Below are 144,179 nucleotides of genomic sequence, written 5' to 3'. Positions count from 1 at the left end.
GCCCTGAGGGGAAAGAGGCTAGTGGGATGCATCACATCTGATGGAATAATTAATAGAATGTGTTTAAGATTGAGAACAGAATGATTAATAAAAACCCTTTCACTGAAAATCAAATCTAAGTTTTCTGAAGAAGGGTTTGTGAACAAAACTTGGTATTTTTAGCACCACATTATCGGTCTTCAGTAGGTGAGGAGGAGGATGAGCAAGAAGGAAAGGAGAAATGTGGGCACGGCGAGACATAAAAGGAAATCAATGATTAAAGACCATTTAAAATTGGAGGATAAAGAAATTAGCTGAAATGCTGATTTTCCTCTTTAAGAGAAAAACCAGACCCAGCACAGCGGCTCACACCTGTAATCCCAGCACTTTGGGAGGCTTGGGCGGGCAGATCACGAAGTCAGGAGTTCGAGACCAGCCTGGCTAACATGGTGAAACCCTGTCTCTACCAAAAATACAAAAATTAGCTGGGTGTGGTCACCTGTTATCCCAACTACTCAGGAGGCTAAGGCAGAGAATTACTTGATCCCAGGAGGCAGAGGTTTCAGAGAGCCAAGATCACACCACTGCACTCCAGCCTAGGCAACAAGAATAAAACTCCATCTCACACAATAAAAGAGAGAGAGAGAGAGAGAGAGAGAGAGAGAGAGAGAGAGAACTAGGTAGGTGCCCTAACCTCCCAGATATCAGAATATTAAGACTTTTTTTACCCAGAGTGGTGGATAAGGCAGGAATGGACATGACAATGTGCTATCAACATGACTCATTCTTCCCTTGAAGCTGGGTGTTCCCAGGCAGTAGCTTTCCAGATAATCCATTCTAAGTGGACATAGCAGAACATGCAGATTGTGGGGTGATATTCCATCTTAATAAAGATGGAATCTGGTGAACTTGTTCAAGAGAGAATCAGGTGATACATACAAAGAGATTAAGGATAATTTGTTAGGTGTGGTAAATGGCAATACAGTTACAGTTTTGTTAACATAATAACATGAATGGTTCTGGACTTTTTGCAGCTTTATGGTTTGTAAGTAATGTTCCCCTCCTCGTTTTTTTGAGACAGAGTCTCACTCTGTGTAACCCAGGCTGGAGTGGAGTGGCATGATTTCTACTCACTGCAGCCTTGATTTCCTAGGTTCAAATGATCCCTCCTCCTAAGCCTTCTAAGAAGATGGGATTACAAGTGAGCACCACAGTGCCTGGCTAATTTTTGTATTTTTGTACAGACAGGATTTCACCAGGTTGCCCAGGCTGGTCTCAAACTCCTGAGCTCAAGTGATCTGCCTGCCTGAGCACTGACAGGCATGAGCCACCAGGCCCATTCATGTCCCAATTTTTAAGAGCTGTATGAAGGAATAAAAGATCATGCTGCTGTGCATTTGCTTTAAAAAACATGAGATAAACCAAAATTGTAAGTCATTTTGTGTAAAGGTGGGATTAGAGGGAACCTCTCTACCTGTTAAGAATAGAAGAATAATTAGAAAAGCAAATAAATAAATAAATAATTTGAAAAAATAAAAAAAAGCAAGCATATTAACATTTTAGCAAATGGAAAAAACAATAAAGCTATTTGAAAAATTTTTAAAATATGCATTTTGTTCCCCAGGATCAACTGCCTTTGGCAAAGCTCTCTTGGCTATGTTGCTATCCAATTAAAAGCAGAAAATATTTGATTGGGTAGAGAGCCCCACTTCATGTTCTGCCTGCCAGTCTGGGAGGAGATTATCTGTTGCTACGTGCAATCATCAATAGGACCATAAAGAAGAATCCTGCATGCTTGTTGGCAGGATCTGGATGCCGTTAAATGAGGCATTTGCTTCCTCATAAATTCTGCAATGCCTCTCCCATCCTCCCTTCTTTCTTTCTACCACAGCAGCTACAACATGTGTGTCTTTCTCAGAGGGCAGGAGTACATGTTCTTCCCACAAATTATTATACCAGGTGCAAAACCTACAAAAAAAAAAAAATCCTTCAACAGACCTTTTTAAGCATAGCTATGTACAGGGAGAAGGGCTCTGAGCTTGATTTAATGCTCTGTTGGTGCCTTCTTGAAATTTTCAATGTTTTTAAACAAGGAGTTCTGCATTTTCATTTAGCACTGGCCCTGCAAATTCTGTAGCCTGTCTTGAGCAGCAACACACACACACACACACACACACACACACACACACACACACAAACACACATCTCTGACCTTCTGTAGTATATTTGCTAGGATTAGATTATTTGGGATCTGGCCATGGGAAGCATATAGATCTGTGGGAAGAGATGCAGATGTGTAAATACTTCCAGCAGAGTGGGAGAAGAGGGAGAGAGGAAGCAAGGTTACCTGAGAGGTGAGCAAGTTTAACCTTAAAAAAAAATAGGTGTTGGTTAGTGGAAGTTTGGGTGGACAGGAGAAGATGGGGGATATTTATCCATGAGCAGGAGCCTGAAGGTGCTGGGGGAAAGTGTTCTTATGTGTGTTTATTAAAGCTGAGCTCATGGTCCAAGGAATACTAATGTGATGAGAGTTAGGAGGCCAGGGAGGGGCTCAGTCCTAAAGGAACTTACCTGCCCTAATAAGAAACCTCAACCTCATTCTTGGGTCAATGACTTTCAGCACTTGGTGACTCATTAAGATCACTTAGGGGCTGGGCACGGTAGCTCACACCTGTACCCAGCACTTTGGGAGGCCGAGGCAGGCCGATCTTGAGGTCAGGAGTTCGAGACCAGCCTAGTCAACATGGTGAAACCCTGTCTTTACTAAATATACATATGTTAGCTGGGCATGGTGGCAGGCACCTGTAATCCCAGGTACTCGGGAAGCTGAGGCAGGAGAATTGTTTGAACCCGGGAGGCGGAGGTTGCAGTGAGCTGAGATTGCATCATTGCACTAAAGCCTGGGCAACAGGGTGAGACTTCGTTTCAAAAAAAAAAAAAAAAAAAAAAAAAAAAAAAAAAAGATTGCTTGGGTAAACAACATTATACTAACCCCCTATTGCCAGTTAAATCATAATGTCAGGGATGAGGACGAAGATATTGGCAGTCTTGAGAGCAGCCCAGACGATTCTAAGGTTTAGCAAGAGTAAGAAACACCAGATTTAGACAGCAGGGAGTTGGGTGTAGGATATTACACTAACAAAGCTGTACGGAGTATATTTCATCATACCCATATTTTAGAAAGATCTGAAAGAGGTGGAGGATGAGTTAAGGAGGCAGTCAGAAGGGACAGTGCTTCTCAAAATTTTCTGTGCTCATGAATCACTTGGAGGGAGTGTTAAAGGATGACCCTGCTAAGGTGTGAGGTGGACTCTGACTACATTTCTAATGATGCTGAGGCTGTAGGTTTTTCTGCCACACTTCGAGTATCAACGAGTCAGATGATTCCAGAAATCTGATTGCAAGATAAGGGCTGATGAAAGGCAGTGTACACGGGATGCAGACATCTGTGCTAGCCTCCAGGTTTCCTGCTAGAGTGAAGGAGTAGAAGTTGTAAAAAGAAAGTTTTTCACTTAGAGCAGCACTTGCCTAGGAGATATCAAAGTCTGCATGTTGAGTTTCAGCACTACTGATTTTGATCGGCCCAAGCTGATAAGGACCATGCAATTTCAGTGGTTCCCATGCACCAATCCTAAGAGAAGACTTATTTCTGATGATATTATGAGTCTTATTTTTGTTTTGTTTTGTTTTGTTTTGTTTTGTTTTGTTTTGTTTTGTTTTGTTTTGCTTTGCTTTGCTTTGCTTTTTGAAATGGAGTATTGCTCTGTTGCCCAGGCTAGAGTACAGTGGCACAATCTTGGCTCACTGCAAACTCTGCCTCCAGATTTTGAGTGAATTCTCCTGCCTCAGCCTCCCAAGTAGCTGGGACTACAGCCACATGCCACCATGTCCAGCTAATTTTTGTTTTTTTAGTAGAGATGGGGTTTCACCATGTTGGTCAGGATGGTCTCGATCTCCTGAACTTGTGATCCACCCCCCTCGGCTTCCCAAAGTGTTGGGATTACAAGCGTGAGCCACTGCACCCAGCCAGGCCTTGTTTTTAACCGTTTGCAGATCTGTTGGCTCACTTTATCCAATACAGACTGATAGTTTTCAATCTTTCCATTAGGATAATTATTACACATCCCAAATTTCCAGCACTTAAAAATATCTCATTTTTCCTCTTGAGGGAATACTTTTGTTTAAATCTCTATGAGTCTTTGGTTTGTTCATTGACGATATTGCACCATTCAGCAGGTAGGGAACAAAGGAGAAAGAACACGTTCCTTTTGCCTCATCCTAGTTGTGGGGAGGGAATGGATGAGTAGGGAAATTAAATATTCTTTCACAGCCATATGAGGAGAGGTATTTTCTTCATCCTTTGTTTTTTTAATTCAAGTGACAGATTGATTAGTTTATTTCTAGGTATTCCACACCCCCTGGATGATTGGTAATGTTATATGATTTGTTCTCAGATTGTTTCATGAATTTTATGTCAGTTCATGTAAGGATTTAATAAAATAACCCACCCTTAGAGATAGCTACAGCCTTGTATTATGAGCAGAGCATGATCAAGCTGCGGAGTTCCTTTCAGGTAATATGCCTTTCATTTTTTGAGAAAACATTTTTTTTTTTTTTTGAGACTGAGTCTCTCTCTGTTGCCCAAGCTGAAGCGCAGTGGCAAGATCCTGCCTCACTGCAACCTCCACCTCCTGGGTTCAAGCAATTCTCAGCCTCTGAGTAGGTGAGACTACAGATGCATGCCACCACTCCTGGCTAATTTTTTGTATTTTTAGTAGAGATGGGGTTTCTATGTTAGCCAGGATGGTCTCGATCTCCTGACTTTGTGATCCACCTGCCTCAGCCTCCCAAAGTGCTGGGAATACAGTCGTGAGCCATTGCGACCAGCCTGGAAAACATTTTTAAAAATTAAGTAGCTAATATGAGTAGATACTAAGTTTTAACAAAATGCTAACCATACATTAAGCTAAAATATTTAAACATTGTATTTCAAACAGATTAAATGTAAATTAGTTTACATAACAATGTAATATATGATGCATATATGTATTCTTTTACTATATTGACATAACAGGGGAGTTTGAGACCAGTCTGGCCAACATAGTGAAACCTCATCTCTACAAAAATACAAAATTTAGGTGGGCATGGTGGTGTGTGCCTGTAGTCCCAGCTACTCAGGAGGATCACCTGTTACCTTAATTTTAAAGGAACATAGAACATTCCTATGCTAGGTAATTTTTCCTATGCCTCTGGGAAAAATTAGTTGGTATAGGAATTTTTGGAATGGAAAAGTTTTGAGTCAGTGTCCTTGGATTTGCACCAGATATTTGGTTGGGTGTATGCCATGCACCTATGGCATATTTTTGGCACTATCCTGATTTGGGCTCAGGCTCTGATTCTATCACTTACCTCTCCATTCTTAGGTAAATCCTGCTGATACATTCCTTTGCTTACTTAATTCTCTGTTTTTAAAGAAGGATTGATCCCTTTTTAGACCAGGTAATAGTTTTCTTATACATATTGAAGCTGGAATTGTGTGAATCTTTTCTTCCTTAGAGGATTAAAACTTGCTCTGGATTTCAGAGAATAGGAACACGCAGAACCAGAGAGAGTGTACAGATGACTCACAAAGCTGACTTTCCATGTCGGAGGGCAAGGAAAAGCCAAATGAACTAGAATTACTTAACTCCAAGAAGATTGGATATTTAATCTAATAAACATTGTTTTATATTTAATATCATTTATGTAAAAGTGGTTTATATTTAAATATAAACCTTTCCCACTGGGGTAGGTGCATTGCATGGGAATTTGGAAGAATTTCTAGATAATTATATTAGAAACCAAAAAAGAAGTTGAGTGTGTAGGTGCTGCTGCAGGATGTTATATTACAATTTGTTGAAATGTGAAGAGCAGATACCCTGACCAATAAGAGGAGGGCTTATCCTCTCTTGATGGTGCTGAAGCATTGACTGTTACCCATACGTCATCAACATTGAGTAAATGCCCACACATGCTGGGGTGATTTCCAGGCAGAAAGGGTACCTCACAGCTGATAGGAACATTTACTGTTTGTTCATGAGATCCTCAAAGAGAGAGAAATAACGTGTGATTTCATTTTCATTATCATATCCCTTGTAGGAGGGTGTAGCTCATAGGACTCCTGAGGTAAAAATACTGCCCCCCCACCCCCGGTTTTTTGTAACATTTGCTCCATGTTTAAAGAACTGGTAGTTCTTAAAGCACTTTTTCTCTTTTTTTGTGAGACAGGGTCTCATTCCATCATCCAGGCTGGAGTGCAGTAGCTCAATCTTGGCTCATTGCAGCCTTGACCTCCTGGGCTCAAGCAATTCTTCCACTTCAGCCTCCTGAGTAGGTGGGACTACAGGCATGCACCACCATGCCCAGATAATTTTTGTATTTTTTTTGTAGAGACAGGGTTTCGCCATGTTGCTCAGGCTGGTCACCAACTCCTGGGCTCAAGCTATTCTTCTGCCTTAGCCTTCCAAAGTGCTGGGAATACGGGGGTTAGCCACTGTGCCCAGCCTGAAAGTACTATTTACTGATCTGTTTGTGTGTGTAAAGTGAGATTTCCTCTGCGAACCAGAAGTTGTCTCACAGTACTTGTGTCTAAAAAGGAACTCTCTGGAGACTGGAGGCAGCAAGTCTGCCCATTACCAGAAGGACTAGCCAGTTACTGAGTCAAGTGAAGGTCTCAGTTATCTCACGTTTACCTTTGAAGGGTGGCAGAATGTGCTGCCCCAAATAAGCCAGTTTGGCAGAAGGATTATTTTGCGCTTAAGACGCTTGGAAAACAGCAGGTGCAAGAAGGGCTCACTGACCTCCCTTTTCTTCCTGAAAGCAGGGAATGAAACCTCCATAGGGAACACGTCCTTTCAAGACCAGGAGGAAGGAAACAGTTGTATCACCAGGGAAGAGGAGTTGAGGCTGAGGGTACTCTGTACAATTGTCCCTTGGTATGGGCAGGAGATTGGTTCCAGGACCCCCTGCGGATACCAAAATCATATAACGTATAGTAGTATTTGCATATGGTAGTATTTGCAAAGTAAATAGTTTTTGCATGTAACCTACGTACATCCTCTTACATACTTTAAATCATCTCCAGATTACTTATAATACTTAATATAACGTAAATACTATGTAAATAGTTGTTGTACTATTATTGTGTTATATTATTGAATTGCTTTTTAATTATATTATTTTAATTTTTGTGTTCTTATTTCTTACTAGTTTTTTTTATTTAAAGATTTTTCTTTTCTTTTTTTTTTTTTTTTTTTTTTTTTTTTGAGACAGAGTTTTGCCCTGTTTCCCAGGCTGGAGTGCAGTGGCATGATCACAACTCACTGCAGCCTCAACCTTCTGGACTCCAGCAGTCCTTCCACCTCACCCTCCTGAGTAGCTGGAACTACAGACACAGGTCACCACACTCAGCTAATTAAAAAAATTTTTTTGTTGTTGAAATGGTATCTCACTATGTTGCCCAGGCTGGTCCCAAACTCCTGGGTTCAAGTAATCCTCCAGCCTTAGCCTCCCAAAGTTCTAAGATTACGGGCATGAGCCACTGCACCTGGCCTATTTGAATATTTTTGATCCATAATTGGCTGAATCTGCAGATGTAGATACAGACAGCCAACTGTACGGACAAACCTTAAACTAATTCTTATCCTCCTAGTTCTCTCCATTATTAACTACCCAACCCCGAGCCCTTTTGTCTTGCCACGTTTTCATCATTAACTATTCTTTGTTCAACTCAGTACATAAGCACTTGGGTTTTACCACTTCTTTGGGTCTTTATTTTTCTATGTGGGCTTCCATCCCAAGATTGAGCCACTACATTCCAGCCCAGGATCCCACAGAAATAAAACCAGTGTGCTTCTCTCCTGTTAATCTGTCTTATGTCAACTTAATTCTCAGGTCCTGCTGGGGGCTCTAGGAGGTGGGAGGTAATGTGTGTTGCCTCTCCCACACCTTCACTGTGGATTCGATGCAGCGTTCTGTGTGAATGAGGAATTTCTCAGTTGAGAGGACTGACTGAATTAGAATGAAAAAAGCAAGTACTAGACCAGGAACAGTAACTCTGTTTTTGTTTTCTTGGAAATAAACACTAGTGTGGTACTCAGCTGTGACAGAAAGATACTTCAGGTATCTACCGAAGGGGAATTCACCATCAGATCCTAAATGATATTCTTTATCAGAATAGAAAAAAGTGCTTTAAATTGTTTTTGCATCCCGTTAGTGGGCGAGGCCATACCTTTATATTGATTTTCACCTGCCAAAGGCTATTCATTGGGTCTGCAGCAGATTAGAGGGCCTCTGTTCCTTTTCCTAACATTTGTGAATGCTATTTATTATGCATGGGATGATTATAAATACCAAACTAAAAATCCTTTTCAAGCTTTTTTTCTTTATGTCATTAAATTCTGTCTTTTCAGATTTCTCCACAAAGATATTTGTTTCTAAGAAAACCAATTGGTGTAGGGGTGGTAAAACCACAATGAACATCGTAATAGTAAGGGTATTGTCATTCTTCTACTTGGCCAATGTCTACTCCTGGACCCAGGGCTTGCTGGAGTGGGCTAAATGAATGAAGCAATCAGCCACGTTCTAGAAAGGAGAGTAGAAGACTCTTCTTGTGTGCTCCATCGGGTGAGCCCACAGTCTGGACAGGGAGTCATTCGCTCTGTAATGTGGTCTGTCATAGTAGTTAAGATGAGATAGGTTTTGATGCAGGCAGACTTTGGCACTACATAAAGTTGAGTGTGGTTATGGGCTCTTCCCCTACTACTGAGTGTTCTGGGGTAAATTCCTTAAATTCCTGAGCCCTGTTTCTTCATCTAGAAAACTGGAGTCATCATCGTGTCTAATTGATGGGAGCGATGTTAGCATTAAATGGAATCATGTTGAAAATAAGTGTAGGAGTGCCTGGCACATGCTTGTTTGTTAAACATTCTAACTGAGGCTATTAGAGGGAAACGTGACCACTGAGAGTCCCCTGCAGGATTTGGTCAATAGGTACTCACGGTCACCTTCTTCTAAAGTGCTTTCCCTGACTGCAGAGATCAGGAAACTAAAAATGACTGGACTTCCCAGACACTCTTTCAGCCAGAAAATTGTTTCTTTTCATCAGAGATACTTATGTGATGTTTGCAAGGACAGATGATATGGTGGCCGTTTGCATGATGCTTTTGGCTGTTTTCTGTGGGCAAGCAAGGTCATGGGATCGTGGAATTTAATGGTCTAGCTTTATAGGTGGTGAGAAGTAATAACTTTTTTTATTTTATTTTTGAGACAGAGTATCGCTCTGTCACCCAGGCTGGAGTGCAGTGACAGAGCTCTCGGCTCACTGCAACCTCAACCTCCTGGGTTCAAGCAATTCTCCTGCCTCAGCCTCCCGAGTAGCTGAAATTAAAGGCGTGTGACATCACGCCCGGCTAATTTTTGTATTTTTAGTAGAGACTGGGTTTCGCCATACTGTTCAGGCTGGTCTTGAACTCCTGATCTCAGGTGATCTGCCCACCTTGGCCTCCCAAAGTGCTGGGATTGTAGGTGTGAGCCACTGCACGTGGCCAGAAGCAATAACTTTTTAATCTTGGCTTTCAGTTTCCTGTTTTTTTGGGATTGTAGCTTTGGTGGTATGTTTTTGAACACAGCAGTTTATGGAATAGCCTTTGGATTTGCCACTTTCCTGATTTTAGCAGAGGAAGTAACTCCCTCATGGTCAATTCATTGGCATTCTGGGAGTTTATCCTGGAGCTTCATCTGAGATCCCATTTCTCCAACCTTTCTACCACTTCATGAAATCGCTTTGTGTTTAAAATACTGAGTAGACTCTGTTTCAAGTGCTAGATTCTAATTTAAACAGCAAGCAAGACCTACACAGATAATGGGGAAAAAGGAGCAGATAAAAAAGAAGGGGCTGGTGGGAGGTAGAGTTGCAAGAAGAAAGAGAAGCAGGAGGTAACTGTAGGCCAGGAGTGGTGGCTCATACCTGTAGTTCCAGCACTGGAAGGCCAAGGTGGGAGGATTGCTTGAGGCCAGGAGTTTGAGACCAGCAACATAGCAAGACCTCATCTCTACAAAAATAAATAAGTAAAGGCATGTTTATATGTTTAATAAGTTAACACCTACAACTGCTGACAGTCCAGAAAGAACATGAAAAACTCAAGAAGTGACAAGGAAAATTTTCTAGAAACTTGAACAAATGGCTGGGTGGGGTGGTATACTCCTGTAATCTCACCACTTTAGGAGGCCAAGGTGGGAGGATCACTTGAGCTCAGAAAATTGAGACCAGGCTGGGCAACATAGTGAGACCTCACTCTACAAAAACATTTAAAAATTAGCTGGGCATTGTGGCACCTGTACTCCCAACTACTAAGGACACTGAGGTGGGAAGATTGCTTGAGTCCAGGAAGTTGAGGCAGCGATGAGCTATGGTCATGCCACTGCACTCTAGCCTGGGCAGCAGAGTCAGATGCTTAGAAAGAAAGAAAGAGAGAGAAAAGAAAAAAAGATAGAAGAAAGAAAGAGAGGGAGGGAGACAAGGAGGAAAAGAAGAAAGGAAAGGAGGGAGAGAGGGAGGGAGAAAGGAAGGGAGAGAGGGAGGGAGGGAGAAAGGAAGGGAGGGAAGAAGGAGAGAGAAAGAAAGAAAGACAAAGAAAAAGGAAAGAAAGAAGGGAGGGAGGGAAGGAAGGAAAGAAGGAAAGAGAGAAGGAAACTTGAACAAAGTAAACTTCAGATAATTGGTCATTGGGCTTGTTTAAGCAGCTTGGAGGACCAAGTAAGTGTCTTGGAGTAAAGCCTTTGCATGCATGACATAAAACCTCCTTCCACTGACCTCTTTCTCTACCAAGAAAGTGTAAGAAACAACTAGTCCCTCCCAGAGAATTATTCCATAAATGATTTGAATAACAAAGTTTGATGGTAAATAATTACTTGGGGTTCTGGCCTGATTGGACTGGAAATATATAGACTATGAGCGCCATGGGGCTGGAGAATCATTACCCATTAGTGCTCTCCTACCTGAGGCTGGATGATTAAGCCACTATCTCCCCTGGGGCTGTGCTCCTACTTCAGAGGCTGATCTGTCACGAGCATAAAGAGGATTAAGTATTACAGAAGCATTCTAGGCTATTAAGCGTAACCTCCTGTTCTGATGATGTTTGTATTCAACCGTGGCTTGGAATAATCATGGATAGGAGAGCCCTTAAGAAAATCCTCTCATTAGCACATTTACCCACAGGTGTCTAGAGATAACAACTCTTAGTGAAATGTCAGCATGCTTATTGGTCTTTGGCGAACACTGGCTTATCAGCAAGGGTGCTGGGGAAAAGGCATTTGAGTATAAAGAAAGCAACCATTTCTTTGGCAATCCATCTTAGGTAGCAGATTGGGACCATTCTGCCTCTTCTTCATACAAGATGCTGGCGCCAGTTTTAGAAAAGGTTAGATATGCCCGGCCTTATCAGCAACTATGGAAGACGTAAGGAGGTGACCACTGCCTCATCGGAGTTGAATCTTTTGTGGAAAAGATTTCTACTCACATTCTGTTAGAATATCATCACCAGCAAACACAGATAGGAGACTAGGCATGTGTATAAGAGACAATGAAGTTAGGTGCATTTACTGATACAATTGATTTAAAATGGCCACAAAATCCATAGCTCCTCTCATCAAGAAGTGAAATCTATGTCCATATCTCTTCACGTTGAGCTGGCTTTGTGACTTGCTTTGACTAATAGGATGCTGGAGAGGTGATATTATACGACTTCCAAGTCTTGGAGCTTCTGTTCCTATCCCCTTGAAATGCTACCATTGATGTATGAAGAAACCCAGGCTAGTCTATTAGAGAATGAACCTCTGTGGAACAGAGGTGCTACCTCTAGATCAAGCAGCCGCCAACCAGTCCACCAGGACCACAGCCTCAGTGGGTGACTTCAGGCAACACCAGCAAAAGTCACCTGCTCCCTTGATACCAGTTCAAATTACTGACCCACAGAATTGTGAGCAAATGAAATAGTTTTTATTTAAAGCTACTAAATATTGGCTTGCTATGGACCAGTAGATAACAGATACAATATACAGAGAGACTGGCCTCGCTGAGTACGTAGGAAAGAGTCCAAGACATGCAATGCTTTAGGTGTTACGGTCGAATCAAAGCCACACTGAGTCTTAAATGTGATTCTACATCTTCAAACTGGATTCTGTAAGAGCCACAATTAGCAACTTTCTTGCATGTCTTTAGACAGATATACTCCTTACCAAAGAATCATATTCATAGGTGGAACTTTAGAAAATGGTGAATTCAACTACTACTTTCTTCAGAAATCCCTCTGTAGCATTTCTAGTGAGTATCTAGCTAGCTTCAGCTTGAATTATTCCAAGAGGAGTTCATCAAGTTTTGAGTTTGTTTCTTTCAACGCTTGTTTTTAGAACATTATCCCTTATGCCAAACAGGCCATGCAGTATGTTCTACCTAGTATTCCTGATTCTGTGTTTTCTGAAGCTGGAAAGAATGAGGCCTACTCTAATGTCCCCTTTCTTCCTTTCTGACCAAGGCTTTTCTTCAGCTGACACATTTATAGGTTTATTGACTACTCATTCATTCCGTGATCAACTGTTTCCAGATTGTTGATTATCCATATTGCTGGTCATTCAGCTCTTCCACATTCTATTCTTTTGAACCTGAAGATAGTTTACATTTCTCCTGTATCTTATCTTCATTATTATACCCATTATCTTCACTATCTCCAAAACAACAACATAGATTTTAAACAACAAAAATAGCTTTTAGGCAGTAAGCAAAAAATGAGATGTTGCATACGCATCTCAAGAATGTGTTGTCATTCAATTGCTAACCTTGAAACAGGACAGGTCTGAATATATCCAGACAGCAGTAACCAAAGTGTACATCTCCAATGTGTATGGAATTTTATCCTTTTGAAAGATAGAAAACAGGCCAGACACAGTGGCTCATGCCTATAATCGCAGCACTTTGGGAGGCTGAGGTGAGTAGATCACATGAGGTCAGGCGTTTGAGACCAGCCTGGCCAACACAGTGAAATCTCATCTCTACTCAGACTGGGCGTGGTGGCATAAACCTGTAGTCCCAGCTACTCAGGAGCCTGAAGCAGGAGAATCGCTTGAATCTGGGAGGCAGAGATTGTGGAGGTTGCAGTGAGCTGAGATCACGCCACTGCACTCCAGCCTGGGCAACAGAGTAACACTCTGTCTCAAGAAAAAAAAAAAAAAAAAAAAAAAAGGAAGATAATGAAAGGAACATGTGATGGAAAGCATGAAAACAAGAATGAAGTAGGGGAGGAATTGATCTGGACTATGTAGTAGAGACAAACTGAAGAATGGTGGAAGAGAAAACATTGGCTGACGGATTAATTTAGATTATCTTCTCCTAGAGAAACAGATAAGGCAGTGAATGCTGGCTTAAACCCAACAGTGTGTTGTACAAGAGCTGATTCTTGAATTTTCAGGAGTTTTGCATGCCAATTGTTAAAAACAGCCATTATTGAAAATTAGATATGTAAATATATTATTTACATTGTTCATGATGTGATTGGAATACTATATAATGGTGTGCTATTGTGCCTCTCTTTTCATTTTTGAAATCAGACCTAAGTGAAAGAATTTATACTACAAAAAATAACAATGCTTAAAAAAAACCCCACCTCCAATCCCCCCAAGAGCCAGAAATTGACACCTACCCAGGCTAAAATGCCAAGTTTAATTTTTTATTTTGATTTCTCATGCACCATGAAATCTGGGCACAGGCAATGGTTACCATTAGTTCAATGGCCCTAAGGGTATCAGGGCTAAGGTCTCTGTTTTTCCCTCATAGTTCTAAGATATCTTTGCTGTTCTTAACATCATGTCCACATTTTCAGCAGGAAGAAGGAAGCAAAAAAGAGAAGAGGTAGTCCCCATATTTAGAAAACAAACATTTCCAAGAAGTCTCTAGCAGACTTCTGAGATCCAAGGAGATATAGGAGATGCAGTTTTTAACCTGAGCACAGTAACTTCCCCTCCCCAACAAAATGGGGTTGCTGTCAATAAATAAAATGGAGAAAACAGATTTTAGGCTGATAACTTTTAGTCTTGTCCACGGCTGAGTTAATAGAAGGACAGATCAGATTATACCTCATGATTGTATAGTGCATTAGCATTTACATATATACATGCCTTAAGTCAGTTTTGTAATTATTAATGGCGGTTCTGTGAAGCAGAGCAGATTTCACTGTGATCCATTCTACAGCTAAAGAAATTGAGGCTCAGAAATGTCATTGAGTGTTTATCACGAAGTTAGTAATTAGGTTAGGTGTAGTGGCTCACACCTGTAATCCCAACACTTTGGGAGGCCAAGGCAGGTAGAATGCTTGAGCCTGGGAGTTCGAGATTGGCCTGGTCAACATGGCAAAACCTTATCTCTACACACACACACACACACACACACACACACACACACACACACACACAAATTAGCTGGGTATGGTTACACACCGTGTGGTTCCAGCTGCTCAGGAGGCTGAGGTGGGAGACTACTTGGGAGGTCACGGCTGCACTGAGATGTGATGACATCACTACACTCCAGCCTGGGTGACAGAGCAAAAAGCAGTTTCAAAACAAAAACAAAAAATCCAAAATTAGTAATTAAAATAAGTCTTCCTTCTCCAAGTCCCCAGCTCTTTCCATTTTATCACATAAATTCAGTCCCCTATTGTAAAGGATTTTGAAAACCAACAAGAAGCTTTCATAATGAGATCTTCTGAAATATTTGACAAACATTGGAAGGACAGAGAAAATATCAAGAATGTGAAGACAGTGGAATGAAGTCTGGAGGAGATATGTTAACACCTTGCTCTATTTTTGCTTCAAATACTTTATATTTATAGCCTACACTCTTACAGTCGCTTCCTGCTGCTAGAATCAAGGCCACTGGTTTGATGCATTGCACTGGGGAGTTCACATGTATTTCCTGAAATCTGTTCTAGTTTGCTCATTGTAACTATCTCAGTCTTATCTCAGTATTGGTCTTACCAAGTTCTGCTTTTTCTGTGGATTATCTGGGACCCATTCCTTGGTCGTCTGAAATTACAAACCCAGACAACTGAGCGTGGTCGATTGTCCTCCACAAAAACACCCAGGTGAAAGGGAATGAGTATTATTTTCTTTGTAAATTGACTTTCTCTACTACATAACAATCCTTTAAATTTCTGTTTAAAAATCTTTTAAAAAATGGTGAAGCTGCTCCATAATCTTATTGTCATAAGAGCTCATTTTCTTAACCGTGAGCTAGATTACCTCTCAAATTAGTACATAAAGTGCAAGTTTTTATTTACTTATTTATTTTGAGATGGAGTCTCACTCTCACCCAGCCTGGAGTGCAGTGGCACGATCTTGGTTCACTGCAACCTCTGCCTCCCCAGCTCAGTCAATCCTCCCACCTCAGCCTTCCAAGCTGGGACCACAGGCACATGCCACCATACCCATCTAATTGATGGGTTGATCATGTTTTTGTGAACATGTATTGACCTGGGTGGTGGTTAAATGGGTGAGCTCACTTTTGTGGCAATTTATCAAGATGTATACTTAAAATTTGTGCACTTTTCTGTATATTTATTATACTTCAATGAAAACATTATTTTAAGTTTATTTTCATTTGAATTAGCTATAGATGGGCTTCAGTCATTTCTTTTTGTTTGTTTTAATTTTTTTTTTTTTTTTTTTTTTTTTTTTTTTTTTTTTTTTTGGTAGAGACAGGGTCTCACCATGTTGCCCAGCCTTGTCTCAAACTCCTGGGCTCAGGCAATCCTCCTGCCTTGGCCTCCCAAAGTGCTGGCATTACAGGTGTGAGCCACTGTGCCTGGTTGTCTTCAGTCATTTCTAATGCAAAGAGTGAGATTATTATGTCTTTTACAGGCCAAGTGTAGTGGCTCTCATCTGTAATCCCAGCACTTTGGGAGACCTAGGCAGGTGGATCCCTTGAGGCCAGGAATTTGAGACAAGCCTGTCCAACATGGTGAAACTTTGTCTCTACTAAAAATACAAAAATTAACTGGGTGTGGTGGCACATACCTATAGTCTTAGCTACTAGGGAGGCTGAGGCACAAGAGTTGCTTGAACCAAGAAGGCGGAGGTTGCAGTGAGCAGAGGTTGCACACTGCACTCCAGCCTGGGCCAGAGAGCAAGACTCAGTCTAAAATATATATATGTCTTGTACAGTGAGAGAGTCCTCACATAATTCAGTCGTATAGTGATTTGCCTGTCTTTCCTAGATAAATAATTCTAGGGGTCTCCTTTCTTCTTCTTGGCTTGTTTCTGGCTGCTTTTACGGAAATACACTAAATCCATGGCAAGAAATCCCCAATTCTCAGGAGAGGGTTATCCCACTGGAAGTCCACAGGAAGCTCCTCTGGCCACAGGTTTTAACAGCCTTACTTCTCACTTGAGCAGTGCCCCAGGGAGATTTCCATGTAGTTTGGAGAGCACCAACTTGATTTCATTTTTTTCAGTCTTTGTTGATTGTAGCTCCATTTCTCCACTTAACAATGGTGGTTCTAAAGGCTTTTGGATCTGAGATATCTTTGAAAATCTGATCAAATCTCTGGACCCTTTCCCAACCGGGGCAAAATGCACAGAGCTACTTTCAAAACAAAATTTTCCTTACAATTAGGGGATGGAGATGGGAATAGACTCCAGGGAGTTAAAATAGCAGGATTGTATAATTGGTTTCTCTCCTAGTCAGAAAGCTCAATTGGAATTACCTATGTAAATTCCTTTTATCACTTTTCTTTAAAAAACAAAACAAAACAAAAAACTTTTGGGTTGTAAATGAAGCAGTTATCAATTAAGTTAGGCAACAAAGTATCAACTTTGGAAGTAAAACAAGGGACCAAAGCTATCATCAAAATGCAAATGAAATCTCCTGGGTGTGTCCTTCCTAAATCTTTTTTAAAAAAAAAGAGTGAAAATGGCTACTTGTGGTTGTGGGAAGTGCTTATCCATTAATGGAGAAACTGAAACAGAAAGAGAAAGGCCAGGCCTGAGGCTTTTTTTTCTCTCCTCTTCTTCCTGAAATTGTTCTTTTTAAAACAGGTGGAATAGGATATGTCAGGAGCACTCAACTCAGACGTTGACCTCTACCCTCTATAACTCAGGCAAGCTCCGACTCTTTAGGGATGGGCTGAGGCCCTCTGGAACCCTAGGTTAGCTACCGAACCTAAGGTAAGGGTCCAGCTTGTACCAACTAAATCAGTGTGTTGGGCTGCTGCACCAGCTTCCTTCTTTCCACCCCCTAGTTGGTAAAGCGTAGTTAAGCAGGGGATAATTTGCATGGCAAATTTATATTTAAATGTAAGGACCAGTCTATTTAAAATTTTATTCTATGCAGCTTAAGAAGCATTTTAGAATGGGGGAGGGAACTTTATGATTCATTAAAATAACAGTGCAATAAGGCCATTTTTCCTTCCTCAGCAAACGTGTTCTGAATATTTAATTCATAAGAGCTTAATTTTAGAAAATGCTTTTCCTCTCTTCCCTGTTGGAGAATGAACTGTGAGCCTACCTCTCATATCTTGAGGTGCTACCTTAATAAAATGCCTGGAGGGAGTCCGTCTGGTTTATGGCCTGTATTGTTTCAAATAGTTTGGTGATAACAAGCAGATTCTCTGCCTAAAGCAAAGTAAAGGAGCATTTGGGCAACTTAGACACTAATCAAGTGATTCATGCTGGATGTTTCCAGCTTGTTTAGCCTTTCTCCTCTACTTTACCTGGATACTTGGCTATGTTTGTACATTTAAAAAATCCAGAGAATCTTGAAATCCAAAAGCATCCTTCTAAATTCAGTTTGTGCTTCAAAATACTTGAAGAAAATATTACCCTTCCCTTCCTCCCCATTCTTAGAATTTGTCATAAATTCTTAGCATTTGAGATAGGCAGTGATACAGTCCTTATTCCTATCTGCATTTTATGATCTGAATAATACACTTTGCATGAGATGTCAGATACGTAGGAAGTAGTTGACAAAGATACGTATGAAAATTGACAAAGATTTCCTACGTATGAAAATCATGGGTAATCACAACCAGACAAAAATCTTTAAACATTAAAAGAAAAAAATCAACCAAAATGACTTAAGAGCCTTTCCATGATATTAGTTAGGTAGTTTTCATTTTTTGAGAAATCCATTTTTTTTTTTGTAAAAGTAAATAACATGAGCTAGAGAGATTTAGACATACCAGGAATTCAAATGACTTCATTTTTAGCAACTCATTTGACTAAAAAGTTGTTTTCTGTATGTTTGCATTGGGGAATCCAAAAGGAACCCGTGATATAGTGGAAGCTCTCTTTTTAAGCACTCTGAGTTGAACATTAACTATGCTGCTCTTTGTACTATATAAAACCAAACTCAAGGAGAGGGCTATGCTCAGAATAGGTGTGGTTCAGTTAGTAAAGCCCTATTCTCTCCTGGCTCATGTTTTAGGACTGTATAGATGCATTTCTTACCTGCAGGAGAAATCCTCAACTGTCCTGGGTTGGTACCCAGCATAGCATAGAGGTTGTAAGAAAGTGAGAAAAAATTCTCAGCCCAGAAGTAATTCCATTGTATGACATTACAGATGACGCTGGTCAAAATATTTGTCCAGGGCAACCACAAAGGAGGAGGCAAAATGGAGCAAGGGTTTTGTGATAAACGGGAAATGAAGGACTCCAGTTTAAAAACTGTATTTCAATCCTGAGTCATGTGCTGACCTACAGTGCAATTTACAGCAAGTTAGTTGGTCTTTCATGTGTTAGGATGTTAATCCTAGGATGTTAATGATGCTTACATTATTTTTATTTATTTATTTATTTATTTATTTTTAAGACAGAGTTTCGCTCTTGTTGCCAAAGCCAGAATGCAATGTCATGATCTTGGCTCACTGTAACCTCCGCCTCCCGGGTTCAAGCGATTCTCCTGCCTCAGCCTCCCGAGTAGCTGGGATTACAGGCATGTGCCACTATGCCTGGCTAATTTTGTATTTTTAGTAGCAATGAGGTTTCACCATGTTGGTCAGGCTGCTCTTGAACTCTCAACCTCAAGTGATCTGCTGGCCTTGGCCTCCCAAAGTGCTGGGATTACAGACCTAAACCATTGTGCCAGGTTGTTTACATTACAAATAAAAAATAAAACTTATAGGAATTCATTGACCTGGCCTGAGCTCCTGCACTAGGCCTGGACAGACCAAACCAAAATGGAGTCACTCATGCTAAAGTTCCACGTCATCAAACCAAAACTAACTTGTTTATCTGACCTGAGAAACCAGGAGAGAGTATAGCCAAATCTTTGAATAGGCTAGTTTTAGCCATCCTGACAAGGAAGTCTGTATTTTAAACCCTGTAAGGAAAGTAACTTTGAAACCACCGCTTCGCTGTGTGTTCCCTGTTTCTGCATTCTTCAGCCCTTTTTTGCAAATAAACTCAACCTCCTGTGCTCAGTTCATCCAAGCACTTTGTTTAAATTTTTAGAGGAGATGCTGTTTTGCTTCATGAGTTGAAAGTAAAAGCTAATGCAATTATTTAACTGAACTTGTTGCAATTTTGTCCTTTGACATGAACAAATGATAAGCAGATGGGTAGTTTTGGTGAAGCCACTTCGTAGACCGTAACTGCTGCACAAATAATAATACAGACGTCCCTCAGTGTCCATGGAGAATGGTTCTAGGACCTCCCTTGAATCCCAAAATCTGTGGATGCTCAAGTCCCCAATGTAAAATGGCATAGTGTTTGCATATAACCTATTCATTTCCTCTCCTATGCTTTAAATCATCTCTATATTACTCATATAATACAATATAATATATATACAATATATAATACCAAAACTGCTATGTTAGTAGTTATTATACGGTATTGTTTATGGAATAATGACAAAAAAGTCTGTTGATGTTCAGTGCAAACGTATTTTTTTTGCCCAGAGATGTTAGATCTGCAGGTGGTTGAATCCATGGATGCAGAACCCACAGATACTGAGGGCTGCCTGTACTACTGCTTTTTATTCAATTTTAGTAGAGAGGTGGAGGAAAGTTGAGGACATGTGTCAGAAGCATGTAAGACAGAGCAACTCCATCTTAATAGGAGCTGGGTAAAATGAGGCTGAAATCTACTGGGCTGCATTCCCCAACGGTTAAGGCATTTAAGACACAGTATGAGATAGGAAGTCAGTGCAAAATACAGGCCATAAAGACCTTGCTGATAAAACAGTTTGCAGTAAAGGAGCCGACTAAAACCCACCAACACCAAAATGGCCACAAGAGTGACCTCTGGTCGTCCTCACTGCTACACTCCCATCAGCGCCATGACAGTTTACAAATGCCACGGCAACATCAGGAAGTTACCCTATATGGTCTAAAAAGGGGAGGCATGAATATTCCACTCCTTGTTCAGTATATTATGAAGAAATAACCACAAAAATGGGCAACTAGCCGTCCACGGGTCTGCTCTGTCTATGGAGTAGTTATTCTTTTATTCCTTTACTTTCTTAATAAGCTTGCTTTCACTTTGCACTGCGAACTCACCCTAAATTCTTTCTTGCATGAGATCCAAGAACCCTCTTGTGGAGTCTGGATCAGGACTCCTTTCCAGTAACACACGCACATAGATACATTTTTACATATGTGTGTGTGTGTGCGCACACGCCTATATTCATGTGTTGGCAAAATACATACCACAGTAATTAAATGAGATAACTTGTTTTGTAAAAATTTTATTTGTAAGTAATTACAAGTAGTCACTTAGTTTTAGAATCGTTGATCTCTCTTCTTTCCTTCTGGCAGTAATTAGATTGTAGCACCAGATGTCTGTTCAAATTATAATTAGGAATATGCGTTTATATACAAATAAGTATGTAATGACCCCAGAGTTATTTTTAGCTTTATAGGAAATTTTTTTCTCCTCCTTCTGGCCTTTTCCCCTCACTTATTGCCCAGGCTCTTCAAACCCCAAGCCTTGGGTAACTGCTTATTCTGATGTGGGTGAACCATATTGCTTTCCCAGGGAAATCTTGATCTCAACCACCACAGAGTAAATAATAATCCAAGAGTGACTTCCAATTTTGGTTTCTTTTAGCTTGTACATTTGGATGAATCATTTAAGTTTAACCCTATGAAAGTTGGTTGAAGAATATTTTTGTCATATTTATAAAATATGTAGCTGAATGTTCTTAGAAAATCTATTTTGGACTATTGCCCCGCTACATTGTAAATTGCTGCTTGAAGGACTTCCTTTCCTCAGATGATCTGATGTAGTCATGGCATCTGGTGTAATAGTGACTTTTCCTAATCCTCCAATTTTTATATACAATAGTTTGTTTCTTAGTCGTGCCCAGTAAATTTAGAAAGCTAGAGGGACTGGAATTTGTAGGTGTTGTAATTTGATACTAACTCGCTGATAGGACAGTTCTCAAAGGAACAAACAAACAGGAAAAGCAAAAGAAAGCCCTGACCTATGTGCTGATTTTTCTGATACAGAGATATACTCCTACAATTGCCAATTCCTTTCTTCCTTCCTTTCTTCCTTCCTTCCTCCCTCCCCTCCCCTCTCCTCCCCTCCCCTCCCTTCCTTCCCTTCTTTCTTTTCTTTCTCTTTTGAGATGGAGTTTCACTCTGTTGCTAGGCTAGAGTGCAGTGGTACAGTCTCGGCTCATTGCGAGCTCTACCTCACAGGTTCAGCTGATTCTCCTGCCTCAGTCTCTGGAGCAGCTGGAATTACAGATGAGCGCTACCGGACCCAGCTAATTTTTGTATTTTTAGTAGAGATGGGGTTTCACTTTGTTGGCCAAGTTGGTCTCTATCCCTTGACCTTGTGATCCACCCGCCTTGGCCTCCCGAAGTGTTGGGATTACAGGCGTGAGCCACCACACCCAGCTGGCCATTGCCAATTTCAGGCTGCCATCAGGTTAGCAATTGACTGTCCAGGGCTGGCTCTAGCACACTGAGACCATAACATTTGGTGTCAGACATCACTTTTTAAAAAGGAAAGGCCAGGTACAGAGCTGTGAGCACAGTGGCTGTTTTTGGTCTGTGCTCTTGGCATACACTCTATGTATTAGAAGATATGTGTGTCACACTGCACAATAATTAGTTCAAGGAAAGTCAGTGTAGGACACTTTCTCCTATTTGTCCATTACTTTTTTCTTTCTTTTCAAACTTTAAAGAACCTTCAGAAAGAATTGTTTATTGGTAGGTATCTGGAGATGATAATATCTGGTTTACCTTTTTTTTTTGAGACAGAGTCTCACTCTGTCACCCAGGCTGGAGTGCAGTGGTGCAATTATGGCTCACTGTAGTCTTGACCTCCCGGGCTCAGGTGATCCTCCCACCTCAGCTTCCTGAGTATCTGGGATTTTAGGTGTGTGCCACCACAACTGGCTAATTTTTGTATTTTTTGTAGAGTCAGGATTTCACCATGTTGCCCAGGCTGGTCCGGAACTCCTGGGCTCAAGCAATCCTCCTGCCTTGGCCTTCCAAAGTTCTAGGTTTATAGGCATGAGCCACCACACCCAGCCCTGCTTTACCTTATTTTTAAACAGACTAACTCATAGAAGTGTATGAAAATACCACCTACCACAATTTGTAGGAGGCAGCAAGAGCAGTGTTTAAAGGGAAGTTTAGAGCATTAAATGCGTATATTAAAAAAGAATAGAGACCTAATATAAATAATATGTGTTCACTTTAGGAAACTAGAAAAAGATAAGGAAATTAAATCCAAGGTAAGCAGAGAAAAAGCAATAATATAAATTAGAGATCAATAAAATTGAAAATAAGAGACCAACAAAAACCATCAACCAAACCAAAAGTTGATTCTTTGAAAAGATCAATAACATTGACAAACCTCTCACTGGGCTAAGAGAAAAGAGGAAAGGCGTAAGTTACTCATATCATAAATGAAAGAGAGGACATCACTAGTGATCCCACGGAAACGAAAAGAATAAGAAATGTTATGAACAACTCTATCCTCGAAATTGTTTGTTTGTTGTTTTGTTTGAGATGGAGTTTTGCTCTTGTACCCAGGCTGGAGTGCAACGGCATGATCCTGGCTCACTGCAGCCTCTGCCTCCTGGATTCAAGCAATTCTCCTGCCTCAGCCTCGAGAGTAGCTGGGATTACAGGCGTGTGCCACTATACCAGGATAATTTTTGTATTTTTAGTAGAAACTGGGTTTCACTATATTGGCCAGGCTGGTCTTGAACTCCTGACCTCAAGTGATCCACTAGCCTTGGCCTCCCAAAGTGCTAGGATTATAGATGTGAGCCACCACAGCTGACCTATGCTTGAAATTTTGATAACTTAGATGAAATGGACCAATTCCTTAAAAGACGAAATCTACCAAAATTCACACAAAGAGAAATAGATAACATGAATAGGCCTAAATCTATTTACAATATTGAATCAACAATTAATAGGCTTTCAAAACAAGAAGCAGGCATAAATAGTTTTATTGGTGAATTCTACCAAATATTTAAGGCAAACAATCAAACTGGTTGACCATGGCCCATAAACTAGATGCTTGTTTTTATAAATAAAGTTTTATTGGAACCAGGGCTGAGATTAGGGTCAGGCAAGTAAAGCAAGGCTGTGCAAGGGCAAGTTGGATTTTGTTATTTAAAATGTTGATATCATGCATCATGGATTTTTTTGGCATTAAATTTCCTTCAAAAACTAATGCATTAAAATGTTATCTTGGTAACTGAATTTTTTTGGTATCTTCAAATTTTGTCCCAAGACATGTGCCTCACTTGCCACACCCTAATCCTGCCCTAGCGGGGAGATAAGCAGTGAAGAGATGATTGGAAGTGAAAGAGCTGACACTGGGTATTATGAAATGTGGGGGTGTTTTTTGTTTTTTGGGTTTTTCCTTTTACAGTGGTGATGGTTTTTATTTCACCACCCACAAGGCACCACGGTGTTAAGCAACATGTAACAAGAAGACACCACGGATGAGGACGCTGTGTGGTCTGGAATCAGTGAAGAGGGCTACAGTCACCCTTGAGCATAACTGGCTGCAATCATGCTTACATCTGTGTAAGATCAAGGATGAACATTCACAATCTAGGCCACCCATTGCTATTTGGCAAAGCCCATTTGTACTTTTTGGTTGACTATGTAATCTTTATTGTTTCTTAATGCATTGAATCTATTACAATGTTCTTTTAAAGGAACTATAACAATGGGAACAATTCATGCTGAGTGTGTTTTAAAAGCTAGGTCAGCTGGGTGTGGTGGCTCACTCCTGTAATCCCAGCATTCTGTGAGGCCTAGGCAGGCAGATCACTTGAGGTCAGGAGTTTGAGACCAGTCTGATCAATGTGGCAAAACCTCTACTAAAGGTTTTCTACTAGTCTCTACTAAAAATACAAAAATTGGCAGGGTGTGGTGGCGCAGGCCTGTAATCGCAACTGCTAGGGAGGTGGAGACAGGAGAATTGCTTGAACCCGGGAGGCAGAGGTTGCAGTGAGCCAAGATCGTGCCACTGCATACCAGCCTGGGTGACAGAGCGAGACTCCTTCTCAAAAAAAAAAAAAAAAAGCTGGGTCAATAAAATACCTGTAAGGCTTAACCTGCCCGATTATGGACTGAAAAAGTATAATCAGAAAATCTAATGGTTTCCCCATCATTCTCAGCAAACTGACACAAGAGCAGAAAATCAAACACCACATGTTCTCACTCATAGGCGGGTGTTGAACAATGAGAACACATGGACACAGGGAGGGGAGCACTACACACTGGGGTCCATGGGGGGGAAATGGGGGAGGGACGGAGGGGTGGGGAGGTGGGGAGAGATAGCACGGGGAGAAATGCCAGATATAGGTGAAGGGGAGGAAGGCAGCAAATCACACTGCCATGTGTGTACCTATGCAACTATCTTGCATGTTCTTCACATGTACCCCAAAACCTAAAGTGCAATTTAAAAAATTTTAAAAAAAAAAAGAAATGGTTTCCAAATTTGCTAGGAAAAAGGAGTTTTTCTCAAAGTTTAGAAGATTCTTAAGTTGGGTAATAGATATTTGTTCCTTCCTTAAACATATTTTCCTTTCTAAATCTCACTTAATTTGTGGTAAAATCAATTTCAGGAAATCCTAAAAATAAACAGCTGCAGTTTCATGTTTTTGGACATTCATTGGAACATGAGACTATTAACATCTAGGATGTCTGTAGAAAGGGCTGGGCATTAACACATATAGGTCAGTGATCTGTAAATAAAAAGATCCTTAATAATTGAGGACCTTATTATTTCTCTAGCACCTGTGATGGAGTTTTTGAAATCCTACAAATTCAATACATGTATGAAATCAGGGTCATGGGTAAATGTAGTCTGAAAGACAGAAATTGACATAGGCAAAATATTCTGATAGTCATTGTAATAAACTGTTATGAAAAAAGAAATGTCCTGTGTCTGAACAGATGGAAAAGCAAGTCATTTTAGAACTGTTGTAAGGTCTTGTTTTTATTATTTTTAATTGCAGTTTAGGTTTTGGGGTACATGTGAAGAACATGCAAGATTGTTGCATAGGTACACACATGGCAGTGTGATTTGCTGCCTTCCTCCCCATCACGTATATCTGGCATTTCTCCCCATGCTAGGTCTTCTTTTTATGCTACACTAATCCCACTTCTCATTGGGAAAAGGGATTCCCCATCGTGTTTCAGACTCCTCGGTACTTTCTGCTGGCTCATAGTAGCTTGAATGGAATGGGTAAGGTTGAATGAAAAAGTCGGTGGCGAGAACACCAGCTTCCCCCTCCCCCAGACAGGGATATTGAAGATGTACTGGTATCTGTTGCTGGGTTTCCCCCTAGGCTATGAAAACAAATAGAACACATAATTAACATTCCTCCTGCAGCTTGTGGAAGGCCTTTAGGTGGAACATCAGTGCTCATTTTACTATCTATATTCAGGCTGAGTTTTGACACATGATATTTTTGGGAAATTGGGGAACATGGTGTAATCTGGGATAATCTGTAAACAAATGTCAGTTTTTCAAACAGAAGGAGAGTCAGCTGGGGGCTGTTCTGCAGGCAGGGGCCCCCTGCTAATCTAAGGGAGATGTGAGAAAAGGAAAGGGGTGATGATCGCTGGAGAGTAGGAAGGTGTTGTTTTGACAGGGATGGTTACCCTCAGGAGCAGTACCCTGCCTGCTGTCGACTCTGTTCACTTTCAAATCAGTTCTCAATAAATATCTTTTTCCGTACCTACTGAACGTCAAGTGTTTGCTAGCGCTGAGGTACAGAGATAAATGACACATGACTGCTGATCAGCTTATAGTCTAAGGTATGCAGATAAGAGAAAGGAGATTTTTAAGGGATTAATCACAGCAGAATTCTGAAGCTATTGCCCAATCACCAAACTCAAGAGTTGCCAAGTGTTTCTGCTTGCCAAGAGCACTTCTGACTGTCAGTCAGCCTGTAGGACTCAAGAAGTTTATGGGTGACCGGCCAAATCCAATTCCTTCTTATGGTGTGTTTTTCATATGTGCAAGACGGAAAGCAAAATTTGACTTAGCCCTAAAGTCACAGAAGACCATGAGGTCTAAGTTCCCAGTGCCTTTGAGTTCATTAGTGAAGGAAGAAATGAAGATCTGGGCCTAGTTTCTGAACTCTGTATTCTCCTGTACCCTGTCCCTACCCAGCAGGGCCTTTTTTTTTTTTTTCTTATACAATGATGAAACATGATGCTGGACTGAATTTTTAGCCGTATTTATATTTTATGAAGGAGATACATTAGCATAAAAGGTATAAAACCATGCATAGAGTTTGACCATAAATATAGCTAATAGGATTAAGTAACACTTTAACACAGTGCTTTGCAGTTAGAACTAGGAAACTTGTTTCCATGGTTTACTGGCAGACTTTAGGGTTCATTAAAACTTAGGGCTGGGTGCAATGGCTCATGACTGTAATCCCAGCACTTTGGGAGGCCAAGGTAGGTGGATAACCTGAGGTCGAGTTCAAGACCAGCCTAGCCAACATGGTCGCTACTAAAAATACAAAAAAAAAAAAAAAAAATTAGCTGGGCATGGTGGCAGGTGCCTGTAATCCCACCTACTTGGGAGAAAGAGGCAGGAGAATCGCTTAAACCAGGGAGGTGGAGGTTGTAGTGAGCTGAGATTGCACCACTGCACTCCAGTCTGTGCAACAGAGCAAGATACCATCTTAAACAACAACAACAACAAAAAAAACCTTGTTGCTCTCCCTTTGCATTTGTAAAACAAAACCAATACAAAAAACAGCACCTACAAGTCTCACAAGCCCTATCTTAGGTTAGTTTAGGAATTACTCTTAGGTTTCCCTTTGGCTGACCAGTGATTGCTTTAGGATTCCGAAAGTGTCTAATACTGTCATAGCAGAAAATGCCTAGTTGAGGCCAAGTGCAGTGGCTCATCCCTGTAATCCCAGCACTTTGGGAGACTGAGGCAGGCGGATCACTTGAGGTTAGGAGTTCAAGACCAGCCTGGCCAGCATGGCAAAACCCCCATCTCTACTAAAAATACAAAAATTAACTGAGCATGGTGGTGCATGCCTGTAATCCCAGCTACTAGGAAGGCTGAGGCACGAGAATCACTGGAACCCAAAAACGCGGAGGTTGGAGTGAGCTGAGATTGTGACACTGTACTCCATCCAGCCTGGGTGACAGAGCAAGACTCTGTCTCAAAAAGCAAAAAAACATAATAAACAAAAACAACAACAAAGAATATCTGTGTGTGTGTTTATTGTCAGTGTCCATAGCTCAGATAGTCATTCTACAAACTGATGCCTGATCAGGTACTTAAACTATGAAAGGAGTCCCTTCCATAGATTCAAGTCCCAGCTGGCACTAAAATTCTGTGAGCTACAATTCGACATTGGGTTTTATAGCATGCTCAGCTTTGGCAGGGAGAATACATTTAACCCTTTACACCATGTGTCATCAAAAAGTTTATCAAGTCCAGCTATGGTGGCTCACACCTGGAATCCTAGAACTTTGGGAGGCCAAGGCAGGAGGATTGCTTGAGCCAAGGATTTTGAGACCAGCCTGGGCAACAAAGTGAGATCATATCTCTACAAGAAAATTTAAAAATTAGCCAGACATGATGGTGTGCACCTGTAGTCTCAGCTACCTGGAGGGCTGAGGTGGGAGGAACACGAGCCTGGGGCATCAAGTCTGTAGTAAGCCATGATCGGGCCACTGTACTCTAACCTGGGCAGCAGAGCCAGACCCTGTCTTAAAAAAAAATGTTTATCAAGATGAGAGGGATAAACACATGGGAAACACCTATAACAATGCAAGTTAGTCTATAATTGAAAATTTGTTTAAAGCTTTAAGATTCCAAAGAGTATACATGGGATCTGAAGATGATGAGAGGACATTTTGTGGAGAACTCGGTAAGGAAGAGCTTTACCTGGGCAGAGCTTGGTAGGTGTAGATTTAGGCATTTCAAATAAATAAATACTGTATGTAGTATCTATAAGTATATATTAGAAAAACATGTATCTGCATGCAAAATATTTTTATATATTCATTTATTTGTGTGGGTATTGTCACTTATCTGTGCATTTATACAAGGAGATGCAAAGGACCCATCAGTTGTAGAATTTTCTCTTTGGTTCACTTAGGTTTGCAGCATGAATGGATCAATGTGTGATGGATGGCTACAAGAAACACACAGACCATGTCCTGAAATACAATGAAGGCTTGAAGCCTGGTTAGGTACTGAAATAGTACAGAAGCTTCTAATCTACCAGAGAAAATTCCCAAAGTTTGGTGTGAGGTGTTGCCTATTGAGAATGTCTCTATCTCCACGACCTTTCAGAGTGAAGAATTCTCCACCGGACCTCTAGCTTCTCAAACCCAAGCTTGCATATGGCAAGTACCGACATGAAAAAGACTTTCTGAAGTTCACAAACGCAGACTGTGTTCTTCTCTTTAAATACTATCTGTTTAGAACCCTCTGGCTCTTTCTCAAAAGAAATTGATGTTTTCCAAGACACAACTTTAACCTCTATCTTCAACCCTAACTGTGCGGTAGGAAGCAGGGACCACAGAGGTAGTGATGATTTCCAAACCCATGTGAGTAAAATGACTCATGATGAACAAAAGTGGCATATACCTATTGCCTATTTTGTGAGACCTGAGACTTAACTGGCGCATAGAGTGCTGTTTGGTATCACACAGATACATCAATAGGAAAGTGGCTGCATAAAATATGGCCCATCCATCAGTGGAATACTACACAGTCATGAAAAAGAGTAAGTACCAGAAGAGCTGATGCTGTAAGATATCTACAGTTCACTGTCAAGTGAAAAAAATCTCCTTGTAGAGGCATAATTAGAAATCTATAATAAGCTGTAGACAATGATTATCTCTGGATAATAGGATTGTGTCTGTGTTTATGTATGTGTTATACATTGTTATATTGTTTTAATTTTTAAAGATAGGCATTTGTTTCCTGTAAATTTTTTAAAAATATTTTTCAAAAGGAATATTGCTAGACTTCTTTTTTTTATTGTGGTAAAATATATAGAATATAATATTTATAATTTCCACCATTCATAAATGTACAATTAGTACAATTTAAATCTGCTCACAATGTTGTATAACTGTTTCTGCTATTTACATCCCCAAATTTTTAATCATTCCCATCAATAACTTCATAACCATTAAGCAATAATTTTCCCTTTTCCCCTCCCTGCAGCCCCTGGGTACCTCTATTCTACTTTCTGTCTCTGGATTTGGGCAACCAGACAAAACCTGTCCCAGCCTTGTTGCAGCAGAGGTAAGGTCATGTCCACAGGACTCATTTTTAATTTTCAGAAATGTCACCTATAATTTTACCGTCATTATTAACATTTTGGCATTTTTCCATCTAGCCCTTTCCCCTGCTGTTACCTCACTACTGAAATTTTACTATATAAGCAGTTTGCTACACTCTTCTTTTGTTTAAGGCACTGTGAGCATTGTTTTCTTATATTATAAATTATTTATAAGTGTAGTTTCTTTAGCAAATGAAGGAATTACATGCTTGTGTCAAATATTTAAAATGGTACTGAAAGATATCATATATACATGAATGTACAATAGTATATGCATCAAAATATTTTTCCCAATATACTGTTGTGTATGTGAATGTACAGTAGTGCATACATCAAAATATTTCCCCCTACCTCCTTTTCTGTCCTTGTGAATTTACCTCTTCTGAGTACTTCATATAAGTGGATTCATACAATATTTGTCCTTCTATATCTGACTTGTGTTCCTAACATAATGTTGTCAAGGCCCATTCATTTTGTTGTATATATTAAAATTGGAATCAACTCTGTAGTTAAATAATATTCTATTACATATATATATACCACATTTTGTTTATTCATTCATCTGTTGATAGTTACTCGGGTTGTTTCTACATTTTAGCTATTGTGACAAATGCTGCTATGAACACTGATAACCAAATAATCTGCTCCAGTCCCTGCTTTCAATTCTTTTGTATTTACCCTACCTAGGAGTGGAATTCTGAGTCAAATGATAGTTCTTGTTGAACAGCACACAAAATCTTTTGTAATCAGTCTCTTGGATTTCTTTTTTTTATTACTTACGTATATGACCAAAAGTGAGTTAGAGCATGTTTTCATTAATATAGGCTTGGTGAAACATTTGGATTTTCTCTTTTATGAATTATCTTTTCATAGCCTCTTTCAATTTTATTATTGGGTGACTTTTTTCCTTCTTTTAAAACCTCTGTTCATTATGAAATTTTGCCTTCTGACTAACCTGTTTATTAAATTTATACCATCCCCCCACCAAAAAAAAAGATAGTACTATGTTTAACCTTTTAAGAAACAGAGAAACTATTTTCTTTTTCTTTTCTTTCTTTTCTTTTCTTTTTTTTTTTTTTTTGAGACACAGTCTCGTTGCCCAGGCTGGAGTGCAGTGGCATAATCTCGGCTCACTGCAACCTCTGCCTCTCGGGCTCAAGCGATTATCCTGCCTCAGCCTCCCAAGTAGCTGGGACTATGGGCATGAGCTACCACACCCAGCTAATTTTTGTATTTTTAGTAGAGATGGGGTTTCACCATGATGGCCATGTTAGTCTCTATCTCTTGACCTCATGATCCACCCGCCTTGGCCTCCCAAAGTGCTGGGATTACAGGCATGAGCCACTGTGCCCACCTCGAGAAACTGTTTTCTATAATGGTTACATTTTTTTGGGGGGGGAGTTCAGTGTCTATTTTTTTATTTCATTTCTGGTTGCAGCATTTTATGTTCCCACCAACAGTGGAGAAATTCCCATTTCTCCACAGCTTGTTCTTTTCCATTTGGTTGTTTGTTTATAGCCATTTTAGTGGGTCTCAGCAGTTATTCATTGTGGTTTCGGTCCGCGTTTCCCTGATGACTAATGATGTTGAACATGTTATCATGTGCTTATTGGCAGTTTGTATATCTTTTTGGCAGAAATGTCTATTAAAGTTCTTTGCCCATTTTTGAACTGAGTTTTTTGTTGTTGAGTTTTAGAGTTCTTTATTTATTCTGGATATTAATCCTTATCAGATATATGGTTTGCAGTATTTCCTCTCATTCAGTAGGTTGTCTTTTCATTCTCTTGGTAGTATCTTTTGATGCTCAAAATTCTGAATTTTGATGTAGTCCAATTGATCTGTTTTTTCTTTTATTGCCTGTTTGCTGTGAACCTTTTTTTTTAACCAATGGGAACTTAAATTACGTTTTAAAGAGTTAATCAATTAGCTATATTGAGTTTATTTGCAAGTTTGCAGAGTGGAATAAAGTGAAGCTTCCCTGCCCTTCTGAGCCACGTGCCAGTGAGTCATGTGTGGAAGAATAGGGCTGAGGCTGCCTTGGCTGTCTGGCTGGGTGTCTGGAGAGCATACCCGATAGATGAGCACTTGGTTCTTAAGTAAGGACACCAAAACTGGCTTCTTCTTGGTTAGTTCACAGATGGTAAAGACCAAGAGAAGTTCTGTGTTTGAATATGTGTGAATGCCTTAGATAGTGCAGGAGTTGCAGTAGATGGTAGACAGCTTGTTGGACTTCAGAGGCAGAGAGGTTTGGACTTGAATCCTAGTTCTGCCACCTACTGGGTATGGACCCCAGAAAAACAATCTTCTAGAGCAGGGGTCCCCAACCCCTGGGCCAAGAACCAGTATCAGTCTGTAGCCTGTTGGGAACTGGGCCTCACAACAGGAAGTGAACGAGGGGCCAGTGAGCCAAGCTTCATCTGTATTTACAGCTGCTCCCCACAGCTGGCATTACTGCCTGAGCTCCGCCTCCTGTCAGATTAGCAGTGGCATTAGATTCTCATAGGAACCTGAACCCTGTTGTGAACTGTGCATGTGAGGGATCTAGGTTACGAGCTCCTTATGAGAATCTAATGCCTGATGATCTGTCTCTCTGTCTGCCATCACCCCAGATGAGACCATCTAGTTTCAGGAAAACAAGCTCAGGGCTCCCACTGAGTCTATATTATGGTGAGTTATAGAATTATTGCATTATATATTATAATGTAATAATAATAGAAATAAAGTACACAATAAATGTAATGAACTTGAATCATCCTGAAACCACCTGCCATCCCAGTCTAAAGAAAAACCATCTTCCACAAAACTGGTCCCTGGTGCTAAAAAGGTTGGGAATTGTTGTTCTAGAGCCTCAATTTTTTTCTCATTACAGGGTTTGTAATATTAAATACGTACATGGTAGTTCTAAAGAAGAATCCTATCTAAGGTAAGCAAAATGCCTCATGGTACCTGACATATAGTAGGTGCTCAATAAATCATAGTAATTATTGAAGTAATGATGACAAATCGAGTATTCATATCATTTTTAAGTGTAAAAAGGATAATATTAATAACAATAACAAACACTATTTGAAAAACATTATCTTGAGATGCTTACATCTCTTAACTCATTAAGTTCTGATAATAATCCCATGAGGCATAGATTATTATTACTCCCATTTTATCAGTGAAAACAATGAAAATATGGAGAGATTAAGAAGCTTAAACCTGATTGAAATTGCAGAATTGGAATTTGAATCCAGGCTGCAGTTTAACGTGGGATATTTCTCACTTCATTAAGCCCAGTGGCATTCTTTTCTTTTTTTTGTTTTTTGAGATGGAGTCCTGCTCTGTCACCCAGGCTGGAGGACAGTAGTGCAATCTTGGCTCACTGCAATCTCTGCCTCCTGGGTTCAAGTGATTCTCCTGCCTCAGCCTCCTGAGTAGCTGAGATTACAGGTGTATGCCACCATGCCCGGCTAATTTTTGTATTTTTAGTAAAGACAGGGTTTCACCATGTTGGTCAGGCTGGTCTTGAACTTCTGACCTTGTGATCCGCCCACTTTGTGGGATTACAGGCACGAGCCACTGTGTCCGACCTCTTTTCTGTCTTTAATCATGTTGTTTGTACTCGGAACAAAGGGTACTGATCCTGCCATTAGGGCAGAGACTGGCAGCCACTTTCACTCTGTGCCGGCAGGATGGCATTTACCATGCCCTCCCTTGCATGTTCTAGCCTGAGGCTAAGGCCATCGTTTGTAACTTTAGAGAGATTCCAAATAGATGCTGTGGTCCTAGACTTTGCTTCCACCTATCACCAGGCAAAACCTGTCCCAACCTCATTGCAACAGAGGCAAAGTCATGCCCAAAGGGTGCTTTCTTTTTTTTTTTTTAAACAGAATCTCACTCTGTCACCCAGTCTGGAGTGCAGTGTGACAATCTCAGCTCCCTGCAACATCAGCCTCCTAGGTTCAAGTGATTCTCATTCCTCAGTCTCCCCAGTAACTGGGATTACAGGCGTGTAATCCCAGCCACCATGCCTGGCTAATTTTTGTATTTTTGGTAGAGATGGGGTTTGACCATGTTGCCCATGCTGGTCTCAAACTCCTGACCTCATGATATCCCCACCTAAACCTCCCAAAGTAATGGGATTGCAGGCGTGAGCCACTGCGCCCAGCCATTGATATTTTTAAGTACAAAAGTAACACATGCTTATTCTAATAATTGAAATCATATAGAGATATGTAAAGTAGAAGCAAATCATCTCCTTTGGCCTCATCTTCAACCCCATCCCCTTGAGCTGCCAATGCTAACACCTGCTGCAGACTTTCCACATTTTTCCCTTGTTCTTTCAAACAGATGCAAATGCATATTTACATATAGATAGATTCTTTTTTGGTTTGTTTTTACCCAAATATAATTGAAGTAAATCCATTAATCTAATTTGTTTTTTGATCTCCCCCACCACCAGGATATACCAGGAACATTCCTAACAATTCAAGACATATGGCTTAGTTGTTCATTTTTCCTAATTTCTCTCTCTTTCTCCCACCCACGAGTGTGTGTGTGTGTGCGTGTGTGTATGTGTGTATGTGAGTGTGTGTGTACGTATGTGTGTGTCTGCATGTGTGTGTGTGCGCGTGTGTTTGTGTATGTGTGTGTGTATATGTGTGTGTGAGTGTGTGTGTGCACGCATGTGTGTGTCTGTGTGAGTGTGTGTATGTGTATGTGTATTTGTGTGTGTGTGTGTGTGTATTTTGTCTCACAATTTTTATTTGCAGTTTGTCTTTGCTGGCACCTCTGCCCACCTTGTTAATGGGCCTACATTTGTTCCAGGATGCTCCTAGCTCCTAATCCTACCAGTCTTGGTGACAGTGTTACCACCTAACTGAGTACACTTGAGAGACCCAATTCAACCTGATGCCTCCTCCTTGAAATTAGAGAGAATGGGGGACGTGTGGCCCAGCACTTCTGCATGTAGAAAACCATGGAGCACTTATTTCCTGAGCTTTTGGGCCTACAGTCTTTGAGGGAGGATGTTGTGGATTAAAGAGAGCCAATAAATAAAACCCTTTTCTTCCTGTGAGTTCGGCATCAACCAAGAAATAGAAACAGATGAAAATATCAGCTTACTGTGGACACAGCTTGGAACTACACCCACCATGAGCTCAAATCAGGTTACCTATTCCATCCCCACACCCATGTGTACCCATAGTCAGAGCTAGATGCCCCCTTCAGACTCTTCCTAGACAGGACTGGGTGTGGCTGTTTCTCCTCCACAATCTGACCATGCAGAGACACCAGGCTTCCTGCTTTGTTGAGAAGTGAGAGAGTTGGAAAAACTGGTAGTTGAAAACATGGGTGGAAGGGTTTCTGCAAGGGTCTTTTGAAAGGGAAGACGTTCCAGTTTGAAGAGCTGAAGCAGGAAGGTTGGGATGAGGGAAGTATACTCCCCATAGATCATATGCTGAAGAGTGAGTCATGCCACGGAGGTAGTTTCTATTTCAACCTGTTGTTCAACAAATATACTCTTATCGTTTTGATCATCCCAGACAGGTACAACACATCCAGCTGGGGATGGTGTACATTTTGAGAACATCTCTCAACCCCTTAGTAGCAGCTGCACGTCTGAGGGCATGTTTCCCCCCACTGAGGTTTCACTGGAAAGACCCAGAAATTCTGAGCATGACTGGTACACACCCACGTTGCAGGAGGATGGGGACAGGGTGACAGGCACCCAGAGACAGCATCCACCCACAGCTCCATTTGCTCAGCTGCCACATGAGGTGGTTGATTCAATTATCTCCCTAGGACCCCACTGTGTCAACCTTCTGTCATTCTGAAACACCACCACCCCCATAACTGCTGAAGACCACCTTGTCCATAAATAAACTGGCAGAGCTGGGTAAAATTGCTGAATTTCCAAAGGCCAAGACACCAGTGAGTTCTTTCAGTCTTGATAGGAACAGGAGTTTACTGCTAAGCCATGTAAGCAAGGTTGGGACACATCACTACTGCAACAATGGCACTCTCTGTATCTGTAAAAGCCACCTCAGAGGGATTTCATAGGGACTATACATTGGTACAGCCTCTTTTTTATTTTTATTTTTTAGATGGAATCTCACTCTGTCACCAGGCTGGAGTGCAGTGGCGTGATCTCAGCTCACTGCAACCCTCGCCTCCTGGGTTCAAGTGATTCTCCTGCCTCAGTCTCTCGAGCAGCTGGAACTACAGGCACGCACCACCATGCCCAGGTAATTTTTGGTATTTTTAGTAGAGATGGAGTTTCACTATATTAGCCAGGATGGTCTCAATCTCTTGACTTTGTGATCTGAGCCTGCTTTGGCCTCCCAAAGTCCTGTGATTACAGGCATGAGCCACTGCACCCAGCCGGTACAGCCTCTTGAAAGTATTCATCAGGATAAAAAAATAGACACCTCTCCTTTACTATGGTTTGAATGTTTGTGTCTGTCCAAAATCCATGTTGGAACCTAAGACCTAATGTGATAGTGTTAAGGGGTGGAGCCTTTCAAAAGTGAATAGGCCATGAGGGCTCTGACCTTGTGAACGAAATTTGTGTCCCTAAAAAGAAGCTTCAGAGAGCTGCCTGGCCCTTCTATCTCTTCTGCTGTCTGACGACACGGCGTTCACCCCTTCCACCATGTGAGAACACAGCAAGAAGGCACCATCTTGGAAGCAGAGAGCAGCCCTCACCAGACACCAGGTCTGATCTGCCAGTGCATTGATCTTGGACTTCCTAACCTTCAGAGCTGTGCGAAATACTTTTCTCTTATTCATAAATTACCCAGTATCTCAGTCTGTTTTGTGCTACTATAACAAAATACCACAGACGGGGTGATTTGTAAACATCAGTTTATTTCTCACAGTTCTGAAGGCCGGAAGGTTCAAGATCAAGGCACTGGCAGTTCTGGTGTCTGCTGAAGGCCTGGCCTTTGCTTCCAAGATGTTGCCTGGAGCATTACATCTTTCTTAATGGAGAAACACTGTCCCTCACATGGCAGAAGAGTAAAAGGGCTGAGAAAAAGCCCGCTGTTGAAAGTCCTCTTACTAAAATATGAGGCTAGGTGCAGTGGCTCATGCCTGTAATACCAGCACTTTGGAAGCTGAGGTGAGAGGATTGCGTGAGCCCAGGAGTTTGAGACCAATCTGAGCAACATGATAAGACCCATAAAATAAAGTAATTAGCCAGTCATGATGGTAAGCACCTGTAGTACCAGCTACTTGGGAGGCTGAAGTGAGAGGATCGATTGAGCCTAGGATGTTGAGACTGTAATGAACCATGATCATATCACTGCATTCCAGCCTGGGCAATACAGCAAGACCTTGTCTCAAAAAAAAAAAAAAAAAAAAATTAACCCCTCCCATGAGGGTGGAGCCTTTAAGAGGTGATGAAGACATTAAGGTTCTACTTCCCAATACAATTACATTGGCAATATATTTCAACATGAGTTTTGGAGGATGGTAAACGTTCGTACCATAGCACCCAGTCTGAAGTATTTTGCTATAGAAGTACGAATGGACTAAGACACCTTTGATCCAGCAATTTTGCCTCAGGAAATTTATTTTATAGAAATAAATTATACACTTCTCCAAGGATAACTGTGCAAAAGATACGTATTGCAGCATTCCATGTAATAGCAAATAACTCAAAATAAATTAAATGTCTATTAATAAAAGATAGGTTAAATAAATATGGTTCACATATAGAATGGGATAACCATGCAGCTATTAAAAAATATAATACAGAGACTCTGTAGATACTGACATGGAGAGCTGTCCAAGACAGAGTTTTGACGGAAAACAGTTGGATAGGCCAGGCACAGTGGTTCATGTCTGTAATCCCAGCACTTCGGGAGGCTGAGGTGGGCAGATCACCTGAGGTCAGGAGTTCCAGATCAGCCTGGCCAACATGGTGAAACCCCGTGTCTACTAAAAATACAAAAATTAGCCGGGCGTGGTGGCGGGTGTCTGTTGTCCCAGCTACTCAGGTGGCTGAGGTGGGAGAGGCACTTGAACCTAGGAGGTGGAGGTTGCAGTGAGCTGAGATTACACCACTGCACTCCAGTCTGGGTGACAGAGCCAGACTCTATCTCAAAAGAAAAAGAAAACAATGTCCACTTTATGTGTTTAGTGTGATCACATTTTTTGATGTGTTGAGGGTTGGGGAAGTTCTTGTATATTCTTAGAAAATAAAAACACACATCCCAATTTCTTAACAGTGGCTATCTTAAGGGTCTGAATTATCTGCATTTGGGTGGGGTAATCGGAAAATAGAGGACTTTTATTTTTTATTTTTATACATTTCTATACTCTTCAGTTTTTTTCTGAACAATAAACATTTATTGTTGCTATTTTTTTTACTTATTAAAATTTCCTTTTATAGACAGTCTCACTCTGTCACTCAGGCTGGAATGCAGTGGTGCAATCATAGCTCACTGTAGCCTCAAACTCCTGGGCTCAAGCAATCCTCCTTCCTCAGCCTCCCAAAGAGCTAGGACTACAGGTGTGTGCTGCTATGCCTAGTAGCATTTATTTATTTATTATTTATTTATTTATTTATTGGCACATACAAAGTCCCCTCAATAATCAGAGGAGAAAGAGCTAGCCTTGGCCTCTGCCTCCCGGCTTTCTCATCATAGAATGCAGGACAGTGTCAGGGGCTGAGTCAATGGAAAGGAAATATGCTAAATCCAAAGCACTAAGGTGAGATCACCTTGTTGAAAGCCTTCAAGGACATCTTTGACATCACTGACAGACAGGTCCATTCCAGAGTGCATGGGATTTGATTTGTGAACTAGAGGTGTGATGGGTCTGAGTTCACAGGTATGCAAAAATGCTGCTCTTCTGAATGAGAAAACACTGAAAACAGTACACAGCCCACGTGTGACCCAGTTTTAAGTATCTCCTAGTAGGATCATTTCTGAGCCCCACTATCCTGTAGCAAACCGCATTTTCCATGGTGCCCAACGTGGGTTTACATGCCTGCTTGTTTTTTATAATTTACTTCTTTTATATGGCTGTATTTGTACAAATCATACACAGTGGTTGACAGAGAGCTGAAGGGGCTTTCTTTTCTGTGAACAGTTGAGAAACTGTCTACAAACCATTTCCTAGGTGGGTAAACTCAACGCTGCCTGACCTCACAAATGTCAAGAAAAATGAGATTACATCACAGTACTATCCAGGCCCCAGTTATGCTGGATTTTTCCACCCTCTCAACTACAGAACACCAGGAGCCTTTAAAGGGTGGTCTTTTCCTTCCTATAGAATGTCTGGGACTTCCCTGGAGGTGTCTTTAATGTAGACGATGATCTTTGGCAGCCCCTTGTCCCACTACTCTGTGTTGGCCTCTGGGGTATATGTCCCTTGGGCTTCTCTTGCCACCCTTGCCAGAACCATGGCTTGCTGCTCTGTAGGGCTGCTCTCCCCCGGCACCTGTGGCCTCCTCAGTGGGCTGCCTCTCCCACCATGGTTCTCCCTGGGCTTGGCACTTTGCTTGTGCATTGCTGTAACCATCAGAGCTGCCTTACCTGCTCAATGATTCTCCTGCTGCTGAGCCCCTATTGCTATTTGCCATTCTATGAAATATGCAGAAGCATGGCACTTCTCCCTTTGTCTTCTGTAAAAGTGTTTGGGAATGCTGAGCTGGGAATCAGATTCCAGAAATAGTTCATGTGTTGTTCCAGGGACCGTTTCCCTCCACGTTTTTTTTTTGTTTTTTTTTTTTGTTGTTGTTGTTTTTGAGATGGAGTTTCCCTCTGTCACCCAGGCTAGAGTGCAGTAGCACAGTCTCTCCTCACTGCAACCTCTGCCTCCTGGGTTCAAGCGATTTTCCTACCTCAGCCTCCTGAGTAGCAGGGACCACAGGCACATGCCGCCACACCCAGCTAATTTTTGTGTTTTTAGTAGAGATGGGTTTCACCATATTGGCCAGGGTGGTCTTGAACCCCTGACCTCAAGTAATCTACCTGCCTTGGCCTCCCAAAGTGCTAGGATTACAAGCGCGAGCCACCATGCCCAGCCAACTTCCCTCCACCTCTTAGGCCTGATGCTGAGTCAATGCCGTCACCCCTGTTGCTACCTTGGCTAAGCCTGGGGTCTCCCTGTGGCCTACGGTCCCCTCATGTAGGTCAGTTTCTGTTAATTCCTTGCCAACTTCTGGCTGCTCCTGCAGTTAATCTAACTTCCATATGCAGACATTCTTACAATTTTTTTTTTTCCTGGTGTGCTTCTAACTAAGTGGAACTCAGTGAGTGCTAGAGGATATTGTGGTACAGAATGCCACCTAACTCAACAAGCCATATGTATCTGAATCTCTGCTGTGGCAAGCTGAGACCCTCCACCGTACCTGTGAAGCACTGAAAGAACCCTCAGTGGCAATGTGAAAGACTATTGGGTTAGACAAGTGAGCTAAAAAGCAGTAATAAAGGAGAAGGAATACAGCTGAAGACTAAGTGGGGAGAGCAGGTAAATTGCCAAGAGAATGATGAAAGAATTTCAAGGCAAGTGGGTCAAAGATTTTACTGTTTCAGTCTTCAACTAGAGGCTGAATGAGTATCTCTGAGGGATTCTATGGTGAGGGGGTTTATAGAATAGATCTTTGATATTTGCGAAAAACACTTACTAGACCTTTGGAAATCCCCACACATACAGATACTTTTATAACAGAATTTAATGTTAGATATTGGGGTCAGAAGAAATATATTAAGGCCCCAGTGAAGTATGTGAGCTGGGGATTTAGCAAGGCCAACTCTTTCACCAGCTGACCTTCTCCTTCACTCCTGGCTCTAAACTTGGATTCACACTTGTACTTCCTCAAAATGACAAATGATCCTGTCATGGATTTTGAGATCATGTGTCAACAGCTGCACCTGAGACATGACACATCAGAGTGCTAAGGCTCTACTATACAGTGCAAGAAGTTGTGTTGGGCCATGCCTAAGAGCTCTCAAATCCCATTTGAGATTATCACAATGAAGTGTGACGTGATTTTCCATCATATCTCATCGACCTAAGCAATTTACCTGCAAAGGTCAGATCTTCAGTTCACGCCCTGAACAGGTGCTGTCAGCCTGGGACTCCCTCTAGACAAGTGTGTTTCTTTAAAATTGTTTTCAGTTTTCTCCTGGGCTTCAGCCAGGTCTTGATGGCCAGGGATGGATTCTGCATTTTTCTATGCATATAGAACCTCTTTGTTTCTTCTTTCTGACCTATTTTCCACCCAAATAAAGGACAGGGGAAAGGAGATTATAGAAGAAAGTCTGGCAAATGGGTACAAATTATCCAGTTGTACTATTTAGTGAGAAAATCTGGCCATAAACCTAGAAACTTAAAATGATGTTTCTAGATTAGAAAATATAATCTCAAAATGCTTCCATTTTGTGAAGGGTCAGCCCCCAGCCTCCATGCATAAAAGGTAGACGTGAAGGACCAGGTAGATGGAGAGTCATGGTGAGGGATACAGAGAAGAGCGAGGCTTTTAGAAGGTGGTGGGTCTATAGTTTAGAGTCCTCACCCACCTGGGGTCGGGAGCTGTGGCTTTTCCTGTAGCGCTGCCTCTGACCACTGTAATCTTGGGAACATCACTTCATTTCTTTTCACAACTGAGTATCCTCAATGTAAAGATAAGAAATTAGGCCAGGTGTGGTGGCTCACGGCTGTAATCCCAGCACTTTAGGAGGCTGAGTTGGGCGGATCACCTGAGGGTGGGAGTTCGAGACCAGCCTGACCAACATGGAGAAACCCCATCTCTACTAAAAATACAAAAAATTAGCCAGGCATTGTATGCTTGTAATCCCAGCTACTAGGGAGGCTGAGGCAGGAGAATCACTTGAACCTGGGAGGTGGAGGTTGCAGTGAGCTGAGATTGCACCATTGTACTCCAGCTGGGAAGCAACAAGAGCAAGACTCCATCAAAAAAAGAAAAAAGAAAGAAAAGAAAAAAGAAAGTAGACCCGAGATTCTAGAAGATTCCTTCCATCTCTATCAACCATAGATCGATGGTTGTGATTACCACCCTACTCAGGAGCTGATTATGGAATGATGGATTTAAGACAAACTTACTAGTCAGTAGAGGTGAATAAATAGCACTGAATTTATCAATGAATAGTTGATCCAAATGTAATCAGCTATTTCTCTTTTCTTCTAAAACAATGTACACTGGATTTTTGGTCTTAACATTAACAAGAATGGAAAAAATATTTTAATTTACTTTTCAAAGTGCTTTCGCTGGTATAATTTTTTTAAGGTACTCCTATCACAAAGAGGGAGTTAAAAATGTGTGCCTAAAAGGCTGAACTCAGTCCCCAATTTTCACCACAGTCTCCCTTATCTCAGCAAGAGAGAGATCCAAGAAGTCTTCTTTCTGGGCTGGTATACTCTTTGCTGGCAGCAGGCAGCTGCTGTGGTGTGTCCCTGGCCATCTTGGTTGCATAGGCCAGCTCTGTGGGCTGAGAGATGGACCCTGGTGACTTCTTCCTCCAGGACGGGGCAGACCTGCCCCACTGCTGCTCATTTCTAGACAAAAGCACTGTCTTAGCAGCACCTGGAAGCCACCACAGTGGACCGGCCTTTAGTCCCTTTTGAGAGGAGCAATTTTCCATGGAAAATGTATTTTAGGAAACCTTGTGTCTGGGCTAGGTAGAATCACTAGCAATGATTCCATCACACACTAGATTCTCTTCTCTGTCAATGGCTTTTTGATCGATGGCCTCTGTACGACAGTTTATGAGATATCTAATAGGCTGCACGGGCCCATTCATTGTGTAGGATAGCTTGCTCCTGCAGCAAACTGTACATCCCTACATCTAACATGCAACTCCCTTGGGCATTCTGAAGGTTAGAGGCCACCTCATAGTTTGCCTGAGACAGTGGCTTTCTTTCTAGTGAAAACAACATTTTTATCCCACTGAATCCAGGTACATGGAGAAATTTCAGAATAATCGACTTACTTGCTTTTGTTTTTCCTATAAAAGTGTTGCACAGACTAACTGCGCTCATTTAGGAAGATTGCATAGAGCAAATGTTGGTAGAAGTAAGCATTCACATTTTAACTATTCCTATGGCTGTCATAGACTGTTTGGCACCAATGAGCTGCAAGTTGCAAAGTAATCAATGAAGAGAAGGCCCAGATACCCTCTAGTCTAACCTCCGACTTTGCGGTTGGGTGAACTGAGGTCTAGGGAGGAGGCAAGACTTGCCCAAGTTCCCAGAATTCACTAGTAACATAAATAGAATTTAAAATTTGGTGAAAAATATTTATTTACACATGTATCTTTGAAACCAGCCAGCATTTCCCAGCATTTTCTGAGACAATGAAGTGGCAGGATAATCCTGGGTCCCCTGGAGACATTTTGGAAAGGTTCTCCTATAAACCTTGGAGAAGCATTTATAGGACTAAGTGGCAGGGTTGGTTTTTTCTGAGGGCAGTGAGGGAGAATCTCTTCCAGGCCCCTCCCCTGGCTTATGGTGTTTTCTGGCAATCTGTGATGTTCCTTTGGTTATAGAAGTAATACCCCAGTCTCTGACTTCATCTTCATGTGGTGTTTTCCCTGCATGTAGGTCTGTTTCCAAATTTCTTCCTTTTATAAGAACACTAGTTGTATTGGATTAGGGTCCATTCTAATGACCACATTTTAACTTAATTACCTTTTTAAAGATGCTATCTCCAAATAAGGATCACATTCTGAGGTGCTGTGGGTTAGGATGGCAACATATGAATTTCTGGGGAACATGACTCAACCCCGTAACAGCATTGAATAATTTAGACAAGTGAGGATCGTATCTGCTTTATTTACCATTGAATGCCCAGCATCTAGCACAAAGCACGTCACGTATCAGGCTCTCACATATTTGTTGAATTAATAAACACTTAGTTGTCCTCATCTAATTATACTTGGTGTTTTTTCAGATTGGCTTTTCATGAGGTGTTAATTTTCCCTCAACGATGCAGATTATCCTTGGTGATGTGGGAATTAGAAGACTGTACCGAAGTAATCCCCCACCCTCAGGGTAGCCAATTTCATGTCAGCATCTTCCCACACAAGCACTTTCAATTGCACTATTTCCAAGTGGCGAAACTGACTGACAATGACTTTCGTCTGTCCTGTCTGGAGCCTGGTGGAGGGTATACTGAGCAATGAATTGATCTGAAAGCAGTGGCAGTAGGAAGAGGAAAAGCTCCTGAATAACAGAGTTGGCAGCTGCCTGCCCTGGAAATCCTATTCTGCCTTTGACTTCTGATGATAGCTAGTTAAGATGACACAGGAGCATCTGCCTGGTGCTGGCCATGGGAATGCTGCCCGGACAGACTGGGAAGTTCTCACAAACGTCTTTGCAACTGGGGCAAAGCCAGTTCTTACCTATCTGTGTCCCATCTGCAGGAATAGCAACTACTTACAAGTTAAACCTGGACTCAAGAGGCCCGAGGAGTAAATCCTGTGTCAGTTCTTTATATTTTCCATTAAAATTGTCCATGCACATAAACAACAGATGGAAGAGATTAATGAGACACATTATGTTCAAGCACAATAAATTGGTCTGAAATGTGGATGTCGTGCTCTCATTTGGCAGAGTGTAAGTTCGGCTCAAATGCAAGGCTTTAGCGTGGTGTGCTAAGAGAATGCCTGGGCATTTGGGGCAAGAGGGCCCAAGTCAGGAACCGAACCCGTTTTAGACACTTGTACCCTTTCCACAAAATACTAGAGCACCCGAATCATGCCCCTTGAGTTGTGCTAAGAATGGATGTGTATGATAAAAGCAAAAGAGTCCGTGACACAGGATCTAGTCACTTGTTTATTTCCATGTATTTTGCTCTCCTGTGTTTTGAAGTGGGTGAGCCTGTGCTTGTGGGCCTATGTGGCCATCTGGGCAAAAACTGGGGAACAGATTTCAGGGCCCCAGTTCCTCTGTTTGATTGGAAATTAGCTTCCTCCTTGGACTCCAATTTGCAATGTTTAATGGAATAGAAATGATTGGGAGCTTAGTGTTGACTGTTCATGTTAGAGAGGAGCTGTACTTAGAGCCACACTTGAGCTCTTTGCCCATTTATTGGTTCACTGCAGTGAATTTAAATAGATTGCTTCTCCTAGGCACTTAGACACAGCATTCTGGGGTTCAGACCAAGACCAAGACTTTGATGTGTCTGAAAGAACACAAAATCACTGAGTTAGCTATGGGGCTGCTTCACCTTCCAGCCTCCAGAAGTCAGCCCGAGGTCAGCCCATGTCAGAGGATGTGGTTTGGGGTTCAGATGGCAGCCAAGGCATCTGGATCTTTGAAAAAGGACTGGGCATTTTTAGGTCAGTGTCTACCTCAGTGAATAGGGAAGTTAATCTTTTCATGATGAATTTGTATCTCCAGAGGTGCCCTAGAACAAGGATGACGCTGGGACCCGGACAGCATTTACATCTCTTCTGAACTTACAGCCTTTACGGAACACAAAAGGATCTCTTCTGAACTTACGCCCTTTACAGAACACTCTCCAGGATGATGTTCCACGACCTGCTGGCATGTCCCACTGCTTGTAAAATTTCAGAAGGTCTTTGACTCCAGGCTAAACATCCCAGGTGAATTCTTCCTTTTCTGACCTTGTTTGTGTCTTCTGACAGGTCACAGCCAGTGGTTACTAGTCAAACATCTGTTTGTGTCCAGGTAGGCAGCCAGTACTTCATATAGCAACTGGCTAAGACAGCTTAGAGCAGAGGTCCTGTTCTCACCACTTCGGGGCTGCGTGTCTATTAATACTCTTTAAGATCGTTATAGGTTTAAACCTTTTTCTTAAGAAATTTTGTAACATACAGAAAAGTACGAAGAACAATATAACACTTATGTACTCATTTCCACCTCCATCAAAAGCCTTTTAATTATTTTATTTAATTAATTAATTTTTTTTTGAGACAGAGTCTCTCTGTTGCCCATGCTGGAGTACACAGGCAGGATCTCAGCTCACTTCAACCTCTGCCCCCTGTGTTCAAGCGATTCTCCTGCCTCAGCCTCCCGGGTAGCTGGAACTACAGGCATATACCACCACACCCAGCTAATTGGTTTTCTGTATTTTTAGTAGAGACCGGTTTTCACCATGTTCGCCTGGTTGGTCTTGAACTCCTGATCTCAATGGGTCCATTTGCGTTGCCTCCCAAAGTGCTGGGATTACCGATGTGAACCACCTCGCCCGGCCAAAAGCCTTTTACTTCTTGCCGTAAAATCTTAGCAATATACCTGATATGTGTTCAGAACCCCTCACATCATATCCTGAACCTTCTCTCTTGCTTCTTCCTCCTTTCCTGCCTCTCCTCCCCAGAGGCACCCCTTATCCCAAATTTGATATTTTTCAACCTAATGCATTTTGTATGCTATTACTATATTTGTATATCTCTTTTAAAAATACAGCATTATTCCACACATTTTTGAACTGTATATACATGTTACAATTCCTTCCATAGCTTGCTTTCTTATCTAATCTTCGCTCTTAGAGATTTCTCCGTGTTGTTTTATTTTTTACTGTCTGGCTGTATAGTATACCATTTTATAAATACATCATAATTTATTTATCCACTCTCGATTTGATTGATCTTTATACTGTTTCTTTTTTCTTGCCTTTTACAAAGTACTGCAATAAATATTCTAGTACTGGCCGGGCACAGTGGCTCACGCCTGTAATCCCAGCACTTTGGGAGGCTGAGGCAGGTGGATCACTTGAGGTCAGGAGTTTGAGACCAATCTGACCAACATGGAGAAACCCACTAAAAATACAAAATTAGCCAGGCATGGTGGTGCATGCCTGTGATCCCAGCTGCTCAGAAGGGTGAGGCAGGAGAATCACTTGAACCTGGAGGGCAAAGGTTGCGGTGAGCTGAGATCTTGCTACTGCACTCCAGTCTGGGCAACAAGAGTATAATTCTGTCTCAAAAAAAAAAAAAAAAAAAAAAAAAAAGAGTATGTGCCTTTAGCATACAAATGGAAGATTTTTTCTATCATGTGCATTTAGAAGTAGAATTTCTGGGTCTACTGCTGCCAAGTGTTCATAGTTCCCCGTACACATGTGAGATCTCCTTTCTCCACATCCTTACCTACCCATGGTGTTGCCACACCAACATTTTTTTCACCCGTCTGATGATATCTGTTGCTTTAATTTGCATTTCCCTAATTATCAGTGCTGCTGGTTGTGTTTTCCAACATGCTTATTTTCAGTTTTCCTCTTCTGTGGTTTGCCTCTTTCAATACTTTGCCGCCTTTTCTATTGATCTTAGTCTTCTTCTTATTCACAAAAAAAAAAAAAAGAAAAGAAATCCTTTTAAAGTTTTGGACATCATCCTTTACTAAAGTGCTGCAAATATAATTTCCCAGACTGCACATTGTTGTCTAACTGTTTGTGTGTCTTCTGGTGAACAAAAGGTTTCTATTTTAATGCCATAAAATATACTTTAATGGTTTCCCTTCTTTTTTTCTTTCTTTTTTCTAAGGGAAATATTCTTACTCTCCAGAGGTTATAAATGTTATTCTATATTTTCTTCATTAAGTTTTATAGGTCCCTTGACCTTAATTTGGGTTTTTAATTAACCTGGAATTGATTTTTGTGTGTGGTATGATGTAGGAACCTAATTGTCTTGTATTTTTCATAAAGATCACCAATTGCCCCAGAACATTTTTTGCATAATACCATTTTCCCCTACTGATCCAATTTCACTTGTAAGAGCAAGGCAGGGGATGATGTTAGTGGGGACAACACTTAGAGCTGAAGAGGGGCCATGCTGGGCGAATGATCGTCTAAGCAGATGTAGTTTATGTTAGAAATATGCCAAAGTAGGAGGGTGTGGGGGAATAAATATCTTGACATCTGCCTTCTCCAGGCTTTGATTTTTTAATTTTTTGCTATTATTTCCCATTGGTCAAACCCCAAAGAATTCAAACCCAGAGGGCAAGAGTGCCCTAATGATGCAGTCTGTAGGGATCAGCCGCCCCAGGAGTCAGAGCAGGGCAGTGAAGGGCCGAGAAGGGATTCCAGTGAGAGTGCAAATGGAAGGTGGCCCACACAGCTCTCCCCAGCATGCACTGACCTCATTTAACGTGTCCTTCTCCCAGAGATGCCCCATCCATTTCATTATAGTTTGACCACCTACATATGTGTTAAGTATGTTTTGGAGATCAGTTTTGAAATATTGGGGAGCCAGCCAAACCTAGCTGTGCAAAGAAAGAGCAATATTTCCACAGCCAGAGGATAGATGCTGAATAGGGTCTTCGAGTCATGCTGCGGCTTCAGATTTCTTGAGAATGTATAAGAGCCCTGTCTGGAGAAAGTGATCGTTGGCTACCAAGCTTTGTAGTTAAAAGTAGATTAGAAAGAAGGTTGGAAGTACTGAGAGAATGAGGGAGGCTGGTCACCACTTGACTTCACCGTGGAGTGACCTCAGTGGGCTGTTAATTGGGGAAATCCCTGACGTCAGTCCCTTTGGGTCTTTCTTCTTGGGCTATCATATTCCATGGAGGAAAGCCTTATGATCTCCTGTCTCAATCAAGTTGCATATGACACGTGATCTCCCTGTTTGGAGCAGGACACCTGTATCTTCCTCTGTGTCTGGTGGCCCCCAGTGTAGAGGTTCCTTGCCAGGGAGAGGATGGTTATGTGCAATGTGGAGTACCTGCGGGACTCTAAGGATTTATGTTTCCTCAACAGCTTTCACTAAATTTTGCTTTATGTAGCACCCACTTACTTTCCCATTTGGAAGTATTTGGTACTGCCAGCATCTTAGAGTTGCCACCATGTCAACCAGGTTTGTTGCCAGTTCTTCCCACTGTGGCTTTAGGATGTGCCTGTCACAGGTCTGCAGAGTCAGTTATGATTCCTCCATCTGCATTCCAGCTTCCATGTCTTATTGCTGTTTCCTTCTCTGTCCTCTCTGTGCTTGTACCTTTCTGTCTATAAACAAAAACAAAAACAAAACAGGTGAGGTCTCGCTATGTTTCCCAGGCTGGTCTTGAACTACTGGGCTCAAGGCATCATTCTGCCTCACCCTAAAGAGTAACCAGGATTACTAGTGCAAGTCACCACATCTGAGTTTTCTATCCTTTTAAGGAATCCTTTTGGCTGAGGCAAGAGGATTGCTTGAGACTGGGAGGTAGACTGTACTAAGCCACGATCATGCTTCCATGCTCTAGCCTGGGCCAAAGAGCAAGACCCTGTCTGGAAAAAAAAAATCCTTTTGCTACGGTTTTATAAAGTGAAGTTTCTGGAGGGAGAGAAATTAGATGTGTGTGCTTAAATGTCCTAACCTAGAGTCCTTTCTTCTATTTTTTCTAAATATATTAGCTTTGATAGATGAATGATTTATTAACTTATTTTCAATCTTTCTTGATTTTTAAATAGATGCATTGAGTTATCAATTTCCCACTAAACAGTCATTCCACAAATTTTGATATATAGTATTTCCAGTATTGGCAAGTTCCAAATATCTAACTATTTCCACCATGATCATACTTAAGTTCATGAATTATTTAGAAGTGAATTTTCAAGTTTCCAAACATTGTAAAACAATCTTTTTATTATTGATTTCTGGTCAACACATGGTCAGGGAATGTGGTCTGCATGGCACGGACTTTTTGAAATGGGTTGAGATTTCTTCCATCTCCTAAGGACCTGGGTCAGTTTTTGTGTACGTTCTGGGTGTGTCTGAAAAGGACGTAGAGTCTGCATTTGTTGGTGAAAGATTCCACGTGTCTATTAGATAGGACTTGATTTTATTGTTCTAAGCTTCGGCCCTTACTGACTTTTTTATTGGCACAATCAGTTTCTTCTCTGTGATTTTTTTGTTTGCTCTGTATATCTGAGACTTTGTCATTACATATATACATATTTATGTCTGGTAGATTTTCTTTTTTCCTTCAACTTTTAAGTCCCAGGGTACACATGCAGGATGTGCCAGTTTGTGACACAGGTGATGTGTACCTTGGTGGTTTGCTGCACAGATCATCTCATCACCTAGATAGTAAGCCCAGCATCCACTGGCTATTCCACCTGTTGCTCTCCCTCCTCCCACCCTCCCCCAACAACAGGCCCCAGTGTGTGTTGTTCCCCTCCCACGTGTCCATGTGCTCTCGTTGTTCAGCTCCCACTTACAAGTGAGAACATGCAGTGTTTGGTTTTCTGTTCCTGCATTGATTTAGTGGGGATAATGGCTTTGACCTCCATCTGTGTCCCTGCAAAGGACATGATCTCATTCGTTTTTATGGCTGCATTGTAGTCCATGGTGTATACATACCACATTTTCTTTATCCTGTGACTGGTAGGCTTTTTGTATTACGTTTTATATAATGTCATTCTTTGTCCCTGTTGATGCTTTTGCTTTACTTTTAATTTTGTCTGATTTAAATATCACTCCCAGAACTCTGTTGCTTTCTACTTAGTTTCTCAAAGAATATATTTTCCACTCATTTATTTCCAGTCTCAATCTCTCCCTGCATGTGTGTGTGTGTGTGTGTTTTACATGTCTCTTGTAAGCAGCATAGAGCTGCATTTTAACAAAATCTAAATTTTATTTATTTTTTAAATATGTAATCCCTCATATATTATCAAATTCTAAGTATACTAAAGAGTAAACAGTGATGGATTTCTCTCTCATCTCTTTTCTTCCATCTTCCCAGTCTTTCTCTCCAGAGGTAGCCAATATTAATAGTTTCTCACTGCAAATAATCATTGCAAAAATAAGTAAATATATTCTGTATAGTCATTCCTTTTGTGGTGGCAGTATGTGCACTGCTAAGTACCTTGTTTTTTCATTTCTTGGCAATTTATCTTTAACTGTGAATAAATAGCTTCCTCATTCTTTTCAATGACTGCATATTAGTTTGTTAATGTTTCCTTATCTATTTAACCCATCTCCCATCAGAGGACTTTTAGGTGGTTTCCAGTGTTTTACTTTCACAAACAATGCTACAACGAATAATCTTAAACAAACATTATTTAATCATGTGCAAGTATATCTACAGAAGAAATTTCTACAAATGGAATTGCTGAGACAAATAGCTTCTGCTTTTGTAATTCTAATAGATATATAGAGATTGCCTAATTTTTTAGCATAGTCTTTCCAGTTTACACTCCCACCAGCAAAGGCTGTCCTAATTCATACTCCTACTTGCTGGTTTTCCCATTTCCTTACCATAGCAGCCAGGGGCCAGTCAAGAAAAAGAGATATCTCTGGAGATTTTGAACAGAAGGGGACATAAAATGGGAAATGAGTACCCAGGGTGGGAAAGCTGGAGAAGTTAACGTGGGATGATGGTGAGGCAGCCCAGGGAAAAGGCCACAGCAGCTACAGAACCACATGGCAAAGTCATGGGGTCCAGGAGCCACGGCCATTGATGAAGCCAGGACCCAGCAGGCCTGCCTGGCAAAAGCTGGTGATGGAGTGGGGGCCTGTCAAGAGGGAGCAGAGGAGAAGTAGCTGCTGATGGAGATACCACCTGAAGCAAAGTAGAGGGGAGGAGTGCCCTGGCCTCTACCCTCCTATTTTCTACCAATGGTTCCCATTCCTGCAAACCACCTGAATTCAGCTTGGGAAACAAATGCATTTTCTCATGATGCAGACCCGAGTGGGGAATGGATTTGGGAACAACAACAACAAATCAGAAATGAAAGTACGGCACCGTCTGTCTAATTTTGTGGCTCTCAGCTTTGTATTTAACTGCCAGACAATGATTTTGTGCTTTAACCTCCAGAATGCAACAGTCCTTTGTTCCAACTCTGACACTTTAGCCCAGACCCCAAAAGGAGGTGAGTAAAGCCCCCCTCTTACTATGTGCACCTTGATAGTCCAAGGACTCAGGCATGGACATCGTTCTTCCAGTTGTAAGTGTAATTACCGTGAACATCTTTCATGCAAAATTATCAGGGAATGAGAAAGAAAAAGAAAAAAATGGGTTAATACATTCTGCAAAAGCAAGTATAGCTGTTCAATCCTCATGTCTGCCACTGGCCACGAGGTCGAAGGTGACATTTATCGCTCTCTTCTTCCACCCCTCATAGCGTAATCCCCTTGACCTCTACCAGCACTTGGCTGTTTGGAAATTCTTACTGGGCAGAGTGATTCAAATCTTTATTTTCAAAGGGTCTGATTTCTTTTCTTTTTTTTTTTTTTTTTTGAGACGGAGTTTCGCTCTTGTTACCCAGGCTTGAGCCACTGCGCCCGGCCAGGGTCTGATTTCTTAATCGTCCTGTCTTTTTATTCTATTTCTCCTACAGGTCTGCAGTACCTTCCATTGCCTCTTATAATCCGTCCTGAAATACTAAGAGGCACTGCTGTTTCAGATGCAGACTTCAGTTCAGATGTAGACTTCCCTGCCCTGTCATATATCAGAAAGCCAATTTTCTCTGGGAAATTGAGATTAATCTCCTCAGCCAACATGATGTTCCTTGTGCCATCTTTCTCTGCCCATTGGTTTGGTGGCATGAGCTGCCCAGAGCAGTCCAATAGTGTCCTCAACTTCCAATTCTGTGACACCGTTGTTGTGTCTCTGGTGAGTGCATTTCTCTTTTGGAAATCAGTATTTCTAATTGGGCCGAACCGAAGGTTGCAAGGCTGGGAAGTAAAAATTCTGTGATTGGCCATTAGGTATATAGAGAGGAGTCACTCTTCCATCATTTTGCTACTGTGCCCCGGTATTAAGAAATTATATTAGAGGCGGGTGGATCACAAGGTCGAGAGATCGAGACCAACCTGGTCAACATGGTGAAACCCCGTCTCTACTAAAAAAAAATACAAAAAAAATTAGCTGGGCATGGTGGCGCGTGCCTATAATCCCAGCTACTCAGGAGGCTGAGGCAGGAGAATTGCCTGAACCCAGGAGGCGGAGGTTGCGGTGAGCCGAGATCGCGCCATTGCACTCCAGCCTGGGTAACAAGAGCGAAACTCCGTCTCAAAAAAAAAAAAAAAAAAAGAAAAGAAAAAAAGAAATTATATTATATATTGATCTCTGGTTCAAGGTACATACATGCTGCCTCCTATTAAGAGAGCATACCCGCCTGATGGTATGTGGTCTCACAGCTGGAGAATGATTGAACTTTCAGCAAGGCCATTCTTCTACATGTTTCTTGGTGACAGGGTGCATGGTAAAACCAGCATGGTGGAAAAGAGCTGAAAACGGACTTGAAAGCATAATAGGCAAATACCTGGCAAGTTTACCAATATGGTCATCCAATCATTTGATTTTGGCTAATCTGGTGGGTAAAAAAATGTCACCTCAAAGTGTTTTCATTTCTTTTGAATGTCATTTTATGTACTTAAGAGCCACTTGGATTTTCTTTTTTGTAAACTATTGATTTTTTATTTTGGCCTGTTACTCTTTGGAATGTTGCTACTTCTTTATATTTTAGTAAAGTGAGCCTCTATCTATCCTGTGTCAAATAATAAGACTATTTTTCTAAGTAATTCTTCATCTAGTTTATAAAGGTTCTTTTTTTTTTTTTTTTTTTTTTTTTTTTTTTTTTTTTTTTTTTTTTTAGGAGGAACGCACATCTAGACAAGATAACAAGATGAAGTGAATGCAGTGGTTTAAAGGTGGTTTCTTTGGGCCCTCCAAGTTGAAATTTAATTCTTAATGTTGCAGGTGGGGTCTGCTGGGAGGTGTTTGGATCGTGGGGGTAGATCCTTTATGAATGGCTTGGTGCCATTTATTAAGAAAATAATATTTCTTTATTAAGAAAAAATATGTGGGAGGTGTTTGACCCCACCTGCAACATTGAGAATTAAATTTCAACTTGGAGGGCCCAAAGAAACCACCTTTAAACCACTGCATTCACTTCATCTTGTTATCTTGTCTAGATGTGCGTTCCTCCTAAAAAAAAAAAAAAAAAAAAAAGTTCTGCTGCTCATTGTATTGGGATCCCAATCCCAAGCACAGCTGTCTTCAGGGGCCAGCATGATGTATCCTTGGCTGCTTCCTCCACATCCTCTTCTGAAACTGCCCTGAATTTTCTCTGCCTTCCCCACTCTGGCCCCCTTGATATTGCTTAACATGCTATGGTCTCCCATCTGCTACTGTCTTTATCTCTGTTCAGCAAGTTTGGACTCAACTCAGGACCATGACCCCATCTATGGTCATTTGGGTGGGATTTTTCTCCACACCTGGGATTTGGGGATGTGGCAGCTCCAATGTCCAAGTCAGCAGGTGGTGGACACAGGTCCTGGAACTAAAGCTGAATCTTTTCTTCTGTTTTCCGTAAAACAGCCCCAGACTTGGGCAGGTGCTGTTTTTTTCAGCTGCCTCTTGAGTGGCATCAGGCCTGATTCCCTCTCAGCCTTAAGCAGGAACACGTTGAGTCTTTGTTATTTAAACAGCTGACCTCTCTGCAGCCCGATTCTGGCCCAGAATTCTGCAGGCCGAAGGCTTCAATTCCACCCACTGCTTTGGTTCGTATCTGCTTCTGGTTTTTGGAGATATTTAGCTTGCTTATGAGAACACTGTGTCTTAGTGGGTTTCTCTTCTGATATTCTAGATCTCGTTTTTATGTGTTTGAAACAGAGGGGGTATGAGGAAGTATGAATTTCTGTGTACCATTGCGACTAGACCACTCACTTAGCTTGGCAGACGCTCTGACGTCTGTCTCACACGGGCTCCCACTAAAGAAATACATTAACCAGCCTGTACTTGCGTGGCGGTTTGGGGGTGCAAATGTTGGACCTTGCAACGCTTCCTTCTAACAGCAGCCCAGCTGAAGGAAATGTGGGTGGGTGTGACTACAAATTTGTGGTCTCCGACCACAGCAGGGCCTCTGCAGTTCTGCACAGAACGTGGCTGGCTTTTATCAGCCTCAGCACTTGGTCTGGCCCCTCCATTGCAGCAAGTATGAATAACAGTGCTGACATTGTTCTTAACAGTATGATTGAGGCTGTCAAGTTAAACACCAGCAAGTCCTCTCGCTCTTAAACTGTGTTCATCTTTCCTTCCAGACTTCGTTTTGTCTCCAGGAATTCTCTACTTAGAGAACAGCACAGTTTCTCTTTACCCTCACACAACACTTCTAACAGATATATGGGTCTTTTCCTACCCTAAACAAGTCTCCAATTCTCCAAACGCCAGTTAGGAGTCCTACAATTTCATTCAATTCGGACACTGTCTACCCAGAGTTAGCATCAGATCCCATGAGTCCAGAGCTCAGTCTCACAAGACTTCAGACGCCAATCAGGAGTCCAGACCTGTACTTCCGGGGACTCAGAAGGCTGAGTGACCAGCTGTAAGTCAGGAGGAGTTCCTGATCTTTTCCTTTGGTTTGATAATTTGCTAAAATGGTCAACAGGACTCAGGGAAAATACTTAGGTTTACTGTTTCCTCAGGAATAGCAGATAGAAAAGATGAACAGAGTAAGGCATTAGGGATACAGGACGTGGAGCTTCCATGCTGTCTCTGGGCACTCCACCTTCCCAGCACCTGCACAGTTTCCGCTATCTGGAAGTGCACTACCTCTTGTCCTTCAATAGGTTTTATAGAGCTTAACCCCCAGGACCTGATGCCTCTTCCCAGAAGTTAGTGGGAGGGGATGAAAGTTTGTTTTGTTTTTGAAATGCAGTCTCGTTCTGTCACCCAGGCTGAAGTACGGTGGTGTGATCTAGGCTCACTGCAACCTCTGCCTCCCAGGTTCAAGCAATTCTCCTGCCTCAGCCTCCTGAGTAGCTGGGATTACAGGCATGCACCACTATGCCCAGCTGATTTTCTAGTTTTGGTAGAGATGGGTTTCACCTGTTGACTAAGCCAGTCTTGAACTCCTGACCTTAGGTGATTTGCCCCTGATGGCCTCCCAAAGTGCTGGGATTACAGGCACGAGCCACCGTGCCTGGCCTGAAAGTTTTAACCTCTAGTCATTTGGTCTTTCTGAGAACTATCCCCATCCTGAAGCTATCTGGGTCCCCTATGTAAGCCACCTCATTGGCATAAACTCAGGAGTGATCAAAAGGGACTTATTAATAACAAAAGACACTTCTGTCACTCAGGAAATCCCAAGGGTTTTAGGGGCTCTGTACCAGGCACTAGGGATAACAACTGAATGTATCGTCATACCATACTCCCTCTCCTTTTTGTCTAAGCCTTGTTGCCCAAACTGCCCTAATTCTTACTCTTTCAGGTTTCCTATTTCATCAATTTCCCCTTCATTTACATATGAAATCTATATTTTAGTCTGGGCTCTTTTATTTCAGCATATTACTGTGGTTAAGTGTCTCTCATTTTCAAAACAGTAAATATGTAAGAAGTCTGCCCCTGCCTGGTACCCTTTCTGGAGTCGACCTTCCTTGCCCCTCATCACAAAAAAAAATTTCTCAGAGCAGTGTTTGCTCTTGCCCCACCCGCTAGCCACCCTCCTCTTCTTCAGCCCATGGCCATCAGGCTTCTGCTCCGTCGCTCCCCTAAAACCATGCAATGAAAGTCAGTAATCAGCTTTTAATTGCCAAACCCACAGGGTGATTGGTTTGTGTTGCTTGGTTTTTGTTGCTTGGCCTTTCTGCAACATTTACCACTTCTTCCCCTTGGAAATCCCACACTTCTTTGGCTTCTGTGCCATTTTCTCCTGTTCTCAGGACATGTCTCAGTTCTGTTTCGCCTCCTGTAATAGTCGAGGTTTTCCAGAGAGATAATCAATAGGACGTATTAGAGGGAATTGGCTTACATGATCATAGGGGTAGAGGAGTCCCAAGCTAGGCCATCTGCAAGCTGGAGAACCAGAGAAGCCAGTAGTGTAGCTCAGTCCAAGTTCAAAGCCTTAGAACCAGGGAGGTTGACCATGCAGCCCCCAGTCCAAGGCCAAAGACCCAGGAGCCCGTGAGAGGCTAGTGTAATAAGCCCCAGAGTCTGACAGCTATAGAACCTGAAGTCCAATGTCTAAATGCAGGAGGAGAGAGGCATCTTGCTCTGGAGGGGAAAGAGGAGGGGGGTGTGTGGGGGGGGGCGTGGGGAGAGAGGAAAGAGAGACAATCATTCCCTTCTTTCTCCTGTTTGTCTCAACTGGGTCCCCAGTGGATTGGATAGTACCTACCCACACTGAGGGCTAGTCCTCCTCCCTCTGTTCACTGACCCACATGCCAGTCTTATCTGGAAATATCCTTACAGACATCCAGAAACAATGCTTCACCAGCCATCTAGGCATCTCTCAATCCAGTCAAGTTGACACCTGCAACTGACCTCCCACCTCCTCCCCATTTGGCTACCTCTTCCACTCCTGTCTCTTCAGTCCTCCTGCATCTCTCTCTCTCTCTCTTTCTCTCTCTCTCTCTCTCATGCGTACAAGCTGGCCTTTCCATTTGCCTGTGGATAATAACATCTCTACTGGATGGAATAGTGTTCCCCAAAATTCATGCCTACCCAGAACCCTGAATGTGACATTTGAAGACAGGATCTCCGCAGATATAATTAGTTAAGATGAGATTCTCTGGATTCGGGTGGGCCCTACATCCAGAAACAGATGGCCTTGTAAGAAAGCCTGTTCTTACAAGAGCGGAGGAGGATGACATATACAGACAGTGGCAGAGATTGGAGTAATCCCTCTTCCATCAAAGGAACACCAAGAATGGCCATAACCTTAGAAAGGAAAGAGGCATGACCCTCTTCCTCAGGGTTCACAAGAAAAATCCAACCATGCTAATGCTTTGATTTTGAACTTGTAGACTCCAATACTGTGAGAGAACAAATGTTCTGTTTTAAGCTACCCAGTTTGTGGTAATTTATCACGGTGGCTCCAAGACATAAATCCCATGTCCTTACCCAAATCTCTGGTCCTGATGGCTCTCCTCTAGAGCTGGCTGCTCACTGAGCATCTGGGAGACAATGCCCAGGTCCATACAACATGCCCATTCAAGTGAGCATGCCTGGGTCTTCCCCTCAAATCTGCACAGGCTCCTGAATTTGCTATTCTGAGTAATACCCTCTGCCACCCCAGCCTTCTGATTCAGAGACTCCTGAGTCACTTTGTCCTCCCTCTCCTTCATTCCTTGTATCCAGTGAATCATGACATAGCGTCAATTCTACCTTTATAACACCTCTGGCACCCTTCACTTCTTGCATCCTTACGTCTCCAGCTTGAATTCAAACCCAGGCGGTGGTTCGCTCACACTCTATCCTTTCTCCTCATTCAAATGCAGGAGGTATAGAAGGTAGAGCTGGAGGCCTGACCACCAGTTAGGAGAGTGACCATGAGCAAGAGATGAGCAGGCAGAAGACCGTGATGGGGAAAGGAGCACATGGGCAGGCATTAAGGTAGCTGAACTGACCCTATTTAGAATATCAGGCATCGGTCCATCAGTGAACGTCTCGGGATTTTGGCCGTTTCACCAGTTATACCCCCTTCTTTTGTAATATAATAGTATCCAGTTCAAGACAGGACAAAGTTTCTTGCCATCAATTTACAGACAAGATAATGTCCTATTACTTGATAGCTAATGAATTTTCCTCATCTGATCAGTTTAGTAGTAAGTCAACTTCTGCTGGGACCTGGGGAGGCCAGGAGAGAAGTGATGGTTATGAAACGGCATGGACTTCAGGATCCAGGATGCTGAGTCTCATGTCCTGTTCTTATACTTAGCGCCTGTGTAGTCTTGAACAAAATATTCTTTCCAAGCTTTCACTTTTCTTAATCTGTAAATTGAGCATGACAATGCCTATGGATTTACCAGAGAAGTTTATAGGAATAAAATAAAGCATTTTGAGATGTAACAGGTTGGTTAATGCAATTAGAAGTTTTTTCATGATGGACCATTGTCTGTCTCTAAAGACTGATTGGGAAATGTATTAAGGTTTTCTATCTCCCATTTAAAATTGAATTTATTTCACCAGCTTCAGGCGAAGAAGCTGGAGAATGGTGTGTCTTTTCCTAGGAAAGAAGGACCTGCCTCAGTGTGTCTCCCGCATGGGAGGCGTGAACCAATATGGCACCCTGTCCCTTTTTACCCATGTGTGAGGTGCACTGAGGAAGAAAAGGCAGGGGAGAGCCTGTTTCTTGCTTCTGAGGCAGAATAGCTCATTCCACTGATAACACAGTTGAAAAAAGGTCAGGATTGCACCAATGGGAAGGGGGTCTGTGAAAGCCAATCTACTCCCTGTGGGCTCTCTGAGCAGATGCAGGAGGCCAGGAGAGCAAATGCCACTTACCTCTCCTCCAGCCTGTGGCTCCTCCTACAATGGAGCTGTGGTTTCATTTGCTGGCTGGTAGGAGTTGAATTGTGTCCCCTTGAAAGATATATGGAAGTCCTAACCCCTGGTACCTGTGAATGGACCTTATTTGGAAATTGTTGCAGATATGATCAAGTTATGATGAGGTCATGTTGTATTAAGGTGGGTCCTAAGCTATGTATGACTCCTTGTAAGAGGAGAAAAATTTGGGTGTAGACACAGACCCACAGGGAGATTGCCATGTGACAATGAAGGCAGACATTGGAATTAAGATGCCACAAGGCACGGAAGGATAAGGTTGCCGGCCACCACCGGAAGCTAGGAGAGGAGCAAGGAAGAGACTTTTCCGGAGCCTTCAGAGAGAGCATGGCTCACTAATACCTTGATTTTGGACTTCTAGCCTCCAGAACTATGAGAGAATAAATTTCTCTCGCTTTAAGCCACCTTTGTGGTCTTTAGTTTCAGCAGCCCTAGGCTATTAAAATACAAGTTCTCTCCGTACATTGGGTAGACTTCACCAAAGGCAGGAGGTACTCACGTGGGGCAATTCAGCACTGCCTTCTAGACCCTCACTCATTTTGCTCAGTCTGTTCTTTCTTGGTATTCCAATTTTGGACCAAATATCTTTTTTACAATTTTTATTTATTTTTAATTTTGTTTTAATTTTTAAAAAATATTTTAAATAGAGACAGGGTCTCATTATGTTGGCCAGGTTGGTCTTGAACTCCTGGGCTCCAGAGAACCTCCCACTCTGGCCTCCCAAAGTGCTGGAATTACAGGCATGAGCAACCACACTGGCATCAAAGATCTTTTGATTTGACTGAGGTAGTAGCTGTGGTGTTGAAGAAAAAAAGGTAGGACTTGAATGTTGATCCGTCAATTATTGCTGTGTGTCCTCAAGAGAGTTCCATTTCTTTTGTTGACTGTTTCTTCATTGTTTGGTTGGGGGTGTTCGTTTCTGCCTTCCTGGGCTTGGAATTCAATGAACCCATGGGGAAAGTTTTTGGCATGGAGTCAGCCCATCGATGTTGCTCTCCTCACAAGGCGGAAGCACAGGAGCAGTGGTCGGAGCTCTGCTTTACCTTGTCATTCATTATTGTGATACCATCAGGCTCAACTCCAGTTGATCCCCGTTGTCACTGACACATCTTTAGAAAAACCCTTTCAGCATCTGACCCTTTTGTGCAAGTCCTCTCTCTTGGCTAAAACTGCAAGGCATCTTTTGGGCTCGTGCACTTGGGGGCTTATTTAAGGTCAGTGTCATCGCCATCCCCTCTCACTTTCTCCCCCAACAACTGTTAAACTTTCTTAAGGATTCTGAGGTTGTCAGAGCACCACCCCCTGCTTGTGGCACCACACTGGTTTTTTTGATGCTTGCTGGTCTTCTCTGGACTTTCCAAACCTGGGTAAACTCTGTTCTCTCCCAGCGTTGAATGACAACAAAACAAAAGACGACACCAAGGGCGCCGGTGTGGCCAGCCCTGTTCCGAGAGCTTTACAGACACTAACTCGTTTAATAGTCTTCTGTACCTCTTTTATCACCTTCTTCCATGTCAAACAAATATATTTTCATGTGCAGCTCTAGTTCATTTGTAGAATTTTTAAATGTTTTGTTTTGACTTTTAGTTGTTTTTTTAGTGGTTGCTCTAGGAATTGCTAGATACATTTGAACTCAGCACAATCTGCTTCAGGTTAATACTGACTTAATTCAAACATTACGACTTTGCTCGGATATATTCTCCTTCACTCTTTTTCTTGTGTTATCATTGTCATATATTGTACATCTGAATAGGATATAAACCCAGCAATAGAATGTTATAATCATTGGTTTTTTGTTTCAGTTTTGGTTTTATTTTTTGAGATGGGGTCTCATTCTGTTGCCTAGGCTGGAGTGCAGCAGCGCAATCATGATAATGGCTCGCCACAGCCTCCACCTCTCTGGGCTCAAGTGATCCTCCCACTTCAGCCTCCCGAGTAACTCGGGGTACAGATGCACGCCCCTGCTCCCAGTCTGTAATGCTCAGAACAGTGCTGGCTACGAAAGCGCCCTTGGTGTCGTCTTTGTTTTGTTGTCATTCAAAACAGGGCTTACCTAGGAAGCTCTAAGGACAGCCAGTCACCAGGTTTGGAAAGTCCAAAGAAGACCGGCAAGCCTCTAAAAACCAGTGTGCCACGGCAGGGAGCATACTCAGCCTAGCTAGCTGAGCTGGTGGTGGAGGAGAGACGGCATCTCCTCCATCCTGTTCTTCCTGCCCTGTGAGTTTCCGGCAGCCGTGGCAAGATGTGTTTCATGTTAGATTCATTCTGATCTTTTGAAGGGGTTGCAATATGTTCCTCCTCTAGGGGAGGATTTTCTTGTTTGTACTTAACAGTAACAACTTAACAGAAAGAGAATTAAGCTCTGTGGTCAGACTTTTAGAATTGATCTATTCTATTGATTGTATATTCTATGTCTTCATTATGTCTCTTTGTAATCATGTATTCATCATGTGCCAGGCATCTGGGGGCCTGAGATAAATCAGATGAATGCCTGCTCTCAGGGGCTCACAGTCCTGGGGTTTGGGTATGCTAGTTTTTCCTTCATGCCAGGTCACTCGGTGACTCTAAATCCTTTTTTTCCTATGCTCTAGATAAGGTCTGATAATCTTCAGACAGTACTCTCAGGGTTACCAGTGGTCAAGTAGAACCAGCTCCTAAGATGAAAAATGTTTGCTCTCCTTGTCCAATAGCTCCACGTATATATGTATGTGTGTGTGTGTATGTATGTATGTATGTATGTATTTTTAGAGACAGGGTCTTGCTCTGTCACCTAGGCTGGAGTACAGTGGCATGATCCAAGCTCACTGCAGTCTCAAACTCCTGGGCTCAAGTGATTCTCATGCCACCACTCCTATTTTTTTTTTTTCTTTTTTCTTTTTTTTGGAGAAAGAGTCTTGCTGTGTCACTCAGACTGGAGTACAGTGGTGTGATTTCGGCTCACTGCAACCTCTGCCTCCCGGATTCAAGTAATTCTCCCACCTCAGCCTCCCTGGTGGCTGAGATTGCAGGCACATGCCACCACACTCAGCTAATTTTTGTCTTTTTTTTTAGTAGAGAAGGGGTTTCACCATCATGGCCAGGGAGATCTAGAACTCCTGACCTCAAGTCATCTGTCCCCCTCTGACTCCCAAAGCACTGAGATAACAGCTATGAGCCACCTCACCTGGCCTCCTGTCTAAGTTTAAAAAAAAAAAAAAAAAAAAAAAGTAGAGATGAGGTCTCACTAATTTTCCCTGGCTGGTCTTGGTCTTGAACTCCCAGGCTCAAGCAATCTTCCTGCCTTGGCATCCCAAAATGCTGGGATCACAGGCATGAGCCACTGCACCCAGCTCCCTCCTCATATTTAAATTGGAGCAACTGAGACTCTTGCTGAACAGGGGGTGTGAACAGTGGGTGTAAACTGTGAGTGTGCTGAAACAGCATCCAGGTCACTTCCAGAATATCGGGTCACATCCAGAATATCTGTGCCAAAACACTGTACAGCAGGAAGGTCGTGCTCTCCACCTGGTGCAGTGGGCCAGACCTAGAGTCTGATATCCTTTTCCCCAGGCCAGTACCCAAGCCGAGTTTGAACTTGGAAGAGAAAAGCAGGTGACGCTGGGGAGGAAGGAACCTGCTCTGCCCACTTCTTCTCTGGCCACTTTCTTTAATGTCAGTGCTCAAAAGCAGCACACAAAACGATACCATGAAGATCCCCTTTACTTCTTAGAACTGAGACCCCTAGCCACTGAAAGATCTGCTCTGTTCTGCTTTGCTTTCACTGAAAGGGAAAGTGGCAACATGAAATAGGTTGCTGAATGTCGGTGGATGTGTGATATACCATCACTGAAAAATGTTCAACCAACTGGGTGTGGTGGCTCATGCCTGTAATTCCAGTACTTTGGGAGGCCAAGGCAGGAGGATAGCTTGAGCCCAGGAGTTCGAGACCAACCTGGTCAACATGATGAGACCTCATCTCTACAAATAATTAGAAAATTGGCTGGGCATGGTGGTGTAAGTCTGTGGCCCCAGATGCTTGGGATGCTAAGGTGGGAGACTCACTTGAGCCTACATGTTCAAGGCGGCAGTGACTGCACCACTGCACTCCAGCCTGGGTGACAGAGAGAGACCCTGTCTCAAAAAATAAAAAACAAAAAAAACCAAAACACCAAAAATGTCCAACCAAGTGTGAGTTCTGCAGGGAACTTAGATTTCTTTTTTAAAAAATAAACGTTGTAATTAGATTGGAATTTGAGTCATCTGTTTTATTTTTCTTGAATTTAAAGTCACATTCCTAGTGGAATATATATTTTGAACTTGTTTGGGAGAGGAGGGAACTTATTTATTTTCTAGTGCTCTATGTCTAAGAGTGGGACTGATGATATAACCTCTGAGATGCCCTTTGTTTCAGATATTCTTATCACCCTCACATGAGGTGACTTTCCCATGTAAGCTACAACTGAGATAAAATCAAGTTGCTAATCTAATGCTATTGTCTGACTCAAGGCTCATGATTCGTAAGGGAAGTTGAGTCAAATGACCTATGCAGGGATGATTAAATGGTCCTAGGTAGCTGTTTCACTATGGGTTTTTTTTGCTCAAGCTTTGCCCCACTAGTGAAAGTAAAGGCCCAGTTTCCCCACAGATTGATTCTCACTAAGATTCATGCCCAGAAATAGTTATCCTAGTACAATTTGTTATTCAAAATAATTTGGAAACCACCTAAACGTCTATTAATTGGAAATGGGTAAATCATAGTTTAGTTATACAACAGGATGTTATGCAGTGACAGAATATATTTTAATAGGAGGATATTTGTTGGAAAATATAAGAATATTAAGCAAAAAAAAAAAACAAACCTAAGTGAACTATCATGGTATGACTTCCATTTTTAAAATTACATAAATATATGTATGCATATATAATACATATATTGATGTGCACAGTGATGCACGCATTTACTCAACAAATGTGGATTGTGCGTCTTTTATATACCAGACACTGGACTAGGGGCTGAGGTTACAGAGATGAGTAAGATTGATTCAATCCCCACCTCCCTTATAGTCTAGCATAAGAAAAGGCATCGCAGCAAATACATCCAGTATTCATAACAGTATTTTTCTGGCTGATGGGTAATTTTAATTTTCTTCTTTACATATTTCTGTATTTTTCAGATTTTCTACTAAAAGTAAATGCCTTTTATAGAAAGAAAAAGACAACAAATGTTATTTTAAAAACTGAGCAGAACTGAAAACATGCCCCCAGGCATAAGACTCTGACCCTGAAACGGAAGGGTCCCTTTGACAAACTGAATGATCTTTGGCCTGGGGACCAGGAAGCTGTTACTAGCACACTATCAGACTGTAGACAAATGACTTTCCTCTCCAGGTCTCAGTTCCTCTCCTGTATGATGATAGTTTGGCCCAAGTGAAGCTTAAGGTCCTTCCAGTTCTAGTCTTTAGGGAATCTCATGGAGTTTGCAGACTTAGGAAGGGGAGAATTTCCATAGAAGCAAAACTACAGGTCGGTAATATCACCTGCTCTGGTAATTTTTCTAATTCACAATTTGGTTATGGCTGCTTACCTCACACACACGTCATCTTTAGTTTATGTGCAAATCATTTTTTGAGCCTTTTAGACCAAGCTTATCCAACCCACAGCCCATGGGCTGCATACGGCCCAGGACAGCTTGGAATGTGGCCCAACATAAATTTGTAAACTTTCTTAAGACATTATGAGATTGTTTTATGATTTTTTTTTTCTCTTATCAGCTATCATTAGTGTTAGTGTATTTTATGTGTGGCCCAAGATCATTCTTCTTCCACTGTAGTCCAGGAAAGTTGACAGATTAGATGCCCTGGCCTAGATTCTTCCTTCTCCACCCTTGTCCGTGGGAGAAACTTGGGAAAAAACGATAGCATCAGCTTCCCCAGGTCAACTTCTCTGTATTCTCTAAAGCAGTTTTCCATCAGTTGTTGAGAAGCCTGTCTGCCTAGCCTCACAGCAGATACAACAGGAAAGAGTCAGGCCCAGCTTCCATCCAAGTAGCTGGCCGTATTGATGGACAGAGGCAATGTAAGCTTATAAAACAATTTGAGAATAACACAATGGCATGTCCAGGCTCGTCCATACTGTTCCATCAGTATCTGTTTGAGGTATTGACAAAGGGAGACAGATAGTATGGGTGGGAGATGTCAAGAGAAGACCCCCACGGTCAGCAAGGTGTGACCTTACCCTTGTAGGATGATCATGATTGAAATAGGTACAAGGAAAGGGGATGGCATTTCTAGTAGGAAGACCAGAATGAAAGGGGAGCAAAGGCCATTGATATTGGGGTTGCCAGATATAACAAATAAAAACACAGGATGCCCAGACAAATTTAAATCCCAGATACATCATATATAAGTTTTAGTATGTTTCCTTCAATATTTAGCACATATGTATACTAAAAATTATGCATTGTTTACCTGACATACAAATGTACCCAGGTGTCCTGTATTGTATCTGGCAACCTCAACTGGGGTGTGCTCCTGTGTGCATTAACATCCAAGAAACTTACCTGTCCAAAGCAGGTAATTCAAATGATGATTCTACTGTCTTGGACATTTAGAGGATTGTACTGGCTGTGGTGCTGAGTCTCTGCTGGGTTACCTTGTGAAAATAATTCATCAATCTGTACCTTATTGTACCACTTAAAAGTGACAGTTTTTAATATTGATGCATATGTGTTCTAGGGCATTAGAATAAGAAAATTTGACATTGGGTAAGAAAAGGGAACCAGACCCCTCCTTTGTCCCTCATATTGGAAAAGCTGGCCCCTCCCTTTTAGATTCCCAGTCCATGGGATTCACTGCTACTTGCAAATATGTTATCCCCTTTCCTTTTGGGAACAGCTGGAGTATTTCATTTCACTTGTCTTTGTGTATTTCATCTGGTGTCATGATTGTTTTTCTCTTCGTGTCTCTGTTTTGCCCTTCTCAATTCCTTCCCAAATGCAACTGACCCTGTAAGTCTCTTGAATGCTTGCTGGAGGGGAACAGGAAATATTCAACCCCCAATTCTGTCTTTTCCAGCTCCCCAAAGCAACCTCAGAACAACAGAAGGCAATGTGGACAGACACCAATCTGTTCTCTCCTTCTTAACAAGCCTGGGAGCCTCTCCTTCTTTACAAACTGGTCCAACAGGAATCCTTGCCAAGCTTCTCCTTCAGGTCTCAACTGGACAGTTAGGACATTTCTAGAAAATGGTAGAACAAAATCTGAGAATGGAATCAGCTCAATTTTCACTTGTAGGGATCACATGTTTTCCAAATATGAGGGTCATTTTATTTATCTTTGCCACGTGAAACTCTATGTGAAGACCACGCCTTTTCCTTGTTCTCAGAGGCACCATTGTGGTGTTGGCACCCAGTCATTTTTATGCAATAATGTTGAAGTATTTAGAAATGTGTGCCTTCTTCTCACATATGTGCTTGTTTATACGAAGTAAATTCCCTTCGTTCGAGAAGATGGGGTCTTCAGAAGAGGTGATTTGCTTCTATTTAGTGATTCACCCACTAAAAGTCTTGAGCTTTGCACCAACTTCTCCTGGCCCTGGGTGACTTGTGTGTCCTGGTGTGACTACGAAGGCCATGGAGGGTGGTCAAAGAACACAGACTCGGCACTCAGCAGCACTGCTGCTTTGATGTGATGTTTTTTTTTCAAAATCAGCTCTGAATACAAGCAAATCGTTTGTATATTACCTGCTTCTGGGTCAGGGTTATTTTTAAGTAGATCTAGATGACCCCTTCCCAATCTGTAACCTCTTTAGATCACAGCACTTTAAAAAAGGTTCATGGGATTCTTGTTTTTATATCCATCTTTGGAGGTGTGTTAGAGCTGATGTTGGGGTTCAGTTTAACTCCCCAGGAGAGAGTATATTCTTCCCACTTGGCTGTGACACAGGCTTGTGTCTGGTCTCAAAATCAGCTTCTTATAGAGCATACGTCATCAGCCAGCAGTTAGTCTGTGAGTTTCAATTCAGGGAATGACACTGGAGTCCATCCATGGAATCTCACTGACTCCCAAGAAGACACATCACCGCCCCTTGAGATCCTTCGAAAAGCCCAACCTTCTCAGACAGATTCCCCTTTAACCCTCCTGATGCCTGAGTTCAGTGTGCCAGGTATGTCACAGGGTAGCTGCCTGGAGGAACATTAGTTTTTGAGAATGCTTGTGACTTGGCAGGGTAATTAGGCGCTGACTTGGCAAAGGCCATGTACTTCCTTTGTCTGTATTGAGGCCAAGTAAGAGAATTCAGCAACATAAATTCTGAAAGATTAGATTGAATCAGAACAAGGCAGCTGTTGTTTTGCCAGAGTTTAAAGGGTATTGCAAGGGCTGTTGGACCGATTTCTGTTTTATTTAGGGATTTCCCACCTATCTCATGTGAAAACTATTGCTGTTGGCTTTTCTCTGCTGACTGAAACATGGCGCCCCCCTTAGGCGGGAAGAGATTGTGTCTAGACTTGGAAGGAGGATAGACAGCCCTTGTGCAGCTCAAGACTCAGCTGAGTGGTGGAGAGTGGAAGCCATGGGGTGATGGTTCAGCTGTTCATCAAGATGATCCCAAGTCTGGAAGCCTAGGTAGCCTGTCCAACATGAATCCTTCCAACTTTCTTTCCCAGGTCTCAACTGGACAGTTTAGGACATTTCTAGAAAATGGTAGAATAAAATTTTAGCATCTCTCTTTCCTCCCCTTTTTAATACTCATTGAATTAAGTTTAGGTTGATTAATGGATGTACTCACTTTTCTAGGAGCTTCGTTAGCATTGACTTACAATCCCTGAATATGACTGAAATCATGGCATTGTTGTTTCTCTCCATTTTCTAGTCTCCCCTTGTTTTTATCTCATCCAGGGGTTAGTCTGGTTTCACTAGTTGTCTTCTTAGTTGAGCCCCAGTCCCAAGGAAGCAACCCTCTCCCACCCTGGGTCCTTGACAAAGTCTAAACACTCTTGTTCACTCACTCAGTGTTAGAACTGTCACTGGTCTAGAGAGGTTCTTGAGACATCTAGTCTACCTCTGTTAAAACCAGGCCTTCTGGCTGCAGGGCTCTTTCTGCAACGCCACAGAATCACATTGCAGATGCCCAAAGGGCAGTCTCTGGGTACAGGAGAGGAAAGGTGACATTGGCTGTGGGAGTCCAGAAGAAATCTATGTTTCTTAACAGCTTTTGAAGAAGGTACTTAGGATTTTACCTTCATGCAAAGGCAGCTGAGTGTAGAAGTCTGCTAAAAGAAGGTGAGCAACCTCCCTCCTCTGGAGATGCTTCCGCCAGCTCCTTGAAGGGCTGCATACCACATGTGCATGCCTCTGCCCTCCTAGATCCCTGCCACACTTTCCTAGTGACTGTCAGTGCCGCTGACCAGGTGGTTAGCAGCTGGGTAAGGCTCTTCTTTCATCTCAGAAAAAGGAGGCAACAGGGGAAGAAACAAGACTGCAAAGTCAGAGGTATGAGAAAAGTTTCCAGTTCATTTCACTCTTTTTTTTCTTGACGTTTATTTTAGATTCAGTTAGGTTTGGAGTATGATTAATCCTGTCACCCAGGTACTGAGCATAGTACCTAATAGGTAGTTTTCAGACTCTTGCCCTGCCTCCCACCCATCCCCACCTAGTAGTCCTCAGGGTCTTTTGTTTCCATCTTTCTGTCTATGTGTGCTCAATGTTTAACTCCCACTTATAAATGAGAACATGCTGTATTTGGCTTTCTGTTACTTTGCAATGTCACAAATTCAAAGGAAATGGTGAATTAATGTATTTAGGATAATGGCCTTCAGCTGCATCCATGTTGCCGCCAAGGACACGATTTCATTCTTTTTATGACTGTGTAATATTCCACTGTGCATATGTATCACATTTACTTTATCCAGTCCACTGTTGATGGGCACCTAGATTGATTTCATGCCTTTGTTATCGTAAATAGCACGGTGATGAACATACAGATGCATGTGTCTTTTTGGTAGAATGATTGTATTACTTTGGATAGATACCCAGTAATGGTGTCGCTAGGTTGAATGGTAGTTCTGTTTTAATTTCTTTGGGTTCCCAGGCCCATTTCTTATGGAGGTTCCTGGAAAGAGTGATTCCGGCAATGTGTAAAATCTACGTGCATGTGGCCTAGTCCTCCTTCCTTGTCAACTACCTGTGCCACTGAGAAGACGGAGCATTTACTGGGGAGAGCACCCTCCTCCCACTTTGGGGTCAGATCACCAAGAGGGTGCACCATTGACTCTCTGGGAGGAGGGTTTCTAGAATCCATACTGGACAGGTCTCACTCCTGGATGTCTGCCCCTCCCCAGCTCTGCACAGGGTGGGTCTACTGCAATGTTCTGCAACTCTATGCATCTACCCTTCATGGCCTCAGGGTGCCCCATGCATTATCCTTGTCTTCTCAGTCCTCAATCCATACTATTCCTGATGGGTGAGGGCCACAGAGTGACAGCCTCCTTTCTGCTTGTCCTTGAGGAGCTGGGCAGATTCCCCTGGGTCCTGAGATGAAGGCCCAGGTGAAATGGGCTCAATTGTCCCATAGAGCTGATGGTTATGGTTTCTTTTGCATAAACATAGAAATTGACCCTCCCAGTCTTAAAACTTGATAAAGTTAAATTTGTCTTATCGGAGTTTTTTTCTCAGAAAACCAATCATCCGATTTCCCAGAGTGTATCAAGGAGCTGAAACTCACCAGTTTACTGCATTTGGACAATGAGATGCTGGACCCCTCACCTACCATGACTGTCTAACCAACCACCTGCTTCCTGTTGACCAGCTCCTCTTCCTTACCCTTCCCTAATTCCTGTTTTCCTGCATGTATTTACATTTCTTCCCTGCTATATAAATCCCTGATTTTAGTTGGTCAGAGAAATGGATTTGAGATTGATCTCTCTTCTCCGTGGCTGCAGCACCTGATTAAAGACTTCTTCCTGGGCAATAATTGCTGTCTCAGTGATTGGCTATCTGTGTGGTAAGCAATAGGACCTAGATTGAACTGTAGGCATTTCAATAACACAGGGGTTGTGTCCTGGGGCACAGGGTCCTGGGGGCCTGGGGTAATAGGGAATGCCCAGCCACCTCTCCTCTTCATCTTTGTTCTGTGCTCAGCCTTCAGTGTCCCAGAGGGGTGTCAATTTGACTCTAAAAGCCAATAGCACAGTGTAAAATCTGTGTCAAGATAGTATTGGGGTTCGTGAATGCCAGTGGAGGCCATGGGGTCAGTGGGGATGCTGTGAATGTGCATAAATGTGTGTGTGTGTGTGTGTGTGTGTGTGTGTGCGCGCGCGCGTGCGCACGCGCGCTAGAAAGAGTAAATGGCAACAGGAAAAGGATTCTTTTTTCAGGCCTGAGCAGGCAGGTGCCTATTTGTTTCTGGTTTGCAGGCTCAGCAGGATAGTCATGGGAGAATAAACTTGGAAAGGAGAATCCCTATTGTTCCCTTCGGAGGAGGCATCCAAGAATACCTGTTGTGTTGTAAATGGATAGCAAGTCCTCCTTGTGTTTTCATGTGTGCTTGTTTGTTTGTTTTGAGATAGGGTCTCCTTCTGTTGTCCAGGCTGGAGTGCAGTGGCGCAATCATGGTTCACTGCAGCCTCTACCTCCTGGACTCAAGCAATTCTCCTATCTCAGCCTCCTGAGTAGCTGTGACAACAGGGATGTGCCACTATGTCCGGCTAATTTTGATTTTTTTTATAGAGAGGATTTCACTATGTTGTTCAGCTGGTCTTGAATTCTTGGCCTTGAGTGATTCTCTTGCCTCAGCCTCCCAAAGTGTTGGGATTACGGGTGTGAGCCGCCATGCCCAGTCCTGCTTCTGGGGCCTTAAAAGAGCACTCCAACACGACTGTGGAAGTTGCATGTGAAGGCATAGGAAGTTAAAGAATTTATTATACTCTCAGCACCTAGAGAAAGAGGGGCCATAGGGAAGGAGCTCCAGGGAGCAGCTCAATCAAGCAGGTTGGGAGGAGAGAGGGAGAGAGAGTGTGTGAGAACTCATGCGCGAATGCCTTTATTGGGGGTTGAGAGAGTACACAACATAAGGAATGAGTGATTTCATTGATGCTGTTGACTGTCACTAGGTCATACTGTAGTTTCATGAGGTGAGAAGAGGAATGTGTGGCCAGGACTAGCTTTGTCTCTCTAACGTAACTGGTCACCTGGGTGAGTGTTCACAGCTAGTTTGTGGGGATGTTGAGGCATTGGGGAAAATAGAAAGTTTTAACAATGTAAAATACTCCTGTGTATTCTGCCTTGACCTTAACGAAGTTGTGGTAGAATTCCGCTGGCTAAGCCTGAATTTGTATTTAATACATCAACCAACAGTTCTAGTATCAGGTAATATGGTAGGTATTTATTGATAAGGAAAGGATGCAGTTTGCAAAGCTGTGACTCTGTGCCCAGATATTGGCAGCCATCATGGAAATGCAAAACTTTGCCCTGTTTTTCAAATGCTGTCAGCTTAGCCAGCACACTGCTACCCAGTGTGAATAAGACTAATGTATCAGCATCCTACATACTGTCTCTGTGTGGGTTTTTAGAATATTCTTTGAAGCTGGGAGCAGTTTGGGTGACGGGAGGCTGGACATAAGGAGGTCAGAATGTCTTCCAGAATGGAGGCAAACTTCAATAACCCCAGAACCCTGCAAGAAGAAGGGATTCAGGGGTGTGTCTTTCTGCCCTGAATTTTAGGCATGCATGTCATTCCCGGACAAGTGTTTACTTCCCTCTGGAAAATTTCTGCCATGTGCTGGGCTCAGGGAAGGTTTATATTTATATTTTTTGTTTTTTTTTTCCCCTGTAAAATCCTAAATACTGTCATTGAACAGAAAGCACTCCTAATACCTCCCCCTTTTTAAAGCTTAAATTGTGTGATTGTGTTTGGAAATCATCTCAGCAAAGCCTGTGCAGGTCTGGATAAAGGATTATCATACAGCTTGTCATTTAGATGGAACTCGTGAAAAGGCTGAGATTGCTAATTTAACTCTTCCACCTTAATATACAACACGTAAGTAACAACCACAGTGGCAATGACAACAGTAAAATCCACCACATTAACAAACATTTCTTTCTCCCTTATTATGTTCCAGGCATTGTGCTAAAGCTTTGCAAACCTTATTTCACTTAATCCTTGAGACACATCAAATGGTAATCTAGGCAAGAAGACAGTGGAAAAATCTTGTACCTAGGTATTTTTCAACTTCTCTGCCCAAATGGCAGAATTTAAGCCATGTGCTATAGTAAGGGGGATATGTAGGCTTGCTTGTCACACTTTTCTCAATGGAAAACCTCATTTAATTCTATAGAAAGTCCACTGAAGTCGATTTATGCGTTCTGCCTTGAGAAAAGGACAAATAGGCATTCAGGCCATATGTTCAATAGTTTTGTTTTTTTAGGGACAGTGGTCTCACCCTGTCATCCAGGCTGGAGTACAGGGTGTAAGAATAGCTCACTTCAGCCCCCACCTTCTCCTGCCTCAGCCTCCCAAATAGCCAGGACCACAGCTGTGCACCACCATGCCCAGTTAATTTTTTTGTCAGGGTAGAGTCTTGCCATGTTGCCCAGGCTGGTCTCGAACTCCTGGGCTCAAGCGATCCTCCCATCTTGGGGTCTCCCAAAAGTGCTGAGGTGTGGGCCACCATACCCAGCTTAATTTCTTTAATGATATTTACTATATGTTCCCAATGCCAGAATCTGTGTCTGGGTGCTGACACATTGCTGCTAATGCATGTAGTTTAGAGGTACTCTTGAATATGCAGCACAAATTGAGTTTTAATACCTTCCTCTAGGGCCAAGGAAAACAATTCTTGCTTGATGGAGTTTAATAGTAAAAGTTAAAGGATACAGGAAGGGATGTGCAAAATGGACTCAGAGCCCCTTTCCAGCCCTAAGCATCTATTACTGGAGATATACTGTGATCCTCCAAAGGATGGAATCTTCCTTGGGCAGAGTCTCTGAAGCAGAGCACAGATTTGTACAGAAGGCCAAACAATCATGACAGGAGGAACTAGTGGAACAAAACAGTGGCTATGTAGATGTATGTATTCATCAGTTCTTGCACTGCTATAAAGAATACCCGAGACTGGGTAATTTATAAAGAAAAGAGGTTCAATTGGTTCACAGTTCTACAGGCTGTACAGAAAGCATGATGCTGGCATATGCTTGGCTTCTGGAGAGGCCTCAGGAAACTTATAATCATGGCAGAAGGTGAAGGGGAAGCTGGCACTTCACATGGCTGGAGCAGGAGGAAGAGGGAACAGGGAGGTGCTACACACTTCTAAACAACCAGATCTCATGAGAACTTCTCATTATCAGGAGAACAGCACCAGGGGATGGTGTTAAATCATTCATGAGAAACCACTCTCATGATCCAATTGCCTCCCACCAGGCCTCACCTCCAGCACTGGGGATTACAATTCAATATGAAATTTGGGTGGGGACACAGATCCAAACCATATCCCATATCAGTGGACAAGTTACGATACATTGGCATTGTCACATTACCTAAAATTCACTCAATATACCTTAACCCACTTTCTTTCTTCCTTCCTTCCTTCTTTCTTTCCTTCCTTCCTTATTTCCTTCCTCTCTCTCTTCCTCTCTCTCTTCCTCTCTCTCTTCCTCTCTCTCTCTCTCTCTTTCGATGGAGTTTTACTCCCCAGGCTGGAGTGCAATAACGTGATCTCTGCTCACTGCAACCTCCGCCTCCCGGGTTCAAGTGATTCTCCTGCCTCAGTCTCCCAAGTAGCTGGGATTACAAGCATGCACCACCATGCCTGGCTAATTTTGTATTTTTAGTAGAGGCAGAATTTCACCATGTTGGTCAGGCTGGTCTCAAACTCCTGACCTCAGGTGATCCTTCTGCCTCAGCCTCCCAAAGTGCTGGGATTACAGGAGTGAGCCACTGCGCCTGGGCAACTCACTATGTTTCTACAGTTGATTTCTATTTCTCTGTTTGGGTTTCTATTTTCCTTTCATTTCTGTCCCAGATCAAGCTGCTTCTTCAACTTGGATTTATTTGGCCCTCACCTTTGAGGTCAGACTGTAGCCCAATATCCTGAGTCATGAGTTTCTTGGCCTCCACTGAGAATTTCACTGAGTTAGTCTCGTCGTCTTGAGCTCATTGTCTCTGATGGCTTTCTTTTAGTTGCCATTATTATTTTTCATCCCTTTTCAGGGCTTTCTTTTCTAATGAATGTATCCTATGGCTTTAAAAAGGGCATCACCTAACACGTTGGTTTTCTGTAGTCTTCGAAAAAGCTCTTTTTATGCCTTTTTTAAAAGCTGTATGCCATCTGAAGTTATTCAAGGAGTATGGCATGGTGACCTAGTTTGTTATTGCTTTGGGAAAGAGATGGATTAACAGAAATAATACCTTACCATCTGGTTTCTTAGCCAGGTCGCCTAGAAAAAAGAGCCTAATGCTCAGCTTAAGTGTTAAAACTTTATTAAGAGGTACAATCTCAGGGAAGCCAGAATGAAGGGAAAGAGAAAGGAGGTGGATAAGGTGGCTTTCTGAACTGGCTGCTACTTCATAAGGCACAAGGCTAGGTGCTGGGCTCCACAGGATAAATCTAGACAGGATACACAGGACTATCATGCTTCTGAACAGTCCACTGGAGGGAAGAGTGGAAAGGCGATTTATTTGCTAGCTCCCTTGTATCTTTTGTGTTCTGTAGGTCAGGGTTTGTCCGTCGGGCAGCTAAGCCCTGCACTTCCAGGTTGCATAGGCCAGCCCTGGGAAAGCCTGACTCACACCCTGTGGTTTAGCTTCAGCAAAATCCAGCAGGGGAGGGAACAGTCAGAGAGCAGTCAGTATGAGCCCTAGATAGAACAAGTGGCAGAGGAGCCTGAGAATGGAGAGGCTGATTAAATCTGGCCTCCTGATTTCAATGTGGACCTGCCCAATTGGAGGAGGAGCTGGGAGATGGCCTGGGAGAGGAGAGAAAAAAAAATACTTGCTCAGGTGGTACCCAAGAGATATTAGGATGGGAAGCAGATCTGGCTTTATCTTTAGGGCTCTTTAAAACAGGAGTCAGCACACTTTTTCTTAAACGGCCAGGTGGTAAATATTTTAGGCTTTGGGGGTTGTGTGCTGAGAGGCAAAGTCAAGGATACGATATAGACACTTTTATAGAACTATTTAAAATGCCACCATTAAAAAATGTAAAATCTCTCTGGGCACAGTGGCTTATGCCTGTAATCCCAGCACTGTGGTAATCTGTGGCAGGAGGATCAGTTGAGGCCAGGAGTGTAAGACCAGTCTGAGCTACATAGTAAGATCTCGCCTCTTAATAAAAAATAAGAATAACAAATAGCAGGCATGGTGCCATACACCTATATGTCATAGTTACTTGGGAGGATGAGATAGGAGGATTGCCTGAGCCTACAAGTTTGAGGCTGCAGTGAGCTATTATGGTGCCACTGCACTCTAGCCTGGGTGACACAGTGAGACCCCGTCTCTAAAGAAAAAAAAATAGTTTAAAAAATGTAATAACTGTTCTTAGCAGGTAGACTTTAAAGTCAGGCTGCTGGCCAAATTTGACCTTGTGTTTGTAAAGTGCTGATCCTTGCTTTAGAGAACAGGGATCAAACTAGGGTTCGGCTCCATTTCAGTTAAGGTCTGTGATATTCCCAGACACCCACAAAATTGTTTTTTTCTAGGACTTTTGTATGACACAAGTCTTTGAGGGCAGAGGTCACTAGGGTTGGCCTGATGGGCCACTGTGTCTTGCACTCTGCCCTGGGGTGTTATTTATTTGAGGTTTGATGGGTGTGTGCCTTCGTTTGTGGGACTGGTTCTACACATGTCTTCCCAATTCCTCAGTCAGTGATGTCACATTGGTGTCTTGAACCTGGCCATATGGAGAACATTGACAGCGTGGAAACTGGCAAATGCTACAAATCAGGGCTTTTTGAGGAACGGTGGGATGGGAATAAGCAATTGTCAACATTTACCAGCATACCACTGGGCATCTGCCCATGGCGTTAGCTTTCCCTAGAGAATGTTCTGGAGATGGTTATATCTCACTGGGAGAGAAATATATAGAGGTGACGGGAGAGGCAAATTAACTTGATGGGGAGAAGGGAAGGGGCCTGAGGAGCTCCAGGCTCACTGGTCACTTGCCTGTTTAACACCTCCCCCAAACTCAGAAGTCCAAAAAGTCCCAGTATCTCACCGCTCCCAATAAATGGCACTAGAATCATCTTGACGTGCTTACTCTCTCTCTTCTCTTTCTCTTTCACCTCTCCTGCCTCCATCAAACAAATGAACCCTCAGGCCTTGCTGACAGTGCCTCTGAGCATTGTGAGATCCTTTTGTTTCTTCCCTTTGCTTTGTTCTCTTGTTCTCGCTCTCACTGTCATTATCTCCTGCCTGGCCTCCTAGCTCATCTCCTCTTACTGGTGACACAATCCTTTAGTCCATTGCTTGGCCTGCGTCATCTTCTGGATTGCAGATGTGTTCATGTCACTCACCGACTTTACCCTGCAGCTGTACCCCACAGCCTCTCCAGTGAAGTCTAAACTCCCCACCAGGCTCTGCAGGGCCTGCCTCACAGCCTCATCTCTAACTCCTTGGGCTTCCCACTCTATCATTCTGCATTTTGGTCACACTGGACTTCTGCTGCCTGGAATGGACTGGGCTTCTCACGGGCTGTCCTCTCTCCCACCTTCAGTGTTGTCAGGCTCATTCTTCCCCGCCCTTCACAGCACTGCTCATTAGATCTTACTTTCCCAGTTAGGTCTTGCTTTGGCTTCGTCCCTTCAAGGAAAGGGCTGTCAGAGAATGCAAGGCTGGCTTCCTTCTAGAGGCTCATCTGTTCAGGTTACATGACCCTCCTTGCTAACATCCCTATCCTGCTTACTAGAGGCTATTGTGATAACTTTCTGTGATCCTGAAATGTACCCGCCAAACTCTTAATATAACCCTATTGGAAGATATATATCAAAAACTCTTCTGGGCCAGACATGGTGGCCCATGCTTGTAATCCCAGCACTTTGGGAGGCCAAGGCAGGTGGATCACCTGAGGTCAGGAGTTCGAGACCAGCCTGGCCAACAAAATAGTGAAACCCTGTTTCTACTGAAAATACAAAAGTGAGCTTGGCATGGTGATGCATGCCTGTAGTCCCAGCTACTTGGGAAGCTGAGGCAAGAGAATCACTTGAACCCAGGAGGCGGAGGTTGCTGTGAGCCAAGATTGCGCCACTGTACTCCAGCCTGGACAACAGAGAGAGACTCCTTCTCTCATAACAAAAACAAAAAACAAAAGCTCTTCTGAACCAACCTGGTGAATCCCAGATGTTGGCCCTTATAGCAGGTAGATGCAGCTCTCGTTTTAGGAGATCCTGGCACTGACATACTGACCTCAGACTACCATACGTGAAGACAGTCTGCACAGTGGACAGGTCTTCCTGATGTTCCATGGCCCGTGGAAAATGCTTTCATTCTTCTCTCTATGCATTTGGTTTTAAAGCTTTGGACTTGCAAGTACTGCATGTTCTCACTTAGAAGTGAGAGCTAAACAATAGTTACTCATGGACGTATAAGGTGGAGTAACAGACACTGGAGACCACACACAGTGGGAAGGTGGTAGCAGAGTGACATATCTATGGGGTACCACGTTCAGTATTCGGGTGATGGGCACTCTAAAAGCCCACACCTCACCACAGTGCACTAGAGGCTTGTAAGACATCTGTACTTTTCCCTCTAAATACATAAAAGTTAAAAATTATAAGAAGTTTTAAAGAAGTGGAGGAGATAAATTGTGGTGTACTATACTTTGGAATCCTAGACAAAAAAATAGGAAGAAACTACACACAGCATAGATCAATCTTACAAACCTAATATTTGAAAGAATAATATTGAAAGAAGCCAGACCCAAAGAGTACATATATAATTCAATTTGTGTTAAGTCTAAAAGCAGTCCACATTCATATTCTGTTTCTTGATATAGGTACTGGTTCCATCATAGCTGTGTTCACTTTGTGAAAATTCATCAAGTGGCTGGTGCGGTGGCTCACGCCTGTCATCCCAGCACTTTGGGAGGCGAGGTGGGTGGATCACGAGGTCAGGAGATAGAGACCATCCTGGCCAACATGGTAAAACCCTGTCTCTACTGAAAATTTTTTAAAAAGTAGCTGAGTATGGTGGCGCATGCCTGTAATCCCAGCTACTCCGGAGGCTAAGGCAGGAGAATCACTTGAACCTGGGAGGTGGAGGTTGCAGAGAGCTGCGATTGCACCACTGCACTCCAGCCTGGTGACAGAGCTAGACTCCATCCCCCTTCAAAAGAAAAGGAAAGAAAAGAAAATTCATCAAGTTAGTCCTTATGCTTGGGTACTTCTCTGCATGTGATTTTCCAACAAAAAAATGTACAGACCATCCCCTCTCCACAAATACATAAAAATAAATAAAACTCCAGACTTTTATGGAGACTGGCGATGACAGGGATGGTGATGAGCTTCTGTATACAGGGCAAATGCATAATACATTTTAGAATATTACTATTGCAGTTCTGAAAATGGTAACATTTGAGACCTTGTCTATTTGAAAGGATCACGTTTGGATTAAAGCGGGAATGGCTCTGGTATAGCTAGAGAGCAGTTTTGCCAATGAAACAGGACAGCACCTCTGATAGTGGAGACCACAGACATGGGACTGGATTAAGGCAGGATTGAGCGAGCAGGCTGCCTTTCTCCTCCGGGCCACTCACCATCTGCCACCTCATTGCACTCATGCTCCTGTTTGAACAATTTCCAGTTGCGATCCCTTAAAATAAAGCTTAATGTATTCACATCTGGTGGTTTTCCTACCCTAGTTTATGCTTAGCTTTGGCCTTGATTTTTAAAAAACGATTCTGTGATTGCTTTGTGTTGCTTTGGAAGAGTTTCTGGATCAGGGATTTGTGCCTCTCTTTGATTGCACTGTGATTGCATTTGCAAGTGACAGAACAGAGGGGAAATCTGAAGTCCCTTTTTGCCCTGTGTCTGTGGGTATCAGCCCTGGCTGCAGATCGAAACAACCATAGCAACTTTTTAAAAGGAAAGATTGCTAATCCCTAACCCAAACCTGCAGAACAGAAGTTCCAGGCCTAAGGTTGGGCATTTAGTTTAAAAATATCACCAGGTGATTCTGATGTGCGGCCAGGATCGCTGATACATGTGATTTACAAAAGGCCTGTCAGAAATCATCCATGTAGCATTTTTCTCTTGAAGAATCCTTTCTTCTGTGTGGACAGTTGATGTTTTCATTCTAAATATTTACAATATTGAAATATGATCAAGAATAATGATTCAATAACACAAGTGTTTAAAGGGATGATGGAGAAAAGCATTTTAACTGAGACTTGCATTCAGACCAATTCCTAGAGGTAGGAACTAGACAATTCTTACAGGGAGTCTGTTAAATTACAATGTCTTGAGGGATGTACATTTCTCTCCTTCCCCCAAAGAACATCTGCTGTGGAATTACGCTGACGTGGTTTTAAGTCCTGCTTCTACCAACTTCTTAGTTGGTACAACCTTAGTTCCCACAACTGTAAAATGGGCCTAAAATATTTTTCTTGCAGATTTGCAGTACTTTTGGAGCAATAAATCATGCCTACCACATAATAACTGCTGATAAATGATAGTTTTTCCTCCTTTGGGTATAACAAAGCTCCTAGAATGTCTATGTAATCTGGAACACTTTGGGGCATTCTTCTCAGGGACCTCGTCACCAAGTGTTGAATAAGGTTCCTACCTCTAGCCAGGTGCAGTGGCTTGAGCCTGTTGTCCTAGTTACTCAGGAGGCTGTTGGAGGCTGTTGGAGGCTGTTGGAGGCTGTTGGAGGCTGTTGGAGGCTGTTGGAGGCTGTTGGAGGCTGGTGGAGGCTGTTGGAGGCTGGTGGAGGCGGTAGAGGCGGTGGAGGCGGTGAGGGTGGGGAGGTGGGAGGATCGCCAGAACCCAGGAGTTTGAGATCAGTTTGGGAAACATAGTGAGTCCCTGTCTCTACAAAAAAATTAAATTAGCCAGGCCTAGTGGTATGTACTTATAGTCTTAGCTACTCAGGAGGCTGAGGTTTAGGCTGCAGTGAACTATGATCATGCCTAAGTGACACTGAAAGCCCCTTTTTCAAAAGAAAGAAAGAAAAGAAAGAAATAGAAAGAAAGGAAGGAAGGAAGGAAGGAAGTGGAAGGAAGGGAGAAAGAAGAAAGAAGGAAGGAAGGAAAAGGAAAGAGAAAAAAGAAAAAGTTCTCACCTTGACTGGGTTCTGGTTTAAGGCATCGTTTTTTTTTTTTTCTGGTTCAATTTTCCCATTTGATATTTTTCCTAAGCATTTAAAGGTGGAAACAAAATAATTTTACCCTTCTGGACAGTAGCTACTTCTGGTGTCCAGACAGTGGGGTAAAACATCCCAGTTTAACCAGAGCAAGCACTGGGGCAAGGCTGTATCTTCTCCCTCCCCTCCCTACGTAAAGACAATCTTGGATTTCTAGATCAGTCAGGCACAGCCTCCCCTACCCTCTGATATCTTCACAAAATCCTGTCCTGTTTTAGCTGTCTGCCTCATCAGGGAAAGTAATCAGTTCTCTGCTCTTCTTGCCTCATCTCCACTCTGGCTGATTTTAATTTTAATTGCTCCTCTGAACCTTGGGGCTTTCTCTAGCCTGGATGCCTTGGAACAAGGCTCTTCCTTTGCAAAAAAAAAAAAAAAAAAAAAAAAAAAAAAAAAATCCTCGCAGGAGAGGTGTTACAAACCTTTGCAGCTAAGTGAATTGAGTAGATTGAGTATCTTGATTAGACGTGTTCTCTCTCTCTCTCTTTTTTTTTTTTTTTTTTTTTTTTTTTTTTTTTTTTTTTGCTTTTGGACAGGGAAAAATCCCTCTCTGAGGAAGAGGAGAGGAGCCTGCATTGATGAACACATTGCCATTCCTGAATGAATTTACATTCATGGATTATAATATTGAAGTATTTCTCCCAATTTTATTCAAAAAAGCTGCTACCTGGTATTATGCAAATACTCCTGTGCCCTACAGTGAAGTGTGTGTTTGTTAAACACAGAAGTTGTGACAATTTTGCAGGACAGATGGAAATTCTAGAAGATGAGAGGAGTTTACCAGATGGGGAAGGGTAGGAGGGGAGTGGGTGGGTATCTGGGTAAAAAACCTTCCCATGAGAACACTTTGGATAGAACGTTAAAAGTATGGGTAAAATGAACAAAGAAGAAGGAAAAGGCAGAAAACAGCAGGGTAGGATTGATGGGGGACTTGAATGACTGAGTACCTGACCAATGGTTCGGACTGAGACTAAGAACAGAGCTCTAAGTCATATTAACAAAGGGAAGTGCATTAAACATGAGACTGGCCCAGCAGTGGCAGGCAAAATGAGTGAAGTGGCTTAGGATAAGGAAGTAACCCCAAAATCTACTTTGGAATAGCACTTGTCTCTTCTTGTCTAAAAAAATGGTTCTGACACCATGAAGTGAATTTCTAAAGCAAGGGAAGAAAGAGTGAGAGATGGGGAGAGAGAAAGAGAGAGGGTGAGAGAAAGAGGGAGGGAGAGAGGGAAAGAGAAGGAAAGAGGGAGATGGAGGAAGAGATGAGTGACAGAGACAGAGTTGAACACAGAGGTAGAGAGAGGTCAACAGGGAAACGGAGAGACAGAGATGAATGGATATAATATTTCATGGAAAACTAAAAATAAGTTTTGAATTTGAGAAAATTGAGAGAAGAGATAGAGTTATTTCGTGATACCCACTGCATATCCACATAACATACGTATAGTGTTTATAGTACAATAGCCAGGAAATCCATCTTCTCCATAATTAATGCAATAGGAAGAGTAGAGCCACCAGGGATGATGACATGAATGACAGCAAACACAGCAGAAAACTCTGACTTATCGGTAGGTAGCATATACCCAGGTTCTATCTCAGGTCTGCTGGAACTTCAGTTTTCCTTACCTGCCAAAAGAGTTGCTGGGCAGATGAGATGAAAGAAGATTTGAGTTGGCTCTCAAAAAGTCCGTGGGTCTCAATCAATGTGCAAAGATACACCAATGTCCCTCAAGCCCTTCTCAGGGAGGTGCCCTCTGTACTGTGACTCTAATGGGCACCAGATATTTGCCAGATTTTCAAATCCAATTCAACACTTAGGCTAATGGGGAAACAATTTGCTAAGAGCAAACTCTTGGGGTGAGAAAAATCATGTGTCTACTGGGACATGTGAGCACTTTGCTTCCGGAGCTGTCAGGACTGTAAACAGTTCTTTTAAATCCGGACTCAGAGTTGAAAGCAGTAGGGGTGGGAATTGAGTGAATAGTGTGAAACCATGGGCGCTTTTTTGTTGAGACAGTCTCGCTCTGTCACCCAGGCTGGAATGCAGTGGTGTGATCTCAGTTCAATGCAACTTCTGGCTACTGGATTCAAGTGATTCTCCTGCCCCAGCCTCCTGAGTAGCTGGGATTATAGGTGCCTGCCACCACACCCGGCTGATTTTTGTGTTTTTAGTAGAAACAGGGTTTCACCATGCTGGTCAGGCTGGTCTTGAACTCCTAACCTTGTGATCCACCCGCCTCAGCCTCCCAAAGTGCTGGGATTACAGGTGTGAGCCACTGCAACCGGCTAGGTGCTTTTACAGACAATGTGAAGTGTTGCAATGGTTGACAGCTTGCTTTGTGTTGGTTTGCATCTTTTAACATCTTCATGAAAGATGCTTGACCATGAAAGTGTAGGATTACTCAATAAAGGTAGTGCTATGACTTCTTGAGGTTCCTATCAGTTCTTACAGATCAAAAATCTCTGGGAGGGCTTCATTGATTATGATCTTCCCTGACACAAGGGAGCATTCTGGCCCCTGCCCGTGACTTTTTTCACTTTAAAGCTTGCACTTAGCTTGAATTGCCTGATGTTTTCATGATATTTTCTTTTTTTTTTTTTTCTAATTTGGGGACTTGGGAGAAAAGGTGGGGGTGGCAAGGGATAAAAGACTACACGTTGGGTACATGTACACTGCTCAGGTAATGAGTGCTCCAAAATCTCAGAAATCACCACTAAATAACTTACTCATGTAACCAAACACCACCTGTTCCCCAAAAACCCATTGAAATAAAAAAAAATTAAAATTAAAACAAAGAAAGAATAGTTCTTTTTAAAATTTTTTTTAAAAGAAAGAAATAGGAAAAAGAAAGAAAGAAAAAAGAATGAAGGAGAGGAAGAAAGGAAGAGGGAGAGAAAATGGGAGTGTTGCTTTATTGCCCAGGCTAGAATGCAGTCTAAAAATGGATATGCCTATAATTGTGCTTAATAATGTAGACATGAAAAAAATGAGGGAAGAAAATAACAAACAAGCAGCCAACCAATATTTCATTTAAACCTGTAAGTAGGTGTGACGTGGTACTGATAAGAGTGTGTATTTTGTGTATTTAAAGTGGAGAGTTCTATAAATGTTTATTAAGTTTACTTGTTTCAGATCTGAGTTCAAGTCCTAGATATCGTTGTTAATTTTCTGTCTCGTTGATCTGTCTAATATTGATGTTGAAGTCTCCCACTATTACTGTGTGGGAGTCTAAGTCTCTTTATAAGTCTTATATATCTGGGTGTTCCTGGATTGGGTGCATATATATTTAGGATCTTTAGCTCTTCTTGTTGCATTGATCCTTTTACCGTTATGCAATGTCCTTCTTTGCCTCTTTTGATCTTTGTTGCTTTAAAGTCTATTTTATCAGAGGCAAGAATTGCAACTCCTGATTTTTATTTATTTATTTATTTATTTTTGCTCTCCATTTGGTTAGTAAATCTTTCTCCATCCCTTTGTTTTGAGTCTTTGTGTATCCTTGCATGTGAGATAGGTCTGGATGAAGCATACCGATGGGTTTTGGCTTTTTATTCAATTTGCCTGTCTGTGTCTTTTGATTGGGGGGTTTAGTTGATTTAAACTTAGGATTAATAATAATATATGTGAGTTTAATACTGCCATTTAATGCTAGCTGGCTGTTTTGCCCATTAGTTGATGTAAATTCTTCATTATGTTGATGCTCTTTACTTTTTGGTATATTTTTAAAAAGGCTGATACTGCTTGTTCCTTTCTATGTGTAGTGGTTCTTTCAGAAGCTCTTGTAAAGCAGACCTGGTGGTGATGAAATCTCTGAGTACTTACTTGTTTACAAAAGATTTTATTTTTTCCTTCACTTATGAAGCTTAGTTTGGCTGGATGTGAAATTCTGGGTTGAAAGTTCTTTCCTTTAAGGATGTTGAATATTGGCCCCCACTCTCTTCTGGCTTGTAGGGTTTCTGCTGAGAGATCTGCTGTGAGTCTGATAGGCTTCCCTTTGTGGGTAACCTGATCTTTCTCTCTGGCTGCCCTTAGTATTTTCTCCTTCATTTCAACCCTGGTGAATCTGACGATTATGTGCCTTGAGGTTGGTCTTCTTGAGGAATATCTTTGTGGTGTTCTCTGTATTACCTGGAGTTGAATATTGGCCTGCCTTGCTAGGTTGGGAAAGTTTTCCTGAATAATATCCTGAAGAGTATTTTCCAGCTTGGATTCATTCTCTTCGTCACATTCAGGTACACCTAACGTAGATTAGGTCTTTTCACATAGTCCCGTATTTCTTGGAGACTTCGCTTATTCCTTTTTTTCCTTTTTTCTCTAATCTTGTCTTTCTCTAATCTTGTCTAATCTCTAATCTTGTTCATGATATTTTCATATGTATTAATCTAGAGGGCAAGCTTCCCCATCTTACCGCCTATTCATGTTGGTTTGCTTGTGTGGTTGGAAGAATAATGTGTGCCCTCCTCCCCCACCCCACTGCCACCGCCAAAGATGTCCACATCCTAATCCCCAGAATCTGTGAGTGTTATATTGCATGGCAAAAGGAGAATTAAAATTGCGGATGGAATTAAAGTTGCTAATCAGCCGACTTTAAAATAGATTATCCTGGTTTGTCTTATGTTAACAAAAGGGGCCTTAAAAGATGAGGCAGAAGGGTAGGTCAGAAGGACTCAGTGTGAGGAGGACCCAGATGGCCTTGCTGGCTTTGAAGATAGAAGAAAGTGCAACTTGAACGTGTCCTGTAGAAACGGAGCCTGATTCTTCCCTAGAGCCTCCTGCTCTAGGGAACACAGTCCTGCTGATGCCTCCATTTCAGCCCAGGGAGACCGATTTTCTGACTTCGAATCTTACTATCTTTGAATTGTAAGATAGTAAGTTGTATTGTGTAAGCCACTAAGTTTGGGCCAGGAGTAGTGGCTCATGCCTATAATCCCAGCACTTTGGGAGGCCTACATGGGCAGATCACTTGAGAATGGTCAGAAGTTCGAGACCACCCTGGCCAACATGGTGAAATCCTGTCTCTACTAAAACAATACAAACTATTAGCTGGGCGTGGTGACACACGCCTGTAATCCCAAGCTAAGGCAGGCTGATTGTTTGAGCCCGGGAGGCAGAAGTTGCAGTGAGCCGAGATGGCAGTGAGCTGAGATTATATCACTTCACTCCAGACTGGGCCACAGAGTGAGACTCCATTTCAAAAGAGAAAAAAAAAGAAAAAAACCCACCAAGTGTGTGACGATTTGTGACAGCTGTCACAGAAAACATATAATTTACATTCCCTACAACATTAGCTCGGTCAATATCGCAGCATCATGTTGAAGCCAGGGCCAGGAAATGAGTTCCTACTGGCCACAGAGGTCCTGGCTGGCACCTTCCTGCCAGGACTCTCCTTGCAGGGGGGTGACGGGGAGAAGACCATGATGCTGAGGAGCCCTACGGGGAGGAGCATGAGCTGTGTCCCTAAGGACCTTCCTCATCTTTGCACACTTTTCAGCACATTCTGCTCACTTGTCATGGACTCACTTCCTGTTTGGGTCCTTTACTTACCAGAAATGTCTCTCCTTTTCTGAGAACAAGTCCGCTGACCATGTAAAGAGAAGCTGTTCAGTAAACACATACCAAGGTTTCATTTCGAACAGCTTCATGTGAGACCTGAGGTTGGAAACCTCAAAGACCCCCAAGTTTAGCAAGGGTTTAGTGAAAAAGTAACTGCGAAATGTCCCAGGAATATGCTTGGCTTTCAAAAACTAGTATGTAAGATAACTAGTGTTCACTCTAAAAGACAAAGAGTAACTAGTTTAGAAAATCCGTTTGGCTAAAAGCCTACTGTTCTGCCATATTTTTGCTCCTGGGACTCACTTTCCTGGAACTGCCTGTCTCTAGTACCTTGTAATCTGGAACTCTCTCCTGAGGTTCATTTGCAATGTTGAATTCCTGCCTTAGGGTTATTGAAGAGTAATAAATAGAATGTTTGAGTTTGTGGTAAGTTCTTCTTCTTATTTTTTTTGGAGGCACTCTCTCTCTGTCATTTAGGCTGGACTGCAGTGGTGTGATCTTGGCTCACTGCAACCTCCACCTCCCAGGTTCAAGTGATTCTCCCTCCTCAGCCTGCCGAGGAGCTGGGATTTCAGGCATGCACCACTATGCCTGGATAAATTTATTTTATTTTATTTTTTTAAGTAGAGGCAAGGTTTCACCATGTTGGCCAGGCTGGTCTCGAACTCCTAACCTCAAGTGATCCACCTGCCTTGGCTTCCCAAAGTGTTGGGATTACAGGTGTGAGCCACTGTGCCTGGTCAGTAAGTTATTAATTCCATCAACGAGAGACAGCTGTGCAGTTAATGGCACTCAGAGGACCATAGAGAAGTGTGAAAAGAGGGATCTCAGCTTATCCAATGGAATTTCAGCCAGTGCTGAATTACCTTTGGATGGTCTGCGAGGAAGCTGCAGATGCTCTCCAGGGAGAAATAGCGCTGTGAGCCACTTCAGGATGGCTTGGCTTTCAGTGAGTTGCTGATAAATGTCAGATTTCAGTAAAAATTGAATTTGAAAAAAAGTTTACATATAAAATAGAAGCCTAAAGTATAGATCCTGGAGTGTATAGTGAGAGCAGAGAGCAAATCACACCAGCAATTACATTACACTGTGATAAATGGTAAATAAAGGTTGCCTCTCCTCTCCTCTCTCTCCCTCTTTCAATTTCCCTCTCCCTCCTTTTCCCAGTTTTTCTGCTCTTTGCAGAGACTAAAAGCTGCTGCTTGAAGACAGATGATGTGTTTGACTTTCTTTTTTTCCCCCTCAGGGCCTTGCCTTGTAGGGGCTCAATATGGCTTTATTATTTTACCCTCGGCTGTTTGTCTTTTTAGAAAGTATTTTATGTTTTCTACTTTCGGTTGGGAAGAGGGTGACTTCTTGGTATTTCAGAAGGACTCCTGAACACAATGCAGTAAGTGTTGCACTGAGAAATCTCACGTAGCAGGGAAGATTTAAGGGCCAGGCCTTCAGGATCTTTGCGATTAGACCGCCAAAGCGTCTTTGGAAGCCCGTGGGAGTACTTCTCCAGGCGGGGAGAAGAATGCGGGAGCTAATGAGAAAGCCCTTTTCTGCTGTGTGTTACATGCCATAACATTTTTAAAAAGCAGGGAGGGACACAATGAAAAAGAAAGGCCTGGAACTTAAGAGAGATTCTGTTCCCAAGTGGAAGGCGAGTTTTTTCTTCTTATTGCTGTAAGCAGTGGCGGGCATCCCCAAGCCAGCAACGAACATCCGGGAGCCTTTGGTATTAGGCAGGATGTTAGCATGCCAGCCTCATGGAGAAAAGGAACAATGGCTGTTTAATTTGCTTTTTATAGCAAAGCCCATTTGGGAAGAATGAAGACAGGAGGATCTTAGAAGAGCTTCCTTTCCCCGAGGGTTGGGCCATCTGCTCCACGGAGAGGAGAGTGTGCTGACTCAGGAAGCTGAGCCAGCCAGGCCCTGCGCGGGGCCTCTGCCAGGACGCTGGCCCACGCGGCTACTGCACAAATGGTGTGCGGAGTGCAGGAGGCACGTTAGGGCTCTTCAGGATGGGACAACTGACTTCTGTCTGGGGATTACCGAGACATATGTTCCGTGACCACCATAAGTATGCTTTCTCTAACAAAGCCTCTTTTATGGGGTATTGTTGGAGGAACGGAAAATATACAAGCTTCTCTCTGCAAGGGATTAAACATTTAAGGAAAAGTGACCAAATTCTTATTCTAAGCATCAGATATCTTTGTGCCTTTTAAAGCTGAAAACAAGAAATAAAATACAAACACCTATGAAGGGTTTGGGTCATTAATATGAAGATCAAGTTTTAAACATAATCAATGCTCATAACTACTATTTTACTTTGGTGTTGAAAACACTGTATTGTGGGCCTGGTGCGGTGCCTCATGTCTGTAGTACCAGCACTTTGGGAGGCTGAGGTGAGCAAATCACCTGAGATCAAGAGATCGAGACCAACCCAGCCAACATGATGAAACGCTGTCTCTACTAAAAATACAAAAATTAGCTGGGTGTGGTAGTGCACACCTGTAATCCCAGCTACTCCAGAGGCTGAGGCAGGAGAATCGCTTGAACCTGAGAGATGGAGGTTGCAGTGGGCTGAGGTGGTGCTACTGCACTTCACACTCCAGCCTGGATGACAGAGACTACATCTCAAAAAAATGAAGACAAAGCAAACACTGTATTGAAACTTGTAGAAGTACACCAACCAGCTATAAACTGTGATACTTTTTAGATTCATGAATTTATTTTTATCATCTTTCTCTTTCTTGCTGCTTTGACACTGTTTTAGAGTCAGTCTCGGTATTTTCTTCCTTTTTTTTCTCCCACTCCTTTTTACTGAAACTAATAAATTACTTTGTTATAGTCATAGATGAGGGCAAGAATAAACAAGTTTTGGAAAGAACCGAATAAGTTTCCTATAAACTTAACTGATAGCTCTTCAGGGTGTTCCCAGACCTGTTTCTGTTTTCTTACATCAGTGTTTCTGCCTGTCTTGCGGAGGATACGGCAGTGGTGACCTCCAGATAAGGAAGGCATTTTAGGCTGTGACAGGTGAACAGGGGTGTTCTCTGAATGACTCTGATTGACAGTTTGAGGGCACAGGCAAGATCTGGTGAGGAAAGGACTTCTCTGTTGGGAGCTTGGTTCCCAAACTCAGAGACATTTGCCACACTAGATGCTGGTGTTGTCTCTCTGCATGGGCCATCCTTCCTCAAGGCTGAGGCAAAATCAGTAGAGGTGCCCTATCTTTTCCTCATATTTTCACTTCGATGCAATGCACATACCCAGGTGAGTCCCTATGCAAGATAATGGTCCTTTCAGAACCTCAGATGACATCATTTGGAGATTAGCTGAGTGGCTATCAGCCACCCCAACTGCTGTTGATAAAGAAGAGATAACAGAGTGAAAATATTTGTCATCTGAGTTTCACTGTTTTTCTTAGTCATATATGTTCTGATGTGGTAGTAGGAGTAAAGAATTCTCTTATGACTGCTCTAGATATCAGAGATGGAAAATTCTTAGCTCATTCATTACCCTTCGAGACTCCTAGACCATACGGCTTTCTGTTCATCTTCTGCGCTGATTTCATCTGTGCCTGCTTCCTTCTTGGGAGATATTAAGTGATAAATGATCTCAGGGTTGGAGAGAGATTTTAAAGGAATCATGTCCAATGGTGCCATTCCTATTTCATTTGGCCATATTCCTTTAGTGGGTAAGTTTTCCCACTATCAGACATTCATTTTAGTTCCAAGTCTCATGAAACCCAGAGCTGTTCATTTGAAAACATCCCTGTGCCTCAATTTCCCTTCTTTAACAGCTCAGTAATAGAAACTGAATAATTTCAAAAGTTCTATAAAACTTCACATTAAAAGAGTAAAACGAATAAACCAAACCCAGAAAGGCAAATATTATCTGATCTCACTTTGTGGAATCTAAAAAAGTTGAACTCACAGAAGCAGACAGTAGAACAGTGCTCTCTGGGAAATGGGAGATGTTAGTCAAAGGTTACAGACTTGGCAAGAGAAACAAGTTCTGGAAATCTAATATGCAGCATGGGTGGTGATGGATGAGTTGAAAACAAAACAAAAAACAAAAAGAAATAAGTGAATATACACATTTAATATATCCAAAGTATTGTCATTTTAAGATATAATCAATATAAAACATTATTATTAATATTTGACAGAGGCTCTCATTTTGTTGCCCAGGCTGGAGTGCACTGACACAGTGATGGCTCACTGCAGCCTCTATTGCTTGGGCTCAAGTAATCCTCCCTCCTCAGCCTCCCAGGTAGTTGGGACCACAGGTACATGCCACCACGCCCAGCACATTTTAAAATGTTTTTGTAGAGATGAGGTTTTGTCATTTTGCCCAGGTTGACCTGAAACTCCTGGGTTCAAGCAATCCTCTTACCTCTGCTTCCCAAAGTGCTAGGAATACAGGTGTAAGCCACCATACCTGACCCAAAACATTATTAATGAAACATTTCACTTTCTTTTTTTTTTTTTTTTTTTATTGCATTTTAGGTTTTGGGGTACATGTGATGAACATGCAAGATTGTTGCATAGGTACACACATGGCAGTGTGCTTTGCTGCCTTCCGTCCCCTCACTTTCTTATTTTTCATACCAAGTCCGACATTTGTTGTCTGTTTTACACGTTCAGTGTACCTTAATTCAGACTGGCCACATTTCAAGCACAAAGCAGCCACTGGCCAACACAGCAGTTCTATGTAATAGATGTGTCTTTCCTTTTTGAAAAGTATTGTGTAATGTTTTAGAGTTGAGTGAATATCTGCTTTAAACATGACAGATACAGGTAATGGTGCCAACCAAAAATATGAATAGTCTTTTTTTTTTCTTTCATGGACTAAGAGGTTCAGGTTAACTTCTTCAGAAGATCAGATGGTGGTCCTATGAATCACAAGGGACCACAGATGCAAGGGCAGGTCAGGGCAGTCAGACGTGAAAGGCAGAGCTGCTAGAAGGAGCAAAATCGGCACCCAAGAGGAGCGCATGCTAGGATGAATGTGTCCAATGAATAACTCATCCTGCATTGAGAGACATTGTATCAACGAGTGCAAGTAGCTTCCTGGGTTTTATTAGGAACTCTTAAAGATGTCAAAGACTGAGTTGCCATTTGGAGACTGAGCTGGTATTCAGAGATTGAGTTGATATTTAGAGATTGAGGCACATTAGGAAAGATGTAGAAAGGAAGGAAGGGTTTGTTGTAATGACAAGTGCTAACAGGAAGGTGGTGGCTTGAAGGGGAGTTGACAAATCTGTCATTATCTTTCCAGTCTTGTCCAAGGCAGAGGGCGTTCTTGCCAGACGGCGTGTGCATTCCAGGGTGCTTGGCAGACTCCCTCAGTGAAGGAGCCTCAGCATAGCAAAAGTCCCCATCAGGCGGATCCCACGCCCTCTGCACAGCTTGTGTAAGGACAAGAACTAACCAGATACCTACTACGTAGCAGGCTCTTCAATGATTCTTCTGTAAAACAGATTGTATTCCTTTGCTAGGGCAGCAAAATACCAAAGACTGAGTGGCTTAAACAACAGAAAATTGTTTTCTCACAGCTTTGCAGCCTGGAAGTCCAAGGTCAAGGTGCAGGCGGATTGGTCTACTCGGAGGTGTCTCTCCTTGACTTGCCGATGGTCACCCCCTTCCTGCCCTCTTCACCTGGTCGTCCCCTGTGTGTGCGTGTCCCTGGTGTCTCTTCCTCTTCCATTTTCAACTTATGAAATAGATTTTCCTGGGTGTAGCAAGGTTATCCAAGCTTTGGGACTTGAATGGATTCGAATCTGTTCCAGTCATACTGGATTAGAGTCCTACCTACTGGCCTCATTTTAACTCGATCAGCTCTTTAAAAACTTTCTCTACAAATACAGTTACATCCTGAGATTTTGGAGGTTGGGACATTGACATACGGATTTTGGGGTGACACAGTTCAGTCCATGATATAGGCACTACCCTTACAGGTAAGGAAACTGAGGGCCGGTGAGGACATGTGACTTGCTTAGGATTAATACGCCAGTTGAGACTAGAATGTGGATCTCAGTTGAGTGTTGTTTATACAAAGAGCACTTTGTCTGTTGAGGTGAAATGATGTATCCAACTAGTGCCGTGGAAGATATTTAGAAAACTCAGGTTTCTTTGCTGCTTGCAACATTACCTAGGTAATGGTTCACACCAAGAGTTGTGAATGGGGAATGGTGAGGGGCAAGAGGGTGGCTGGGGGATGATCAGTGGAAGATACTTGGAGATTGGGATCTGGAATCAGGGTTTGAGTCTTGGCTCTGTCATAGATAAGGCATATCACCATTGTCAAGGCCAGCACGATCTAAGCTTTACACTGATTAAGATTTATTAAACAATGGTGCTAAGCACTGAGCACATGTCATCTCATCCCATGTTCACAGCCAGGGTATAAAGTGGATACTATTGCTATGTCTACTTTACAGTTGAGGAAAAGAGGCTCAGAGAGGTTAAGTGACTTACTCAAGGTCACACAGCCAATAAGGCCTAGAGCCAAGATTCAAACCCACATCTGTGGATTTCAAAACCTATACAGTTAACCAGGACCAGAATCAGGAACGGGGCTCAGGGTTACACAACTCTGAAGCAAGGAAAAGTCTGAGTTTTAACGTAAAATCTCAAGGATTTTCAATGTTGAGTAATTCAAGTTTCTTCAAGAAAACTAAGCAGCCCAGACAATACATATCAGCTAGCCCCGGGTTCATACTGCATTGCCTCTTACCTGTAAAGTGGGAAAGTCATTCCACATAAACCTTTAGGGCCTTGCCTGTCCTGATCGTTTATGAACCTCCGATGCCATTTTGAACTTAGGAAATAGATTTTGGTGGGTATGGGAGGATCATACAAGCTTTGGGATTTGAATGGATTTGAATGTGCACCTTGGCTCTTCATAGAAATATAAGAAAGCAAATTATTTAATCTTTCTGAACCCCAGCTTCCCTGTCTGGAAACTGGGACTTGCACTGGGTACACTGATGTGAATATGGAGACAAAGTCTGTAAAGAGCCTGCTGGGCAGCTTGGTAGGCAGTGAGAAAATAGTGCCAACAAGATCACGTCTTTCGCCATGGGATTGGGAGTTTGAGTAGCGGGCGTACATGAGTATTTGGGGAGATGTGGACAGGGTCCCCACTTTGACAGCTCTCCCCACATACCCAAGGAGCTGCCATTTGAAATTCAGTTTGGAATCTTCAAGAGTTCCTTTACAAAAATGCCCACCCTTGTTAGAGAGACGGGTCAATACCAGTGCGGGAGTTAGATGCTGTTATACTTATTTACTCACTAGGCAAGCATTTAGTGAGTTTCCAATGTGGTGAGAAAGGAGTGGTTCTCAAACCCTAATCTGCAACAGAAACACCCGGGGAGCTTGCTTACACTAAAGCTTCTGAGCTGCCACTTCCTGAGTCCAACTTAGAGTGTCATAGGGCCGGGAATATGCATTTCCATGGCTCTCTGGAGATGCTGATGCAGGTGCCCAAATGCTATCTCCTGAGGCCCAGTGTAACTTTACTGTGAGACAACCAGTCACCTTCCCACCCAGAAATGTCTCCTGGACTGGCCACTCAGGGTGGGCCTGGGGAACAGTTAGGCAGGTGAGGAAGTGGGAGGGAGCGCCTGTTTTAACTAGATAAAATTCCAGAATTCCTTACGGTGAGCAGGCCATTCATTCTTTTGTTGTTGTTGTTGAGACAGGGCCTCCCTCTGTTGTCCAGCCTGGAGTGCAGCGGGGCAATCACAGCTCACTGCAGCCTGGAGCTCCTGGTCTCCAGTGGTCTTCCCCGCTCCGTCTCCTGAGTAGCTGGGACTAAGTCACTAGTACCACCACACCCAGTGAATTGTTAAGTTTTTTGTAGAGGTCGTGGTGGTGAGGGGTGTATGTCTTGCTATGCTGTCCAGTCTGGTCTTGAACTCCTGTCCTCAAATGATCCTCCCGCCTCTGCCTCCTGAAGTCCTGGGATGACAGGAGTGAGCCACAGCACCCTGTCCAGCCAGTTCATTCTTAATAACTTTAAGACATAAAAAAAAGACCATGTTAATTGTGTCCTGAAATAAGCAATAATTTCCACCCTCAGAATATGGTGTGTAATGACCTCCAGGCACCTCCATCTGAATCCACAGCTCTGCAGGCGGAGCCTGCCCTGAATGGACCCCTTTCCCACTGCAGACAAGCAGGACGGGTTTTGCCCGGAAAGAAGGGGCTGGTCTACCTGTGGCTGCAGCAGGCCCTGCGCCATCCGTCATTTCTCGGCTTCCTCCCACACGCCTTCGTGAGGATGTGTAGGTATCCCCTCTCCCTGGCTGAGTCAAGTCACTCCGAGACTGAAGAGAGAGAGAGAGGATGTGGTGTGAAGTTGAAGCCCACGCCCAGGGCCTGGCACCTCTTGGGTTGGGCTGGGCGCTGTGGGCTTGCATTTCTGCAGATAGACGGAGATGGCATCTGGGCTGTGACACTGGCTGCCCAGCTTTTTTTTTCTTTTCTTTTTTTTCCTCAACAGCATCTGGAAGAGGCTCAGGGAGGGTCCAAGCAAACCAAGAAGCGTTCTCTGGAGGCTGAGCTGGGACGAGTGGGCGGAAACAGCCTCAGGTCCCTCTCTTCTCTTCAGCCTGAAACTCACTGCAAATACCAGAGTTTTTTAGAGATCAGATAAATTTGCATCCTTCTTCCCCCATCCCCGCCCCTAAGCCAGAGGAAGTGCTGGAGGAAGTAATGTGTTTAAGAACGTGGGGGAAGGGCGCTTACATTAGGGAGCGGGACTCTAAGCCTGTGACCAGAAACCCCAGTAACCTTTAAGCTGTTAACTCTTGAGGATATGGCTCGATGGTGTACTCACGGGATGTTCATTATTTCTCTCCAGAAGCCCTACCTGTCTCTCATTCTGAGCCTTAAACGAATCATCGGCTGTTCAGCCAACAATTCAGCTCCAACTCCCTGGAAATACCAGCAAATCCCAGGACCCCTGTTCCTTCTGCTAAGAACACCAGGAAAATCCGCCCAACGGCACAGGGTGTTGACCAGAAAGCCCGGTGCTGATCACTGTCAGAGAGGACGGAAGGCGGAAAGAGGTCCTTAGCTAGGTCCTTCTTTTTCTTTTTCTTTTTTTTGTCCTTGGGAGCTTGGATGAGCTCGTCTTTGATGCTCTAATTGGCTCTGCCCTCTTTTCTCCCTTTCATAAATCCATTGAAATGATATATATATTTAAGAGTAAGACAAACCTCAAATTAGGCTGTCAGTGGAACTGAGCCTCTGCAAAGAGGGTAATTAAATTATTGGCATGAAACAGCAGGAACCCTGCAGAAACGCAGGGAGAAGGCACTAGTAAAAGTGGAAGGAAACTACTTGGGAAGATACTGGTACCTGTGCTAGGGAATGGCAAGTATATATCCAAACCAATTCTCATCAGCCTTGGAAATACCGTATACATCTGTGCATGTCAAGGGGTATGAGGCCGATTCCCCGGCCCGCTGGTCTGTCTGAATGTTTGTTTAGCCTGGGTGAGATGGAACAGGAGTCTCTCTTAGGGACTTGCCATGCCACCCCTCCTCCCCAGCATGGAAATAAAAATCTTGAGTTCCTTTAAGGAAAGTTCCAGGCACCTAGCTATCCCTGAGAAACAAATGAGCAACTTCATAAGCAAAAAGGTAATCGTAGCATAAAACAATAGCCATAAAATGAAAGCCGTGAGATGTTTGGCTGAAGATACATCTTAACATCTGTCCCTGAGTTATTTTTCAGAAAGCCAAACCCCCACCAATGGACACTTCTGCTGACACTTAGATCTCCTCAGAAAAAGGGAAAAGTGAGGACTGAACTCTGACCGCTGTTTCATGTTCGAAATTTTTTTCCTGCAGGACCTGCAGGAAGTCACGCCCATGAGCCAGACCTAACATTCTTGTCTGCTGACTCGCAGTGTTAAACAAAGCTTCCCTTTCTTAACTGATTGCCGATCAGAAAATTGTTGAATCCCCCTGTGAACTTATTAGGTTTGGGGTGTTTGTGGGATGGGGTCCTCTCACAGAGCCTTCTATCATCCCCCATCTCTGGTTCTCACTTTTTTTTTTTTTTTTTTTTGAGATGGAATCTCGCTCTGTCATGCAGGCTGGAGTGCAGTGGCATGATTTTGACTCACTGCAATCTCTACCTCTCAGGTTCAAGCCATTCTCCTGTCTCAGCCTCCTGAGTAGCTGGGATTACAGGCATATGCCACCATGCCCGTAATTTTTGTATTTTTTAGTAGAGAACGGGGTTTCACCATTTTAGCCAGGTTGGTCTCAAACTCCTGACCTAAAGTGATCCACCTACCTCCGCCTCCCAAAGTGCTGGGATTGCAGGCATGAGCCACCACGCCTGGTCCCTCCGGTTCTCACTCATTCTAACCCGGATTGGCTTCTGGTTGCTCCAGTTCTTTCCCTGCTTCAATGCAAAGGTTTCACTTTCTTTTGAAGGCTTACTGTACAGGCCAGCATCCCGGAGGTGTCAGCCTCTGCCCGCAGTTGACTTCACAAGCCCCCCGAGTGTTTAGCAAAATAAAGGCCTTCCTGTTAACACCGTCTGGTGTTAGGGTGCACTGTGTAGCAAAAATGTGTCCCTTCTGCATATGTAATCTGCAGATCCCCAAGCTTTCTCTGCATGGAAAGGACTTGAGCTGCCATTCCCGTGGCCCTGCAGCAAACCCAGTCCTCTCCCCTCCCCATATTTTTGAGGGTCCTTGGGAGGTGCCAGTTACCCATTGTCATTGCTTGGGTCCTTTTTATTTATTTATTTTTTTGACGGGGTGGGGGTGGAGTCTCATTCTTTCACCCAGGCTGGAGTGAAGTGGCAATATCTCGGCTCTCTGCAGCCTCAAGCCCTCCCTTGCCTCCTCTCCCGCCGCAACCAGGTTTAAGCGATTATCCTGCCTCAGCCCCCCAAGTTGCTGGAATTACAGGCACGGCTAATTTTTGTATTTTTAGTAGAGACGGGGTTTCACCATGTTTGCCCAGCTGGTCTCAAACTCCTGACCTCAGGTGGTCTGCTTGTTTGGCCTCCCAAAGTGCTGGGATTGCAGGCATGAGCCACTGAGCCTAGCCTCCTTGGTTCCGCTTGCAGGTTAACTCTGGCCTTTTGGTAGCTCCTAATCTGTGCTGCAGAGGTGCCCTTAGCTCAGCCTCTGTGCAGCAGGGTGGATACAGGAGCCCCCTTCCCATTCCCTGGAGAACAGTGAACGTTCTCACTACTGGCCATCTCTGCCTCCACCCTTGCCTGCTCCTGCCCTGCCCTGGAGCTCACCTCCTGGCCCAGAATCTCTTGCTTGCTGTGATGGTTAATACTGAGTGTCAACTTAATTGGATTGAAAGATGCAAGTGTTGATCCTGGGTGTGTCTGTGAGGGTGTTGTCAAAGGAGAGTAACATTTGAGTCGGGGCGGGCTGGGAAAGGCAGACCCAACCTTAATCGGGGTGGGTACCATCTAATCAGCTGCGAGTGCAGCCAGTATATAAAGAAGGTGGCAAAACATGAAAAAGCTACACTGGCTGAGCCTCCCAGCCTACATCCTACTTGTGTGCTGGATGCTTCTGCCCTCGAACATCGAACAAGTTCTTCAGCTTTGGGACTTAGACTGGCTTCCTTGCTCCTCTGCTTGCAGATGGCCTATGGTGGGACTCTGTGATGCTCTGAGTTAATACTACTTAACAAACTCCCCTTTACGTATATCTATCTGTCCTATTATTTCTGTCCCTCTAGAGAACCCTGGCTAATATAGATTTTGGTACCAGAAGTGGTTCTAGAGGAGCAGAATATTAAGGATGGGGTTCTTTAGTTGGTTTTGAGGTTTCTGGAGTCGGCTGCTTAATATGATGAGACACAAAAATGCTAAGGACTCTACTTCTAATAGTACAGAGAACACCAGTCGTCCTTGGTGTAAACTGTTTAGAGAGTTATGCAAAATAAATGCATTTGATACTCTGGATTCACTGCTCATGAGAAGCAAGGGGTTTAGTGACTCTGTACATAACACCTCTGACTGTATGTGGAGAACCAAGGAATGTAATGAAGTTTGTTGGTTGCTCCTAAGTTCAACAGACACAATGGTGAAAGAAAATAATGAACTCAGGACTTATAAATTCCGTGTCCCTTGTCTCTTCTCTTCACCCCAGCCAGAGGAAGCAAACATGTCGTAATCCCGTAAATAATTTCTACAGGCTCCCTAGATAAAACAAAGATGGATTTCCACTAAAGATCTCAGTCTCAAGCAGTTGCATCTAGGTTACTCCACTGTTGTTGTTGTTGTTGTTGTTGTTGCTTTTTCAAGAACAAGCATTGCTGGGGAAAAGGAAGATACACTCCATCCTGCTTCTCCCCTACAGTACCCTAAAGTACACAACATTTCTCTCCTAATGTTTTATTTAGAAAAACTTTAGACATACAGAAAATTGATGGAGCACTGCAATGAATGAATGACCATATATCCTTTAACTAGACTGAACAGGTGATACCATTTTGCCAGGTTTGCTTCTTCTCTGTATATGTAGCTGTGTGTGTGTGTGTGTGTGTGTGTGTGTGTGTGTGCGCGCGCGCGCGTGCATGTGTGTGCACGCGTGCACGTGCGTGCGCGTGCATGTTTGGATCATTTAAAAGTAAGTTGCAGACATCGTGATATTTTATACTGAAATACCTCAGCTTGCATCTCCTAAGAATAAGGACATTTTACAAACCACCAAACCATTAACACCTAAGAAAATGAACAGTATTTCCATAATATACAACAACTTTTAAAGTAGCGCCTTCATTGCTTTTTCTGATATTCTTCCCTCCTACTTTAGGCCACATAGTAGTGGCATATGTGTTGTCAGAACTTGGGAATGCTAGGGGGTCTTTCTGTCCAAATTGGGGAACAAGGTTGCTGAGAGTTATATGTACGATTAGCTTATAATCAGAGCAGAGATATGCAAAGTTATCCTAAAAGATATAAAGAGGGCCAGGTGGCGCTGTAACATCCCTGTAATCCCAGCACTTTGGAAGGCTTAGGTGGGAGAGCATTTGAAGTCAGGAGTTAAAGGCCAACCTGGGCAATAGTGAGATCCCGTCTCTACAAGAAAACAAACAAAAAAAATTAGCCAGGCATGATGGTGTGTGCCTGTAGCCCCAGCTACTCAGGAGGCTAAGGTGGGAAGATTCCTTAAGCCCGGGAGTCCAAGGCTGCAGTGAGCTAAGATGGCACCACTGTACTCCAGCCTGGGTGGCAGAGCAAGACCCTGTCTTTTAAAAAAGAAAAAAAGAAGAGGTCTATTTGTATGGTTCATAGTCTGTTGACCCCTAGAGGAAGCATCAGAGGCCACTGCATAAAAGCTGTGACATAAAGCTCAGGAAGATTTTTCTAAGGTATTTGTCAGCTACAAAGCATTGTCCAAAAATGGGTTTTATTTCCAGGAAAAAAAAAAGGGAGGGAGGAGTGCCATGGAGTAAGTTATTCATGAGGGTCCCCACTTATTTTTAAGGATTGTACTAGGCCCAGCCAGTCTCATTTGTTACTTGGAAATGAGGACATGTGCCTCACTCAACACGGAGGATTTCTATTAAGCATGAAATTTGACCCTATAAGTGCTGCTTAATCTCACGAGTACTGTCCGCGTCAGATGGTCTTACCCAATGGACTTTGAGTATTTTAGTCTCACTTGATAAGCCCTCTCTGTAATGAGAAAAGTAAGCTGGCTGTCAGAGCCTGATTCCCTTAAACATGGGATTCTCCCTGATTCCCTTCCTTCGGATTCCACATTGAAAAAGCAGCTGTTTTCGTTTTCTGGGCTATTGTAACAAAGTACCACAAACTAGGTGGCTTAAAACAAAAGAAATGTATTCTTTCACAGTTTTGGGAGCCAGGAATCTGAAATCAAATGTCTGTAAGGCGGGCTCTCTCAGAAACTTGAAGCGGAGAACGCCTTTTTTGCTCTTCTAGCTTCTGGTGTTTGCTGGCAACCTGTGGCACTCCTTGACTTGTGATGCCTCACTCCTCTTCCTGCCTCTGTGGCCACGTGGCTATCTTTTCCCTGTGTGCCGGTCTCTGTCTCTTCTCCTGTTCTTTTCTTTCTTTCTTTCCTTTTTTTTTTTTTTTTTTTTTTTTTTTTTTTTTTTTTTGAGAAGGAATCTTGCTCTGTCGCCAGGCTGGAGTGCAGTGGCCCCATCTCAGCTCACTGCAACATCTGCCTGCCTCCCAGGTTCAAGCGATTCTCCTGCCTCAGCCTCCTGAGTAGCTGGGACTACAGGTGTGCACTACCACGCCTGGCTAATTTTTGTATTTTTAGTAGAGATGGGGTTTCACCATGTTGGCCAGGCTGGTCTTGATCTCTTGACCTCATGATCTGCCTACCTTGGCCTCCCAATGTGCTGGGATTATAGGCGTGAGCCACTGCGCCCCCCTTTCTTATAAGGACACCACTCATATTGGATTAGGGCCCACCCTAATGGTCTCATCTCATCTTAATTACATCTGCAAGGCCCTGACTTCCAACTCAGGTCACATTCACAAAGTTTTCGGGTCATGACTAAAGAGACCTTTTGTGGGACACAATTCAATTTGTAACAGCAGCCCTTAGATGATGATGTTGCTCCCATGGAAACTTCCAGGAAAAGATGTCTTAGTCATACAGACTTTAAGTATTCTTATTTCTGTGTCAGTAATTTCCTGTTATAAAATTTATAAATTAGACTCAGAGAATGGTTTGACTTCCCATGTCATAAGACTATAGATAGAAAAATAAAGCATCAACTATACGTGGACCAGGGTTTTGCATTTCCAGAGAGAGTAATTGCTCATTGTGAGCCAATAAATTGGCTTTCTGGCTTGATTCATCAGTGTCATGGTCCATCCCTGAGATTTTGGCTAGGAGAGGAGCAGCCACCACATCTGTGCCAACAAAACCTAGTTTCTGAGCTTCTGAGGTTGAGAAGCAGACTTAATCCTAATTTACCAAGATGATGACTTCAACCCCAGGAGCCCACAGCAGTTGAACAATCTGGATATTTCCAAAGCCCACTCCCATATTGCCATGTGGTCAAATGTGATGGTTATCGTTAGCCTCATTTTGAATTTCTAATATGTTATGTAATACATATTATGTTTCTAATAGATAATTTAATACAATAGAAATCCAAAATAAGACAAATAGATTATATAAATCAGAATATAAATATATTACTCTGATAAATCGTGAATAAATTATATAAAGATACTATAGAATAAATTATGTAATATAATACTGGACTTTTAATATGTGGGTTCTACATAGTAATAAATATCCCAAAGAAAGCTTGGCCCCTTGGAAAAACAAACAAAACTCCTAATAACAGACCAAAAAAAAAAAAGAATTAATTAAAACCAGGAATATTTTAGATCTGGTCTCAGATTCAAACTTAATGAGAAAAAAGAGTTGTAGAGAAAATTGGTAAGACCATTGTTATGGTGGAAGAACCTGAAGCATCAGTAGAAAAACCTGGTTATGGCAATGCCTTAAATTTCTGAAGTACTGGGATCAATTAGCAGATTCACTCTAAAAGTCATGTTTTCTCTCTAGATTTCAACCAGTCAGCTATTGAAGAGATGGCAGGCAATGAATCTGGCACCTTCTATAGGAAGAAAACAGAAACACGTGCTGCTTGTCCGACTGAGGCGGAGAAAACTGACGGGAACAAGGTACACAGGGAATGACTGATGAATGATTGATTGGGCTGTTTCAACAGGAGAGCTGGACGTCAGAAGCGAGTGGAGGGGAGTGGGGGTGAATTGTTTAATTTGCTAGGGTCCAGGAGGCAGACTAACTTGCTGAGAGGTAGCACTATGGAGCAGAGCTGGAAGGAAAGGCAGAGAGAGATTAGCAGACCAGAAGCAAGGTTCAGCACTGCTCCTCAAATGTGAATGTGCAAATCGCCGGGAGAGCTTGTTTTGTTGTTGTTGTTTGTTTGTATTTTTTTTCTTTTTTTATGGCATTTTAGGTTTTGGGGTACATGTGAAGAACGTGCAAGATAGTTGCATAGGTACACACATGGCAGTGTGATTTGCTGCCTTCCTACCCTTCACCTATATCTGGCATTTCTCCCCATGCTATCTCTCCCCAACTCCCCACCCCCACTGTCCCTTCCCTATTTCCCCCCAACAGACCCCAGTGTGTAGTGCTCCCCTCCCTGTGTCCATGTGTTCTCATTGTTCAACACCCGCCTATGAGTGAAAACATGCAGTGTTTGATTTTCTGCTCTTGTGTCAGTTTGCTGAGGATGATGGTTTCCAGGTTCATCCATGTCCCTACAAAGGACATGAACTCATCGTTTTTGATGGCTGCATAATATTCCATGGTGTATATGTGCCACATTTTCCCTGTCCAGTCTATCATCAATGGGCATTTGGGTTGGTTCCAGGTCTTTGCTATTGTAAACAGTGCTGCAGTGAACATTCATGTGCATGTAGTTTTTTTAAATTGAGACAGAATCTTACTCTGTCACCCAGGCAGGAATGCAGTGGCACAATCGTAGCTCACTGCAGCCTCGGCCTCCCGAGTTAAGCAACTCAGCCTCAGCCCCTGAGTAGCTAATATTACAGGCGGGCACCACCACATTTAGTTAATTGTTTTGTAATTTTAGTATAGCAGGGGTTTCACCACGTTGGTCAGGCTGGTCTTGAACTCCTGACCTCAAATGATCCATCTGCCTGGGTCTCCCAAAAACTGAGATTACAGATAGGAGCCACCACGCCTAGCCAGGAAAGCTTATTCAAACACTGATTTCTGCCTGTCTCCTCTAGATTCCGACTCAGTGAGTCTGGAGGAAGGCTCATATATTTGCATTTCTATCATAGCACTGCAAATACCGCTGGTCTGTGGATCCTCTGTTAAGTAGTACTGTACTTAGAAAACACGTAAAAGCTGGGAGATGCTGTTGAAGTTGATTTTCCAAGGAAGAAGCAAATTTTTAGAGAAGTTTGGGAAGAAGGTATTGGGTTATGTATGCAGGGATGTCTCTGCTGCTAATGAAAGACATCTGAGAACACAAATGCTACCTCCACCTTTGAAGTCTTTAAGTTATCCAAGTAGCCTGGGCACCTTCTCTTAACACATCTTTGTTATGGCAATTCTCTGAGGTTATTATAAATTGTGTGTGTATGCATGTGTATGTGTGTGTGTGGGCGTGTGTGTGTGTGTTTGGGTGTGTGGCCTCACGAGAGCATAAACTCCTTGAGTCAGAGACCAGGCCTTTCACGTTATATCCTATAAACACTCAACAGAGATTTACTGGATACATTGATACGTGAGTTGGTCCTTCAAGAATCTGAATAAATTGGAGACAGGTGAAGAAGGCAATTTCCATGCATGAAACAGAACAAGTATAAATCTACAAGAAGGTGTAAAATGTGCTAGGGAAAGCAAGGCAGCGAGGCAGGTGGCAGGAGAGAGTGTGTTTCTAGAGAGCCAGGTCAGAGGGGTTTTGTATGTTCGTGGTTGCCAACTGTGGAGTTCTGAGAAACAGGCAGAGGAGCCAGTGTGTTTTGTCTCAAGTGGTGTTTCTGAGTTTGAGCTCAGAAACAGAATTCATATCTCATTTGGGCCTTAGAGTCGCAGACACCACATTACATTCTTGAAGCTGTTTTTACACATTATTTTCCAGTACTTTCATGGGTTGGGGGCACTGGCTGAGCTCCCATCCCACCACCAGCACCAACTTTCCAGGTGTGAGAATGTGGCATCTTGGAACTGATGCTCCAGTTCCCAGTTGAACCACCCCAGGTGAGACTGTATGAAGCAGAGATGAGCTTTGTGCCAGTTGCGCCCTTGTGAGATAGGTAAATGATTGTTGTTTTAAGCCACTAGGTTTTGGAGTGCAGAATAGAAACACAGGGGCTGATTTGTAGTTCTATGAAATGTCATGTAAGTAGTGAGTCATAGAATCCCACACATCTGATGACCTCGTCACTCTTTTTTTTTTTTGAGACAGAGCCTCACTCTGTCACTCAGGCTGGAGTACAGTGGCACAATCTCGGCTCACTGCAGCCTCCACCTCCCTGCAACCAATTCTCTTGCCTCAGCCTCCCGATTAGTCACTCACTCTTCTATCCAGGTCTCATTAATTCATAGGTCTTTATAGGCTTTTAGGCAGAGAGAAACAGTTTCCAAGGAGCTTATCTCAAAGAACTGAATCCAAGCAGCACACAGGAGAAATGGGCTTAGGTTGGATGTCGCTGAGGGAAAAATAAGGAGAAAGTGTATTTTCTGTGCTTAAAGGACATCAGCATGGGATCAGAACTCTTCAAATGCACTCGGAGGCCAGTTTCCCCAAAGACTGAATCAAGTTAAAAGAGGAAGTCAGCTTGGACTCACTTGAAATAAAGCTGCTAAGATGAAACGAACGTATTAATAAAAAAAAACAAGACATAAGAAATGGTAACAGTGAAGGGAAGAGATCAATCTTGTGCAGGGGCTTGTGTTGCAATGCGGAAAAAATTTTGTAATCAGAATGAAAAGCTAGTGATCGTAAACAATGGGTGTCAGTGAGGACTTCTGGAGAGGCACATGATTCCCATGACTCTGATCCATGGCGGGTGCTGGGAGTGGGAAACGTGGAGAGAGAGGGAAGCCGTGAATGTTTGCTGGAGAAAAACATTCCCTTGGGCAGGAAGGACCACTAACTAGGCAGAGTTACAGTGGCAAACACGTTTATGCAGTGGCTCCGTATTTGGTACCATGGTGGATACCAATTCAACAAAGACATGGCGCATGGGATATGATGTGCATCTATCAGCCATAGAAACTCTCTATGCAAACTGCTCCGTCTCCCCAAGCCGAGGGCCTTCAAGCTTTAAGGAGACTGGGTTGAAATTTGAGTCTGCGAGGCATGTTTGTTGTGTCCCCTCAACCTCTGCTCCATTGTCTTCCTGCTGCCCTTTTTAGGAAGGCCCAGGCAGAATAGAAGCTGCTTGGACTGTAATTATCCTTATTGTGCTGCAGGCCTCCCTAGATGCAGTGGGAGCATCCTACTCATACCACAGGTTCTTAAAAACTGCTTATTGGCTGGGTGGATGAATGTCTGGCTAGGGGAATGAACCCAGTGCCCAGTGGCGCAGGAGAGCCTTGGGGAAAATGCAGAGGGGCCCTCCAGAAGGAGAGGGCAGTGGGACAGCATGGGAAACATTACCCATGCAGGTGGGGATGTGGAGAGGTCAAGTTTAAGAAATCTAAGGCCTTGCGAAAGTCCTTCTAATCAAGTGCTAATTGGTAGGAAATCTCACTGGTTTTCTTTCCTCCCTCCCTCCCTCCCTCCCTCCCTCCCTCCCTCTCTCTCTCTCTCTCTCTCTCTCTCTCTCTCTCTCTGTTTCTTTCACAGAGTCTAGCTCCATTTCCCAGGCTGGAAGGCAGTGGCGTCATCTCGGCTCACTGCAACCTCCGCCTCCTGGGTTCAAGCAATTCTCCTGCCTCAGGCTACTGAGTGGTTGGGATTACATGCATACACCACCACACCTGGCTAATTTTTTGAATTTTTAGTAGAGAGGGTTTCACCACGTTGGTTAGGCTAGTCTCGAACTCCTGACCTCAAGCAATCCACCCCCCTTGGCCTTCCAGTGGGCTGGGATTACAGGTGTGAGCCACCATGCCCAGCCCTAACTGGTCATTTTCAACATCCCTTGCTCTTCTCTGAAGGGAGGTGCCAGTGGGCAAGGAAAGTGACTGGCAGAAAAGTGGGAGTTGCAGGAACCCACATAACTCCCTAACTGGAGTATCAGCAGAGCCAAGGGGCCAAGAGAGCCAGGGCTGTGTTCTGGAGCACCGACTTCCAAAGCCTCTCGAAGCCACCCTCTCAGTGCGCCAACTCAGTCTCCTGGTCTACCAGCCCAGGCACTGTTGCATGCTGGCAGCAGAGGGGCCAGGGGCTGCTGTGAGACAGCCTCTCCATCCAGAGACCCCTGCCTGAGACGCCTGCCACATCCTGAGTCAGTTGCCTCTGGTTAACCCAGAAACCCAGAGTCAGTGAGAGCAGGAAACCCCCAAATGTCACCATGAAACTGGGGATATTTTCAAGCTTAAAAAAAAACCCTGGGTAATATAGTTGAACCCCTTCATTTCACAGGCAAGGAAACCGGAGATCAGAAAGGTTAAATGACTTCTTAGAGGCACTGGGAGAGCAGGTTCTATCCTCCTTTCCAGGGCAGGCTTAAAGTCAGCGTTACTTTAGAGGAGATTTCACCAGCAGGTGAGCAGGTGGCATCAGCGCAGAACATTCGCTTTGGCAGGGCCAGCTTTTCTGCCCTTCTCTCCTGCCTGTGCTCATCCTCCCCAGTGTGGAAGGAAGTGGTTTTTCCATTCTCTTTACCCCTTTGTTCATCTCCATCCCGCCCCACAGCAGGGAGGGAGGCTTTTTAACAGAGTTACCCTTGGGAAGTTTTGCCTTGGGATTTGGGAAGGAATTCAGTTCATGGTTTGACGCTGAAACAAAATTAGTAACAACCTTTTCCCAAAAAAATCCCCTTCTTGCCTGGGGACCAGTCTGCCTTTGCAGGACTAACACATTAGCTACAAGATTAGAAATTATGGTTTCGGAATCATGCAGCCTCTGGCTGCAAGAGTCTGAACCACCCCAAATTGCTCCTGGGGGTAACATCGCTATTGTAAAATCTCAGGTTAGTGCTTGAGATATCTTGCAGACCCTGCACTCAGTGGAGCAGCTGACACCACCCAGACCCAACCAGTTCTGCCATCACACCCAGGAACAGAAGACATTCGACCCCCTATTATTCCGTCTCCAACCTGACCAATCAACACTCCCTGCTTCCCAAGTCCCTACCTGCCAAATTATCTTTAAAAACTCTGATTCCCGAATGCTTGGGGAGACTGATTTGAGTAATAATAAAACTCTGGTCTCCTGCACAGCTGGCCCTGTGTGAATTACTCTTTCTCCAATGCAATGCCCCCATCTTGATAAATTGATTCTGTCGAGGCAGAAGCAAGAGGAACCCACTGGGTGATTACACTTACAGGAAGAGAAGAGACACAGCCACAAACAGAGAACGTTGTGACAGGGCAGACATTGGAGTGATGCTGTCACAAGCCAAGGATGCCCTGTCCACCAGAAGCTGGAAGACGCAAGGAGGGTCCTCCCCTAGAAGTTTGGTGGGAGCGCGGCCCTTCTGCATGCCCAGCCTCCGGAAGGGTGGGAGAATACATACATTGTTTTAAGCTACCTGGTTAGTGATTCTTCCTTACAACAGGCCTGGGAAACTGTTTCATAGCAGAACCCGGGAAGCGGAGCTAGGATAAAGCCAGGACCTGTGCAGAGGGGCCTAGAAGAGGGAGGGGGGAAGGGCAACCAAAGAGGAAGGACTCTTAGTAGGGCTTACCCAACACTGACTCAAAGATGGGCAAGGGGAAAAGCAGAGCAATGTGTGGGCTGTGTGGGATCCCTTTCTGGCTGATAAGAAGCTGAACCCACTTCTTTTCCTGCCATTGTGGGGCCTAACAGTGCAGACCAAAACATTAACATATAGAAATTGAGTCATGAAGTCATTTCTAGCTGGCCCCTTTGAACTTGCACCTCCTCATTCCACAGCTGACAACTGTCAAGAACTGTCCTCTGCCATTTCACCTGAGTCGGACCTGACCTTCCCAAGGGAATGAGCCTTGTCTTGCATATCCCCTCCTTTGGGTCCCTGGCAGCCCCGCTGCAGGTGTGTTTAACGTGTAGAGGTCTCTCAACACATATTTCGTGGTTGATTTGGTTTCATCACAGGAGTACCTAATATGGTGCTTTGGGTTTGTTTCATTTTAAATATAGCTGGCATATCTGTTTGGCGTATAACAAAGTGTTTCTACTCCTGGGCAATAGATAAAACACGTGGCAAGCAGATTGCAGGTTGCATCTACTCTACACCCTCAAATCGTGATGGCGCTATCACTGAACGTTGCAGAACCTTCTGATGTGGGCTTTTCTCGTTTGTGCTTTCATAGTATTTCTGATTTTAGAAAATGCCCATCTGACCTTTTCTTTTTCCTGTGTGAACTCCCCAGCCTCCCACTACAATCACTTGGTTACTCAACTTCCTTTTAAAATTCTTTATTTACGTTTTGTTTTCATGGAGTTCAAGGAGCAAGATGATATGAAGAGATATGCATTGAGAAGCTTCAGTCCTGCCTCTTCTTATCGTCTTCTCCCTGGGCTATAAGTGATAATTGTCATTTGTTTCTTACTTCTTTTTAGAAATAAAACTCTTATATAGATACCAACACATACAAATCTATGTTCTCATACCCTCTATTTCTTACACACGAGGTAGCATATTATTTCACTGCTTGACATGTTGCTATATTTATTTGTACTTTATTGAGATACAGCATATATAGTAAAATAGACAAAACAATGCATAGGCCAATGAATTTTTTTCCTTTTTTAAAATTTATTTTTCTAGCATGACTTTTAAAATCAGCTTTATTGAGGTCCAATCATACATAATAATAAATTCAAATATACACACACCCATCAACCATCATCATAATCAAAGTAATGAAAACAATCATCACATTGAAAAGTTTCCTCTTAGGCTGGGCATGATGGCTCATGCCTGTTATCCCAGCACTTTGGGAGGCTGAGGTGGGAGAATCACTTGAGCCCAACAGTTCGAGACCAGCCTGGACAGCATGGCAAAATCCCATCTCTACCAAAAAAAAATACAAAAATTAGCCAGGTTTGGTGGTATGTGTCTGAAGTCCCAGCTATTCAAGAGGCTGAGGCAGGAGGATTTCCTGAGCTCAAGAAGTTGAGGCTGCAGTGAGCCCTGATTGTGCTACTGCACTCCAGCCTGGGTGACAGAGTGAGACCCTGTCTATAAATAAATAAATAAATAAATAAATAAATAAATAAATATTTCCTCTTGCCTCTATATTTTCTTATTAACTTGTAAAAGTGAGCAGATTGATGAGTTGGGCTGAAGACATCTAACATTAAGCTGATCATACCTTCATGGTTCCTTCTTAGAGACTCCTTTAGTTTCTTTCTTTCTTTCTTTCTTTTCTAAGACAGGGTCTCACTCTGTTGCTCATGCTAGAGTACAGTGGTGTGATCATAGCTCTCTGCAGTTTCTAATTCCCGGGCTTAAGTGATCCTCCCAATTCAGCCTCCCAAGTAGGTGGGATTACAGAGATGTGCCACCACGTCCGGTTATTTTTTGTAGAGACAGGGTTTCACCATGTTTCCCAGGTTAGTTTCCCAGTGTCAAAACATTTGCTCACCTCAGCCTCCCCAAGTGCTGGGATTATAGGCATAAGCCACCATGCCCAGCTGAGGTTGCTTTTGTTTCATAAGAATCCAGGAGATAGGTAATAAACTTACATCTTTACTACTCCCAAGTCTTATTAATCATTTACATTTCTGACAATTAATCATTGGACCTCAAGGGACTTTGATAAGATTAATTTGAAGTTCTCAGCAGTGAAAGTTTATTTTGTCAATCTGCAAAACTTCTGGTGTCAGAGCTTCTGGTCCAGGGCTGTTTGACTCAAAGTAAAGAGGGACTCTTGGAAAAAGAAACAGGACTTCCATGGAATTTCAGGATCTCTGTTGTTCATAAGCCGTAATCTGGGAAGAAGGAAATGAAACCTTATTAAGCATTTCTATGGGTCAGACGTTTTATATAAAACAGGAATTTAATCCTCAATAATAACCTGTGAGAGAGATGGGATTATCACCATTTTTTACAGAAGAGGAAATAGGATCTGAGAGCCTAAGCAACTTGCCCAAGGTGACTCAGTGAGTGGCATGAGCTGAAGTTGAAACCCAGAGCTACAATGTTTTAGAGCCCTCCTTTCTATTTCATGGCTCTGTCCCCCATCCCTAGATAATATTAACAATTGTTAGACAGATAAATAGATAAGTAGGTAGGTAGGTGGACAGACAGATAGATAGATAGATAGAGACATACACATATATGTTTGTATATCAGGATGTGCTATATATTACATTTTATTCATTTCCAAAGACCTTAGAAAAAAAATAGCAGTCTATAGTAGAACATGAAGGCAAATGGTTATAAAATACATGGATACGTATTACTGCTGATATAAACTTATTTCTACTGAGTTATTCCCAAGTTAACAAAGACTGAGAAGTTACTATGGCGCGAGAATTGTGCTCTACATTTTGGCAGAGACAAAATAAGCGGCATCTACTGGCAAAGACTGTATCATGTTGCCGGAGAAGTGAAGCCTTAAGTGGAAATTGTGTGTAGTGGCTGTGAGGGCAGCATGGTTCTGCAAAGGGCTTGACTGGAGGGAGGAGAATTAGATGTGAAGTTGCATGTGTAGTTGGGAATCTGATCGATAAAAGCCAGACCCTGAGGTTTTGATGTCTTTCTTGAGTTCTCACAAAAAGCTAATAGCTAGTTGGGCTGGGACTATGTCTTAGGCATCCTGGATAGTTATACATCTTACCAACCTCTGTCTTCTCTAAAAGCTGCAGTCTCCATATGGCTGGAGCCAACATCAGTTTGCTGCAAGGAAGGAGAATGAGGACTATGGTATCAACCAGAGTCCCACAGGAAACCGATGACATACTCAAAAGGGGTGAACGAGAGTTCCCTGGAGGGATGATTGACAAAGGTGGAGCTGATTTAGAGAAAAGCAACAAGAAATGAAGAAGGCTTAGGACCAGCAGCAGGAAGCCACTGGCACTGAGGGACGAGGGGTAGGGAGGAGTAGCTGAGATGTGTGAGCTATAGGTATGAGCGCACAGCTATTGCCGCATCAGGAGTATCAATATTCCATCCTCCCTCTCCCAGTGTCCTCTGATCATGTGCCTGGTAGCCTGGAAGCTAGAGGTCACTGGAGTTGTGTGGTTGCAGTTCTTAGAGGTCAGCTTCCTGGCTGGTGCACAGTGCAGAAAGAAAATGGACAGAGGGTGGTTCTGGCAGGACAGATGGAGACGATACAGTGCAAAATCCATGCCGGGGGAATCTGGGAAGATTTTTCTGGGGACTGCATTAAAGGAGCTATTGCAGGTCCCTTAGAATCTCAGAGTCTTAAAGCCACTCCCTTCCGTAATCCAACAGCTTGCTTTGGTTCTCATGGAAGCTCTATAAACCCAGGGCCTTATTCTTACTTTAGTCATTATTTCCTGCAGAGCACAGATACAAGAGCCAGCTGGTTAGCTCATGCCATTGCTGAAGAGGTGGTAATGGATCTATTCTTAGTGATCACATTGCTATGAGTTAGCAACTTGATGTGCAAGGTAGTGGGCACCTAGATAACTCTGAACTATGATGTTTGTTGGTTTGAAAGAGGTCCTCTTCATTAACTCATTATCTTGTTCGAGTGGCAGTTGCATTTTGGCTCTAGGTTTTAAATGATAGTGGCTCTATTTCTGACTTGCTTGGAAACTATTATTAACTATTATTCCAAACAATACCCTTGTATATTTGACAATCCAGAAACCAAATTTAGCCATGCAAATTATAGACAACTGCTCTCTTAAAATGTCACTGTGATGTCCCAATTTTTAAGAAATGGCAGATTAACAAAGCCAGCTTCAAATGCGTAAAACAGTATTTTATGTAAGAAGCCATTTTCCCCCAGAGATACATAGTCCTGTAAAATGTTCCCAGGGCTCTCTGGAAGATAACCAATATTTCTTTCAAAGGAAGGGGAAGTAGAAGAACATCAAATATATGCAAAAACTCTTCAAAGCTGGAAGTACTGTCAGCTTACTAAGGAATTATGTTAAAAATAAGGGAAACTTACGAGGCCACTTAAATGATTTAAACACCGTATTTTCCCTCTTCTCCAAAAATCCCCCAGGACAATGCTCATAAGGTTAGACTGACCTTTTAGCATATGTGATTTTAGTGAAAGACATTTCTCTTCTTCTAAATATATCTCGAGCCATTCTTAAAAGTAATGATTTCTCATTAAGGCTCTTGCACCTGCTTGTGAAGAAAAGACATCTGACCTTTAAAAAATATTCCATGGGTCTGAATCATCTAAGTATATTATAGCTTTATTCTTGCAGACAAGGGAAACCAAGAATGATCTGCATAATGGAGAAATCTGTTAATACAAGTGGATTTGAATCACACTACTGGCTTCAATTCACACAACTGGATTGGGCTCCCACTGTGTAATTTTAGGCAAGTTACTTTACCTCTCTAAACCTCAGACTCCTTATCTCTAAAATAAGAATACTACTACTATCCTGAATGGTTGTTGTAAGCAATAAATGGATTTGTGTGTGAGCACAGTGTTCAATAAATGAGCATTAGGGTCACTTCCTTCCCTTCATTCCCTTCCTTCCCTTCCTTCCCTTCTCTTCCCATCTCTTCCCTTCTCTTCCCTGCCTCCCTCCCTCATTCCTTCCTTCCTTCCTTCCTTCCCTCCCTCCCTTCTTTCTCTTTCTTTCCTTTTCTCTTCTTTCTTTCCTTCTTTCTTTCTTTTCTTTCTTACTTTCTTCTTTCTTGTTCATTTGTTTGTTCATTCATTTTTGAGATGGAATCTCACTCTGTCTCCCAAGCTGAAGTGCAGTGGAATGATCTCAGTTCACTGCAGCCTCTGCCTCCTGCCTTCAAACAATTCTCATGCCTCAGCCTCCCAAGTAGCTAGGATTACAGGCATGAATCACCACACCCAGCTAATTTTTGCATTTTTGGTGGAGACAGAGTTTCACCATGTTGGCTAGGCTGGTCTCAAACTCCTGACCTCAAGTGATCTGCCTGCCTCCCACAGTTCTGGGATTACAGGCATGAGCCACTGTGCCTGGCCAGGGTATTTTTTGCTAAAGCTTCTTGTTCCACAGAATACACTGAAAGAATCCAACTACAGTAATTCAAGAGTCTTCCCAGAATTTAGGGCTCTGAACTGAGACTGAATTATTGGCAGAGGACCTAAGAGATAAAAAGAATCGTTTCATATACATGAATTCTGAAAAAATGTCATGGTTTCTGACAAACTAATCTAGCATATGCCAACCTAAAGGTCCTGGGCATCTATTTTCAAACTTATCCCTTGCAGTACCACCACCAGCTTGCCTGGGATTACCTGATCAGGTAGCTTAGACTCCATAATAATTACAATAATTGAGACAGTCATGGTAGTAGTACCTCCTTGTAAAATGATTAGTATGATTGTTCTGCTGCCCATATTTAGGAAAAGAATACTTTCAGACATGGAATGAATAATGATATGAAATTGGAGCTTTGTTCTGATGGAAATACTTCAAGTTTTAATAGCTTCAAACTTTAAGAGTTTCAATACAACACAAGCTCTATAAATCCAGGGCCTTCGAATAGTCTTCACACCTCTCTGCCCAATTCCAGAGATGTGCTGAATTTGAGCCTTTGAGGAAGTGGGTAATCTGTTCTTTATATTTTGCTATTTTTTTTTTCCGAGACATAGTGTCACACTGTTGCCCAGGCTGAAGCGCAATGGCACGATCTCGGCTCACTGCAACTTCTGCCTCCCGGGTTCAAATGATTCTCCTGCCTCAGCCTCCCAAGTAGCTGGGATTGTGGTGCCCACCACCATGCCCAGCTAATTTTTGTATTTTTAGTAGAGATGGGGTTTCACCATGTTGACCAGGCTGGTCTTGAACTCCTGACCTCATAATCTGCCTGCCTCACCCTCCCAATGTGCTGGGATTACAGGTGTGAGCCACCGTGCCTGGTCCTATATTTTTGATTTTTTCTTTTTTTTTTTAAAGAATACAGAAGAGGAAGAAAGAGGAAGAGGAAGAGGGAGAGAGGATGGGGGTATTGCTTTATTGCCCAGGCTAGAATGCAGTCTAAATATGGATATGCCTGTAATTGTCCTTAATAATGGAGATATAAAAGAAAATGAGGGAAGAGAATAACAAACAAGGAGCCAACCAACATTTCATTTAAACTTCTAAGTTGATATGATGTGGTACTGATCTACGTATTCCTGTATTGGGTGCATATATATTTAGGATCTTTAGCTGTTCTTGTTGTTGGATTAATCCTTTTATCATTATATAATGTCCTTCTTTGCTTCTTTTGATCTTTGTTGCTTAATTGTAACTTCTGCTTTTTATTTATTTATTTTAGCTCTCTGGTTGGTAAATCCTTCTCCATCCCTTGTTTTGAGTCTTTGTGTATCCTTGAATGTGAGATGGGTCTGGATGCAGCATACTGATGGGTTTTAGTTTTTTGTTCAAATTGCCTGTCTGTCTTTGGATGGGGGATTTAGTCAATTTAAATTTAGAATTAATAATAATATATGTGAGTTTAATACTGCCGTTTAATATTAGCTGGCTATTTTGCCCATTAGTTGATGTAAATTCTTCATTATATTGATGCTCTTTTTGGTATTTTTTTAAAAAGGCTGATACTGTTTGTTCCTTTCTATGTGTAGTGGTTCTTTCAGAAGCTCTTGTAAAGCAGGCCTGGTGGTGATGAAATCTCTGAGTGCTTGCTTATTCTCAAAAAACTTTATTTTTCCTTCACTTGTGAAACTTAGTTTGGCTGGATGTGAAATTCTGGGTTGAAAGTTCTTTTCTTTAAGGATGTTGAATATTGGTCCCCACTCTCTTCTGGCTTGTAGGGTTTCTGCTGAGAGATCTGCTGTAAGTCTGATAGGCTTCCCTTTGTGGGTAACCTGACCTTTCTCTCTGGCTGCCCTTAGTATTTTCTCCTTCATTTCAACCCTGGTGAATCTGACGATTATGTGCCTTGGAGTTGCTCTTCTTGAGGAATATCTCTGTGGTGTTCTCTGTATTACCTGGAGTTGAATATTATCCTGCCTTTCTAGGTTGGGAAAATTTTCCTGAATAATGTCCTGAAGCGTATTTTCCAGCTTGGATTCATTCTCTTCGTCACATTCAGGTACACCTATCAAGCGTAGATTAGGTCTTTTCACATAGTCCCATATTTCTTGGAGACTTTGCTCGTTCCTTTTTATCCTTTTTTCTCTAATCTTGTCTTCTTGTTTTATTTCATTGAGTTGATCTTCGACCTCTGATATCCTTTCTTCTGCTTGATCAATTCGGTTGTTAAAACTTGTGCATACTTCACGAAGTTCTTGTATTGTGTTTTTCAGCTCCCTCAATTCACTTATATTCCTCTCTAAACTGTGTATTCTTGTTAACATTTCGTCAAATCTTTTTTCAAAGTTCTTAGTTTCTTTGGATTGGTTTAAAACAAGTTCTTTTAATTCACAGAAGTTTCTCATTATCCACATTTTGAAGCCTGCTTCTGTAATTGGAACACACTTGTTCTCCATCAAGCCTTGTTCTGTTGCTGATGAGGAACTGTGATCCCCTGCTGAGGGAGAGGCGTTCTGATCTTGGGTATTCTCAGCCTTTTTTGGCTGTTTTCTTCCCTTTGTTATAAATTTATCCGTCTGTGGTCTTTGTATTTACCGTCTTTGTGATTGGTTTTCTGAGTGGACGTCCGACTTACTGATTCTCAGCGCCGAAATCTGAGCAACCCACTGCACCAACTAAATCAGCGGCCTTAAGATTGATAGTGCTTTTCTGACTCTGCACCAAGAACTGACGCTCCAAGGCGCCGGCAAAACCGCCTCGCTGGTCACAAGAGTTGCGCTGGTGACCCATGGGGCTCCTCCGCTGGGAATCTCCTGGTGCGTGAGCAACAAGAATTCATGTGAAGGTGTGGCGTCCTCTCGTTCTTTGCACTTTCACTGGGAGCTACAATCCCGAGCTGCTAGTGATCAGCCATCTTGGATCTCTCGATTTCTGTGCCCAACTTATCAACGTGCACAGATACGGGTGTGGGGACGCCTGCCTTAAGGCAGCCAGGAGTAGCGAAGACCCTCCTCCCCGTGAACTCTCCCACCATGGCCAGCCCCCTGGAGGTCCCCGACCTTGGCAGTCAGCCTTGTGGTTTTTAAAAAATTTACTTTTGCTGGACGCAGTGACTGTAGTCCCAGCTACTCAGGAAGCTGAGGCTGGAGGATCGCTTGAGCCCAGGAGTTCTGGGCTGTAGTGCGCTATGCTGATCGGGTGTCTGCACTAAGTTCGGCATCAATATGGTGACCTCTGGGGAGGGGGATTTTTGATTTTTAAAATAAATCTTATAGAATGGGTAATTATCATTTTAAAATTTATACAATTTGTAGTAATGAAAATGTTTTTAAAAAGCCTTGCAAAGAAAGCATTTCTTGGATGTTTTCAAACATTGTTTAATATATTTTATGTGAACTAGAATCACTGAACCTAAATAACACATAAAACGGAAGGGAGAGAGGAGTTAGAAGACATTTATTCCTAAAAGAGCAATGAACAGTAAATTGTCCAGATTCTGGAACCTTCTGTCTCAGTCCAGTTCTTGACTAGACCATTTAACGGTTGCATAAATCTTGGACAAGTTACTTACCTTTACTCTGCCTCAGTTTCATTGTCTGCAAAATGGAGATGTCATATAATGTTATGAGAATTAAATGACTTAACATACATTAAATGCTAAGGAACGCTTGGGCAGATAGTGAACATGACTTAAGTCTTAGCCATCATAATTATTACCCCTCTCAGAGTCATTCGAATATTTCTGATGGGTGGTAATTCAGCCTTTACTTTATTGTACTTAATTATTTTAAACTGCTTTTTATACTTACCAAGATTATACATAAGTTGGTTACAAGTCAAATTGTATTTAAAGGCTAATAATGAATAACAGTCTCTATGTTCACAACCAATCTGTGATCTTGCTGTGCAGAGGTAGTTACTTCCAATCCATTCTTTTATCTGGTTATTCTGTTTTTTAGCTCTTTGGTTCTAAATAATATGTATAAACAGTTATTTCTTGATTTATCAGTTTTAGACGTTATCTATTCATATGTATTATGACAGTTGAGTTGAGCTTTTGTGCATTCTCTATTCCATTTACCTGATTCTATCAGTGCAATGAGGTTCTATCAAATTTATGGTTAAATCAGATTTGGCATTTACTTTATTATAGTTATATATGTATTGTTCACATCTGAATGAAGTGGTATGCTATAGTTATATTTTGCTTTAGAAATTTTTGTTTTTATTGGAAATAATAATCATTTTTTAATTTAATTAAATTTATTTAATTCTCCACCACACCCATGACCATTCAGTTCCATCCAACACCTTCCATTTTACCTTCAAATGGTCAAATATTCCTGATAATTGATCAATCCCATTGTGCTTCAAAGACATCTGTCCCTAAGCCGTTTATCTTTCTAGTCCAGTCTGTACTTAATACTACCAGAGTCCTGCTCCCCAGTTACCTCCTGCATTTTCCTTGCACCTGTTCTGTGTCCGGTATCCTCATCTTATTTTACTCCCTTATTTTTCTGGAGCACATCCTCTAGAAGCATATTAAGAAAAGGTTCATCAGAGGAAAAATTCCATATTCCTTGCATATTTGAAGATACCTTTATTCTTATACTGGATCGATAATTTGGCTGGTAATGAAATTCCAGGTACATCCATAACTTCCCTCAGAATGTTGAAGTTAGCATTGGTTCAATGTCCCCCGGCTTCCTGTGTTGCTGTAGAACATTATGATGCATTCCCAGTTTCATTTCTTTTGCATGTGATTGTTTTGTTCTCTCTAAGTGCTTTTTGTATCTTCTTTTTAAAATGGCTGGCATAATTCAGTATGGATCATTGTTTATTCATTTATTTTGCTGAGCACTTTGTGGTTAGTTTCAATCCAGAGACTTACGTTATTTTGTTCTGAGAAGTTTTCTGTTATTTCTCTGACAATTGCCTCTCTTCGTTTTCTTTATTCTTTTCTCAGAACTACTATTAGTTGTTTCTCAGACTTCTCGAATTGATTCTTTCCTCTAATTTCTAACCTCTAATCTTCAGCTTTTCTTCTCTTGGTATGTTCTGGCCTTTGTGGGCTATTTCCTCAAATTTATCTTGCAGTTCCTTTATGGAGCACTTGAAACTTAGTGCTTTATTTTATGTATGAATAACGTATGCTTTTGTTACAAAATTCAAAATTACTAATGAGAATGTACCTAGAAGTTAGCCTCCTTGCTCCTTAAACTCATCTACTTGGTGGGATAAATATTCACAGATGGAACAGCACAGAAGCGAACAGAAGGTTGGGGCTAAAAACACAAGTATTTTATGGAAGTTTGCACACTGAATGGTGGAAGTCCCAGTTTTCTTTCTCTGCCTTGCTCCTGGAAAGCAATCATCCAGGCATATCTTTTCCTAGATAGGAACTGGTTGGATTACTTTGCTGGAGAATATAATCTTGACTGTCGATATCATTGGGTATTTTCTCCTGGGTTGGTAAGATTTCTCAAAGTAGAATATTTTAATATCTTGCTTGGAGGGCAAAAGCCTAGCTGCTAACATTTTGAGAAAAAGAGCAAGGATGGGAGTGTTGTCTCTATTAAGTATGTCAATTTCTACTTATATTTTCTGTTTTTATTATTGTACTACCATCCTCAACTATGCTTGGTCACCAAGTTCAGAGACTCTGTTTCACACCCTTTAGAGAATGTTAAGCCTTTAGTGTTCTGCTGGGGCGGAGGAGGGAAAATCATCTGGTTGAGTTGAGTAAGGGAAGGGTTATATTGTTCTAATCACCTTTTCTGTGCTTTAGATTGCATAATTTCTATTGATTTGTTTTCTTGTTTAGTGACACTTTCCTTCGTTATCTCCTTCATACTCTTCTACCTAGTAAATATTTTATTTCAGATACTATACTTCTCAGTTCTAGATGCTTTGTGTGTTTATCTTTGCTAAGATTCACTATCTTTTCATTCAGTATAAGAACATCGTCTTCAGGAGGCTGAGACAGGAGAATTGCTTGAACCCAGGAGGATGAGATTGCAGTGAGTTGAGATTGCGCCACTGCACTCCAGCCTGGCTCCTGGCGACACAGCAAGACTCTGTCTCTAAAAAAAAAAAAAAAAAAAATATTGTCTTTTGCATCATTGCCCACAGCTTCCATAAAATCCTTGTTTGCTGCTTCAAACATCTGGGTCATCTCAAGGTCAGTTTCTGCTAATTACTTTTTCACTTGCGAATGAGTTGCATTTTTCTGTTGCTTCACATATGGAATAATTTTGGATTGTATTCTGGGCATTGTGAATGTTACGTTGTGGACAATCTGGGAGAGTGGTGTTGAATTTATTTCACTTGCTTTGGTTGGATTCAAGGTAAAAACTCTGATTTTTCGTGGCAGCTCAGATCTCTTTTCAGTTTCTGCATATTTAGCTGGGCTGTGTGCAGTTTGCCCTGCGCGTGCGTAGCTAGGGAGTCACTTTGAGTTTGCACACTTAATTTGTGGCTCCCCTTCTTTGGCCCCTCCTTTCCAATATTACCTCTTTATTGCCCCTGTGGTTGTGACTATAGTGGCCCTGAGCTCTTTTCTCTCATTCTTCAGACCAGAAAGACTGCAGATTTTTCTGCTGGAGTTTTAGCAGTGTCACCTGGTCACTTTCCTTAGGTCCAAAAAATAGGAAGAAAAGGGAAACTTGCTCTGCTACCTTGTGCCCTTCCTGTGCGACCCGCAGAGACCCTTCCCAAAATAATTTAATCCGAGGAACCGTTGGGCCTTGGGCCGAGTCCAGGTTTATTTGGGATCTGCAGGCAACTCGAGCGGGAGAGGGAAGAGCTGCACCCAGCAGCTGCCCGAGAGGGTTTTTATAGGGGCGGCGGCCTGTTTAGGCGAGGTGTCGCAGAGTGATTGGTGGCGGTTGGACATGGGCGGAGGGGGAATATCGTGGCGTGCAAGGGTTGGCTTAGCTTTGGCGGGCTAAAGTGGGGAGATGATTGGCTTAGCTTTGGCACGCTAAAGTGGGGAGATGATTGGCTTAGCTTTGGCGGGCTAAAGTGGGGAGATGATTGGCTTAGCTTTGCTGGGTAGACTGATCTCTAGAGGCGGCCTGCCCAATGTGGGTCCTGGATATGGGGGATGGGCTATTTTTACCCAACACTTCCCTTATTCCAAATGCCAGCTCCCCTCCAGAATCTTTTGTTCACTCTTCAGTGCTTTCAGAATTTTTTTAAAAATTTGTTCAAGGATGATTATTATTATTTGAGGCAGAGAGATCTAGTGGGAGTTTACTATATTAGAAATGAACTCCTAACAGCTTGTCAACAACCTTTTAAACAATTCTATTTACCATTAACTTTGCTTACAAAGTAACTTGGTACCACCAATTTCTGAGCTTTTTCAAGAGCATGGTACAAATCACAATAGTCATGATTAGTATATTCACCTCTAAAAATTATTTTAGTCAGCATAAATAACATGTAAACAAAGTAGGAGGTAATGAAAGATTGTGTCATGGAACATTCTAAATGAGCCAATTCCTGCTGCTCTTCCATTTAGTCTCAAAATGGCATTGGCTAGGTTTTTTTTCAGCCTCATGGCCAAAATAAGGGCATTTCTTTAACCCAGTGTTTTAAAACATTCATTGTCTCAGCTGTTTTGGATTATCAATTGACTACAAACCAAGGAGTCACCCATGACAGCATGGTACAGATCATGTCTGTAGGTTTTGTTTCCTTTAGATTCCAGTGAAAACATCAGAGAAACAAAGAGTACTCTTTACAAGATGGACTCTTCTAGAGAGGATGGTTGGCCAATGGGCCGTGAAGACAAAAGTCAGAAATTGTAGTCCTTTGATATATCTCATCTTGTTAGAATCACCATGGTCTCCTCAGGCTGAAATTCATGAGTCACCAAATCCCTCAGCACCTAATTCTTCATGAGGTTAGAGCAGCTAATATGGAGAATGTTGCAATTCCATGAATAAATAAAGTTTCTGTTTCTGTATTGGAATTTCCTGTTTTCTGCACCTGGTTTGGATATTTGGCTTATTTGTGTAAGAATGAACATGTGTAGCTTGGGATTCAACTAAGAAAGGGACTTTTAGAAAAGTCTAGGGTGGCTCCGTGGCGCAATGGATAGTGCATTGGACTTCTAGAAAAGTCTGAAGTGAGAGGGGACTATGGTCTATGTGAGTACACTTTTTAAAGCATCCCTTTCATTAGCTATCAAGGCACAAGCGCTGTTTTCTAAGGAAAGTCACCCCAAACAACTACAATATAAACTGCAAAAGAAGTAGATGTGGACATAATTAAGCAAGTTTTTATTTTTAATTGAAATACAATTTGAAACTCTCAAGTAAAAACTTTTGGCTTTGTTCACTGGTCCAGAATTCAAAACAATTTCTCCCTCTGGAATTATACTATTTTTTTCCCTAAAGATTATTGAATTCAAATAACTTGAAATGGAACTAATCTACTCTAGTTGAATTTTTGGAATTCTTTAAATCCTCAAACAGGTTGAATTTCTGTGGTGATCAGAAGTTGTGAACTAGCAATATTCTGAAGTGTTCTCTGAACTCAGAACACCCAAATTGTTTTTTTCCTGTAGACTTGTTGCTAAGCCCTGAGTGCAAATTTTTCCTCACTCCTTTCCTTCTTTTTTCTTTTTCTCTTCTTAAATTATCTCATAGTTTTTCCCACTTTCAAATGGAGAAATTGAATCATTGGAAAGGTAAGCATTGGACTTGTGTCTTGGTTGGAAGCACTGCTTTTGGGGTGCAAATACAGAAATAAAAGAGAGATCTCCTCCAATTCAAGGCTATGTGAATTCTACTACTGGGAACTCTATGAAACACGAACTCCATGGTTCATCCCTGGGGGACCTGAGCCCATAGAAGGTCTTTAAAGAAAACAAGAGAGATTTCTGAATAATTTTCATTATTTCAAAAAGTCCAGCAGACACTGCACTTTTCCCAAAATAAAACTGCGTAATTAGCCAGAATGTCATGATATTTTTGCTTTTGATTAGAGTTAAATTAATTCAGTTTGATAACATTTATTATCATGCTGATCTGAAGCTTTGATTACAGTTATATATGTCTTAGATGATTAAATGTGAAAATAGGCTAATTATGTCTTAATAAATGCAGTTTATTTGTTAGGCAGAAATTTATAAAACCTGAAATTAATCAGAACAAAATATGACACATTTTTACAACTCCCTATATGTATCTTGAACAAGTAGAGTGCTGAGGCATATGAAACTCTAAAATGTATCTATTTCAAGATTCTTCTGGAAGATTTTATATACTTGTTCTGTCTAGCTGCTTTAACATGAACAATATAAAGGCAAATTGTTCTTATATATTTAACATTAATTATGATCATGGTTCATTGGCCAATGTCCACCGCTGATGGCCATCAGCTGTTTAGGATTAATTATGTGTGTATTGACTTTTCTAAGTCCCACTTAGGGGGTTGAATATCTGTAGATACTGATCAGACATTTAAAAGAGGGTAACAAAAACAGTACTGTATTAAGAAACAATGAGAAAAGATAAGTTTAATTTATCATTCTGCTAAAAGTCAATCGATAACCTTTTTTATGTGCTAGCAACAGTTAATAAAGACAGTTAAGCTAGTTTGGAAAGTATAAATAGAAGAATAACATATTTCCTGATTTTGTATGACTCATTAGGCTCATCAAAGGACTTTTCTTTGAGGAAGCACTCAACTTGCTTCTCTGAGCTAAGGCTACAGGTTGTGGTTTTCGTAATCATGCTGTGATCACTGTGGCTTTGGGCGTCACTTTTCTGACGCACCTGGCTCCAGCTGTTTTAGATACACAGTCCAGAGTTCATATTGCTGAAGGGCAATGACTGACATCATTGTTTCCCCAGGGCATGCCCTTTAAAGGCTAAATCGATGGTGAGATGAGATACACTCTGGGACTGAAGAATGCATAATGTGCTAAGTTTAGGTCACATTATTTCCTAGATATTTGGACACCAGAGATGATTATGGAGTATTTCTTGGTCCTAAGGCAAGGTCGTGCATGGCCTCCACTGCTGTCTCCATGCAGGTGCCCATAAACTTGGAGGCAACACCTGAACACGCTAAGTAGCACTCACAGAAGTTCATATTTGTGTGATTGTTGCATATCTGTTGGAATACCTTACACAAAATACTCACAGTGATAAAAGCTGCTTAATCTACTCAGAGTCCTCATGTGCAAAGGAGGGGTAGGGCAGATTGTCTCTAAGGACTCCACCAACCCCCGGCTCTGGCCAATTTTCCATAACTCTTAAGCTTCCTTGAATAAAAAGCCTCAGAATAGAGATAGCCTGGTGCAACACTCTTGACAGAGTTGATACCAGACAGGTGGTAATTTACATGTGTGAGAGGCTCTGATTTGAAAGTGGGAAAAGCTAGGTGGACACAAAGCCTATGCCTCCAAGCATGCATTTAAACCTTAAAATAAGAAGTTTCACACATGGAAAACTATTCTTTTCCTTTCATTGTTCTGTGCCAGTGTAGAAAAAGACCAATATGACACTTGTTATCTTCACTGGAATCTTGTATCCCTTGGACTTAAAGCTTTAATAGTTAGACTTCAATTGTATAATTTTATGTGTTCCCAGACATGCCTTTAAAGTTCTTACCTTCCTGTTTGTCTTTCATTCTAAGCTCTCTCTCCTGCACAAGACCTGCAGGGCTTGGCATCTGTGAGCACTCCAATAAGTATTTATTACTAAATTCAGTAGTCATTTGTTTAGAATGTACTGGGGGCCAGGTCCTGTTTTTCTAAGCCTGTCTTATTTAATCTTTACCATCACCTCATGATTTACTCTTATTCTTATTTTACGATGAAGAAATGGAGATTTTTGGGAGGCTGAGTAATTGGCCTGCAGTGATATAAATGTGGAAAAGCAGGCTTTGGACTGAAGCACATTTGACTCGAGAGCTTGTGTTGTTAATCACTGTGCCATCATGCCCCTTCCTTTTGTTTCATGGATGAATAATATGTGCTCTTTCACTTAATGAAAAGTGTGGCTTTGGCAGATCTCCTCTGCTTGAACACATCTGTGGTGGAGAGGAAGGGACTTGGAGGTAGGGATTCTCCCGCCAGCTTCACTAGGAAAATAGAAATATGCAACTTAGTTGTATATAGAAAATAAACAACCAGGAAAATAGACAGAAAAGCTGTTTCCTGGTGAAAACAGCTTTGCGAGGAAAATAGAAATGTAAAACCTGGTACTTAGTATATAACCTAGAAAAAGCAGATCTCCCTCACCAGGAGCAAAGTGTCATGTAGGGACCTGTAGACGTTTAAAAATACACAGCAAATATTCACATTTTATAAAGGCCCAACCAAGCAAAATGACATATATTAAATCCATTAGATGCTCTTGGGGGTGGAAATAGGAGTGGAGAGTAGAGTTAGAAGACAATAAATAAATACATAAACAGGAGAGGGGCCTTCTAAGGGTGTAATGATGATAATGTGATATGAGCTGAGAAATAAAATTAATACAGCCTTTTACACTTGAGCATGTCTCCTCCCTCCCTGAAATAATAAGATTCAAAGCAAGGGAAAAGTACATCAAGTAAGACAATGGGTGGAAGGGCATGGAAGTGCTGGGAAGACATGAGTGAGTGCTTCCTTTTTCACATTCAGGAATTATTTAGTGTTAAGATGGAGGGGCTTTAATGTAAACACCAGCTACACACAGGCACAAGGTTGGCTCCACTGGGCATTTAATTTTTGCCAGAGAATGAAAAGCTTGGGGTCCCATCATCCACATACTACATGAGAAATAGTCTCAAAATGTGCAAGCTAAAAAAGATGATCACATCATTTTCCAGATAAGAAAGCTGAAGTTCAGAGTGGTAAAAGAACCAGTCCAAGATGGCACAGCTAGTTTGGGACAGATCCCAAAAGGCAAACCAGTTCCCTTTCCCACTGACCACACTGCGTCTCCAGGGTCATCTGTCTCAGCTGGTTTCTGGACAGCCCCCACACAGTGATAACTCTGCTTCTCCTGTTGAACTAGGGGTGGATTTGCTTGGTCAATTTTTCTTTTTCATTACCTTGACTCTGGAAAGCCTCAACTAAGGAGGATACTCAGTAAATATTGATGACAGTGATAGCCAATATTAAGAATGATGTTTTGGCCAGGTGCAGTGGCTCATGCCTATAATCCCAGCACTTTGGGAAGTGGAAGGAGGATCACTTGAGCCAAGGAGTTTGAGACCAACCTGGGCAACTTAGTGAGATCCCAGCTCCACAAATAATTTGAAAAATGGCTGGGCATGACAGCACGTGCCTGTAGCCCCAGTTACTTGAGAGGCTGAGGCAGGAGTTCGAGGCTGCAGTGAGCTGTGATGGCACCACTGCACTCAAGTCTGGGTGACAGAGTGAGACCCACCACCCTGTCTCTAGAAATAGGGGGAAAAAAATGGTGTTCTTTGAATATTCAGACTCTTTAGTGAGGAACTTAGCTTTGTACTGTGCATTCTGGATGGCTGTGTCTTTTCATTTATTCTAGTTTCACCTCTGTTGTTTTACTAATTGCATGTCACCCTTACCTTGGCTTTAGTAACCTCATTTGGCCAAAGAGGGCATGGTATTATTTTCTCCAAAGAGTCCCTATAGTCAAAGTTTCTATGATCAAGGCTCTTCCGGGGTCCCAGAACTAGCATTCCTCATAAAAGTAGGAATGGAGGAGTTCATGGTCACCACGTGGCCTGCACTGAACACATTCACATTTCATCTTCTCAGCCCTACAAGATTCATCATACCCCGAATGGAGTTGCCCTCACTCACCAGGAGCCAAATGTTATGTAGGGGCCGACAGTCCTTGCCTTTCAGGCACTATTATCAGAGAAAAAAAAAAAATAGCAACAAGTAGGTGCTAGCATAGTAAGTGTCAAGCTAGAACAGAGGATGAAAGTGCTATGGTTGCTTCTACTATGTCAGATCTGGCTGTAAGTAGACAGGGAAAGCTTCTCAGAGGAAGTGGGATTTACATTGGATTTTGAAGGGGGGTCAGACTCTGATAAGAAAGGTGATAAAGTACAGCAATCTAGATGGAAGTCACAAACAGACCAAAGACAGAGTCAAGTGGGCACCAAATATAAGCCAAGTCAGGGTTCTCTGATTTATCTACAAGGAATGTGAACTAGAGCAGAAGATGATGGTGTTTTGATCTCAGCTTTCAGATGAGTGTAAACTATGGCGGCTACCCACTGAAGGCATGATGTAAAGCAAATTTTGGTCAGTGGGCATTTGAGCATGCATCTTAGATCGACAGTATGAGAATGTGAATTCACAAAGGCAGTGAGAGTGGACCCACAGGCACAGTGTGGTGGTGGCAGGAGAATCCACACAAGCTGGGCACTTCCTGGGGGTGTTCTGTAGCTACCTGACCATTTGAATGTGGATGCAAATTCACTAGGAACTAAGACAAAGCAGAAAGAGGACACCCAACCTCCTGAGAGATAACACAAAACTGCATGTGAACAACAGATGAGTACTGGGGGATTGCAAGGCAAGTGGAGATCTCTGCAAGTCAGAAGATCTAAAAAGGCAGCTCAAATTCAACTTTTCTAATCAAGAAATAGTCACTTTAAAAGAAGATAAAGCTAAAAAGGAAAAAAAAGAATTTGCATTATGGCTGCAGGGTAAAGAGAGGCAAAGGTAGATATGGATTGACCAGATGGAAGTTTCTTGCAGCAATCCGGGACAGCAATGGTGGGATATGATGGGGTACGATGGGTCACCCATCCCACTTGATGTGGTTTGGCTGTGTATCCACTCAAATCTCATCTTGAGTTGTAGCTCCCATAAATCCCATGTGTTATGGGAGGAACCAGGTGGGAGGTAATTTAATCACGGGGGTGGGTCTTTCTCGTGCTGTTCTCATGATAGTGAATAAGTCTTACAAGATCTGATAATTTTATAAAGGGGAGTTCCTACACAAGCTCTCCTGCCTGCCGCCATGTAAGACATGACTTTGCTTCTCATTTGCCTTTAGCCATGATTGTGAGGCCTCCCCAGCCATGTGGAACTGTGAGTCAATTAAATATCTTTCCTTTATACATTAAAAAAAAAAAAATAGAAGATAAAGCTGACAAAAGCTTCTCTTGATCACACTGAGAGTTTATGTGCAATATCTAAACAATCATTTTTTCCCCAAATATAGAACATTCATTAGTGACCAGTTTCCTGCAACAACAGATTCATATGGAAATGGTACACCGTAGAAGACAATCTTGTGACTTTCTTCTAGTTGTATACAAAAAATACAAATCAGTCGGGGAGTCAGGTACAAACAGTGGTACAAAAGCATCAACAGAAATGCCTTAACAAAGAATGTGCTCATTTCCTATTGCAGAACTCCTATCTAGATTCTGATTTTTAGAAACTTACTACTGGTTCGTTTGTTCAGAGAGGTTTCTTCACACCTCTCTTGTGCTACCTCCCCCTGCTAAAATTCACTGACTGAAGAACCCTTAGTGTGGATCCACATGGAACCAAAAGCCTAAACTGAACGAAGTTGTGTGCCTTGGCACAGTGGCTACCAGGTTCATCTGCTCACCCAGCCTCAAGTATTTAGGGACTGCACGGATCTGAATTCAAGCTAGAAGCACCGAACACTTTTGTCTTTTAGAATCTAATCAAAGTGCCAATGTACATCTATGAGTTCTATGTACAGAAATCTCTTGATTCCTACAAATGAGATTCAAGAGACAGAAGAGTGAGGAAAGCCCGGAGAAAGGGCAGGAGACTGGTCTTCACCAGGCCAGGGATTCAGTTTTAAACCTTAACAATTATGTTTTATATCCGAATAAGTGTAGTATGGCTATTAGAGTCAATAAGTGCATAAGTTGATGATAAATATATATTGTTTAGATGCCATTGACACAAATATGTATTGTTTCAGGTACAATTACATCAGTGAATCCCTCTGGAACTTGGAGTAATTCCTTCTCATATTATTATTTATGTGTCTAATGGATGAAAATGTAGATAGAGTAGATAGGTAGGAAGCTAGGTGGGTAGGTGGAAAGAGATGTTAATCGAGATATAGATATAATCGATGTGGGCTGAAAGGCCAGATGGGGAGCAAACTGTGAGGCTGCATACCTAGCTGAGGAATTGACACTTTCTCTTTGGCCAACAGAAAACCATTGATATGGTGTTTGGATGAGTATTTTATAAGATTGAGCTCCTATCTGCTTTGGGGGAGCTAAGGGTAAATTATTAATTATAAAATAGGAAAGGTGTAGTTGCTGAAAGTCCTCTGTGAAACCAAAAGGACCTGTTCTCATGGCAGCAGCCAGCTTTGCTGCAGGGCATGGGAATCATGAGCCCAGGACACGGCAGAAGGGAGGGTAGTAGAAGTTTTGCTCAGCTTCCTGTAAGAGCTATCACTCACATCAACATAGTCATGCTGGGATGGAATAAAGTTTGGGCTTCCTTCCTTGGCCTCAAGGGGCCTCTGGCCTGCAGATTCCTCTCACTGTAGTGCAAGAAAAGAAGTCAGGTTTTTGGTAAGAATGAAAATTAAGTCCAAATTGCTCTTTCAGCAGTACAACTAATAGTAACAAGCATGTATGTGACATTCTTCAGTTGACACTAGATGGACACAGAATGGCCGGACTCTTAACTGAATTCACAAATCATTGCCTATCTCTTTGTTGGGCTGGCCATCTATTTAGCAGGTAGTTACTTTTGTTTGTATGTTTGTTTTTTGTTTTTCTGTTTTGTTTTGTTTTGAGACAGGATCTCACTCTATTGCCTGGGCTGGAGTGCAGTGGTGCAGTCGTGGCTGACCACATCCTCGACATATGGGGGCTCAGGTGATCCTCCTCACCTCAGCCTACCAAGTATTTGGGACTGCAGGCATGCACTACCACTCCCAGCTATTTTTAAAAAATTTTTTTTGTAGAGATGAGGTTTTGCCATGTTGCCCAGTCTGCTCTCAAACTCCTGGACTCAAGCAATCCGCCAGTCTTGGCCTTCCAAATGCTGGGATTATAGGCTCAAGCTACTGCACTTGGCCCTGGTAGCTAATTTTTATTTCTGTGGAAGGGAAATAGTAGGAGACAAACAAAACCATGCTTGGAACTACTTGAATTTTCTAAACATACCACTGTAGAGACTATTACAGTAATAATGATGGGACTCTCTTATATTTGGGGTGCATTAGGTGGTTTACAGCATGGTTTCAAGCATATATCTTTAGAATCTCACAATATTTCTTTGAGGTCATCAGAGCTGGCATTGTTGCCACCTTCCTCCATCCCATTTATGGATAGAAAAACTGAAGATCCAAGGACTTATGTGAATTGCCTGGGAACCCATGGCTAGTAAGTTGCAGAGCTGTGATTCAAACTGAAAACTTCAAATCACTGTTATTTGAACCTTGGTCTGGTACTCTGTACTTTCTGCCATACAAGAAAACAGCCTTGATTTTCAGTCTCTATAGGTAGCTCATTCTGCTCCCAAGGTGTTGGGATGCTGCTGACCCCCACCCCAGAAAACTGTGATCAAAGGCTAAGGCATGACCCAACTCCCTTGGATAGGAGTTTTGGTCAAAAAGCACATCACCCCACTCACACATTCTTATTTGCACAGAGAGGATTGTATTACAGGATCATCTTTGTTCCAATCCATGCTTCCGGGTTCATTTGTATACAGAGAAAATTGTGTTTGGAATTTGCAAAGCCTGGTTGAATATTTCCTTGTTTCATCAGTGGAATTATGTTAACCCATTGGTGTACCAGTTTTAAAACTTGGGTATAGGAGTGGAACTGCCAGTGAGTTTGAAAAACTTTGAGGGTATAAATGGGCCAGAATGTTTCCAATATGGGAAGATGCCCTGATGATGTCATCATATCAGGGGACAGCTTGTGTTTTGTGGGGACCAAAGCTGTTTTGAGGAAAGAGGGAGAAAGAGAGAGAGATTGAGAGCGATTCACTTGAAGGTAGGGACCCTGATTATTTATCCTTGCATCTTGCTTCGACCCCTAGCCCAGCACCTGCAATGATGCTGTCCCATAAAGGACACTCAGTAATGCAGTGTCTGCATCAATGACTACAGAACCCAGAAACCTGCTCGCCTGTCCCCTATTTTGGTCAGTTCCATTCCTATGCGTGGTTTAGGGCATTAAAGAACTTTGACTAATTCCTCTAGTTTGAAGTCGGATATGCCAATTCAAAGAAAGCACTGAAATGGGGCATCCTCGTCTGTGAACCATGTCCAGGGGAGGTATAAAAATGGTTATATTTAGAAACAGAGGTGTTAATAACTTTATTTTTTCCTCAAGATCTTCTTTAAAAAAGAGGTTCTCCAACATTTTCTATCCAATGTCCCTTCTTTTAAGATTTTGGCACTTGGTACCTTGCTTGGCCTGTGAAGAAACAGCAATCATCTTGCAGACATAGTGATGCCCAAAGGAGCTCTGTAGTGTGGACCAAGGAGACTGGCATGCAAAAAGCCAGAAGCCAAGTGTCTTCATTCCTCTATTCCACGCTCAGCCCCTATTCCACCAGATCCAGATGCTTTGGTTGAGAACTTCTCTGGAGTATCATTTTCTAAAGTATAATTCATGGTGTTAAGAAAGGCTATGACTTAATCAGTCAAAGCTTTGGTTTTCTCATCTGTAAAGCACCAGTGACAGGAATTCATAAGGTTGTTTTCAGGATTAAATGAAATAACACATGGAGAAAGAGCCTGCCGGGGCTGGGCTCCTAGGAGCTGTTGGCTTCCTTTGTCATCTCTTCCTTTTTCTTCTCAGTGACAAAGCAGATATGACATGTCCTTGAGTTCTTATACCATCTTTTCATCCTCTTTTCTATTTGTCTCCTTTGCTTCAAAATCCTGTTCAAGTCCCACCTCCTGTGAGTCTTTTCTAAATGTCTGCCTTGTGGGTCCTTGGGTGCTTTTTGGGTTTCTTAGAGCAGTGAGGTCCTGGCTGAGTTTAATCTGAGAATGGACAAGAGGCACGTGGGGCCCACAGGTGTCCCAGGGTGAGTTGCTTTGCATGAGAGGAGGACCCAGAATGGGGCCCTTGAGTAGGAAGTCTAAGGTGCTAAGACACCTGGGGACACAGGAAAGACATTGTGGCAATGGAGTGCTGTCCAGCTCCACCCCTTCCTAAAGGGGCAGTATCCTCCCCATGTCCACATTTCTGCAGAGCACCAGCCTGGGTCTAGTTCACTGAGGACTGGGGAGACACAGCCTTTAGGCACAGATTTGGAGACTCAGGAATACAGGCCCTAGACAGCAGCCTCTTCACAGTGGAGACCCGGCAGAGTTCTGTGGAAGAACAACAAGCCCAGAATTATTCACAAACATGAAAGACATGCCAGAGGGTGATGAGAAATACTTGGTGGGAGGATTTTACACAGACAAGAGGGATGATGAGTTTCTGACCTCACTCATACTCACCAGCTGATTATGCTTCTGAATAATGCAAAGTGCCCCACTGTAGAAGATGAACTTCCTAGGTAGTGGGGTAGAGTCTGCACAGGTATGTGAGTGCTTCTTGTTCAATGGCGGATTTCCCAATATAGCACTGAGTGTCTGGAACTTTACTGCCTATTGGATTTTGAAGCAGTATTGTTTGAGACTCAAGGGAAAAAGGGAGAAGAAAACAATTTACTGTGTATTAGGATTTTATCTATATCGACGGATACCCTATTCTGCAATTCTATCCCTTAACTCGATTCGCCACATTCAAGGATATTTCTTCTCGCCTTCCTGCACTATGTAATGATCATGTGGGTTTTCCCTAGAAAGAGGTTAATCTAGAATTGTGCTGAGACATACTCAATGACTCAGTGGTCCCAGTGTGTCTAAGAGTTTTAACTTGGCCCTATCTAAGTGAACAGAACTAAAATTAAGGTGATCGCTGTGACCATGGATTACTCACTTTAACCATCTTTAGCATATTTGCTCTTGGGTTATTAAAGCCATTATTGTCAGAGATGAGATAATGGATCTGAACTTCATAGACATTCAGGAGGACACCTTGAATGTCTTCTGATTCTCATCCTCTTTTTGTAGGATGCTCAAGCATTATGGCACCATTTCCAGTGGAGTTGCTGAACTTGTAGATTGTCTACTTAACTCCTCAAGGTCCTTACTCACCAAGAAGTCAGCTGTGAAGCCTGCTGCATTGTCAGGTGTATGTCTGCCATCACATAGCCTTTGCTGGTGGCTTGGAGAGCTGGCAGGTCAGCCACAGAAAGTGGGCAAGACCTTGTCGGTAGCGACAGGATGTGTTCCCAGGATAGACAGCTGCCTGACGTGTTCACTTCCAGTGCCAAAGCCAAGGGCTGCCAGCGCCCTTCATGCTAAGCACTTCTCTCTCCCCAGGTAATTACATAGGGTTTCCTGGAGCCCACAGCTGGCCTAACTCGCTCATCTCCAAACCTTTTAAATGCATGTGCCAGGGAGGATGCTAGGGTCCTGGGAACGGTACTCATTGCCTTCAGTATTGTCACCTTCTGCCACCCAGGTACATGACCTGGATTTCATTCAACGCCCCATGTTCCTGGCACACAGAGAACTTCAGTGTGATCTGGTGGGCCAAGCTGACTTTCTGCTTGTGTCAGGGCTGTGTTGGCAAGATGTTTCTGCTGCCCAGGAGGCCACCAATGCCCCCGACTGAGGCTTGAGATGCCTTTTTGTTCCTTATCACTTGGCCCTAGAAACAATTGTCCTCTGACAGCCCTTATCATGCACAATATGTTTTCCTCTCTCTGTGGCTCTTGCCAGAGAAATAATAGTGACCTGTTCTGCCCCAGAGCTTTTCTTCCTCCAGGAGTACCCCATATGAAGCTCGCAGAAGGAAATCAATAAGTATCAGTTGAATCAATTCGATAAATTGGACTGATTTTGGACCACTTGCTCATTGGAAGATTCTTGATGTGGTGGTACATCTGTCTTAAATAGCAGCTATGCTGAAGGTAAATGACAAAGCCTAGGAACCTTTCTTTCTTAGTTGCTCCAGGACAGCGGATGCCTGTTTGGAAGCCGGATGGGACTGAGTCACATGGCAGAGCCTTGGGATGGCGGGGGAGGGAAGTTGAAGTGGGCAAGTCTCAGTTCTCGACAGTGGCTGTGCACCAGGCACTGAACAAGGCATTTTGCATGTACCATTTTACTTTATTTGCCTAAGAGCCTTCTGCCAAGGAGCTATGGCCCTACTTTAATGACGAGGAAATTGAGGCTCAGAGAGGAAGTCACCTGCTTGAGGTTACACAGTTAGTAAATGAGAGAAAGAAAGTTAGAGGTTATGTTGAAGCCTCTGCTGTTCCCATCATCCCACAATAGGCCAACTCCTGAGCTCAAGGAGGACACTGGAATATGCCAGGCCCTCTGAGATCCCTGACGCTGAAGTCTTCATGGAAAGACTCAGGTCATGATCATCAGAACACCTTACCTTTGCGGAGCATGAAAACGTTTACAGAATGAATTTACATCCACTATTTCATTTGCCTGTCACAGTAGCTTAGTGAATTATTACCTCCATATCACCAAGGAGAAATTGAAGCATGAAGAGATGGAGAGAGTTTGATCTAGAATTAAAGAAATTTAGCATTCACAGGACCAGAGAGGTTTGGAATGGGCACTGAGCAAGCTAATCCCGAGTAATATGACATCTACCACTTTGGTATTCAACATTCATACACATCTTTCCTTACATGTAAATTTCCAAACAGCAACTGATGTTTCTGCCTGTACTGGTCAGGTTTCTCCAGAGAGACAGAAACAATAATATATATTGATTATAGGGAATTGGCTCATGGGATTATGGAGGCTGACAAATTCCAAGATATGCAGTCTGCAATGGTTTGGTTCCTATCTAAATGGTAGCAGTCTTAAGATCTAGGAAAGAGCTGAAGCTTCAGTTCAAGTCTAGAGACAAGAAAAAAAAAAATCAATGTCCCAGTTCAAAGGCAATCAGGCAGGAGGAATTCCCTCTTGCTTATGTTCAATCAGACCTGCAATGGATTGGATGACCCACTCACAGTAGGAGGGGCCATCTCTGCTTTACTCAGTCTACTAATTCAAATGTTAATCTCATCCAGAAACACCCTCACAAACACACCCAGAATAATGTTCAACCTAGTAAAATGGCCCAGTCAAGTTGACACATAAAATTAACCATCACATTTCCTACCCTAAGATATTAGTTCAAAGCTTATGAAATTGCTGGTATTTGACTTGTTGACCTAAAAATATCAAATTCATAAGGCTTATTAGTAACTATTAATAACTATAATACACATATTTACTCTCTCCAGAAAAAAGTCTTATTGGTGACAGCATCCTTCTTTGAGTAACAGTTATGCCTCCTGTAGTTCATTTACAATCAATTTTGTTGTCTTCTAACTTAGGGAATAAATTAGAGAGATAGCCACCACAATCACAACAGTAAAAGAAAGAGAAAGGGATAAAAAAAAGGTTATCACATAGATAGATAGATAGACAGACAGACAGACAGACAGACAGAGAGGGGCAGAGGAGAGAGAGTGAATGAAAGAAAATGTGAGGACTATTACAGTCCTTGTTTCTGTAAATTCTTAACCAAGGTCATAGTTCTATTTATAGTTTCCTCCCTCTACTGCTAATACCTCCTTCAGTCAATACTTCAATCAGTCAAAGTTCTTTACTTAGTGGGGTGTTCTAAACACTTACTCCTGAGTAGCCTAGACCTTGACAGTCTTGTCTGTACAGGATTCCTACAGACTTTATTAACTGTCACCACAGATATGCCCATTTTGAGAGGTGCCCACAGGTCCCCTGCATTCCGGGCCTATTTTTCCCTGCCTTCATTGTGTAACAACAATCTTTTTTCATCTTGATCACCAACACCAATCATCTCCCTTTTTTTCTTTGTCTTTTATTTCAATGGCTTGAAGTGCTCAAACGGCTAAATGGCTGTCTCAACTTCTAGTTCAATGGGAGTATTTTGGTTTCTCCTGGAGAGCTATGACTTCCAAAGTTGCAGAATCACCATTTACTTGTTGACTGTGGCATATGCAAATCAGCATATGATTTGCATGTGATTTGCATATGATGTGAGAATGGACTAATACAGCATATACCACAGCCGACAAATAAACGGTGATGCTGCAGCTTTAGAAATGGTGATTTATTTGTTGCTGATTTGCATATACCACATTGTGCAAACTTGTCAGGTGTTATCTCCCAGCATATGCTGTTACTGGGCCTTAGAGGACTATTTCTGCATTTATGAGATGATCTATTTCTGGCTGAAGGGCACATAGTAAGACCCATTAATTCTGTGAGGATGAGCACATGGCCTTACTTCTTTCACTATAAGTTCCTTTGAGAGGGGGAATATTGTGTGGGATACAGTGTTGACGAAAAGGGCATTGAATAAGTCCATACAGAATCTTGTTGGCAGAAGCATGGTAGGAAGGAAAGACTAATCCATATCACAGGCTCATTCAGCATGTTTTACAGGGAGCACAAATTCTGCTCAGTGAACCAGTAAACAACCCCCCAAAATCGCCATCAATTTTATGATCTTGTTTCTCCACTCTTAACTAGTGTAGAGTGTATAAGTTGCTGAGAACAGCTACAGAAACTCAAGACACCATGCATACAGGTGCATAATTGGATGATGATATGGTCTGGATCTGTGTCCTCACCCAAATCTTATGTTGAATTATAATCCTCAGTGTTGGAGGAGGGGCCTGATGGGAGGTGAATGGGTCATGGCAGGGAATATCCCCCTTTCTGTTCTCGTGATAGTGAGTTCTCAAGAGATCTGGTTGTTTAAAAGTATGTAGCACTTCTCCCTTCACCCTCTTCCTCCTTTTCCAGCCATGTAAGATGTGCCTGCTTCTTCTTTACCTTCTGCCACAGCTGTAAGTTTCTTGAGGCCTTCTTCAGCCATCCTTCCTGTACAGCCTGAGGAACTGTGAGTCAATTAAACTTCTTTTCTTTATAAATTATCCAGTCTTAGGTAGTTCTTTATAGCTATGTGAAAACCGACTATTACAGGTGGCATGTTGTCTCAGCTGGGACTTGAATGATGAAACAACAATTCTGTTCTTGTCTTCAGTCAACCATTTCTCCCATTTATCTATATTTTTTCAGATGATCACCACTTTTTCCCAACTCGCCATTCAGCCCTTTCCCCCTCACTCTCAGAAGATAATGACTTTTCCTCCTTCTTCAGGAAAGACACAGACCCTCAGGCTATACTCACCCTCACATGTCAAATTACCCTTGGCTGCTTTTCCTCCACAGCCAGGGAAATAAGTTTAAGACTGAAAACTCCATCTGAATTCCCAATTCTCATCTCTTTTGGATTCATGCTCCATCTATTATCCTCTTTGGAATTCTCAACCTTGCCATGTCTATAGGCTTCTTGGTCCTAGATTGTTAATATGCTCAGGCTGAACCCATCTTAAGGCAATAGCAACAATAAAGACCATAAAAAACTGGGGGGAAACCCCCTTAATCACATATTGTCTTCTAGGCCACCACATGACTGCTTCCCTCAAGTTAAAGCTTTTCAAAAGAAGCGTATATTCATCTGTTCTCATGCTGGTAATAAGCAAACTTGAGACTGGTTAATTTATAAAAGAAAGAGGTTTAATTGACTCACAGATCCACGTAGCTGAGGTGGCCTCACAGTCATGGCAGAAGGTCAATGAAGAACAAAGTCACTTCTTACATGGCATCAGGCAAGAGAGCTTGTACAGGGAAACTCCCATTTAAAAAACCATCAGATCTCATGAGATTTACTCACTACCATGATAACAGTATGGGGGAAACCACCCCTATGATTCAGTTATTTTCATCTGGCCCTGCCCCTGACATGTGGGAATTATTACAATTTAAGGTGAGATTTGGGTAGGGACACAGCCAAACCATATCAAAGGGTCTGTAACCAATGTCTCACCTTTCTTTTACTTCTCAGTCTATCTATTAAATACTTACATTTTTTGATTCCTCTTTTCTCTGAAACTTCTTGGGTTACGAATTTCAGACCCACAACATAGAGCCCAAAGCCAATGACATCTTCATCTTTTTCTCATTGATGCCTCCTTCTCTCTCCTCCCATTGCTTCCATGACTCTACATTCATTTTATTTTTCTCTTATTTTTCTTGGTCTTTCTGGTTTCTCCTCTGATTACATATATTTTATTTTATCTGTTTGTTTTTGTTTTTGTTTTTGTTTTTGAGACAGGGTCTCACTGTGTCTCCCATGCTGAAGTGCAGTGGTGCGATCTTGGCTCACTGCAACCTCCACCTCCTGGGCTTAAGTGATTCTCATGCTCCAGCCTCCTTTGTAGCTGGGACTACAGGTGCACGCCACTAATTTTTGTATTTTTAATAGAGATGGAGTTCTGCCATGCTGTCCAGGCTGGTCTCAAAATTCTGACCTCAAGTGATCCACCAGCCTCCGCTTCAGTGCTGGGATTACACCTGGGGACACAGCCTAGAGGATGCAGGTACAAGCATGCAGCCTTGACCACACAGTTTAAAGGACACAGACTCGAGGACACAACCTGTAAAACACAGAGGCCAGAAGAGTTATAAGTCAAGAAGTACTTGTAGAGGAGAGGGAGGTCTAGGTTACAACAGAGGATGAGACTCTGGGGAAACGAGCAGAGCAGTGGCTTTTCTCCGAGAGCAGAGATTATTGATTTAGTGAACTGCAGAAGCGGTGTCCAGGAAGTCATGTGGCAGAATGAGGGAGGCATTGGATATTGATGCAAGGGTAAACACTGTGCACTGTTGAAAGGGTGAAGCTTGGTACTTACACCAGTGTACAAAATTTACCTTCCCAGGGTTCTAATTAAGTTCAATGGTACGAATATCCAACATTCAATATGCTAGATCCTTTCTCGTGAAATTTTCTTAGAAAGGCTGGGCCAAGGGGAAAGGGCTACTAACACTTATCAGATATTGCAATTATTTTCTGTATGGAAGACTTTGAGGTCAGACATCACTGCTCTTGTGTTTTTTGTAACTCCTTCAGCACCTGACTGTGCTAGACAAATTGAGAGTCCTCAATGAATAATATTTAAAAAGAGCTGACCAACTAATTGTGTTAGTTCTATCCCCAACACCTGTAATCCTCTTTGTTCTTTCCACTGAGCCAATTAAATTTGCCATCAGAATTAGGGAATGGCTGAGATTGGGGAGTTGGTAAAGAAAAGGAGAAAAGAGGAGAAAATGGCCTATCAATATTTGAGGATTTTTTTTTCATTTTTCTTTTGTAAAACTAATTGAAAGGCATTCATTTAAAAGAAATTTTAGACCATATGTGTGGTGATTCACGCCTATAATCTCAGCAGTTTGGTAGGCCAAGGTGGTAGGATCCTTTGAGGCCAGGAGTTCAGGACCAGCCTAGGCAACAAAGTGAGACCTCATCCCTACAAAAAATTACAAAATTAGCCAGTAATGGTGGTGCATGCCTGTAGTCCCAGCTACTTGGGAGGCTGAGACAGGAGGATCACTTGAGCCTTGTAGTTGAAGACTGCAGTCAGCTATAATCATATTACTGCATTCCAGCCTGGGCAATAGAGAGATTCTTTCCCTAAGATAATTTTTTAAGTAATAATAAAAAAAATAGACTTTTACTGGAAAACACATAAAATATGGGAAAAGTTCATATTCCTATGATTTATTTGCAGTGCTCAATTCTTAAAGCAGACAAAGATACCAGGGAAAATCCCAGCACCTTCACCTGTGGTCGGGTTATCAGCTCATGATCTCTTACAAGAAAATAAAATGTTGAGAGGGAAGCAAAGTTACAGTTTATACTGAGGTGGTAGAAAATGTGTAGGGAGGAAAAGCAAGATGAGGGAGGTCTGGTTTAAAAAGAAACAGTAGTCTAGAACTGAGAAGATACTGCCTTTTGAATGGTTTTTGTCGTTACCATTTGAATGGTGCATCAGCCTCACGGAGCCCCCATGGCACTTGCCTCTACATGAACAGCATGGAATTTCATTTTCCTCAGATCCTCTTTCTAGGTTGGCTTCATTTTGGCACTGATGTGTCAGCCTACTCTAGTCCTGCCCAAAGCAATCACTATTACTCTGTCAAGGGTGAGACCAGTTTCTGATTCTTATCTCTAAATTGCCTAAGGAGAGTTGGCATTGGAGAGCCTTCAGTTGCTCCTCTAAATGTATGTTAAATGCACTGCAAGGTGAGAAGTCCTTTAATTTTTAAGTTGTAGGGCAATGGACTTAACGGAATGTTTAAAAGGGTGGTAGTGATGATGGTGTAAAATGAGTTGTAAATCCATTTTTTCCAACTAAGTGTTCTCCTGTCTCTTATCTTCTTTGTAGCCCATTTCCTTCCTCCAGAGATTTTTCTGGGTTAAGCTGTCTATGCTCTTGTTCCCCTTCCTGACTGTGGTCAGGGCTGCTTGCAGGGAATCATGATATTGGCACCGATACCATGAAAAGATATGTAGTGGACCCAGTGTATGTTACCCCACAACCTTGGGAAGCTGGGAGTCATGACCCAGCAGGGATAGGGAGGCCTTAAATGGAAACTTCTCCTAGGACAGCCACTCTGCAATGTAATTAAAGCCCAAGATTAAAGAGGTAGAGGCCTCCTGGTACAATTTCCTGCCCTGCTCAGAGGTTAAGGAGAAACTTGTTGGGGGAAGGAAAGATCTTTCACCATCCCAAAGTCATGTGATGTAATTCTTACTTGGCTTCTGCCCATGAAATCTCTTCAGTTTGGGTCAACAAGGATTTTTTTTTTTTTTAGTCCTAATATATTCTAGACACTAGGCATAGAGCTAGAGATGTAAAGATGAGTAATATCAAAGTCTCAGCCTTTCAGTGAAAGACAATAATAGATTTGTAACTGATGAAATTAGAACACTGTTAATGTATAATCAGTTTATTTATGAGATATGTGAACCAGAGGGCTGAGGGACACAGAGTATGTGGGCAGGTATTACAGAGGCAGTGACATTTAAGAGATAAATAGGGGCCAGGAGCAGTGGCTCACGCCTGTAATCGCAGCACTTTGGGAGGCCAAGGCAGGCAGATCACCTAAGGTCAGAAGTTCAAAACCAGCCTGGCTAACATGGTGAAACCCCATCTCTACTAAAAATGCAAAAATTAGCCAGGCACAGTGTTGTGAGCCTGTGATCCAAGCTACTTGGGATGCTGAGGCAGGAGAATTGCTTGAACTAAGGAAACAGAGGTTTTGGTGAACAAAGATCATGCTACTGCACTCCAGCCTAGATGACAGAACAAGACTCTGTCTCAAAAAAAAAAAAAAAAAAAAAAAAAAAAAAAAAAAAAAGGGAGAGAGAGACTTAAGCAAACAATGAGAGAAGGCTGTCATTCAATACAAAGGATAAAGTATCTGTGCTCGAGGAGTTTGCAGTCTATAGTAGGACATACACACACACACACGTTTATCACTCTAAAAAGTAGAAGCCCTGGAGCAGAGCTTACACAGGGCTGCACACTGCACCCAGGAGATGTAATCCCTGTCATCTAAAAAGGGAGGACAAAAATTGTCAGTGATGCTGCATTGGTACAATGAAGGCAGTATGTGATCCGTGCACCAGGAGGAATGCCTGAGAGACCGGGAGTAGAGAGATGAGAAAGGCATGCCTTACGTGCAGGAGTTCTCTTCAGGCAGGGCATGAAGGGTGAGGGAGACTTCAGAAGTCAAAGAATAGGGGACATCTATCCTTCCTTTTGTCCTTGCCAGGGACCCTTCGTCCCCTCAGAATTATTCTCTGTCCCTTGTGCTTATCCCCTGTACTCTGTCCTGTGCACAGATCCTTTGTGTTGTTATTCACTTGTTTGAATGACAGCCCCCCCTCATTGTTTGCTTAAGAAAGTCCTATTCATCTCTTAATGTCACTGCCTCCATGATACTTGCCCAGACATTCCAAGCCTCGTGGCAGAGGTCTGAACATCTCCTTACCATAAGTAAGAGACACTACGTCAAGGGCAAAGGAGAGTCCTATTAGGGCGTGTACCTCCCAAGCTCCATCAGGAGGTACACACTTCCTAAATTTTCAGAAGCTTGCCCAGGGCTCTCACCTACCTTCTTCCTGCTGGTGTTTCAGGCTACTCATGTCCACTAAGGATCTACTTTGAAATGGCCAGAAGACCTAAGCTCCGAATGCTGTGCAGGGACCCTGGAGTCAAACTGGCAAAAATGCCATCTATGTCAATGCCAATGCAGAGTTGAAAGAGAAAGGCTCTCTGTAGGTAGCCCTACAGGTAAAATGAAGTTAGGTAAGGCAGTAATGTAGGAACACTCAGGGAGTCCCTTGGAGTTTGTGGATTGGGATCAAATCAACATAATTGGCCATCAGGTGTTTGTGCATCATGAGTTACACGAAGCTTCTCCCCTCCAGAAGCCTGTGAACAGGTTCAAAGTAAAGAAGTAGATATATAAGGCTGGGTGCCGTGGCTCACACCTGTAATCCCAGCACTTTCTGAGACCAAGGCAGGCGAGTCACAAGATCAAGAGATAAGACTATACTGGCCAACATGGTGAAAACCCGTCTCTACTAAAAACACAAAAAATAGCTGGGCATGGTGGCAGGCACCTGTAATCTCAGCTACTCAGAAGGCTGAAGCAAGAGAAACACTTGAGGCCAGGAGGTAGAGGTTGCAGTGAGCCGAGATTGCGCCACTGCACTCCAGCCTGGCGACACTCCATTAAAAAAGAAAGAAAGAAGTAGATACCTGAAAAAGGAAATTTCAATGCAAGTATAAAGCGAGATCTCCCAAGCATTGAGTGAGTGACAGGATCTCCTCTGAGATGGAAGGAAAGGGCCACTGGGCCTGGGTGATTTCCCTTGACTGTGTTTTTACATCCATCGTTCTGTGAGTCTGACAATAAGTACTTTGAGCTCAGAGCTTTATCTTCCTAACGGGCTTTCTTTTGTTGTGATTACATTAACATCAGAAAATGATTCAAAAAATAAGTAACAGTGTGTGAATTATAGATCAGGTATCTTCAATATAGCAATGTGTTATTACTGGGACACATCATGTTCTGAATATTGACTAGTGAATTTATGAAGCTCCTTACTTGTAAACAGGTCAGGTCCTTAAGGTTCTTCTTAAATTAAGCTGTTTGCCAGTTCAAAGTTTCTCCAAACAAGCGATACTCGGCCTTTTCTCACCAGTCTCAATTTTCTCTTTAATTTCTGTGTTTGTTTCCATAAGAGTTATTTCTCTTGTTACTAGGATATTCTCATATTTTTTTATTATGTCAGGTATGAGGAAGTTAACAATATTTACAAAATACCTAAAAAAAAAAAAATAACCAACAAACCTTCCACCCTTTGTTGACAGAGTTCAAGTAGAGACTTGGTCTTGATGAGGCAGAGGGCACTCTGGACTTTTCTAAATGTCTGTAGCTGTAGCTTTATATGCAAGATTCAAGAAGGATAGTTGGATCTGCAAGTCACATCCAGGCATGAAGAATAGTCCCTGTGCTCAGGAATTATGACTTTGCCTCACTTGGCCATCTATCCCTCCATTTTGGGTGCTCAAGAGGAGGCCTGAGGTACCGACTTCTCGCTACCTTTCCATACTTACAGTGTCAACACCAATATTTGTTTTGAGTTCACCAGGACTAATCTCATCATGCCCTCTGTGTATTTCAGTTACCATGGCAGTGCCAGCCTGGCAGTTCACCCTCCTCTCCCACCTTCTAATCCCTCTATGGCTCTGCATCCCCATGATTCTGTCCTTTTTCTCTTCCTATCTCCTGAACCCCTTCTTCTGTGCCTCTGTGATTCCTGTTCCATTATGAACAAAATCCCATACATCCTTAATCTCTTCTCTTCCCCGCAAATCTCTCCCCAGGTCAGTGCTTTCCCAGCAGCCCCTTAGGGTAAGGCTGTTTTTCTCCTGTAGCCTTGGTACCCCTGTGCCTGCCTGGAGGAGAGCTAAGTGTTTTCCCCGAACCTCACTGCCTCCTAAATCCTTTCCCCACTCTTCCCTGCAAACAGCACCAGCTTTGAATCCCACACCAAATTATGTCATGCTACCAATATCCTTCACTGCTGCTGCCATGGATGAATGGGTTGCTCTCTGATTTTTTTTTTTCTTTTTTCTTTTTTTTTTTGGAGATTTAAACTCCTGATGTGCTGTTGGTCTCTCCACTTCTTTTAATGTTTAGTGATTTTGGAATTCCCATAGATGCTCTTTTCAACACCCAGGACTCTCCGTATCTTGATCTCTCCTCTAATGCTTTGTCCTCCACTATAATCCCTCCCTCCCTCCCTCCCTCCCTCTCGTGTCCTATTCCAGATCAGTCCTCAACAACTGTAACCCTCCCATATTCCAGAAGTGTACATCCAAATCTCAGGCCACCACCTCCTCTCTGTCCAGCTTTGTCTCTCCAAGAGTCTGACTCCAAGAGTTTACAACCCCATTGGAAGCTCCCATTCTCTCTATCCTACCATTTGTTCATTATTCCACATCCCATTGGTCCTTTCCCCTTCTTACCCACCTTACACCCCATGGCTAATTGCTATGATCACTCCTTTGCAAAAATCCTTAGCTCCTTTGGCCAGAACCACAGCCCAGATTAGGCATGTGCTGCTGAGCAGCTGAACATGACTGGAGGAAAGCCCTCTGCCTCACTCACTGGGCTCACCTTGAAGTCACAGCTACAATCCTCAGTTAGGTTTTAATCCTGTCAGAAAACAGAACACGGCATGTTCCCAATTTCTCTCCCACAGTCCCGAACAATTAGCTCACGATTTCTCTTCCCTCCTCATACCCTCACTATCTGGCCTGTCTTAGTCGATGACTTGCTTCTTCCTTCCTGAGAAAACATAAGCACTTGAGAGAGAACATCTGCAGATGGCACGGCCCCATTGCCTCCCACCCCCATCTGCACCCACGCCCCTGCCTTCCAACCTGCTGCAGAAGGACTCTTTGTGCCCCATCTTAAGTTAATCTCTCAGTTTTTCAACTAGATCTTTCCCCCTTTTGCTTTTCCAAAGTTATTGTTCTACAACTGTTCACCTCTCCCTTTTGCATCATTTCTCCCTTTTAAAAAAACAAATAAAAGTCTTATTTTAACCCCACTTCCCTCACCAGCTATTGCCCTGTGTTTTGCCAAGAGAATTCCTTGAAAGAATTGTTTGAACTTAACTGTGTTCAGTTTTTCCCGTTCGTCTTTCATTCTCTCTAAACAGACTTTCACGCCCCTCTCTCATCACCAGGGCCTGCTGCTGAGGCCACATTATTGGCTCTGATGGTGGCCAATACTCCTCCTCCTCCAGTTGACTTATCAACAGCATTCAGTGAGTCGGTCACTTCCTCCTCCAGGAAACAAGCTCCTAGGTTGGTTTCCAGGGACTCGCGCCCTTGCGTTTCCTCCTACGTGGCTCCTGCTCCTGCTCCATCTTGGTCCTCTGCTGGCTTCTCCTGCTCGCTTCCTGTTCCTCCTTTCTTTTCTTTTCACACTCCTTTCCTTGGCAATCTCAGTAAGTACCAAAGCTTTAAACTCCATTTATATGCCAAAGGC

The sequence above is a fragment of the Saimiri boliviensis genome, chromosome 13, assembly GCF_048565385.1.
Source record: "Saimiri boliviensis isolate mSaiBol1 chromosome 13, mSaiBol1.pri, whole genome shotgun sequence".
Classification (NCBI taxonomy): Eukaryota; Metazoa; Chordata; class Mammalia; order Primates; family Cebidae; genus Saimiri; species Saimiri boliviensis.
The sequence above is the reverse complement of the archived record's forward strand: the minus strand, read 5'-3'. Positions refer to the sequence as shown.